Source organism: Hibiscus syriacus, unplaced genomic scaffold, assembly GCF_006381635.1.
Source record: "Hibiscus syriacus cultivar Baekdansim isolate YM2019G1 unplaced genomic scaffold, ASM638163v2 tig00003715_pilon, whole genome shotgun sequence".
NCBI classification, from domain to species: Eukaryota; Viridiplantae; Streptophyta; class Magnoliopsida; order Malvales; family Malvaceae; genus Hibiscus; species Hibiscus syriacus.
Window position 1 is genome coordinate 771,943 of NW_024061980.1, and position 144,179 is coordinate 916,121.

General features: G+C 34.6%; 5 protein-coding genes and 4 pseudogenes across 6 annotated transcripts; 2 read left to right on the plus strand and 7 right to left on the minus strand.

The window, feature by feature from the left end:
- Positions 1 to 3,850: 3,850 nt before the first annotated feature.
- Positions 3,851 to 12,659, minus strand: LOC120180069 (zinc finger protein ZAT5-like). Of its 2 annotated transcripts, XM_039185491.1 has the most exons (3): positions 12,654 to 12,659; positions 5,459 to 5,469; positions 3,851 to 4,779 (listed from the first exon to the last, which is right to left on the minus strand). In XM_039185491.1, the coding sequence occupies exon 3, from the start codon at positions 4,770 to 4,772 to the stop codon at positions 3,918 to 3,920; it is 855 nt and encodes a 284-aa protein (XP_039041422.1). In that variant the 5' UTR covers positions 4,773 to 4,779; positions 5,459 to 5,469; positions 12,654 to 12,659; the 3' UTR covers positions 3,851 to 3,917. The 2 variants fall into 2 exon arrangements, with proteins under 2 accessions (XP_039041422.1, XP_039041425.1); XM_039185494.1 differs by lacking the exons at positions 5,459 to 5,469; positions 12,654 to 12,659 and having other exon boundaries at positions 3,851 to 4,224; positions 4,258 to 4,853.
- Positions 12,660 to 29,518: 16,859 nt separating this feature from the next.
- LOC120179593 (transcription factor FER-LIKE IRON DEFICIENCY-INDUCED TRANSCRIPTION FACTOR-like) lies at positions 29,519 to 30,760 on the minus strand. The gene is made up of 4 exons (XM_039185162.1): positions 30,275 to 30,760; positions 30,004 to 30,204; positions 29,741 to 29,914; positions 29,519 to 29,663 (listed from the first exon to the last, which is right to left on the minus strand). Exons 1-4 carry the CDS (start codon positions 30,752 to 30,754, stop codon positions 29,559 to 29,561), a joined length of 960 nt encoding a protein of 319 aa, XP_039041093.1. The 5' UTR covers positions 30,755 to 30,760; the 3' UTR covers positions 29,519 to 29,558.
- A 10,635-nt stretch (positions 30,761 to 41,395) lies between these two features.
- On the plus strand, positions 41,396 to 42,894 carry LOC120179604. The gene is made up of 2 exons (XM_039185170.1): positions 41,396 to 42,330; positions 42,420 to 42,894. The coding sequence occupies exons 1-2, from the start codon at positions 41,454 to 41,456 to the stop codon at positions 42,788 to 42,790; spliced, it is 1,248 nt and encodes a 415-aa protein (XP_039041101.1). The 5' UTR covers positions 41,396 to 41,453; the 3' UTR covers positions 42,791 to 42,894.
- Positions 42,895 to 43,647: 753 nt separating this feature from the next.
- On the minus strand, positions 43,648 to 46,748 carry LOC120180094 (zinc finger CCCH domain-containing protein 66-like). The gene is made up of 2 exons (XM_039185505.1): positions 46,609 to 46,748; positions 43,648 to 46,195 (listed from the first exon to the last, which is right to left on the minus strand). Exon 2 carries the CDS (start codon positions 46,175 to 46,177, stop codon positions 44,075 to 44,077), a length of 2,103 nt encoding a protein of 700 aa, XP_039041436.1. The 5' UTR covers positions 46,178 to 46,195; positions 46,609 to 46,748; the 3' UTR covers positions 43,648 to 44,074.
- Positions 46,749 to 60,257: 13,509 nt separating this feature from the next.
- LOC120181027 (protein SMAX1-LIKE 6-like) lies at positions 60,258 to 67,595 on the minus strand. Its single transcript, XM_039186271.1, has 5 exons — positions 67,582 to 67,595; positions 62,214 to 62,460; positions 61,312 to 62,125; positions 60,792 to 61,142; positions 60,258 to 60,741 (listed from the first exon to the last, which is right to left on the minus strand). Exons 1-5 carry the CDS (start codon positions 67,593 to 67,595, stop codon positions 60,296 to 60,298), a joined length of 1,872 nt encoding a protein of 623 aa, XP_039042202.1. The 3' UTR covers positions 60,258 to 60,295.
- Positions 67,596 to 89,919: 22,324 nt separating this feature from the next.
- On the plus strand, positions 89,920 to 92,428 carry LOC120180103 (annotated as a pseudogene).
- Positions 92,429 to 92,628: 200 nt separating this feature from the next.
- LOC120181037 lies at positions 92,629 to 105,296 on the minus strand (annotated as a pseudogene).
- Positions 105,297 to 105,649: 353 nt separating this feature from the next.
- On the minus strand, positions 105,650 to 108,565 carry LOC120180124 (annotated as a pseudogene).
- A 410-nt stretch (positions 108,566 to 108,975) lies between these two features.
- LOC120180114 lies at positions 108,976 to 112,053 on the minus strand (annotated as a pseudogene).
- Positions 112,054 to 144,179: the final 32,126 nt, after the last annotated feature.

Sequence of the window (144,179 nt, forward strand, 5' to 3'; positions counted from 1 at the left end):
CAACCATATTGAAGGTTTAACAATGCAATATAACACAAAAATATTTGGTACTATAAGTGAATAATATAAAAAATTATAACACTTAACACATACTTACACCAACGTAAGTAAATAAAATAAGAAAATATAGCACTTAACACATACTTACATATTTGGTACTGTAAGTGAATAAAATAAAAATGTGTAGCACTTAACACATACTGACATCAATATAAATATGTATATCTCCCAAAATATGTAGCACTTAACACATACTTACACCAGTGTAAGTGAATAAAATAAAAAAATATAGCACTTAACACATACTTACACTGGTATGTGAATGTATATCTCTCAAAATATGTAGCACTTAACGCATGCTTACAATGATGTTAGTGAAATAAAATAAAAAAATGTATAACTTAATACACACTTACACCAGTGCAAGTATGTATATCTCCCAAAAAGTGTAGCAATTAACACATTGAGAGTGAGTTTATATGTAACACCCTACCCATATAGGGTCAACAGTGCTACTCATAAGGGATCAATGCATGCTTATATAAAAGAAATAGACACAATTAACATATTTGCATTCATGAAGAAAGACATTTGTGCCTTTCATACCATTAAATTCATGAAAATAAGAGTTCAATAACTCAAAGTTTACAAAAATAAATAAGATAGTCACCCTTCCATAACATCTCCCATGATTTAACACAGATTAACATTAACTACATACAAATATACATACATGGATACGACAGACCCAACAAAATCTGGAAGTATACTCTGAAATAGGTGTCAGGATTCCACATAGATGACGCTTCCAATTGAAATCTACTACTACTATTCTAAGGAGGGAAAACATTATAAGAGTGAGCTAATTTGCTCAGTAATGAACGAACGTTCTAAATAACTCATAGGCTAACAATTCAGTAGTTAACAACGATGATGTTTTGTAATTACTCTCCATAACTTCCCATAAATCGAAATAAAAACGATTAGGTGTTTCTGTATGAGTCACTCTAATCCTTCAGGACTCTTGTGTGAATCACTCGAAATAAGTATGATTATAACCCTTCTAGAAATCTACGGCATCTTAGCATATGTAGGAACCAATACCGTTGAGATCATCCATATGGGCCTCCTTAATATACTTTTGAAGGAATTCATTCGGAAACGTTCCCAAGTTGGTTGTTATGGCTGCAAGGTCATTTTAACAGTTTTCCACCAATTAATAGCATCCTTTTTAAGAAAGAGACTGCATACTCCAGGTTTCCCTCTGGAGTCAAATGTAATTGCCTTAGGGTTCTTTGAGTTTCATGCAACCATTGATCTGCTACAGTAGGGTCATCCTTGCTAAATTCTACAGTTTTTTATCGTCTGAGACTCTCCACGAGTGTCTAGGGTACTAGTACAGAAATAGGCACAGTCAGAGCCGACTAAATTCTAGGTGTAGCCCTTAAGATTCTTTGTAAAGTTGCATTGAGGTTTGGAAGTACACCGCTTTTGCTACCCCAATGTATCCCTCAAGATCCGCCTCCCCAGAATCTGGAACAAAATCATCTCCTGAGTCATTTGAGATGGATACTTGGCTCTCATTACGAGCCTCTTGGCTCCCAATAGGTTCATCTACCATTCTTTATCTAATTTTTCTATAATAAAAAAGATAAGGAGAACGCCGTCAAAATCCCATTTATAAGAGAGTACATCCGACTCTGGTGTTCGTATCCACGTATTCACGCATACAACATTAACACGGGTCCTAGCATCGTCTTAACACCTGACGCTTTGATACCAATAAATGTAACACCTACCCATATAAGGTCCACGATGCTACTCATAAGAGATCAGTATAGACTTATATAAAAGAAATCGACATAATTAACATAACTACGTTCATGAAGAAAGACATTTGTGACTTCCAAACCATTAAATTATAAGAGCTCCAAAACTCAAAGTTTACAAAAATAAATAAGGTAGTCACCCATTCCAAAACATGTCTCATGGTTTAACACAAATTAACATTAACTACATACAAATATACATACATGGATACGACAACTCCAACAAAATCTAGAAGTGTACTCTAAACAGGTGTCATGATTCAACAGAGATGACGCTCCCAACTAAAATCTACGACTAGTATTCCGATGAGGGAAAACTTTGGAAGAGTGAGTTGATTTGCCCAATAATGAAAAAATGTTCTAAATAACTCATAGACTAATAATTTAGTAGTTAACAAAGATGATGTTTTGCAATTTACTCTCTCTCTCTCTCTCTCTGTCTCTATTTCCCATTTCCCATGAGATGCATAACTTTCCATAAATCGAAATTAATACGATTAGGTGCTCCTATGTGATTCACTCTAATCCTTCGGGGCTCTCATGCGAGTCACCCAAAATAAGTATGATTAGGTTCTCCCGTGCAAGTCAATCTAATCCTTCGGGAATCCTATGCGAGTCACCCGTAATAAGTATGATTCAGTGCTCTCGTGCGAGTGACTCTAATCCTTAAACATTTGGGTATTTCTCCCTTTCCATTGTGATCTTGGATCTATATAACTCTTCAAAAATTTTCAAAAAATAGTATCGATATTCCAAAGAGAGTATCAATACTATGCTTGATGAGTATCGGTACTAAGGCGAGTACCAACACCAAAATAGTCTACTGAATTATGATTTTTTAAAATTTGACATTGAGAATTGATACTTACATCCAAGTATCGAGGGGAAAGCATTATTGATGTAATAATGACATTTTCTCTCCACAAAACAAAGCTAAATTAGGTAATAAGTTTGAACAGTTGAGTAAGAAAATGAAAATGGGAGAAGGCCTTTGTTTATTATGTAAAATAATTTGATGAGAATAAAATTGGGAGCTGGTTATATATACGACAAGGCAGCTACATGTGCAGATGTCAAAGATGATGATCTTTCTATCTGTTTCTCTTTATATTTGGACATGATCTCACGCAAAGTGTCCACATGATTTGCTTACCAACATTTACCTAGACGTGCACTTAACAAACTCCATTTATACACAACTAAGTGAGTAAATTCATTAAGGCCATGCTTTCATATTTATGAGAATTCATTAGATTAAATAATGATAAAATGGACTATGGGTGGTAATGTCAATTCAGTTAAGTGACTTGCAAACTAAGGGATATTGTAGGTAGTTGATTAGGTGTGTGGTACTTCATTTTCATTTTCTTTTTAATACTTTTTTCTTATTATTATTTTTACTGATAATCAATGAACCTTACATATTTTCAACAATAATGATAAATATATTAATAGAAAAAATATAAATGGGATCTAGCTTAACCTGCAGAAGCATTAAAGCAGGAAGAGGTCATTAAAAAAATAAAGAATAATAAATGTTGTGATCTAGAAGTTGGGCAGTTAACAACTCAGCTTTGCCATCCATTTATTCTCTGTCATTTAATGAAACAGACTGTGGCATGTAGTGAGAGAGAGTGACTGCGAGAGTGAAGGAAAGAATATATATTAAAGAGTACTTTTAGCTTTGTTAATGAAACTCACAAACGAAAGATAACCTAATCCACGACTTTAGGTTGTGGTGGTGGTGGGGTTGCCAAACCCTTGATACCCAATGCCATCCCCCCATATTTCTTCTGTCTTTTAATTTGTCTTCTTCTATTTTCAGATTTTGATTTTATTATAAAAAATGATAAAATTTTAATGGAAATAAAATATGCTTCAATCACCCACTTTTCGTGAATGGAAGGCAACCATGAACACTAACCACTTACTAGCTCAAAGTACTCAACTTCAACAAGTAGATCATCAAAAATAAGAACCCAAAAAAATTATTAAAAAAAGTCAAAGATTACAGTTGATAGTTGCAAATAGTATTGAATTGAAATAATACTAATTATATTGATTCAGGAGTTTTTTTTTTTTTTGGATTTAGTAATGGCAATCTACCAAAGCTGGTGTGGAGAAAACAATAGCTTGTTGGGGTGCTCCGAATTGGAACTTGGATTCTATTGGATCATCTTCTGGTGCAGGGAGATTAAGATCCAGTGATAGAATATTTCTAGGCTTGATTCCATCGCCACTGTTGGACTCAGTTGGACTGCTAGTAGTATCAACACTCACGGCAGCTTGATTGCTGGCAGCCGCCGCCCTGTGCCGTCTCATGTGGCCTCCAAGGGCTTGACCGGACGAGAATTCAGAGCCACAGATTGAACACTCGTGAATCTTATTACCCTTGTTCCCATAGTAGTTAGCCTTGTTGTTGTTGTAGCTTACCTGTAAAGCAACAATTGCAGGATTTTCTCTGTTGAATTGATCAGCGTCTTCAACAGCCTGATCTTTGACCGCAGAAACAAGTGGTTTATTCTCATCCGCCATGCCTGCCTTGGGCTTCTTGTGGCTTGCCCTATGCCCTCCTAGTGCTTGAAACGATGGGAACGATCGGTTACAAGTTTTACACTCGTAAGCATAAGCTCCACCCTTGTTTGTCATCGCAGTAACCATCTCGAATTTCTCATCAATATTCCTCCTTTTCGGACCATCACTTTGTGCTAACATGATCAAGCAATTAGCCATGTCTTCCTCCTCCTCGGTGCTCTCATAAATCTCATCGGAAGTCACCGGAGACGATATGGAGTTATATTCCTCCGCCACGCCGTCACCTCCGCAAGCACTGGACGAGCTAGAAGTCACAGTGAGGCCAAACAGGGACGACGACCTTTGACGCTTGGTACGCTTGCCTTTTATGACCAAGCCTTGATGATCAAATTCCTCTTGAGCTTGCATATCCACCCCTCCCTCAAAGATAAAGAAAAGAAAATCGAAATAAGCCAGGTAACCTAACAAAGTAACAGACTAGGAGCTACAGAAAACAGATAAACGAAGCAAAGATGGAGAGAGTAGTGGGAGTTTTATATATAGCGAACGGGTGATAAAGGGGTTGTTGGTATACATTCAAAAACTTTTCTAGTATTAAGAAAGCCGCCCCGTGAATAGTTACCACCACCATATGTTTTGGTTTCTAACTTTCAAAGGTTTTATTTCTAGTAGGATGAAAAGGCTTTATTTTCACCTTTTTTGTTTTTTTTAAAGCATAAATCATTAAATAAAAATATTAATCATTTCATTGATTTTATAATTACAAAAACAATTATATATCATTTTCAATAAACAAATAAATATTAAAATTGTCAAATCAACTAAATATTTGGTAGTATCTTAATTAAGGATGCGATGACAAATAGTGTAGGTAAAGATTATAGTTGAGAATTAGGTGGCGGCGACATATAGGGTGCTGAAAAAAGTGGCAAAAGCTCAATTCAGTTGGTGTTAACTTTATCGCACACAGTTTGGCAGCCGAGTAAGTTACAAAATATATATACGCCCAAAATAATTAAAATTAATTAAAAAACAAAGAGATGAACAGCACGTTAAGAGCAAACGAAGCTACCCTCATTTCTCATGAAAAGCTCGTGGGAAAAGGCTGCAATTAGGGTAACGGGGGGGGGGTGTTTACCCCATCCAACAATAAAAGAAAGGGACACAACTCATCAACTGTCAAACTGTAAAGGTTGCATATTTGGATATGGTGATGTCAAGTGGGCTTTTGTTCAACAGAGGATGTTATTGTTTACTTCATAAGCCTTAAAAGTATGTGTTAACACATGGCTTCTGTGACTATTTTTCGCTCTTTTTTCCCCTCCTCTTTATTTAACTCGTGATTAATATTGATATTTTTCGCCACCACATGTATAAGATAATTAAAACAATTTCCCCCCACCACATCCGTATGTCATACACAATTAAAAATACCAGCTTCTTTCCTTATAAATTTAATAGGGTTTGCTTAAATTTCAACTTATAAATTTAAGGCACCGCGATCTATTAATTAATTTGGGTTTAGTGTTTAATAAACACTCAAATAAGTTAGTGATATTTAATTAATATCCGAATTAAATGTTAAAAAATTCTAAAAAAACAATAAATTAATATCTTTTAATTTGATAAAAAAAATCTGATAAAATTTAAAGCCCCAAATGAACGTAAGTTGGGTGTAACACCAAATGAAAATCGTAAAGATTAATTAACGATGTTAGGGGGGGAAAAAGGTGTAAGTGCAAAATTAGTAATGTCACGTGTCTTTTGTTTGGGTCATGTTTGCTATTCTTAGACGAATGTCTAATCCTCATGCTTCTCGCCCAACAAAATTAATTTGCTTTAATTTGTGTTCATTATCATTTTTGTATCCCATCCCTAATTCTTCTGGTAGATTATTCAATGTACAGTATTTCACTTCTAGTATTGTACCCACAATTTTTATCTTTTTAGGGTAAATTACAGTTTAGTATCTAAACTATCAATTTTGATATATTTTAATAAATACTTTCAATTTTTTCCCAAACTATACTTAAAGTTTAGTTTATGTTTCATTATAGTACTCCCGTTCAAAATTTAACGTTAAGTTTTGGGGGGAAAAAGAAAGTTGAAGTACTAAAACGGATCAAAACTAATAGTTTAAGTACTAAACGCATTAAGATTTTAATGGTGAGATACTAAAATAAAATGAAAAACTAAACGTTAGGCATAGTTTTGAAAATTTTGAAAGTTTAAATACTAAAACGGATCAAAACTGATAGTGTAAATATTAAATGTGTGATTTCCCCTTTTTATAAAGAAATATGTGTTTTTATTAACTTTTTAAAATTTATAAAATTAAAGCAACGAAAGGAAAAGAATAATGTTCCAAAAAAAAATTATTTATAAAATAAAAACATAATTCAACAGATTCACTATCCTGATATACGATAAAAACAAAGTCATCGGCTGCACCTAATAATTTTTTAAAGTTTGTTAATTTATCCATTATCTCTAAAGTCTTATTTAATTAATTTACGTGAGAAAATATATTACACGTCTTAGTTATTATTAGGGGTGTTTATCGAACGAGTGAATAGTAAGTTGGACAGTATTCAGCTCGTGCTCATTAAAAATTTTTGTTATTCCACTTTACTCGACTTGTTGTTCATTAAGTTCATCAAAATTTTACTTGACTAGTGCTCGTTAAAAAAAACTTATTTTTCTACTAGTTGCTCGTTGCTCGGCTCGTTACTCATTAAGTTTACTAAAAATTTACCTTCTTTTCTTAACTATGGATAAAATCTACTAATATTATATATAACTTAATATAAACATAAATTTTAAATTTTTAAAAAATTAAAAAATATACAAAGTAATTTCGAAGTTTAAACTCTAAAATAACAATTTAAAAATACATTAAAATAATAAATAAACTTTAATTTTTAGGTGTAATAAATATTAATTAATAATTTAATATTTTTTGTTTATTAAAAAATAATAGATTAGTAATTAATTATTTTTTACTATCTATTAGTAAATTAGTAAATTTTTTTGAACGAAATAATTTGTTAAGACAATTAATAAAAAGTTATATTAAAAATATTTACGAGTTACTCACTAATTCATCGAGTCGAGCTAGATTTTTGCTCAACTCATTAAAGTCTCAAATTCGAGCTGAGTCACCCCAAATCTAAATTTTACCGAGTTTTGACAAAATCGAATTCAAATTGTACAAGAACTACTTAAGCATCCCTACTTACTATGTATTTATAGTTATATATATATAAACTCACACTTTCACAATTCCACATGAGAATGAAATTAAAAGTGGAAACAGAGGTTTCAGGCTCAGTTACTTTAAATAGTTAAATTGTGAGATTAGTTCTCTTAAGATTTTTAAATTTAAAATAATAAATTATATTTTTAACTCTTTTTACTTACAGTTGGGTTAAAAAGGAAAATCATATATTTTAGCATAAAAGCACTACTCTGGCTCATGCTAGTTTATAGGAAAAATAATATAGGATATAGGAATGACAAACGGGCGGGTCGGGTGAGCATATCCCCTCCCATATCTTTATACCCGCCTAATATTTTTAAATCTACCACCCGCCCACCACCCATTATGGGTAAAAAAATTTAAATCTACACCCACTCACGCGGGTACATTCCAAATCCATCCCCACACCCACTACCCAACTGGAGACGTACCCGGCTAGACTCGCCTGACAACAACCTTAAGTTATACATAAACAACAAACATAAAACAAACACGTCTATTAAGAAGCATAATAAAATAAATCAATGATTATAAGTTATATCTTATACAATATTAAGATTTATAAATTAGTCTCTAAAATTATATCTAAATTCATAATGATCCAAAATTTAATGAGTATTTAGTGGGCGGGCGGATGCGGGGCGGCTAAGGTCTCAAACCTATCACCCGTCCACTACCCGCGAAGGGTACCACTTTCTAAATCCACGCCCACCCACTACCCACTAAATTGCCATCCCTACTAGGATATAGTATCTAACTTGTGTTTGGATTCAAACTAATTTTGATGATTTTTATTTTATTTAAACAAATTAACTTGATTAATTTGTTTGCGTTGCTTTGATCTGTTTAAACTTGACTCTAAAGCATTCTCAAATTTATTTGTTGTCCGAGTTAGTGTACGTATTGTGCAAAGCAACTTGTTTTTTTATCATCATTTATTAGTTTTATTTTTATATATAGTGAAGTGATGAAGTCAGATCCAGTTAAGGCGTGGGATATAAGGATTTAGTTTGGCTGATTTAAACATAAAATATTATATTCATTTCTCAACTTGTCTTTTCATAATTTATCAGTGAGAAGCCACTGCAAGGTGCAAGTATAAGAAGGCCAATTAATAAGCATTAACGAACAGAGAAAAAATCCAAGGGTTTACAAGCAAAATAAAGCAAACGGTTAAAAGTAGAGGAGAGAAAAGAAAAGTTTAAATTACATGCGAAATAACTCACAAAGAATTGTGACAAAATCTTTATTTCTTTTACAGAGAATCCGGAACTTAGTTAAACAGTGTTTAATAAATCTAAAAGTTTAGTTCTTAATTTATATTAAAAATTAAGATTAAAAAAAAGAGAAAAATGAGCTTAGCGGTAGTTTGAGGGATGACTTGTAGCAGCAGATATGATGCTTTTGAGAAGTCATAACTGCTGGGTGAAGGACGAAGCGAAAGAAAAATAAGGGCAGCGGTAGCTATCAAAATCAAACTACTTTACACTAAAAACAATGACTTCATGCCAACCCCAACCCTACACTACTACTACTACTACTGTACACGAACTACGCAAGCATCCCTACTTACTATGTATTTATATATATATATATATATAAACTCACACTTTCACAATTCCACATAAGAATGAAATTAAAAGTGTAAACAGAGGTTTCAGGCTCAGCCACTTTAAATAGTTAAATTGTGAGTTTAGTTTTCTTATGATCTTTAAATTTAAAATAAAAATATATATTTTAACCTTTTTTGCTTAGTGTTGAGTTAAAGAGGAAAACCATATTTTTTCAGCATGAAAGCATTACTCTGACTCAAGCTAGTTTATAGGAAAGAAAATGATGCTGGGTCTAAACCGGTTGTCAAGGGATATTTTATTATTTATAATTTAAAAAACTCTTCAAATTGAGCTAGGCCTAGGATCTAGTATCTAACTTGTGCTTTAAGCCTTAAAACTCTCCTCATTCAAGTTAAATCAACCTAACCATCTTTTAACTCATTCCTATTAATTGCTGCAACCCCCCTTCACAAAAAAATCTCATTATTTAAGATAAATTACATAAATGATCATTTAACTATATTTTTTTCATTTTGATCCCTTAATTTCAAAAATTTATAAATTGACATCTCAAGTTATATTAACAACGTCAAAGTTGTGATTTAAACCCATGTTTTTGTGGCAAAAAATCTCATGCTTAAAACAATAATGGTAACATAGGTAAAGATATAGAGCATATGCATAGCATCCTATTTGTACATCTCACAATATAGAAAAAGAAAAAAATAATAAGCATATTTCATGATCATTTGGTGTAAAAAATGGTGCATTTTTTTGCGAATTTTCTGGTTATATATATATAATTACTGATTACATGACATTATAAAAGTTGTGTATCGTTATTCTATTAATTAATCTGGATAAGTAAAACATTAGTAAACAAATTAATACCACAGGCAGCACATTGTTTAAATTTTAAAATACAAGTGTATTATTAAATACTCATTTTCTTCAATATAAAGTCAAATGTAGCATTAACATCCCCACAAACCCATATTGGAAAAGTTTAAGTTGAGCAAAAAATATATTTAAAAAGTTCATACTGAGATGTGATCTGCCGAAGATAGCTGACATGTTCAGTTTAATTTGTTTTATTCAACAATATGATCTGGTGTATCATAAAAAAAAGTCCAAGACAATTATAAAATAAATCAATAATTTAGAATTAGATGGGTTAATCTATAATAAAATTCCAATCAACAACTAACTTAGATGTGACATTAAATTCAATGTTTTTATTTTTTATAATTAAATGAGCCTTGAAAAACTCAACATTATTAAGCCTGGGTCCATGCCATCTCCTCTGTTTTGTTTTGTTTTGTTTTGTTTTATAGGATAAAGTATATGATTAGTCTCCTAACTTTTAAAGTGTTTATATTTTGGTCACTCAATTTTTGAAACTTGTAATACATTCATCGAATATTTAGTTCATTTTCATTTTGGTCCATGTCATTACCTCCCGTTAATTTTTACTGATGTGACACTTAACTCCCGTTAACTTTTTCTCCTCCTCCTTGATTTAGGGTTCATATGAAAAATATTAGGGTCGACCCGATCCATGAAGTTGTTGTATGTACATATCTATATATTATTTTATCCTTTGAGCATCAAAGTTCAAACTGTATGCAAAAATTCGTGAAGAAAAGAGCAAGGAGTTGTGGTAATGCAACAACAAAACCCACTTGAACAGTTACAATCAAAGTTTAAGGAAGTGGAGACCAATTTCAGGGGATGGCTACCAGTGCAATCCTTACCTGTGGAGGCCGCCGTCGTAACCACCACCAACGTCGCTTAGGGCACTGCTATCGGTGCTTTCATGGGTACCCTTACCAACAATGTCTCCTCCTCTCTTCCAAATGAAAGAAAATCGAGGAAAAGAAAACAACAGACATTTAAAAATTACCTCGATCAATCATAGGATCTCTTGCATATCATACTAGTTCTTGTAAAATAAAGTCATGGGATTACCTTAATCTCTGGTTCGATGGGTACCCTTACCAACAATGTCTCCTCCTCTCTTCCAAATGAAAGAAAATCGAGGAAAAGAAAACAACAGACATTTAAAAATTACCTCGATCAATCATAGGATCTCTTGCATATCATACTAGTTCTTGTAAAATAAAGTCATGGGATTACCTTAATCTCTGGTTCGAATATCCTATTGTATTGCCTCTGATTCTCTTTAGATCTTTAAAGTGATGCCTTTCTGAAAGACAATCACCCTCTACAAGTATTTACACGCGAATAAAACAAAGAAAGGTGAAAGAATAATAGTTCTAATGCATTTTCTCAAAAAAATTGTTTTTGTGAGTTTTTGATTATTGTAACCCCCTAGACCGATGCGGGTAACCCGATACGATCCGGGAAGTCACATTAGGGCCACCGGAGCAACCCACTGTAAAAATAGCAGAAAATTTAAAACTTTTATTGAAACGTGTAACTTATAAAATTAGTTATCACTATTTAAAAATAAAACAGATTTCCAGACTCGTATATAAATCAAAATACAATTACATGCCCCCTAATCACATGTACCATACTCTGCAACAACGCCGGAAGAACTCCCTTACTGAAGTCGATAGATACACTGGTACAATTCTTTTAACCTGAAAAGGCGAGTAATAGAGTGAGCTTTGGAAAGCTCAGTAATACAGAACTACCAGATGATGCTGATGAACGTGCAGATACATATAAATATATATATTTCCTTATTGTTTCTGAACATTTACAGATTTTTATGCTGAGCAGAGATCCTACTAATATTTCAGGTGATAACGGACAATGAGCTTTCAGTTCAGAGAAATATTTCGGATGACTGAGTTCAGGAGATCAGAATAGGTTTTCTAGTGTGTTCCCAAAAATCATGTAACTTTTCAGATCTTTTTAAAACATATATTTATATATACCCCCATCCGTCAAGTCCAAAACGTGTAGGTTCCCCAGAACCATACACCCACCGTCAAGTTCAGTAGGCCCTGAGCACACAGCCAAAGAGCAGGTAAGTAAGGCCCTGACCACACAGCCGGTGAGCCTCCAGGTATATTTCCTCCAACATTACCCCCCAAGAAAAACATGTTTCATCTGTAAACGGATATATCAAAAATCATAACATAATCCAGGTCAAGTATCGGATCAAAATTCAGGTCAAGTATTCAATCAGAATCCAGGTCAAGTATCCGATCAGAATCCAGGTCAGGTATTATAATAGAAATCAAATCGAAAATCAGGTAAAATATCCAGGTGATTAGGGAACACACCAGAGTTTACAGAAATTATTCAGAGGTACTGGATAATCTTAGCAGGTAGAGGAACACAGATCTTGAGTATACCGATAGAATATCGAAATTCAAAATCACTATTGGAAGAGTTCAATAACTGACAAAATCATCAATTATTCAGAATATGACTTGAGCTGGTTAGGAAGAAATGAAGGTTCAGGACATTTACAATCTATGTTGATTAATCAATTTATCGAACAACTCCAAATGAATAGCTCCCAAAAACAATACTTATCAACTTGTCAATTCATTAACCTTCCATGGTATTTACTCTTTAATACCAAATATTATTATCCATAGATCATCTTCTGAGTCATCACTGAACAGATCTTAAAGAGACTAACAAATATTCCAATGCTCTTAATTTCATTTCCACGTTTCGATAATATCATGTAATGCTGACGTACTTTATTAATTTGATCATAACCCATTGTAATTATACACTATGTAAACTCATCAGAGTTTCCAGATTTATCCAAATCACTTACTAAATCCTCAATCATTGAGGTTACCTAGTTCATTTAGCAATCATGTCTATTTCAGTTACTTCGGGATTTTCTAGAGTAATTCAAACGTTCCTGAATTTCAGATACATGTTGTATTTCTGTTCCATTCAATTTGGTCTTCGTGGTTGCTTTGTCGAACAAATGTCCAATTTTTAGTACTGAATGCGATCTAGAGTTGAGCTGAGCAGAATACTTCCAAAATTTGTCATCGAGCCAAACTTGAGAGGACAAATACGTATTCCAGTAATATATATGCCATTTAGGTATTGATATAGCTTTAGGGTTGATCTATTCACTTAAATTATTCTCCATTACTTTTAAAGGTAGTCTAATACCTATGCTTATTTGGATTCCTTAATTAATCCAAAACATTTACTTAGTTTAGGCCATAAGGTTATTTTGGTAATTTTGGTATTCAGTTTTATTCCATTCACTTCAGAGCTCAAGGATATCCAATCATTCCTGAGCTTGGTGATATTCTTGGATCATTTCCATTACATGGGTATTTTGGTCATTTTACATATTCAACGTATTTAAATCATTTCCTTCTATCCGATCTTACTATTAAATTCAATCTTATCATTTATTTCAGTCCTTTCGAACAATTATGATAACAGAACACCCCGATAAATTATTCTTCAGGTATTTACTCATAACTCGGATATTTCTGGGTCAAGTGCCTTCTCAGATTTTACAAACGGAATATCATGAATTTTCCTGCACTAAGTCAGGATCTTAACAATTAAATCCGTACTTAATCGAGTTAAGTACGAATCCTCTAAGTATTTTCTCATGCAGAGTCAACTCAGACTATTTTACCTCTTAAGGGCATTTCTGTAATTTCTTAACCAAATAATTTCGATATTAGCTCTTAACGAAAAATAATATAATTTAGAGATCCTATGATTAATTGCTTTCTTGAACACTCTCTGATCTTGAAACGGTTCTCTTAACAGACTTCTAGTATCCTTCACAAACTCTCCTAGGATTAAAACCGGTTATCCATAATTTCCAAATAAAACTAACATTTCTTATGCACATCAATATTTTTATCAGATCAATATGTCTGTAAAATCCTCTTATCTAACTTCCGTATTCAAATCTTGTATTTTTATAACACAAGGATATTTTCGTAATTTTACCCTACCGAAGTATTCTCATAATTTCTCATCCAAGTACCTTTAACATTTAACCTTTGATGAAATAAATTATAAGTTGCAGATACAAGGCTGATTTCTTTATCACTAATCACAAACTTGTAATTTAATATAACAATTCCTCAATCTCTTATATTAGTCATTCGATCCGTAATTAGTTACAGAATTTCTACCACATCATATCGAGTGTATAAATTATTCAACTCCACCAAAGTGACCAACATTATCTTGTTCATGCATTTATCAATATAAACATGTTTCATAAAGCATAAAGAGGTAGTAAAGTATTACCTCAATTTCTGTGCAATACTGATCGACCATAAAAATTCCATTCGAACGCCTTTGATATTCAATTCAACTTCCAATAATTTCTCAGATGCATATCAACATAAATTATATAAAAAACAGAGCTTAATTACGATAAACAGATCGAATCGGTTGATAAATCAAATAAAAATAGCTTACCGGGTTCGAATTTGGTGAAACGGACTTCGGATTTTTTAAAATCAAAGTCAACAGGTTTGACCGGAAATTTCGAGGCCTTCGGGTTTGAATTTCGAAAAACGGACTATGGAATCGGATTTGGAACGTCGAAAAATGTCAGGATAGGTATATTCTGTCAAAGTCAAAGGTCGTTTAATGCCCGGTCAAAGCCCGTCAAAGTTTTGGTCAACAGCGGTCAACGCTGGTCAACGGTCAACGGGTCGGGTCGGGTTGTAACCGGTCAAAACAGTTCCAAAACCAGTCACTTTTCCCTTCCCCACGCGCAGTGGCGACGCGTGGGGCGCGTGAGCAGTGTCATGATATCGGAAAATTCACGAAAAAATTCCTAAAAATTATTTTAAGCGATTTTGAGATACTTACAAAGCTCGGTTCAAATTTTTGAATGGCAGAGAGCTCGATTTCAACGAATCGAAAACTTTGACAGCTTCACCTTCTCACGCGCCGCCGTCAACGGAGACCAAGGATGACACCAGCGGACTCGGAACGATGCAAGGAACACGATGGAGCGGGAGGTGTCGTAAACGGATCGTCGGATCGTCGTGAATCGACGAAAAACCAATTGAAATTGAGTTATTACCGATGATACTTCCGACTGAAATTAACGACGAACGGAGACGATTCGCGACGAAAGGTTTGAGGGGTTTTGTTCCTCGGTTGACAACGAACACGATGGTGGTTTCGGCTCGTCGATCGGAAGTCGGACGGCGAGTAGATCGGAGATCGAAGTAGGGTGAACGGGGGAGGGAAATGGGAGGAATCTGGAAAACTGAGCACGGGGAGTTATAATTCATCATATATAAAAAAATGGTTAAATCATGGGTTTAGTCACTGAACTTTCTATACTTTTTAAAATGGTCTGTCAACTTTAAAACTTTACAATTTAATCTAACGTTTCTTTCAAAATACCAATTAAATTCATCATTTTATAATTTCTTAAAATTTAGCCCCTAAATTGGGGTGTTACAATTATAGACGATTATAAAAGATTAACCTTTAACCATAATCATCTCTCTCTCTCTCGGACACACACACATATATGATTTCGTAATTTTACGCTTCTTAGCTATTAGTGAATTTTATGTTTTCTAGAAAACAAAAAAAATTGTGCTTTAGTTTAGTCCTCCCAGGCTTAGCGTGTTTTTGCAAAGAGGTCCTTTGATTCTTTTATTTTAAGATTAATTTGAATGTGTTATCCATTTGTGCTATTTACCATTTGTTTTGTTCCAGAATATATGTTCTGTTGAAAAAAGAAGAAGAAAATGTCACTTTTGGTCCATTAGGTTTAACTGTGTTTTGCATTTAGGTCATTTAATATTTTAATTATTTTGAAATTTGTATGTTAGTTTGATTTTAATTTGTGTAGGTTACAGGTTATAGTGTCCCTTCTTTTCATATTTAAGGTTCGACTTAGGACACATTCTTCTAATATAACTATGATAATTACATGGAGTATTATATTATAATATGTTTTTTGTGTGTTTAGTGTTTTCCAAATGTATGTATTTCTATTGATTGTAATTTATTATTTTTAGTCTTATTTTAGTATATACCCTTCGTAATTCGCTTCCTAAATTAATTTATAATTAATTGATTTTTCCTTCCTTATATTTTCATATTCCCCTTAATTTGGTCGTTTATCCATCCTAATTTGAATTCCTTTTCTTTGTTTAGTTTTCATTTAAGTTTCTTTTAAGATTTAATTGATTTATATTTGTATACACTCATTTTCGCCCGGAGTTATTTTTTTTTCTTTTTATTTTTTATTATATATAAATATATAGCAATATAGTTTTTTGTCAAAACATTTTTTGACAAAGTATAATATATAATTTTTAGAAAACGGTTTTCGAAAATATATATTGTATAGTTTTGAAAACATTTTAAAAATATATATAATATATAGCTTCGAAAACATTTTGAAACCATTTATATATTATATAGTTTTTAAAAGTCATTTTGAATATATATATATATATATATATATATAGTTTTTAAAACATTTTAAAAATTATATATAGTATATAGTTTTGAAAACATTTTGAAAATTATATAGTATATAGTTTTAAAAAACATTTTTGAAAACATTTATATTATATAGTTTTTTAAAAGATATTTTGAATATATAATATATAGCTTTTAAAAAACATTTTTGAAAATATACATTATATAGTTTTTTAAAACGTTTCTGAAAATACGTATAATATATAGTTTAAAAAAAACATTTTAAAAATTTATATATTATATGCTTTTGAAAACTTTTTTTATATATTATTATTATTTCCTATTTATTTATTTATTTATTTTTATTTTTGTTCAGGGTCTAAAAAAAATCAAGTCCAATGTATGGGTCCAACAGTTAGGCCTGAACTAGCCCAACTAGGGTTTTCACGCTTGGAACAACGTCGCTCAACAGATGACCGTTAGATCAAGAGAGATCAACGGCTAATATCGTAAGGGAGTTAGGGTTTCTTTAACCCTAAAAAATCATCAAGCCACGGCCAGATATGGATCGTTAGATCTGACCCAATCCAACGGTCAATGAGAGTTCCAAAAGGTTGAACGCCAACAACCATGCACCGGTCATCACCGGGATTTCCGGACGGGGAAATCAGGATTGACCCATCTCGAAATCCCCTGCCAACGGCGAGCACGTTACCATGATAATCGGAGATAGCGAACGTCGGTGGTGGGTATAAATACCCCACCACCCACAACACCGAGGAAGAGGAGAGAGCCAACAGAAACACGGAAGCCATCACAGTAAGCCAACAACACGGAACCCACGAGAACGACAAGATCCATAAACAATACACAGGCAATCACCAACAACAAACCAAACAACAATCGAAAACTAAAGAGAAAACACATCATACCAACAGAGAAAACATAGAACCAACAAAAAATCAAGAGGCACAACCAAACACAAATTAGCCCAATAAACCAATATTCAAGCCAAACACACAGCAAATATCGAAACCCATAACCAAATACCGAAGGAAAACACAAAAACGAAAGGCCGAAAAACCGAAAAGGCGTCACGAAGAAGGGTGAGAACCGAAGTTCTTTCTTCAGATCTACGACTATCGAGGCTCGTTTTGGTGATTTGGGGTTTAGTTTTAGGTTCAAGGGGTCACGAGGGTCACTTTGGTGAGTTTAGAATTTTTCAGCCGCCAGTGGCGGTAACCAGAGCGACGATTGGCGGTGGTCGACGGGGGCCGACCACCCCTCAGGCGAGAGAACTGTGGAGAGAGAAGAGATTTTTTTTTTCTCTCATATGAGGAAAGAGAGAGAGATTTGAATAAATGAGAGATGAAGATGGGTTTTGGGCCAGATTTCAGCCATTTATACCTCCCTCCATGCGATGTTGTTTTGGGGAGGGGGTTTCTGTAATTTTCATTTAGGGTAAATTGCATCCGCAACCCTTGTAAGTTTGCACCGTTTACTTTTTAGTCACCAAATCTCGTATCCTAATTTCGATTTGACCCATAAGTTTCAATCTGTTTTAATTTGGTCCCTCATCCTTATTATTTTATTTTTTATTAGTATTTCTTTATTTTGTATTATTTTAGTTTATTACTTTAAAATTCAACGTTTTTGTTTATTTAATATTGTATTTTTCTTTTATTTTTCCATGCTTCTTTTTCTTATTCATTTTTTTCTTTCTTATTTTTTCCTCTCTATTTTTAGGTTATTATTATTTTTATTTATTTAATATTTTTTCTTGGATCTATATTCATATATATATATATATATCATTTATTGTTTTAGTACTTTTTTATTTTTCTTTGATTTCTTTCTTTATATATATATATATATATTTATTTTTCTCATCTTATGTTTTTTTCTTCCTTTTATTCTTTTAATATTTATCTATTATTTATCGTCTAATATTTTTCGCCCTTTTTACAGAAAGTCCAACTAATCAAAGGTAAGCAATTCGAATCGTGTTTTTAAATTTCAATTTAATTTTTTTTTCAATTAAAGACAATCGAAAAATTAATTGGTACCGAAAGGGCGGTTCAAGGGTGCTAATCCTTCCTTGACAGTAACCGACTCCCAAACTCGACACGTTTTTAGTACAACGCAGATCATGTAAGATGGTGTTCGACCCACCTAAATTCGTTTTAAAATGGTCAGTGTCGACTCCAACCCAATAATTCACGTCGAAGCCCAATTCAGGGCCCAACCGAAAGACGACTGCGATAGCTTGGCGACTCCGCTGGGGCAGGTAAGTGAGTTAGGCTGAAATTAATTTTCGGTTATCTTTTTGGGCGAAAGTTATAAATTTTAATTTTAATTTATTGATTCGATTCAAATTATTTACCTTTGATTTTTTTTCAAGTAGATAGTTGTACAGATTTTTTCAATGATTTCATATTTTCAAAATTTTCATCTCATGCTTTATACCCGAGCTCCAAACCCTATTTAAGTAGGGGTAAAAACGACGCCTTCGTGTGAATTTATTCATCGTGCAGGCCTAGTAAGTAGCATTCGGGATTCATATACCTTATGTCTTCATGTGAATTTATTCACCGTGCGGGCATAGAGAATGTTTCCTCTCGAGTTTAACTTAGTCCACTTAAGCTTGTAATGGGCTTAGGATTAAGGGTCTGGCAAGCCCAAGGGGGCACCAGCAAGGAGAACTCGAGTACCTTTTTAGAACCTAAACCGGGAGAGTACAGGGAATTAGAGCCCACCCCAAAATCTCATTCCAAACCCTAAGTTGCTTTGTTTCCTGCTTTACTTTCTGTTCAAATCATCCGAACTAGACAAATATGCGGTTAATGATTTGTTTGAAATTAGCATGCGAGATAGAGATCATGTCCGGGTAGGAACAATAAGCATGTGGGGTAGATATCGTGTGGGATATGATTTTTCATTTTTATTATTGTTTTGATTTACCTCACTAACTATTTTTATTTTTCTTCTCTTTTATTTTGTTTTCATTGTTTGCATCATTTAAAACGAGGTGTTGATCCACCAAAAACGTGTTTGTTAAACATGAATAATCTGCATTAATGGACAAAGGGGTTATAATACAAAGAGATAAAAAGCTTAGAAGTCCAACCGTGGTCAAAGAATACTCAGAGACAAAGGTTGCAGAGGCCAGACGAGGAAAATGTTACTGACCCGGAGAGTCATTTCGAAAACTACGAGAACAAGATGACAAAACCCTAGCTAAGCTGGAGATCATTATTGACAAATTCCAGAAATAAGTCGATAAACTTCTGATGGAGGGCTCCGATGGCACTTTCGTTTGGAACAAGCTCGACATAGAATGAAAGCCAGAGATGCAGTCATTCGAGACCTTTTTTGGGCAAACAGCTCGTCACCTGCACAAGTTTAGCCAAAGGAACCAGAATGGTTTGACAGGATATTCAACCGGTGAAAAAGAAGCAGAAAACGAATCAACTTGTCAGAAGCTGAGCGGGATCTATTCCATCAAAAAGTTTTTTGTCTCTTCAGACGTAACACTTTTGTCCCCAATAAGGATTATTCAGAATAACAGACACATTTTTTGGATCAATGCCTCAAACATTTCATGCATCATGCATTCTTGCATATTTGACATAATTTTCTTTTTTCCATTGCATTCACATTAACTAACAAGATATTTTCATAACAGAAGGGTACAAACACTGGATATACCTCCACAAGCTTCGGAAACGTGTCATCCTCATTCAAACCGAAAAGAAGATGGAAGCCAGAATTACTCAAATCGAAGAGAACATGCTGAAGCTCCAAAGAGAGTTAGAAGAAAAGATAAATCAGAATAGCCAGAGTACCTTAGATGCAATCAAAAGGCCAAGAGTCATTGGTCGATCAGATCGTTACCAAGTTAGCTGGCCTACGTCAGACAAGTGCTCCTAGGGTAGGCTCATCGGAAGGGGTAACCATGCCACCTATCCCACAAGTGGTTGTCTCACCCAGAATCTTACCAGGACTTCAAGATAATTCGGATAGTTACCGCATTCCAAAATTTGATGAAGAGGTCAAAACAACGAGGGTAAAATTACCATTAAACCAGAAGGTAGTACGAGTAGAAAGTCTCCTCTGAAGAAGAATGAAAGAGAGATCATCAATATTTCAAAATCGTTTACAGTTGTACCCTCTTCTAGGAAAGAACCAATGAGAGAAAAAGAGCATTTCGATAACATTCCCATGACATACAAGGAGCTCTACCAATAACTGTTTGACGCACATGTGGTGTCACCCTATCCCGAGATACCTCTGAAGCCCACATACCCCAGGTGATATGACAAAAATGCGCACTGTGAATATCATGGCAGTGTTCTGGGGCATGCTATTGAAAATTGCCTCCATTTTAAGAGGGTTATCCAAAGGATGCGCAATAGGGGTTGAATTCATTTTAACAATTCAGAATCACCCCACGATGCATAGAACCCTCTACCTAATCATCAAGAGAATAAGGAAAGTGTAATCACCGAGGAAAAGGGTAAAAAGGCCAAAACCAGAGTTTCCGAAATAAAGATACCTCTTGCTTGGGTATGGAGGCAAATGATAAATGTGGGGTTTCTTGCACCACATCCTAGCACATCAGATTCCAAAGGTAGCAGTCATTGCTGTTATCACAATGAAGATGGACATGATGTACAAGAATGTACTAATTTAGAGCCTTGATCCATCTAATGATGGACATAAAAGAGCTGAAATTTTATGAAGAAAGCAATGACAGTCCAAAAGAAGAAAGAGTCATGGCAATTGGGGCATCCTGATGAGGCCTTATTCAATTTTGAGGCATTCTATTTGAGTTTGTTTTTTTCATATTTTCTCAAGTTTTTTGTAAGAATATTTGAATAAATTTATGTTACTTTAATGATGACGAGCAATGAATCACATTTGCAAACTTGCAATTCTTTGAATATCAACTGAATTAAGAAACTTTGTAAATGGTTCAAAGTTACAGATCTTTAACAAAGTAACATGATTTAAAACAAGGACCTTGACCTTACCTATAATATACCCTCAGACACTGTACTCTGCTCTTGCAATTAGCCAATATAACTTTTTCCTTTCATAAGGTGCGGACAACATGGGGCATCCTTTTGCATATGACATTACTATGTTTTTTATTTAAGACGTTCAGTGATGATCATGATCTTCAGAGATGGAATAATCACGTAGGTAAATCTAGTTTAGGTTAGTTACTTGGAAATTGAACTCTAAAGATGAGATTTCTTGACTTTCAAAAACACTTAGACTATATCAGGTTCTTCTTGAAAAACTTAAAAAATTAGATCCGTATACCCATATTATAATATTATATATATCCAATAAAGCTTGAGTTGTCCCTTTAGAGCAATTGGTTAAAATTCGTGGCTTTATGAATAATATTCAGCTAGCCTGATAAAGGTAATTATACTATAGAATAAAGCTTGAGTTGTCCCTCTAAGGCAATTAGTTAAACGACCCGGATTTGTGGATAATATTCAACTAACCTGATAAAGGTGTTTATATATTAAGTTGTCCCTCTAGAGCAATTGGTTAAACGCCCCGGCTTTATAGATCTAGCTAGCCATTTAATGGCAAATTTAAATAAGGAGTTTCGGTAAAATAGACTAAGGGAGTTAAGGAACATCTGTTATAGTCAAATAGACACGAGCACTCAAGAATTTCATTTTTAACCGATATTTCTGCACTACCTTTGTTAGAAGAGCTTACAAAACTTGAACAAATAGAAGATTTCAGAGGACCGAAATAGAAAGTCTAGTAATTGATCAGGTTATTTGCGACATTTTGTCCGCATCCCATAAAATTCCAAGCCAAAGAAAAGCCTGTTGCAATAACCGAAAAAATGACCTTTTTATGGCTGAAACCTTAGGTCAACCTAAAGATAACTCATCCATTCGAACATTTGACAAGGAACTATAACTCTGAAAGCATTAAAAGAGCTATTGATTCATTTGATATACTTTGAACTCATGTTTTTAATTTGATTCAATTGCAACCCTGAATTAAGGAGCAATATTTTACAACATTATCATTTTCCCTCTTAAACAAGAAAAAGGAGAAAAACATTTTCAAACAGAACAATCTCAGATTTGAAAGGTCTGTAAAGCCAAAGCTCGAAATGAGAATGAGGCACGATCAATTTCAAGGACCAGATTGACAGACAAAACACGAGACTCCATCCAAGAAATAACACATAATTCATTCATGTTGCATGATTCTTAGACATACTTAGGTGCACCACATTCATCATTTTAGCATACATGATTTTTTAAAGCTTTTAGAGTCAACTTCAAGACGAAGGATACTCGATTCAAAAGCACCTTTAAAGAACGATGGTGGTCGCTTAACTTAGCAGCGATAAGCTACACCTCAACCAACTTGACAGATTGTAGGATTGACAATCAGCTTCAGATGAGTTCGAGAACTTATTTAGAACGAAATCATTTCGGATAAACTCAATAACGAGTAGCAGGTTTCCAGTTAACACTTTCAATCCAGATTTCAATTCCACAATGGAAGATATCCGGCTGACAGAATTTATCAGTGGACTTTCTCGTGAAAATAAGTCATCCAAAAATCATATTACTTGGTTCAGACCCGCTCAGAGGAACCACCTGAAAAACTATGACCGTCTTATGTAAAGGAAAGCCATTTTTCAAAACGACAATATTTGCAGCATAACTTAAGTCGAAAAGGGTTATCTGCCAACCAAAGACCTTCGATTTTGACTACGCTTAGCTCCAAGGCACATTATTTGCAGCATAGCTTAAGTCAAGAAAGGTTATCTACCAAGACCCTCGAGTTCGATTACACTCAGCTTCGAGGCCACATCATTTACAACATAACTCAAGGCTAGAAGGGTTATCTGTCACAAAAAGACCTTCGAGTTCGACTACGCTCAGCTCCAAGGCATATCATTTGCAGCATAGCTTAAGTCGAGAAGGGCTATCTGCCAAAGACCCTCGAGTTCGATTACACTCAGCTTTGTGGGCACATCATTTACAACATAACTCAAGGCTAGAAGGGTTATCTGTCACAAAAAGACCTTCGAATTCGACTACGCTCAGCTCCAAGGCATATCATTTGTAGCATAACTTAAGTTGATAAGGGTTATCTGCCAAAGACCCTCGAGTTCGATTACACTCAGCTTTGAGGGCACATCATTTACAGTATAACTCAAGGCTAAAAGGGTTATCTGTGACCAAAAGACCTTCGAGTTCGACTACACTAAGCTCCAAGGCACATCATTTGCAACATAGCTTAAGTCGAGAAGGGCTATCAGCCAAATACCCTCGAGTTCGATTACTCTCAGCTTCGAGGGTACATCATTTACAATATAACTCAAGTCTAGAAAGGTTATCTGTCACCCAAAAGACCTTCAAGTTTGACTACGCTCAGATCCAAGACATATTATTTGCAGCATAGCTTAAGTCGAGAAGTGTTACCTGCCAAAGACCCTCGAGTTTGATTACACTCAACTTCGAGGGTACATCATTTACAACATAACTCAAGGCTATAAGGGTTATCTATCACCAAAGACCTTCGAGTTCAACTACACTCAGCTCTAAGGCACATTATTTACAGCATAGCTTAAGTCGAGAAGAGCTATCTTCCAACCAAAGACCTTTCGAGTTCGATTTCATTCAGCTCAAAGGTCTGTCAACCACATGGTGGAATCAAAGAACTACTTTCCAGTCAAATTTTTAACCAAGATCTTTGAGCCGAGAAGAAGATCGAAGTTGACTACAATCTGGCAACGAGAAGCCACGTTCTAATTCCGAACTATAGCCTCAGTTTCATTTCAAGATAGACTTGACTTCACGACGAAGGAGTCATCTACAATACAATTCCGCAACCCTTGTAAGTTTGCACCGTTTACTTTTTAGTCATCAAATATCGTATCCTAATTTCGATTTGATCCATAAGTTTCAATCCGTTTTAATTTGGACCCTCATCCTTATTTTTTTATTTTTTTTTATTTTTTTATTTTGTATTGTTTTAGTTTATTACTTTTAAAATTCGACGTTTTTGTTTATTTAATATTGTATTTTTCTTTTATTTTTTACGCTTTTTTTCTCATTTATTTTTTTCTTTCTTATTTTTTCCTCTCTATTTTTAGGTTATTTTTATTTTTATTTATTTAATATTTTTTCTTGGATCTATATTCATATATATATATATATATTTTTCATTTATTGTTTTAGTACTTTTTTTATTTTTCTTTGATTTCTTTATATATATATTTTTTATTTTTCTCGTCGTATATTTTTTTCTTCCTTTTATTCATTTAACATTTATCTATTATTTATCATCTAATATTTTTCGACCTTTTTACAGAAAGTCCAACTAATCAAAGGTAAGCAATTCGAATCGGGTTTTTAAATTTTAATTTAATTTAATTTTTTACAATTAAATACAATCGAAAAATTAATTGGTACCGAAAGGGCGGTTCAAGGGTGCTAATCCTTTCTTGACCGTAACCGACTCTCGAACTCAACACGTTTCTAGTACAACGTAGATCAGGTAAGATGGTGTCTGACCCACCTAAATTCGTTTTAAAATGGTCGGTGGCGACTCCAACCCAATAATTTATGTCGAAGCCTAATTTGGGGCCCAACCGAAAGACGGTCGCAATAATATTTACTCCATTTCTTTCCCATTTAGTGTTTCTTATAGTTTTGTTAACTTTAATTTAATTTAATTTAATTTAATTTCCACCTCACGTTAGTTAACCCTTTTTTTTGCATTTATGTTTTGTTTATGTATCTTGAGGTTTTTTATCATTTATTTGTTTCATAAATTTAGTATTTTTCTTATTTTAGATTATGATTTCAAGTTTGCTTAATTTAGTACTATGTTACTTGACTTTAGATCTAGTCCTTTATTTTAAAGTTCTTTAAGATTTAGTCCTTAAACTTTAGGAATAGGGGAATTTTCAATTTGGTCCTCGCATTAATGCCCGTGGATTCAAATTGATTTTCCAATTGACTTTAATTAGGTATTCATTTTACATAATTAAATATGTTATTAATTAGAGCCTTCATTTTATATTTTTTACACTTTAGTCCTCCAATTTAGGGAATAATTCGATTTAGTTTTCCATTAACATGCCCGAATGTCCAAGTTGGCTGTTCGATTTAATAATTGGTTAAAATAAATTAGGGTTAATATTATAGCCTCAATTTTTAGGTTTAGTCCCCTAGGTTCTTTAAATTTTATAATTTGACACTTTAAGTTAGGAAAGTCTTAATTAATTCACCTAGATAAATTAGGTTCATAAAATAATTGTGTGATTGCATTATGATTTTCAAAATTATAAGGCAATGTTCATTTATCAAGGAATTAATAGTGTATCCTCCACGTTATGCTCAAGGAGTGACCACTGGTAATTCCCGAAGTAAATCGACATCCTTTTCAATACCCCATATCATGATATTTTAAACTTTAAGGCAATGTTCGTTTACGTAGATTAATAATGAGTCTTCCGCATTACATGCTCGAGGGTGGTCGTTATTGGTCTTAGTAAGCTGACATCCTATTCCAAACTTTACATCCATGATGGTTTTTTAATTAAATAAAATCTCAAACTCAAAATTTACAAATTTTAAATTTAGGGTAGTTGACTAGGTACCAATTTCTGGGCGTTGTTGGGGAGCTAACCCTTCCCCCATGTGTAACCGACTCCCAAACCTGTTTTCTAGTTATTGCAGAAACAAAATTTGGTTTTTTATAAAATAAAATGTTTTATTAAAATTACCTGATTTTTTAGTGTTCAAATCGCACTTAAAAAATAGTTGGTGGCAACTCCCAACATTTCATTTAAAAATCATTTAAAAAACACATCGTTACAACTAGTTGGTTTTCCCCCAAAGGGTCGGTTGCGACAGCTAAAGCAACAACTCTTACTCCATTACCTACTCATAGGTTGACCTCACCCTTTTTTCAGTTGTCTACTCCTTTTGAGCCCCTGCACATTTGTACAAATGTGAGATCCACATCTTGTATCTAATACCTATGAACTTGTAGGAGAAACATTAACATGTATAACATAAATACATGAAGAGTTGGTCTCAGCAGCTTTCTTTTTCTCTAGATCTTCCAAATATTTCTTGTAATTTATCTTTCAATGATCAGGTTCTTTGCAAAAGTAACATTCACCCTCCTTAAAAGGTTTAGTCTTGGGAGCAACTTTGGGCTTTGGTTTGTCATTGGACTTTCCAACCTTTCCATTTCTATTTCCCTTTTTCTTAAATTCTTTCCCTTTTAAACCATCAAAACATGACTATGCTTGGATTTAATATTTTGTTCAGTAGTTTTAAGCATCGTATGTAGCTCAGAAATTGATTTGTCCATCTCATTCATGTTATAGTTCATGACAAATTGACTATAACTATCAAGCAATGAATTTACGATCAAATAAGTAGTCAACTCTTGGCTTAAAGGAAATCCAAGTCTTTCAAGATGCTCACTATGATCCTTTATTTTTAGCATATGGGCGCTACTAAAGCACCCTCAGACATTTTACAATAATTCAATGCCTTGGTAGTCTCATACCTTTCTTGCCTTGTTTGTTGTTGGAACATTTCCTTAAGCTCATTGATCATATCATAAGCTTCCATGTTTTCAAGATCTTTGTAAAGTTCAGAACTCATGGTAGCCAGCATCAAACATGTAACATCAAGAGAATCATCTTTATGTTTCTTATGAGCTTTTGTTTCATCTTTAGATGCATCTTTATCTAGTTCTTCAAGATAGGGTTCATCCGGGACGTAAAACTTCCTTTCTTGTTTGAGAACAATTCTCAAATTTCGATCCCAATCAAGGAAGTTGGTCCAAGTAAGTTTTTCCTTCTCAATGACCGATCGTAGTGATAAAGTTAAATTGTTATTATTGTTAATCATCTACAAAAACAAAGTTTAATTTTGATTAATAATAACCCCACTAAATTAACAATCTTCAAATATAAAACTATTAATATAGTGGGTTAAGATCCATATTTCACTCAATATTTAAGTCAGCTTTAGCATGAAACTTAAAATAAGTTATTTAGGTAAGTGAATCTTACTAATTGAATCTTATGAAACTCTTAGAAATTTATGAGAATTTTGACATCATATGTCTCGACATGCATAAATCTTATATAATGCCATTAGGCCCAAAACCGTTTTGATAACCTAATTAAGTTAAACCATTTCAGACGTATGAGTAGTACTATTACCCATCTTGTCTCACTAATGTAACCTAATGTACTTCTACTTTAGTAGAACCTATATTAAGGTGAAAAAAGCCTTGACTTCTCTTAAGCAATCCCATGTCTTTCTCCCCTCCCCCTTCTCTTAGTTACAATTTAGAATAATTGAAGGGTTTTTCTTAAACAGGGTCAAATTATTGACCCGTGAATGGATTTTATTGATATATGGTATATGTTTACTTGATTACAGGCTCTATCAGGAGGTCCTTTGGTATAGGCTCAAAATTTTGCTGAGATGATCGACGTTAACGCGATATATCTTGTGTTATGAAAAGATTGAAAGGGAAGGAGGATGTCCAATCTAGGTTAACCTTTTTCATCACATTTTTCTTTATCTCTATTGATTTCTTTCTGTTGTTTTGTAGCTAGAGGATGTTGCAACTAGTCATTGGTTCATAGTTCCATATAAACACCCATAAAAGATACCAATTGTTGACTGCTATAAATGACTTGTTTTAACTGGTAAAGTTGAGAGGGAGATTAGTTGATTATGTATTGTTTTGTGTTGTTAAAGAGAGAATAATTATTGAAACTTGTGTCATGTTGAACTTGCTTATCTCCCTATCAATTTTGATAAAGAAGAATGGGGAGTTAACGAGGTTAAATATCATATCAGTAAAAACTAACGGGAGATAACAACAGGGATCAAAATAAAAGCGAACTAAAAGTTTGATGCCTGTATTATAAGTTTCAAAAGTTGGGTGGCCAAATTGCGATTAACCTAAAAGTTTGGAGACTATTTATACACTTTACCCCATTTTATAATAAGAGAGTTTTGAAATACTGGGCGATCATCCAAAATTATTAAGCCCAAATGAGTAGGCTTACGATAGTCGAACCATCTGATTAGAGACAGTGGCCCAAATATGTAAACGTCTTGTCCAAAGCTCGATCCGGATGTTAAAATATCAAACTTTCCCAAAATGTGTCATGCTTTAGTTTACTGTTATTTAATCTCCATTTCATATAACCATATGCTATGAAAGAATGGGATTCAAATGCAACAAGCTCTACCCTTAGACATGCATCCATTTGTTATGTCATCAAACTCATACTACAGAAAAGAAAAATAAATATGATTGAAAGATTTAAAATACAGATATAAAAGAAATTTTATGCGTTAAAATCCACTTCGAAAGAGCAACTAAACCTAAAAATACTTATAAGATGGAATCATGAAGTCTTGGAATAAGACCAGTAACACGAAGGTTCACAATTATAAGACCAATTTATAGTAAAAATAAATATTCGTTGCTATCAGAAACACTTGATTGAATATAATATAAGACAAATATAAATATTTTAATCTGTTCAACACTACAGTTGACTTTCCATATTCAATAGCAAAATTAGAACCTATGACATTCTATAATGTTAAAGGGATGAATCTTATTTCTAGAGCTTAGAGGTCCTAGATTCAAAAACATCATATATCAGTGGTGTTTGAGTGTTCATTGTCAAGTGAGTTGAGGTTTTTTGAATGAATATTAGTATGATTTTGTCTTTGAGGCAGGATCTCAATGTCAAAGATCATTAAAACTCGTAAAAAAAAAACAGAAAATTGTCGTTACAATCTGTGTAATCCAAGTGTTAAGCTCTTAATTTTGGTGATCATGTTGGATGAACCTCAAGTGTTACATAGCATGCTAACAGTTATGGAACATCCTTGTTGATGATGAACAAGCATCATTAACAGTTACAGGCGATACAGATTAGGACAATAAAGGTGTTACGAACTCAAATCCGTGGTTCAGAAGAGCCCCACTGACCCACAACTTGAGGTTTGGCAAGTTCACAGACTGCTCACAATCTCTGACCTGCAGTTTTACATAGCAAGAACAGCTGAGTTTGTAAATTTTGCAAAGGAAAATGTCAAATTGTACGAATAGCTTACATTTAGAGTAAATGTTAGCACAAAACATTCGGAAACAGTGGCCAAATTGGAGTTCTGAACCTTGCAGTTAGTGAGGGATTCTAGGGTCTTGTAAAGTGATATTGCAACACCTTCACCTCTGTTGCATATCAATCTAAAGTAAAACCCTCTTTCTTCCACTTGAAACATATTCAACTGCATTGAAGTTCGAGTTAAAACCGTCATCTTATTACAAGAAAATGAGCCTGTAAAAAACAAAGGGATTGTTCTTGTTTATCTTTTACCTGCATTATCTTCTTGCAAATTGGATGGCTGTTGGTTCTTGCAACTTGAACCTTAACAGGGTTATTAACCGATTCTTGGTACCTTTCGGATCCTGCCAATGTTGCTTCAAGTCCAGCAATCTCGGCTTTTAGCTTCTTAGCCTGCGTTTGCAGGTCTTGCGCATACAGTACAGCATCTCCAATAATGGAAGCCTTATCCATCTGCACTAACCAAATGAAAATTAAAGCCTTATCCATCGGCATATCCAATAATGGAAGCATTGACACGTACCTTTGTTATGTTAGGAACCAGGGAACGCAATGCATAGAGCTTCTCCTTCATCCGACCCCTCCTCCGCCGCTCCGATATCAAAGTTCTCGATCGATCAACCTTTCCTTTCTTTGTCGTCGTACTCATAGTGTTACTGGTTGCGGTCCCTGTGGTTGTCCCGGAAGAGTGTTCCTCATCGTTATCTTCCTCACCATCTTTCATCATTTCTCCATAAAAACTTTGCAGTGGATCGAAAACAGAGTTAGGATAAGGGACAATGGTGATTGAAGCATCAAGGCCAAAAGGATCCCCAGGTGTCGAACTAATCTGCTTATCATCAACAAAAACACCTTCGATAAGATCATAATCATATCCGCAGATGGCATCTTCAGTTTCTCCACGTATTAGATCGATGAACTGATCGAAATTCGGATCATCAACGAAATCATACAGTTCAAATTGGTTTGAGAACTGCCGAGGGTAATTTCTTGATGCATCCATTGGTTCCTTTTGCACCGCCTGATCGTGAGAGGTGCAGGACTAAATATTTATAAAGTTTTAAATTCATTTCATGGTGTGAAAAGAATCGAGTGAAGAATCCGAAGCCACCAGCCATTGTTTTCCTTTTAATTCATTATTTCATATACTACTAGTAACATTAACATAGAGACATCAACCATGTAATATAATATTCAACCCCATTAAACAAAAACTATATTCAATTTGAGTTGAGTTGAGCTGATATGATCGATGTTGACTTGGCTAGAATGACTTTATACTTGGAGGAAGATGGATCTGAAATCAGGTTTATCCAGTTTCTGGAAAACTTTAAGGATGAATTTATCAGTTCGGTGAATCAGTTAACAAAAAGTTTCTGCTTTTCAAACTGCTATTAAATGACCAAATTCTCCGAACTTTACCCCTTTCAAATGATCAGACACTTTGAAGCTTCCATACTCCATAGATTTTACCTTTTTTCTTCCAACTTGCAGGGTGCAGTATTCACATTTTGACGTGGCATTTAGGTTTGTTTAATAAAAACTCCTTGGCATGCAAAATTTCGTGAATCAATGCAAACATTTACTGGATATATGGAGAAACAACAAAATCATCTGTCATGTTAACTAATCCCGAGCTTGCTATTAAGAAAATAAAGATGGAACTCATCGCAGAAGCACGAATTTTGCAACTATTATTTCATTCATATGTCAATGGAACCGCAAATATTCTTTGACTTTGTCCGCAAACAGTTATCATCTCATGGATTGGCAGTTTGGCACATATAAATATATGTATAATTGTTTGTCTGAAAACGACTGCAAAATATAGTTAAATAAACGGTAGCCTCTTGCACCTTTTGGTTGAATAACCTATACCACATAGCTATTATTATTTTTTTGGGTGGGGTCTTTGCTTGCATCTCATATGACAACATAATGTTTAATCTTTCGCTCAAAGAAAGCTTCATCCATTTGATAATGTTATTTATACTATTTGAGTAATACCATCGTAATCTATACCTAATATAAATTAAAGATAAAATAATTAGAGGTAATAAAACATATCATTATCATCAATTTATTGTTTCCCTCTATTTTTTATTATTCAACAAATTCTTTTTAACAAAAACATCACTAACAGTGTTTTCTTTAACTAAATAAAATTTAAGGGGATGTTTGTTTACTCCAGAATGATTAAGCGTTGAATGATTCAAATGCTGGATGATTCAGAGGCTCTGTATGAATTAGCTCTGGATGTGACATATTGTTTGATAATGACTCTGAATTAGGGATGGCAAACGGGCGGGTCGGGTGCGGATACTCCATCCCCCATACCCACCTACTATTTTTCAATCCACCACCCGCCCACCACCCATGATGGGTACAAATTTTCAAATCCACACCGCCCACGCGGGTACATTTTCAAATCCATCCCCACACCCACTACCCACTAGCGACATACCCATCTAGACCCGCCTGACAACAAACTAATGAGATGTTGGAGTTGGTTCCCAGACAATTCGTGATGGGGTAGCAGCGCATGCTTCAATTTGTCAGAGGAGTGGCTCTACGAATGTTATGGAGACAGATTATAGGGAGCATGTAGTCGCAGAGCTGGATTGTTGTGTTGCTTTCGATGTTAATGCTCATAGTGCGCCTAATATGGGTTTTGAGGGGCTAAAGAACATGGAAACTGCTGCTTTTGATGTTAATGCTTATAGTACGGCTAATTTGTGTTTGGATAGGCAGCATGGGCTAAAGAACATGGAAAGTGACGTGGTTAGTGGGATTATGGGTTTAATCAAAGAGCTGAATATTTACCTTATTAAATACCAGATTAAAGACTAAATATCCTTAATATTTAGTTAAATTATATGTTATATATTATATAATATTAAAATTTATAAATTAGTCTCTAAAATTACACCTAAATTCATAATGGTCCAAAATTTAATAGATATTTAGCTGGGCGGGCGGATGTGGGGCGGGCGGATGCGGGGCGGGTAATGTCTCAAACCCATTACCCGCCCACCACCCACGATGGGTACCACTTTATAAATCCACACCCGCCCACTACCCGCTAAAATTATACCCATCTCTGCTCCAATTGGAGCAGATGCGATGCGGAATCCACGAAACCATACCCGTTTGCCATCCCTACTCTAAATCATTCAGAATGTACTTCTGCGCTGAATCATTCAGCATTATTTTGTTGAATCAGTCAGCATTAAATCATTCAGAGGTGCGAAACAAACGCACTGAATGCTGAACGATTCAACATTCAACGCCGAATGATTCGATTAAGAAATAAACAAACAGCACCTAAGTTGCATAAATAGTTGGATAGGGATCGAGGTCTATTGTCTAAACGAATAAGTACACATATTCCCGATTTAATATAAATAGTTGGATAGTGTTTTTTTTAACACTATCCCGATTTAATCTAAACGAATTTATTTTCAAAATAAATAAGTACACATATTCACATAAAATATTATATTTATGTCATTAATTTAATTCTTCATAGTAAAAGAATTTTTGTAAGGATTAAATATAAAATAAGTGTTCAAACTATAGTGCATTTTACGAATAAGTGTCTAAAGTATTTTTTGACTCATCTCGATGCTTAAAGTTATAAACGTTATTACTTTAGGTGTCCGAGCCGTTAATGGAATTAAGGCAGCATATGACTAGGAGAATGGCATGGACTACATCGACGACGGTGGTCGTGGATAGAAAGAGTGATGGCGACAGGTTAAGGTTAGGATTCAGGAGTTCGAATCTTGGCGTTTGTGAATGGAACAAACTTAATTGGGAGGGTTACCCTCTCCTCTGTAATACCCGATTTGAATTAGTCGATCAATAGATCAGATACCAGTGATTAATTAAAAAAATGACATTTAAAACGTTATCATTTAAACTTAATCTTTTTTACTAATTACTCAAAAAATAATCTTTTTACTAATTAATTAAGTAAATTAAAAAAAAAAACTCTAAGTGAGGAATTGGGTGGTGCTACACGTGGAGAAACGTGCCCCGATATGACCTTGAGGTGCCCCGATATGAAACAACATTGGTTCTCCACGGCCTCACCTATTATAATTAATTTTTCTTTTCCTGCCATACACAAAATTAGGCAAAATGATACTTAAAGTCCTTATACTTTATCGTATTAGCGTGACAGCCCACGATGACTAGTAATGTGATTGATAACATGGTAGATGAGTTAAATTGGGTTTTATTCAAATTTGAGGGATAAATTGATTTTTAAAAACAATTAAAGGGCTTATTTGATATAAAAATATAAATACTTTAAATTTAAAATATAAATACTTTAAATTTAAAATATAAAATATTAAAAAGTTAAATATAAAATACCATTAATTGTTAATATTATTTATTAAATAAAAATATTAAAATTAAAAATATTTACTATACAATTAAAAAAAATAAACATAAGTAAAAAGTTAAAAAATAAAATATCAAATATCAAATATATGAGAATAAAAAATACATCATTGAAAAATAAGAGTAAATCTTCATACAAATCTTTTTTAATATCATAATAGACTAATACCAAAATTTTCTCTAGCAAAATTTGCAACTAACTCTAAAACTTCTACACTGTGTCATACTTGCCAGACCTTCCATTTTTAAAATCTGGTGTTTATTTTAAAAAATCGAGATTTTGTATAAAAAAAAACGTTCGCCTCGAATAATTTGGGACTCGAATTTAAAAACAATAAAATCGGTTCATGGAGTCGCAATCAATATTTGATTAGAGTGTGATTGAGCGCTCAAAATACATTTTTTATTTTAATAAAATTAAATTTTAATTCCATTAAAACAACATTTTAGTCTATGTTACTAAAAATTGAGTTCGAGAGACGATTACACATGGAAAAATATTTAGATCCCCACAAACGTCTTAAATCAGTACCTAATTAACTAATAAGTTGTCTTATCAATAAAATTTATATATTCGAATATAACATAATTTCAGGACCCTTTTAAACACATACAAATTAAGGCGAGTCTTAAAAACATACGAAGAAATAATACAATTAATTAATTATTTTACTAACCTTTAATGAGAATAAGAATATTCAATTATTTAGAGACATCGAGACCATACCATAGATCCAATCTAACAGATTTTTCTTGATGAATTTAATTAAAAGAACATAATCTTTTTCTCATTCACAAGTTTCAAGTGAAATAAATTTTAAAGTTTCGCTTAATAGGATACCTTTATTTTTAAAGTCATTGAAGTGATGTTCTTATTTCTAAAGACAATCACTTATAAAAAAACCCAAAATAAAAAAACATTACCTTTAATACAATTATTTGATTCAAGTCAAGAAATATTTATGTAAGGTATCATACATGTTGATTCAAATTAACTCCTATACTTATATGTACCAAATTACAGATTCACATGATGCAAAATAACCCATTTTACGGACGTTTTGACTAAAAAATTGCCCTAAAAATAAAATATCCTCGATCAATCATCATTTTTCAAATATTTCTCGATATAACACCTTTTTGGAAGAGAGAGATTATTTCCCCTTGAAGGCGTATCACCTCGTTAGAGCTTTACTCAGGTTTTGGATTCCCTAGAAGGTGCATCCCCTGTGGCACCTTTCCCATTTTTTATTATTTTATTAATTAATTTTTTATTTAATTTTTTTTATTTTTTTTGTTTAATTAATTTTTGTATTCAATAAATTTTTATTATTTTATTATTTAATTGTAAATTTATTTAGTTTATATTTATTATTTGCAATTAAAAAATAGCATGTGGGATGTTGTGATAGGATGTTGGTCATATTTTGAGTCATTTTGTCGATACGGTAAAAATATAAAACTATATTATTTTTAAAATTTTAAATATTAAGAAATTGATCATATATTATTTAAATTGTTAGAATTTATTTATTAGAATTACAAGATATTTGATTACTCATTTATCAGAAAGTTAATGTAGAAGTACATATTTTTTAATTTTAATTTTTTATTTAATTATCTTTATATAATGAAAAATAATAATTTATTGAATAAAAATAATTAATAAAAAATAAAAATAAAAAATGAGAGAATCCAAAACGGGTAAAACTCTCCCAAGTGGATGCACCTTCAAGGGGAAATCTGACAATTATATTATTTCTCCTCCTAAGGTACTTTTCACCAAATCCGCCTCTTACTCTCTCCTCAAAAGGTGTTAGATCATAAAATATTTTGGAAAAGATAAATGATCGAAAAAAATTTATTTTTAAGGTGATTTTTAGGTCAAACGCCCATTTTACGAGCAAACAAAAGTATAATTAAAATCAATAATTAATAACCTACACATGCTGACATACTATATATATATATGTTTTCATTATTATGAAGAACAATAAACAAATATATATATTATAAAGTTACCATGTAGGATACACAATGGATTTAACATATATATAAATGTAAACACGCTACTACCTATCATAATATAATTATATTTATTATGAATCTTTATCCCTATAGGATCAGTGAGCATATATACATGCGTAAATAAATATAAAGGAATAGTAGTGAGATTTATGGTGCTATATCGATTAACCGAAAAAATACTAAGGAGTGAATTGGTTAAATAAAAATTTTGGGAGTATAGAGAGAAAATATAAAAAATTTGCACAAGTATTTAGAGTAGTTCAGTTTCCTCAATAAAGTTTACATCTACTACCTTAGCTCCACACTAAAAATTTCTAACAAATTCATTGATTTGTTTCTTCTTTTCCTAGGCTCAAGAGTAACCTTTTACAACTCTTCAGTTTTCAATGACTAAACTAGAAACCAACCCCTTTTTCAAAAAATATAAAAATAATGTAAACAATAAACTTTTCAAAGGAAGGTGTTTACAAATTAAGCTCACTAAAAACACACTATTTACAAGAGAAAATGAAGAATAAAGAATGTAAGTTTTTCTCTTGATGATCAATGTTTGGATAGGTGTGTGTAACATTCTTCAAGTGTCATTAACTTGTTTTTATATGTTGGAATGTGTTTGTAGTCGTTTCTAGTTGTTGGAGATGTTTTATAGTCGTTGGGGACTTAATTACTACAAAATAAAACTGCCCAGACCAGGTAATATTGATACTCTGGCTTGGAGTATCGATATTGCACTAATAAAAACTAGTTGTTTTTTTATCGTTGGGCTGAGAGTATCGTTACTGATATCATAGTATAGTTACTACTATACAAAGTAGTATTGATACTCCTTTGAGTATTGGTACCAAAAATGCATATTGGAATCTGAACACATTTAAAACAAATAAGTAGTATTGATAATGTCATGTGGGTATCGATACTTTTCTTACATTAGATATCGATACTAAAAGAACAATATCGATATTGTTCATGTGGTATTGATATTGTAAAAACAATGTCGGTACTTCTTTCAAGAAAATCATTTTTGTGTTCAAATTCAAGTTTTATGGACTATGAATTATTTTTTGAAAACTTTAAATAAATTCAAACTTTTTTTTTTAAATTTTGCATAATTGGTTGACGATTTTGTTTTATGCATGCATGAGTTTTTGAGCAAAATGATTATATGTTGTTTTTCATCTCATGTATGCTAAAATGTGTCATGGTGAACATTTTAAAGTTCCAATGATTTTTTTTGGTTCGTCATAATTATTTTTGGTCAAATTTATTTTAATGCTTTGTTTTCTTTTACAAAATTTTACTTTTGACCTTAAATTTAATTGTCTATGCATGTATGCTTATTGAAAATGTTATTTCCCTAACAATTGATATCAAAATTTTCAAATGCATGACATTTTTAATAGCTTTATGCATATGAACTTTAATATTTCATGTTAATATTGCATAAAGTAATACAGACTTGTATTTATTGAATTTCATGTGTTACCAACATATTTGTTCATCTTTATTAAAATTCAATTTTTTTAAGTGTCAAGCCTTTAAAGTCAATTATTTTAATGCATTTGTTAAGGGGGAGCTTTTGATTTTCAAATCATTCTATGTTAAAATTTCTACTTACTCTCCATTGTTATTTTTTAACCTAAATGTTTGAATTATTTTTTATATAACAAAATGGGGAAGTATAGGTTTGAAAAAATCAATTTCAAGAATGAAAAAAATAGAGAGCTTTAATATATTTCCAACATATTACTTTTTTTCATTAAATGTTTTATTAAGGGGAGTTTTGCCAATGTAATTTTTCAAATGTTTTGTTATAAGGATTTCTTCGTTTAACTTATTTTTCCTCCTCACTCTCATCATTGTCATCATCATCATCATCATCAGAAGCAGATACATTTTGTTGATGAGGGACGAATGACGATGTAACACCTCTATAGAATAAGGACCTTGGAGGTGTATGACTGACTATTCCACTACTCATAGAAAATTGTGAAAACTGCAAAAACTGTGTCTGAGGTGTATGTGTATATTGTCCACCTTCACCCGCCAAATAAGTAGCATATGAACCCCACGCTGGATCTACAAGCATGGGAGTATAATATCCGCCAAGAGGGGGTCATAAAACCCTGCGGTGGTGGCATCTGACCCAACTGCGGTGACATATGATATGGATGTGGTGTTATCTGATATGGAAGCGGCGACGTCTGACTTGGTTGCAGTGGCATCTAAAATGGTTGTGGTACCATCTGATACGACTATGGTTCCATCTGAAACGACTTTGAAATGTACACCGGTGTAGTCGGTGGCTGTTGTGATGGTTCCATTGCTGCAACTGAGGACGAGCCATAATCGCCTACTCTCCGTCCACGAGTCGGGGGACGATAATGCTGTGACAGTGGATGTCTTTGTCGGCGTCGATTAATGCTCATACCTCGTGCTTCCTTGAAAAGTAGGAATAGTTTCTTATTCGTGTTAAACCACCCATGATAATCATCTGCAACCGAATAATGATCCACATAAATGGGTTCCGTACGGGGATTGCATCCACGTCGATCCTTCCATATCATTACTCACTCGATGTGCTTCAGCAACCAGTCGACTTTTTTTGTCCCTTCTATCGATGATATGCGTATCGTCAAGATTCTTAGGTGCTTTCGGAATAGATTGTACGAAACCAATTTGGCGGAGCACACGATCAGTAAGATGTCACTCAATAATAGCATAACATATCAGAGGGACCACCTCCATCTAAACATCTAATGGGCATCTCAAATGATGTGGGATGTAAATCCTCATTTCTTTAGTAGAATAACGAGTCCATTGAAACTAAAAATATATATATAATTCTTATCAAAATAATAATTTAATTATATAACGATAATTAAAAGTAAATAATAAAATTTAAATATATACCTCTATACCAGTCTTCTGATCAATGAGTAATCGAATTTCTTCCAATTCATCCAGTAAATCCCGATGATATTTTCTTGCACTTGACCACATATTCAATGAAAAAGTTTCATTATATACTCAACAAAATTATTTATATACAAATTTAGTATTGAAATTACCTCAATAATAGCGGGAAGACTAATGAGTTTTTCATAACCGGACATAAAAAGGGTATGCGATACCACGCCCAAGACTGGAGAACAAGGAGACATATGCCGATAGTATTTTTTCGATAATTAGTTGCTCGACACATTTACCTATACAGAAATACCAAAATCGCAGAGCCCCAACTGAGTGTACTGACAATGTGAAAATCTTCGAGGTGACACAACCATATACAATGAACTTTCTTGCGTAATTTGTCAGGCATCAGGATCCCTCATATGAGTTGTAATATGCAAGCTCATGCATACATTTTAACATGTTCCTCGGAGGCGTCGCAACTCAAATGTATAAAAGTCCCAACCAATTTAACTTATTCGATCATCATTGAAATTAGGCGGGACACCTCCAAGGTACTCCTCACACAAGGAATGCAGTCACCATCTGCCACCTCATAAATCACATCCCCATTTACCGGAAGCCCCAAATGTATGAAAACATCCTCCGACATAATCGTGCACTCTCCACACGGAAGATGGAATGTGTGTGTCTCTGGTCTCCACCTCTCAACCAGTGCAAAAATAAGGTTGGATTCAAGGTTACATTGCCTTTCATATTTCGCTACATAATTGAATCCAGCCTCGCTAAATACGACCAGACATTATTAGGTATCTCTAACTTAACGTTACGAATGATTGGATCTAATATAAGTCTCTCTCCTAACTAAAAAATAGTTTACAAATTAAAATATAAACTAATACTAAAAAATTAAATAAGTAAAACATTCACTAAAATAACAACACAGTTTAAAATTATTACCGTATCAATAAAATGACTCGATATATAATTCTCATCTAAACATAACAACCCGATTTTCATTTTATAACTGTAAAAAGTAATAAAAAAAATTAGTACAATAAAATTTAATAAAATAATAAGTTATTAAATAATTTATTATAATATAATATATTTTACCTTAATATAAAAAGTTATGATAAGAAGAATAAGAGAATTTGATATATGAGTGTAGTTTGAAGGTTGTGTTGAGTGTGATATTTATTGTAAGAGTGGAGGGGGAGACAAGTGGTAATTAATGTGGGAGATAGACGATTTGGGAAATAAAGGAAAGGCGTGAATCATGATCAACACCTTTCGTACTTGTCAGAACCCCGTTAAGGCGCAAAACTCTTATGTAACGCCAGCTCGGACAAAATCCTGCAAAGGTACAGATAACGATCTACACTTTATTGTCATCGTGTCACAAAGTATGCTATATTTATAATATTTGAAAAATAGTCTAATAGATAATTATTGCGTGTAAGGGTGATATTTCGATAAAATTGCCTAGAAATTCTCAACAGAGAAAATGTAGATAAATAGAAACATCGAACACGGCAACAGATTTCGGTCGGGGAATGGCAGTGTATTACCCTCTGGTTCGAAACCAATGTTGGGCAGTTCTTAGCTAATGTCCAAAGGTGAAGTTTTGAAAAGGCCACTTCATAGAGGAGCAATGTCAGCATCTTCGGCTCCAAACCCCAAAGAATTTCTACAGTGTCTCATTCTGCAACTGTGGATGACTTGTCCTTCCCTCTGATTCATTGTCTCACAGTTTCACCTACCCAATTCTCTCCTTCCTAGGCATCCCTTCTAACTCGGTAACCATTTATTAATGTCTCTAAATAACATGTTTAGCTTTGCTATTTTTATGTTTTTTGCAAGCTGGCTGCCGATGAAGTCATCTTATCACTTCGTGTTTAATCCCATTGATGCAAAACGCAAAATTGCTGGAACAATAATAGACTTTTGTCATTTGGGCATGCAAGCACGGATGTATAGATGGTTGCTCTTGAAATTTTCTATCGATAAATCGTTTTTGCACTAAAATTTTTATAAATTCATCTATTTTAAAATTTTATAAATTTAAGTATCTAACATAAAAATCTTTTTAAGTCCATCCCTACGCAGAAGCAAGGTATAGTCTTGCTAATACTCAGTTTCAAATGCCAAATCCCGCCTTCCAACTTTCCTTTTGCCCCACCTACACTCACCTCACATTCAAATTTTGCTCCTTTTTGGCTTTTGAGGGCCCTTTTGCTTTTATTTCCTTTTTGTGGAGTTGCGAAAAGCTAAAGTTACTCATTCTCTGCGTTGTTTTCTCTTTTCCTTTCAATATTCTCTTTCCCAAGTCGTTCACTTTACTTTTATACAACATGAAGCTGTTATCTTCTTCCCCTTCCATTTCTTCTTCTTCAACTGCTTCTTTTGATCCAAAACTGTGCACTCCAAAAAGTGCAACCACTGGTTGCCTTTCAGGGATCTTACGTAGGATTCTTTGCTCCAGGACTCTCCCCACGCAACCTTCTGATCACACTACTGAGGAGGCTAATTCAGTAGCTACTTTCAACAAACAACAACAGTTGGATGATGCCTCTTCCAAGGTCACTCCAGGGATTGTTGCGAGGCTAATGGGGTTGGATTGCTTGCCTGAAACAACCTTGCTTAAGTCACAATTACATCCGAATTCGATTACGAGAAGCAGGTCGATGAATTCTGCCGATTATAAGCAAGATAGTGGTTCAATCCATGGGAAACATAGACGACTGAACTCCACATTGTCTTTCAGAGACATGCCTACTTACATTGAGCTGGAAAATGAAAAGTTTTTTGTTCTCAGCTTTGAGAAGAGAAGTGAGAGGAAAGAGCAGAGATCAAAGCAAGGCAGTGGAGAATTGAAGCAAAGGAAAGTAGACAAGGAAAACCGAGGCGAGAAAGTTCCTGATAAAAAGATAAAAGAAGACGATGAACAAGCTAACCAAAGGGTTTTGAATGTGATGGATGAGGAAAAGACGAACAGAAGAATCGTTGAGAAGGCTAATAAGGAAATGGCCATATGCAGGGAAGCCAACGATTTGTGCTTGGAGAAGAAAGCAGCAATGTCTGATGGAATGAAACTGAAGAAGAAAAAGAAGAAAATAAACCATCCCGGGACTCCAAATGTAGAGCCTGAATGCAGCTCAGAAGATTCAAGCCCGGTTTCTGTTCTTGTTTTTGATCAATTCATCAATGATCACGATGTTTCTACATCAGGTTGGTCCTTCTCAATTCTGTATATGTGTACACGTATTTGATTCTATTTATGTCCCTTTGTTAAACTGATTTTGGATTACTCATAACAGAGGAATATTCAAAAGCAGCACAAGGATTAAACCCAAGAAGGAAATTATCACCAGACCTGGAAAATTATGAATGCAAGCCTCCTTGTAATGATGGTAATTTGATGGAAGATGGTGGAAGGGCAGACAACATTGAAGTGGGGTCAATCTCAAAAGATGGCCACTGTGAGAGAAACTTGGAAGGTTGGGATGCAATTTGCAGGGTGATTGAAGCAGAGGTAGCAGCTAAATCAAGTTGGTTATGCTCCAAGTCCAACAATGAAGAACTAGAAGATATTACTGCAGATTTTGGATCAAATATTTTAGACCAATTGTTAGATGAGATTGTTATTCAATTTTCCCTTGTGGAATCTGAACCTGTAAAAGTACAGTAGTGATGATATCAGCCCTTGTAAGTAAAGTTCTACATCTGCAAAATTCTATGGTCAAAGATATACAGCATGCTTAGTATCTATTTTCAAACCTTTCTGTCTAAGTCTTGCTTCAGTTTCTCAACTAAATATAGTTCGAATTTAAATTCCTTGACATGAAATACGTGGCTGACAGCAAAATAAAACCCATTTCAGGAAATTATGCATGACAATTAATACTAGTACTATTTAAGAATCGAATAAGATTAAGAAATGCACACCAAGATTAAAATAATCCCATTGCAGGCTGCAGGAGTCAAGTCCTGTACTGGAATCTAATATATAATATTAACAATATATCTTTCTATTACGCGGCTTCAGCATCTGAAAAAACCTCTTTGAACTAAGAATCGAATTATAGCTTAATCGATTTATATAGAGAGTCTAAATTTCAAATCCTAATATCTACAACTCATTTGTTCACTCTCCTAGACTCATAGTGCCCGTTCCACTACCAAGATTACCCAATACCCAAGTAGGAGTTCCTTCTTTTTGTTAATGCTCAAACAATTACACCCACTTTGGATCATGTATTGAAAGAACCTCACTTTTTGAAATGCCAAAAAGTAGAATTTTACATTTCAAAAAGTTTGATAGCTAAATGACATTGTAAAGATACAATTATTACAGTGGAGGAAACAGAATAAAATATCCACTAATTATGTGCTTTGAGTGAAGAACTGGAACTCTTCAAGTTAATGGTATTTTAATAACGCAGAAGCTGGATTACACCAGTTTCCATTTTTTTTTTACAGAGAAAGGTAGAAAGCAATCTACATTATGATTCAACACAATCAAAACATGGAACAGGACAAGCAAGCTTTAACAGAAAAATAGATATAGCTGTAGTTTTTTGGTACAAAAAATGTGAACAAGAACAATCCCCCCGACCATCTTAGAATATACTAAATAAAGAATCAGTGCAGTTGCAGATTGAAATGAATGTAGCCCTGCCTGCAACTTGACTAGTTCAGGAGTTGAACACTGGCCTAACTCTACCCTCTTCGGCTTTGGGGATGAAATACGGACCCATACCAAGAAGCGAACCAAATTCTGTGAATAAAAAGAATAACAGATAAATTATTCTTGAGAACGTACGAGCAATTACCTTTTGTTCTCTGCTCACCTTGTATTCTCTCCTGGTCCATTTCATTCCAATTATAAACTTGACAAAAATTCAAAAATATGGGCAAAGATAAAACTAGTTAAAGGTTAACTTGGGAGATAATGGTGGGGCTAGCTTTGCTTTTAGGCCACCATCTGTTTCTGCTCCATGTACAACTGCTCCACCCAGGCAGGAAGCATTTCAGTGCCTCCGTTGTTAAAATGACACTGCTCCTCGTCGCCAAAACTTAACTGCCCGGCAGCAGGAGGGTCCACCACAAGAGACTGCACCCAAGACACATCAGGTTCATCAGGAGTTGATGATATAGGGCGCGCTGCGTTTCCCAATTTGCTGCCACTGCTTCGGAACCCGAAGGAAGCAGATTTCCTTAGTTTATTTAGCTCTTCTCCTTGTATGCCCCAGTCTAGTTTGCCGTCGGGGGAACCCCAGTCTGATAGGTTAGAGGGCATTGCACTTGCTGAAGAAGCCGGTGAAGAAAACCCTGAATGACGATTTACAGCAGTGCACTCGACAAAGCTCTGGCTCCGCTTTGCAAAGGCAGCTGACCTTGAACTTAAAACTGCAGCAGCAGATGGATCAATCCCAAATGAGGGAGATGCCCTAACGGGAGAGGATGGTAGATTTGTTGGGTAGCTTGCGCGGAGCTTCTGGTTAATATTCTGGCGTGAATGAGCTCCAGTGGGAGATTGCAGCTGAGATGCTGCAGCATCAAGTGAGAGCCCTTGTATTTGTGGCATAATAGTCGGATCAAGATATCCAAAAATATCTTCAAGATTAGTCGGCTTCACCCCTCCAAACCTGTTTAGTTCACCATTTCTATCACCAGAGGCAGAAAATGCTGTAGAATTGTTCCAGCTTGTTGGAGAGGAAAGGCCGGACATCTCATCAATTAGCTGCCGCTGGTGGCGACGGCGATGACTTTCCAGCCCCAACAGTTCCATATCTAAATCCATATCCCGAGCACTGATAGCAGTTTTCAGTCTACTACCAGGAAGCTGCAAAGTAGGAGGTATGATGTTGGACTGATTTGGCCACATCGACGCCCCCATAGGAGAAGAGGAACCAGTAGGGGTCAAGGGTGGAGTTGATGATGGAGGTATCATAACAGATGGGGAGCCGAGTGCAAGTGGGCTAATGGAACCCATCTCTAAGGACGAACCATTCGCCGAGTATGATCTAGGGGAAGGCACTCCTGAACCTGTTGAAGCATACAAGGGACGAAGCTCCTCAGGCTTGTGAGCAAAGAAACAGACCCTCCTGGTACAGTTAGTCTCATCCTTGCATAAACGAGTTCGGTACTGAGCAGGATGAAGCCAGCACTCGAAAATACCATGAGCATACTCGCAGTTATCACCTTGCCTGCAGGATCCCTTACGAAATTCAAGGCAAGGGACACAGCTATAATGATATTTCCTAGGATCACGCCTCCTTGCGTTCTCCCCGGGATGAACAAAAGGGCACTCGGTCCAATCATGAGAGTACGCCCTTGAACAAGGCTTGACCTTGAAGGTATACATCCTAAACTCATCTGTGCCGTATATCCTGTTCTTAATGTCAAGAAGAGTAAGGTCAACAGGATACTCTTTCTTCTCGGTCCCATCTTTCGAAGCCCGGGTCATTGTATTCTCCTGCTCCTCTATCCCTCCCATTTCATTTCCTAACTGAGCAGGCAAGCTGTCCATCTCACCAACACTACCACTTCCTTTAAACAAAGACTCCAACATCTTCTTCCTCAAGCCGAAAGCCGAGTTACAAAACGAAGCAATCAAATCACGAGGCCTGTTCCCGTTAGCATCGAGGGAATCAGTGTCAGCAGAAGCATCAAGCAAAGTCTTGACAACCTCAGTGGAATCGAAGGAGCCACCAGCAGCAGCACAGTGCAGAGCCGTGGCCCCATCCGAACCACAAGCCCTGTTAATATCAACACGTCCACTTTCAATGATATAGTTCACCACATCCTTGCTCCCAAACAAGGAAGCAATCAAAAGAGGTGTCCTTTCTTCAAACCCCATCTTCTTCGAACCCAACCGCCTTCCGTACCACAAGCTTGGCACATCAATATCATGACCCTCTTCTTCAACAGCAGCTTTAAAGGCAATCAAATCATTTGAAGCCGACAACTCCAGCAAAACCGATAACTTTTGAGGAACCCCATCTTCTTTACGAGATTCGCTCTCCATGATTAAACCACTTTGAGTTGGCTTCCTCTTTGGACCACTGCACATGGAAATTCCTCCTCTTCTCTGCAAAACCGGAAATTGACTCAAAAACAAGAGAAAGGAGGCCGAAATCTCCCAGTTACAGACTTACAGTTTATGAAATCAACCAAAGGCATCATAATTTTTTCCTAATAGCATTCAATTTTTATAGATAAGGATCTGATCATTAAACACCAAAACCATTTACTACATAACAAATAAAGTTATCCGAGATTTAAAAAGAAACCAAGACAAAGCTAAAACCAAAAAAAAGAAACAGAGAGCCGGTTACAAAAACTTGATCAAAAATTAACTGCGCAAACAAAAACACTCCAGTCTAATCTCCAAACATGGTGTACTAACACACGAAAAAAACAATAAAAACACTTGAGAGTTTCATTCTTTTTCGCCTGTTTTAGAACATAAAAGCAAAAAAAGAGAGACGGGAAAAAACATACCTTTGAAACACAATTTTGAGACCAAGAAAAGAAACCCAGAATATCTCTTCAAGGAACAAGAAGGAAACAAAACAACCTTTGTGTGTTTTTAACTTGAAAGTTCAAAGCCGGGCTTAAAAGAGAGAGAGAGAAAGCAAGAAATGAAATGAAAAAAGACAATTATTTTTTCATCTCAACCTTAAACTAATACATAAATTCAAAAAATTAATTAAAAATGAGATATAATAATCTTCAACAACCTTATTGAATTAAATAATTTATTCTTATAATAATAATAGTAAAGAAGAATGAACCTCGTTTTCCCCTCTAAATTCAAATGCATATGCAAATTAAACTCAAATTTCCTTTCTTCTTTGGGGGTAATGTTTAAGTGGGGAGGGGTCCACGGAGGGAGCGCTTAATATCTACCTGCATTCAAATGAAAAACTGACACTTGTTCGCATTTTTTATTTTTTGTGTAGAAACGACCACCAAATTTTAAAGAATCCGGATTCGTCAGATTTCCTCATTCTTTTGGCTTAAAGTAGATGACGTGGACGTACCTCCATCGTCAGCAAAGTTATTTTAAAGTCGACTCGTAAGTGGTTTCTGATAAAATTCACGGACTGTGATTTTCTTAATTAACTGGCGATATGAGTCCAAGGACGGAAGGCATATGGCGTGGATCTTACTTGTCTGTCAACTTGTGGGCTGTGAGAATAAACATTGGATCCAGTTTTAAGGTGGAAATTAAGAAAATTTAGTTGAAAGAAAACAAGAGTGATTTACCTTAAATAAAAAATATTTAAGAAATGATATCAATTTTGTAGGTTAAATGAGATTAATATTGTAGTTGAAAAAAATGGAGTAAATTAGGATTGATTAGAGTTTATATATACGATATATTCCACAGTGAATCCAAAGTATTCGTCCTTTTTGAAGGATTCTAGTGATATTTGGGCCAAAATGAAATAATTGAAAACTTTGCATCCATAATGAGAAAATTGAAAAAATACTATTGCATTTTTTTCAATAAAGAAAAATATGTATTATGCATATAAAAAATATATATCTATAACAACAACAACGCACGTATATAAATTATGTCTTCAATCACTTAATAGATATATATTTATACATTTAAGAAAATTAATATCTAAAAAATGATGCATTCATTGAATTTCAATATCAGAGTTATTAATTTTAAGTTGTTAAAGACAAATCCTACACTTAAATAAAACTCGTGTCAACACAATAATTAAAAGAAATTTAGATATTATGAATCTAGCTAGAGAAATTCAAGTATACACAACTTCTTTATTTGTGTATTGACATGGGTCAAATTGAAGTTCAAAATTTATCTTTCATAGTTTTTTTGACAACGCACACCTACAAATATAACTTTTTGAATTCAGAACCTCTAGAAAGAATATTATTCTATTTAATCACTAAGGTTGCCTGATGAGTTCATCAAAGTCGTATTTAAACACATTTAACTTTAGTATTCACATAAATTTTATCATAATTCTCTAAATATATTTTTTTAACTAAAACTGTATTTTATTTTATTTTTGATAATATTCATCTAAATAAATGGTTTTAAGGAGATATATTTCGTTGAAGCTATGTACGAATCACAGCATTTCGAGCATTCACTTGCATTGTAACATCCTCAATACCAGGTTAGTGACCAAATTGTAAAATTTCAGATTTTTGGTGATTAAAGCAGAATAGTTGAATAGTTCAATGATTTATTTGGGAATATTTCCGGAAAGTTATTAGTAATTATCAAATGAATTAAAGGGCAAAATGGTCAATTGACAATAAAATATATTTTTATTCCCTATAATAGGAGATAAAACGTGGGGAGATAAGATGAAAACATTTCTTCTTCTTCTTCCTTCTGCTCTCAAACGTAAGAGTTCAAAGGCAAAGGTAAGCTTCTTCATTAGTTGATTATTTGTTCAATTAAAGGTTAGGTTTTGATCATTAGATGATAATTAAGTTTAAGGAAAGCTTAATTTGTTCTAAAACAACAAGATGAAAGGTATAGGAGAGGTTAAAGATTTTGAGTTCTTGAATGAAATCTTGAAATAGAGTTGATAAGTTGAATTTGAGATTGAATTTGACTTGTCATCTATGAGAATAAGAAGTTAGAAGTGTAAGAATTAAGTTTGGATAACATGGAAAATTTGGTATGATTATTGATTTCTATATGGAGAATAGAATTTTGAGGTTTAAGATGAAATAAATGGATATAAATTAGTTTAAGTATGTATATTTGAGTTAAGAATAGAAAAGTGAATGAAACATGAAGAATTTAAGTTGTTATAGTGAATTTTTGGGCATGAACAGTGATTTTCTAGGCTTAAACGAAAATTCCAGATTGTGCAGGGGGTATAGATATCCCCTAAATAAAAAATGGAATTTTGGTTCATTAAACCGGCTTAAGTTATTAATATCAAGTTTAAGGTTTAGGCTTCTGATAATTGTTTTGAAATGTTATATTTATGTAGATATTGAGCCTAAACAAGTTCCAGAATAATCAAAGGATTAAGATTGAATCAAAGCAAGGCTAAGGTGAGTGCAATTTAATTTGTGCTTATAGAACGAACATTGGCTTGCGATGAGCTAGTGACGGAGTTACTATGGTAAGAAGTAACTCTTAAAATGTTATTGTATGTGACATAATTTACATAATTACATGTATACTTGATATGTTTGACATGTTGTTCTATGTGTTGTATGATAGATATATGAATATAAGTAAACAAGACATGACATATGTGCTTACATAAAAACATGAGAAATAAAATAAGCTATGTGATAATGATATAGAGAAGGAAATGAATGACATGAAAATGTATGGATGCTTGATTATATGATTGGATATGTTCTTGTAAATGTTATGTGGCTTATGTAAATAAATGGAAAGGTGAATGATATAATAAGAAGATGTGTGATAAAAGATATGGGTTTATATGATATAAAGATGTATATGTGAAATAATATGAGAAGTGAAAAAACCGTGAGCCCATATGAATATGTGATATATGTGATGTATGTGAATCATATGTGAACAAGATATGGCATACGTACATGGACAAATGAGAAATGATATATGTTATATGATATATGATATGGACCTATGTGACTACGTGAGAAAGAATATATGTCTATGAGAAGGCATAAGAACAAAGTATAAGCTATGTGACATATGAATATGAATCATATGAAAATGTTCTACGTGTAAGTGAACTATGTGATGATATGATATGTGATAAATATGAAAAATAATGCCCATGTTATGTGACATGAGATCTAGAGGTATAGTTTGTATGCCAAGAGTAGAGGGTATACGCGGTCATTCGGGACAAATTCTACGTGGTTCTTCGGGACGTATATGTATTCTTTGGAGCATGTATGAGGTCTTTTGAGACACTTACTTGATCCTTGGTATATGTATATGATTCTTAAGGAATTTATATGTGGTCCTTATGGACAATCTTATATGGCACTACGGTGCATTTCTACGCGGTCCTTCGGGACAAATTCTACGTGGCACTTCGGTGCAAATTTATACGAGCTGTGGTGACAGCATAGTGCACAACCTCACAGTACTTACATACCTTCAGTTCTCACCAGTGTACCATGGGCTAATAAAGAGACAATAACAAATACAATATATAAGATGCATATGCTTGTGGTGATATGAAAGGTATTGCATGAATTATAGGATGCTATGTGTGTTTCTTTGTGAAATATATGTGTTCTATGATATGTATAGAAATGTTCAACATATGCTTTAATCACAAGGAATTAGTAACAATAATATGAGTATTGAAAAACATGTTAATGATTTATGTTTTTATATGATATGATAGTATTTGCATATGTATATCTTTTGTTTATATGAAATGATATATGGTTATAGTTTATGTTTTATATGCCCCACTAAGTCATCGACTTAGTGTGTGATTGTTTCACGCGTAGGTTCCGAGAAGAGGAAGATTGATAAAAGTTATGCAATGCAGGTCAATTCATCCTTTCCAAAGGTCAGATCAGAAAAGAAATGTATAGTATGTATTTTGTAATGAGGATAGTGGTTGGCATGTAAATAAAGGATTAAATTCGATATGTTCTAATTGATTTTGTAAAATCATATGATTAAATTTTGGTAATGTTTTAAACGTATATTTGTAAACGATAAATGAAAGATGATGAACGTTTTCAATTTTATGAATTTATACATATTTTACGGAAGTACCGTAGTAGTACTGTAACAGTACTAGAGCAAGGTATCGGTACCCTGTAGCAGGGTATCGATACCCTATTTGTAATCTGGAAAATTTTAACATTCGGGTACTGTAGCAGGTATTGTTCATGGTACTGTTCATCACTATTCATATGGTACTGTTCATACCATATTTTACTGTTTATAAATACATTTTTGACTAAAAAAAATTATAACAAACACAATTCAACAATATATGATCGTATTTTCTTAAAATGAGTTCAAATGTTTTGATATTTGATAAAAATATCATTTTTAAAAGTCAATGTGACATCTCAGACTCGTATTCGGATCGAGTACGGGTTGGGGTGTTACATTTAATGGTATCAGAGCTACGGTTTAGCCGATTCTAGGCTAAAAACGAAGTCAAAAGTGTTTTAAAAAGTATACTTACCAACATAAAGTGAAAAATTTTATGATCTGATAGTGTAAGGAGTGTACTGTCTTGCTAATAGAATTAAAATGTTATGTTATATTATATGTATGATCATAAGAGTTTCCAAAGTGAAGCATAAGGCAATAGACTGAAGGTAATAGCATTCACCTGCCCTGGCCATGCAAGGTGAAGAGCGAAAAACCTCAGGGCGTGCCTGTACAAGATTAGAGAATATTTCATGATGTTAAATGATATTATGATGTGTTTTTAATTTTATACCTCTATAATTCATTGAATGAATGTATCGAAAAGAGTTGAGAACACCCGAGTTCAAGGGTGTATTTGAGAAATATTCCATTGTTATGGAAATTTGATTAAATGATAGAAAGATAATGTTAGAAAGTTTTCATTTCTCCAAATTGGAGAAGTTAAATTGAGTAGTTTCGTTACTACGTGGGCAAGCTAGAAATATGGTGGACAAATGTCACCATGAGAATATTAAAAGACTCAGTGATGTGGGTATTATTTGTAGAAGAATTCAAGAATAAGTACATGGATGACCAGTGTATAAGACAAATAAAGCTCGAATATATGAGCTTGAAGTAAAGGAATTACACATGCATGTGTATGAGTATAAGTTTAATAAGTTAAACAGATTTATTGTTGAGTTGATTTTGATTAAGAAAGATAAGAAAGAATATGTGATTGGTTGTTTAGGGCTTGTACCTTAAATTAAAAGAGTGTTACTGGTTTTGAAATTGTTCTCATTTTAAGAAATGGTTAATCGCGTTAAAGCTCTAGAGAGAGCTAAGAATAAAAGGATTGGAGAACAAAAATCTCAGATGATTAAGAAAATTAGTGCTTTATAAAGTTAAGCACCATCAAAGAAATGTAGAGATTCCGATTTTCAACTTTAAACCAGATATGAATTAGTTGCATTCTCTGCCAGAGAATCAAATCAGATGAGAGTCCGACAGACTCAAGCAGTAGGGTTTGATCTTGAAAAATTAAACAAGGATTTAATTGATAATAAATCAAGGTTTAAGACAACCTTTGTGAATTGGGTTAAAAGCTCTATTAGAAGTTATGTAAATCGAAGCAGAAAAAATATTTTAAATGGATTAGATGAGTATTAAAATTCGGTGATTGTTGAAATAAGTGGAAAAAACATAAGTATAAGAATGATAAAAAATAAGGTTTTGTACAAGTAAAGTTGACTATCAAAGTCTTGAAAATGTGATAAGGAGTGATAGTTAAGGATAAATATATGTGATATAAAATAATATGGGAGTATGAAGGACATGATATGGTTTAGTTATGTATAAGACAAAGGTAAATGGAATAGTTGAATTCGAACCAAAGGAATTGTATTATGGATGAGTGGGAATGAATGTTTGATAAGTGAAGGAAATATATGGTGAATTGTTTTGACTGGAAAGAATAAGTATATGGATAATTTGATGAAAGTTTATGTTTTGATTGAAAGAAATAAGTTGAATAATAAAGTAGTGTAATAGTGAATATATTAAGTTAAAGGATTTGTATATTTGACGGAAACAAAGGATTGATAGAAAAGTTAAAAGAATAAATAGGGATAAGTGTAAATGATATGAAAAGAATGTAAAATCATAAAGGAAAAAGGTAATGAAAAAATTAAAGTAATGAAGTGAAGATTATGATAGCATGAAAGATTTATTGAAGAGGTGATATGTGAAAAGGAATATTAGAATTGTAAATAGTATTGTGTATAAGCAAGAGTGTGAATATGATAAGAGATTTGCATTATAGATAGAAATAATTAGTAATGGCTAACAAAATTATGTGATAGAAATGTATTGGAATTATAAGATATTATCAGGTTGATAACCAAATATGAAGTGGATTTAAATACAATGTATATGTTAATTATATAATGTGATGTAGTGAAGGAGATAAGGATTTGAATGTTCAAGAGAATATAAAGAGTAATAGAAAAGTTTGAAAATGAGTATGTCGGTGAAAAATTTATAAGATGAAGGAAGTTGTAACGTTTGATTTTGAAACAGAGAAAAATTTCGATGGAAAAGAATGTATATGATCAAGTTGATAAGGGTTGTACCCTAGATTAAAAAGTTAAGGATTGTGTTCAGAAAATTAAAGGTGCAACTCGATAATGTTAGAGGATCTTAGCTATTTTAAAGTGGAAAAGTTAGATGAAGTAATTTAGTTGCTATGCAGTTGAGCTAAAATATGGTAAACAAATGTTATAATGGGAATAATAGAAGATGCATTGAGGTGAATATTGTTCGGAAGAGCTTAAAGAAATAGTACATCAAGTGATTATTTTATAAGATAGAAGACGTTGAAATGTTTAGTGTGAACAAAGAAATTTCATGGTGCACGTGAATGAATATGGATTTGAAAAGTTAAATATACTACTGTTGAGATAATTCTGGTTGAAAAAAAAGTATACAATTAATTGATTAGGGCATGTGCCCTAGATTGAACAGTTGTTATTGACTAGCTGTAAGAGTAAAGGTGATAGAGTAATAAGATTGGAAGAAAAGATAAAGTGAGTTGATTAAGTATAATAAGATTGACTAGAATGAATATGTATTTTAATCATATAGATATGATGAAGGCAAAGAGAAGAGTATTTACATGTTTAAAAGGGAGTTTTGAGAGAGAGAAAAAATACCAAGTACGAGAGATGGTAAAAAATTATGTTCTGTATAAGTACGACTGCTTATCAAAGTTATAAAGATGTGATAAAGATCAATAATTAGAGTTGAATAGAGTATGAAAATACTAGTGAAAGATATGATTTAGTTATGGATAAAGGGATCTTGATTATAGAAAGATGGGGTGTAAATGATCATATATGATAAAGGTTATATGGAATTTTAGATGATAAGTTCGATATAGAAACACGAAAAGTGTGCAAGGTAATGTGAAAGTTTGTTTGATTTCGTAAAGTATATGTTTAATCACAATTGAAGAAAATGAAAAGTTATGTTCTTGGTCAAACGATGATGGAATAAAAGTTTGGTTATTGCTGTAAAGTAATTAAAAATTTATACGGAATTTGATTGATTTATGATGTTAAGTGATGAAAATGAATGTTACTGTATACGTGATGAGTGGCATTAAATGAAGTTTAGAAAGATCAAAGGAAAATGCATAATCGAAAGAGAGAAAAGACATAAATAAATTGAGATTATTTGTTATTGTTTATATGATAAGTGACAGTAGATGAATGTATAAAGGGAAAAGGAAGTTGAAAAGCTAAAAGATTGAAAAGTAAGTTTTTAATAATGACAAGAAGGATTAAGTAAGGGAAGAAACATGAGAACATTAGAAGATATGTTATTATCAAGAGGTGCAGTGAAAATTCGAGGACGAATTTTCTTAAAAGGAGGGTAGATTTGTAACATCCTCAATACCGGGTTAGTGACCAAATTGTAAAATTTTAGATTTTTGGTGATTAAAGTTGAATAGTTGAATAGTTCAATGATTTATTTAGGAATATTTCCGGAAAGTTATTAGTAATTATCAAAGGAATTAAAGGGCAAAATGGTCAATTGACAATAAAAGATATTTTTATTCCCTATAATAGGAGATAAAACATGGGGAGATAAGATGAAAACATTTCATCTTCTTCTTCCTTCTGCTCTCAAACGTAAGAGTTCAAAGGCAAAGGTAAGTTTCTTCATTAGTTGATTATTTGTTCAATTAAAGGTTGGGTTTTGATCACTAGATGATAATTAAGCTTAAGGAAAGCTTAATTTGTTCTAAAACAACAAGATGAACGGTATAGGAGAGATTAAAGATTTTGATTTCTTGAATGAAATCTTGAAATAGAGTTGATAAGTTGAATTTGAGGTTGAATTTGACTTGTCATCTATGAGAATAAGAAGTTAGAATTATGTTTGGATAACATGGAAAATTTGGTATGATTATTGATTTCTATATGGAGAATAGAACTGTGAGGTTTAAGATGAAATAAATGGATATAAATTAGTTTAAGTATGTATATTTGAGTTAAGAATAGAAAAGTGAATGAAACATGAAGAATTTAAGTTGTTATAGTGATTTTTTGGGCATGAACAGTGATTTTCTAGGCTTAAACGAAAATTTCAGATTGTGCAGGGGGTACAGATACCCCCTAAATGAAAAATGGAATTTTGGTTCATTAAACCGGCTTAAGTTATTAACATCAACTTTAAGGTTTAGGCTTCTGATAGCTGTTTTGAAATGTTATATTATGTAGATATTGAGCCTAAACAAGTTCTAGAATAATCAAAGGATTAAGATTGAATCAAAGCAAGGCTAAGGTGAGTGCAATTTAATTTGTGCTTATAGAACGAACATTGACTTGCGATGAGCTAGTGACGGAGTTACTATAGTAAGAAGTAACTCTTAAAATGTTATTGTATGCGACATAATTTACATGATTACATGTATACTTGATATGTTTGACATGTTGTTCTATGTGTTGTATGATAGATATATGTACATAAGTAAACAAGACATGACATATGTGCTTACATAAAAACATGAGAAATAAAATAAGCTATGTGATAAGGATATAGAGAAAGAAATGAATGACATGAAAATGTATGGATGCTTGATTATATGATTGGATATGTTCTTGTAAATGCTATGTGGCTTATATAAATAGAAAGGTGAATGATATAATAAGAAGCTGTGTGATAAAAGATATGGGTTTATGATAAAGGTGTATATGTGAAATAATATGAGAAGTGATAAAACCGTGAGCCCATATGAATATGTGATAAGAATGTGATGTATGTGATGTATGTGAATCATATGTGAACAAGATATGAAATACGTACATGGACAAATGAGAAATGATATATGTTATATGATATGAACCTATGTGACTACGTGAGAAAGAATATATGTCTCTGAGAAGGCATAAGAACAAAGTATAAGCTATGTGACATATGAATATGAATCATATGAAAATGTTCTATGTGTAAGTGAACTATGTGATGATATGATATGTGATAAATATGAAAAGTAATGCTCATGTTATGTGTCATGAGATCTAGAGGTATAGTTGGCATGCCAAGAGTAGAGGGTCTACGCGGTCCTTCGGGACAAATTCTACGTGGTCCTTCGGGACGTATATGTATTCTTTGGACCATGTATGAGGTCTTTTGAGACACTTACTTGATCCTTGGTATGTATATGATTCTTAAGGAATTTATATGTGGTCCTTATGGGCAATCTTATATGGCACTACGGTGCATTTCTACGAGGTCCTTCGGGACAAATTCTACGTGGCACTTCGGTGCAAATTTATACGAGCTGTGGTGACAGCATAGTGCACAACCTCACAGTACTCACATACCTTCAGTTCTCACCAGTATACCATGGGCTAATAAAGAGACAATAACAAATACAACATATAAGATGCATATGCTTGTGGTGATATGAAATGTATTGCATGAATTATATGATGCTATGTGTGTTTCTTTGTGAAATATATGTGTTCTATGATATGTATAGAAATGTTCAACATATGATTATATGATCACAAGGAATTAGTAACAATAATATGAGTATTGAGAAGCATGTTAATGATTTATGTTTTATATGATATGATAGTATTTGCATATGTATACCTTTTGTTTATATAAATGATATATGGTTATAGTTTATATTTTATATGCCTTACTAAGTCATCGATTTAGCGTGTGATTGTTTCACGCGTAGGTTCCGAGAAGAGGAAGATTGATAAAAGTTATGCAAGACATGTCAGTTCCTCCTTTCCAAATGTCAGATCAGAAAAGAAATGTATAGTATGTATTTTGTAATGAGGATAGTGGTTGGCATGTAAATAAAGGATTAAATCCGATATGTTCTAATTGGTTTTGTAAAATCATATGATTGAATTTTGGTAATGTTTTAAACGTATATTTGTAAACGATAATTGAAAGATGATGAACGTTTTCAATTTTATGAATTTATACATATTTTACGAAGTACTGTAGCAGTATTGTAGCAGGGTATCGGTACCCTATTTGTAATCTGGAAAATTTTAACATTCGAGTATTGTAGCAGATATTGTTCATGGTACTGTTTATCACTGTTCATACGGTACTGTTCATACCGTATTTTACTGTTCATAAATACATTTTTGACTAAAAAATTTTATAACAAACACAATTCAACATATATGATCGATTTTCTTAAAATGAGTTCAAATGTTTTGATATTTGGTAAAAATATCGTTTTTAAAAGTCAATGTGACATATCGGACTCGTATTCGGGTCGGGTACGGGTTGGGGTGTACAATTGCTTAATAATTGAATAAAAAACTTCAAACATTTTTACCACTGCTGGTAGACATTTTTAATTAAAATTTAGATTTATATCGTATTTGATCTCTAGAATCGAATGAAAGTTCAAAAGAACATGTGAAATTGGCGTCTTATGTAGACTTTTACCACTGCCGGTATGACATTTACTAAAAGTAATTTAATTAATTAAATTTTAATTATCTAAAAAGAATATAAAAATTTTAAATAGAAATTAAATTTTAAAAAGTTTTGATTAGTTGTCTTCAAATTATGCAGTCAGATACCGCCTAAGAATTCTTTATTGGCGACGGAGACATCCTTGAGAGGTGGATGATGATTCGGAGTGGGAATTTGTTTGGTTTTCTTTAAATTATTTAAGTTTCTTCAATGATTTTGTTACAAAAAGAAGCTAACAATGAAAATTTATTATAAATTTGCTATGGAAAGACGTAGCAATTTCCAGTTTCTAAGCCAAAACGGGAAGTTCTACAGTGCGGCACCCTTACTTGGCGTTTGGTTCGTTGAAATGTTTCTGAGGAAATTGAAATCTGTGAAGGAATTAGAATCTAAATCTGAAACATGTTTGGTTGGCAGAAAATTGAATTAAAATCTAATTCCATATTATGTTTGGTTCACAGATATGTCAGATGAATTTGATTTCAGTATTATAAAATGACAGAATTACCTTTTTTTTGCTTAATTTTAGTTTGTTTTATAACTTACATGTAACAATATATTATAAAAATATTAAAATTTCATTTTATTAATTGATTATTCATTTCAATAAATTATAAAAATCATATTAATAAACATCATAAGTTAAAATCATCCCAATTAGGGATAGTCATGGGTCAGGTTAGGGCGGGTTTTTGGTCCACCTGACCCGACCCGAGAACAAGGGAACATCCACCCGAAACCCGACTCGACCCGATCAAAATATAGTTTCACCCGACCCGACCGAATATATGAATTAGAAACAGGATCCGACCCGAAATAATAAAAAAATATTTTTATTCAATAAAAACAGTGACTTAATTGGAAAAAATTTATATATAGAGAGATATTATTATAATTATTCCTAAATATATAAGGTAAAATTATATATTTTTTTCGGGTTGAGTATTTTCACCCTAAACCCGACCCCCCGAATATCACAATTAAAAAACCCGACCCGACCCGAATATCACACTTAAAAAAACCTGACCTGAATATCACACTTAAAAAAACCCGACCCGACCCGAATATCAAACTTAAAAAACCCGACCTGACCTAAACTCGATTTTTTAAAAAAAAATCCGAACCCGACCTGAATATCACACTTTAAAAAACCTGACCCGAATGTCAAACTTAAAAAAACCCGACCCGAACCCGGAATTTTTTTAAAAAAATCCGACTCGATCCCGAATTTTTTTAAAAAAATTCGACCCGAATACCAAAAGATTGATGAGGGTAGTATGGTCAAATTTCACATTCCCTCCTCCAAAGGATTTCAATTCCTTCATGTTATTGATGAAATTTACTTTCCCTCCCTCGATAGAATTGGATTCCAATTACCCCTTTGAAAACTTGAACCAAACATGGGAAAGTGGTGGAATTGGATTCCAATTCTCTTAATTCCAAGGGATTCCAGCGAACCAAACGCAACCTTAATATATAACAAAAAAGATGTTATCGGTTTTGTTATTTAAATAATAAAATCGATAACACTTTTTTTAGTTATATATTAAGATAGTTGCAGTGATCATTAGGGCTGAGCAACGAAACCAAGAAAACCTAAAAACCGACACGATTCGAGTAAAATGGTTTGGTTCGGGTTTACCTTTAAACGGTTCGGTTTCGGGTTGATTTAAAGAATCAATTCTATTGATTCAGTTCGGTTCGGTTTGGGTTTTACATATGGAACCCATTTGTTCCATATTGAACCAAATATACATTTTTTTTTGAATTTATAGTTTCAATTGAATTTTTCATTGAAAAACCGACGAACCGAACAGAAAAAATCACATTATCGAATCGAATTAAAAAAATTGATTTCACAAAATTTGGTTTCAGTTTAAATTTTAAAAAATCGTTTATTTCGATTCGATTCAATTTTTAGTAAAAAACCGAACCTAACGAAATACATCACTAGTGATCATTTCCCAGCCAAAGCAGTCCAAGTAAAAGGTAAAGTCATAATTGGCCTACAAAAAGAAAACTGGCCAAGCGTTATAGAGGGAGGAGTGGACCACGCCCATCCCCAGACATATTTTATTTATTTCCTTAGAATAGATTATTCATTGTGGAAAAAGATGGAAGCTGTAATTTTAAATTATTAGATTAACCGGCTAATTGAGCGACTTTGTTGCTTCCCGTCATCCAAAATTAGGCATTTTCTTTATTCATGTGTATTTTATAAACACAATTTATGAATATGACACATGTACTTAAAGGTAATCAAACTTATTGGTTTCAATAACAGAAAAATAACATATTCCGCAACTGTATCTATAAGCTATATGTGCATTATCAATAAATTAAAAAATTTAAATCTTATAATTATCTCATATCTCAATTATTGAAAGAAAAAAATTTAAGCCTGACTTAATTCAAGCCCATAATAACAAGCAAGCATGGTAAAAGATGCATTGGGCTGGAAAATAATTCGAGCTTTAAGTTAAGGCAGCCAGCATTTGGACAATGTGAACTTCATCCATTTAACTACATGGTGAAAAAGAGAAGAATAGAAGATCAGTTGAGATTAACTTTTGCAGGCAAACGTATTCCAGGAGCTTCTTCCTTCACAACACCACCTTCACATGCAACCAGTTTCACAACAGATTGAGGAGTGAGATTGTACTTTTGCCCAGCCTCAGCCAAGCTTCCTCCAACCACTTTTGAAATCCAATCTTCTAAAGCTTCCTTCTTGCCTGAAAACCAGGCAGCAGCAAGTATTTGTACCATTGCTTCTTCGTCAATCTCCATCACAAACTCCGTTCCAATCGTTCTTTGACATTTTGAGCTTATTTCCTTCACAATTTTATTGGCAAGTCCATCGAAATCAAATGGCTTGAAATGTATCTTTTTATACACTTGGCTAAAGAATTCTTCCAACCAACATTCTGAGCTTTCAGACTGACTCACTCTTCGACTGCCCCAAACCGGGGTCATCGTCATCTCCCACATCCACGGGGAAATTTAAGTCCAGACAAGATCTAGGCACTTTATGTTCCTGTTCTTCTGCAACCTCGGATGACTCGGCAGTGTTGATCAGCTTTTTTTATTGTAGTAACCCTGACGCCTGTATCGTTGCTTTTGTTTGCATCATCAGAAACAGAGCCAACTAGGATTTGCATTTGCCAGTTTTTGGCTCCAAGTATTCTTTCCTCCGGGAATTTCATGTCTTTATTCTCACAGATAACGTTTGTATTACCTTTTGTGATGGCTGACGTTGTTATAAGAACCATATTGTTGATGCTTATTTCTCTCCCACAAGAATCCAGAATTACCCGTTCTAATAGCCACGTCCAAACTATGCTGGACCCCATAATCAGCCTTGTCAACGTTTTCAAGGAAAACAATGGAATGGGGTTTCTTTCTTAGCTCCTCGGCAATCAAGTCCGACATAATTTTCCCTCTAGACATCACATCATAACCATTCAACCCTTGCATTCAAAGATCGAGTTTGAGTGGCCTACTTCGTCTCGCGAGATCAAATCCACAGAAACTAAGCATTCCTGGCTGCCAAATAGTGCCTCACCAAGCGCTGAAGCAATTCTTATTTTTCCAATTCTGTCCGGCCCAGGAAAGTAAGCCAATTATCCCTTTACAATTTATGGCACGAGAGCTTCGATTCCTGTGTCTTAATTGGGATGCAGCTTGGCTGACAGAATTGATAGCTTCATCTTGCCAGCCAACTTTTTCGGCAAGAGCTTTCCTAATGGACTTGTAATCTCCCAGATCAAACTGCTCTCCTGGTGTAGGACCGGAGCATGACAAAGATTGGGCAAACTGATATGAAGTAGTCTCGCTATTTGAATCAAATTTAGCAGACACAGAACCTGAGAAGTGATGAAGATGTTCTTCGTGATTTAGCAATTTTGTGGTGTTCGATTCCTGTCTGGTTGATTCATATATTGTTCCCAACTCTATATCCGTGGTTACCGGAGGATCATATGAAGATGGTGTGCGTCCAGAACAAGAGCTCAGACTTTGCTGAGGGTGATGGAACCAGAGCACACCTTTATCAGTTTGCTGAGCTAAGCTTGGGACATCCACATGCAACTCGGAGTGAAAATTTATATTCATACCTTCCAAAGTACATGATATCGATGCAGCAGTTTTTGGTAGAAAAGTTTTTTGCGTGTGAACTTGTCTGCTGGGACTTTGATTGGGAAATAGACTTTCATTGATAGACAGGTCATCCCTACTTCTTTGCTTCGTGTCTGGAACACGAGACATGTAGGGGTTAATACCAAACTTGGGGAATGTTGGAGTGTGGTGGAGACGTCGGCAAATATCATTCCATTTTTCCTGCAACCCCAAAACTTTAGCAGTCAACATGGATTCACCACCATTAGTCTGCACTGAACGATTACAGAAGTCCTTAAAATACAATATGATTTTTCAATGAAATACAGCATATGACCAGTGCTAACTGCAAACTCACCTTTGCCGCATCCTCTCCTTCGCTTGTGTCAACAGCTGCCATCGATAACCAAGAAGGCAAGTTCTCTGAATACTGATTAGCATCTGAAAGAGTCGACCCTGCCTTCATAACGGCATCAACTTCTTGTTCATACTTGTCATTGCAAAGCTTACATCGAGGAATAGATTGATTTCTGCCACTTAAAGGACTCTTAAAATCTGATGGTGTAGGAAATAAGCCACCAAATGGAACAACTGACCTCATCAAGCTGTAAGAATACCATGAGCAAGCAGGGCGGTCCTGAGTACTTTTAGGCTCGGGAGAGAAAATTAAAAAAATAGGCTCCTAATATAAAAAATTAAAAAAATATAATATAAATATTTTATTAGATTTTTTTTAAATTAAAAAATAGTAATTCATTACAATATAAAAGATGTCAAAAAATATTTAAGATTCAAATACTTATAAAAAATATTACATTCGAATATTTTAATGTAAAACCATTGATGATAGTGTCAACATCAATTCTTTCAACATATTTTTCTCGATATATAACATAGCATTTGAAAATGAAAGAACGATCTTTTATAGAATTGGAAAATATATAAAATTAAAAGAAATTTTTTGAAAACATGATATGAAAAATTGGGTAAGAGATTGGTGAATTGATAGTGGGAATTTGGAAAGACCAAATTAAAGAGTCGATTGATTTTTTTTTGAATTTTGAGAAAGAAATATTAAAGAATTTTATGGAAGAATAATTTATTAATGTTAATATAAAATTCAATAAAGATAATTGATACCTTAATAATTCATGGGCCCTATTATTATTGAGTAAATTATCAATTTTGATTTGTTTTAATATCTAAACTTTTAATTTTTTCAAAATATATGTAAAATTTAGTTTTTGTTTCATTTTAGTACCCACCTTTAAAAACTTTAGTTTTTTTTTTTTTATTTTAGTATCCATTCAAAATTTAACATTAAGTTTTAATTTTTTTTTTGAAATTTTAGGTATGTAAACAAACCAAAACTGATAGTTATGTACTAAATGCGTTAAGTTTTTAACGATGAGTACTAAAATGAAATGAAAACTAAAGGTTAGATATGATTTTGAAAAAAAATTAAAAATTTAAGTACTAAAATGGATCAAAACTGATAATATAGATACTAAATACATAGATTACTCTATTTTATTTTACAATCTTTTAATTTATTATCAGAAAAAAAAATTATATTAAAAAAAATTATTTTGGTGGCCCTCGGCGGGTGCCCTCCTGCCCTGACCCAGGGCCGGCCCTGTGAGCAAGGAACTGTGAGATCCAATAAGTGGAAAACTGTTGGGAAGCTCAAATGCACAGGCAATAATATATCGACAACTATGTTTCTCCCTTGGGATAAATGAGAAATTCATTCATCCAATACGATGCAGGCATAAATACAGTTTCTCCATATCTTCAACTGACACCTGCAACTCCAAATTAAAAGGCTACAAGACATCCCATCCCCCCTGATACCCTGAATCTGATATGGCTCAAATATTTATTTTTGATATTAAACAAACCTCTTATTCTGATGAAATGGGAGCCGAATCTTCATAAACATAGTTTTGATCTTTCTAGTATTCCTATTTGGGTCCATCTTTATAACATTCCTCTAGAGTTTTATTCTCGAATTGGTCTCAGCTTCGTGCCATTGAACCCATCTCTCTATGGACATTGTTACTGCATGACAACTGTCGTTTTGGATGTCAAATAAATTCCTTTTCTCAATTAAATAAGTAAGAAAATACGTAGTAAAGAGAAGTAAGGGTCGAATCCACAGGGACTTAGAAAATCACAAATTAATGTTTGAATGGTTTTAACCAAGCGAAAAATAGTAAAATGGGGGTTTGGTAAAATGAAAATAAAATGGTAAAAATAAATAAAAACAATTTAAATAAAAAAATAAGAGAATAAAGTTTGTGAATAAATACGGTGAAAATAGCCTCGAGCTTCGCTTTGACTCAATTTCTTTTAGATCATCGAATAAGATTTTCTCTTCGGGATTCACGTCGGTTACTTTATCTACAAGGGCTATCCCCATGACTATATCTTGTATACCGAATACCCAAGGCAATCTTTGATTCCGGCTTCGGTAATTGATTCTAACAACATCAATTGTCGTAGATCAATTATCGTTTAAGTTTGTGGCGTCCGACTCGGATTGTTGCTTCAATAACCGTTAATTCTGATCTCAATTCCCTCTTGGCGAAGCTATCTCGCCAAGTGTGTTCCCAGGAAGTCAAATTGCTTTCTATAAGCCGAATCTTCCTCCCACACATTTAATCGTAACAACCTCTTGACCAAAGTCGATCTTTGATTTTGAAAACTGTTTTGATTTTGAAAAATAAGCGCAGAGATTGAGAGAGATATTCCGAAGATATTAAGGGCCTGTTTCAATTCTCTCGATGGATTGAGTCATCGCGATACTCTCGGCTTATGAAAAATTTAGCTAAGCATGACAAAAGTCATACTTAGCATTTGAAAACAAAACTTGGAAAATAATAGAAAAATGAAAAGAACTTGAAAAATAAAAAGAGAAAACTTTTATAAAAACTAGAGAGAAAAGAAGATTGTAATTTGAGTGATGAGTTTAGACTTACCCCAAGTGGGTATTTATAGCCTCTCAAAGCCTAAAGGATAAATAAAGAAAATAATCCTAAAGATAATTTTTTTTAATTTAAATTTAAACTTAAATTAGTCTTCTAATACAACTCTGCTCGTCCATCTTCCAGAAGGCGTGCGGAGAAAGTCTTCTAGAAATCGTCACTGACTAGACCTTCTAGAAACCTCCACGTCAGACCGCGTCGTGCCCAGAGTCGTGCCCATGTCTCCAGCCATGACCAATATAAAAAAAATACAAAATGCGCCCGTTTTGTCACTAATTCTGGAAAGTAAGGACCTGCACGAAACAAACATAACATGGCCAATTTAGTAGTAATAATTCCTCAAAACCGAAGAAATAACGAGAAAAGATTAACGATTCTGAACACTCATCTATGTAGCTAAATCGCAGACTATGCTAAACTTTGTATTGAAATATGGATTAACGACAAAATTCCTAAAACTGTTGAAATGGTACTAACTGAGGGAAAACAATATCGATTGTTGTAGAGGTGCCTTAGATGCCAACAAGGTACACAACTGTAAATCCTTTGGTCACAATGAGAAGGTATGTTCCTCTAAGGCCCCAATTCCTGTTAATACTCAAGTCTGGAGGAAAAATGATCTAATTTCAATGTTGTAGAAGGTGAGTCCTCTGTATGAGGAATTTAGCGTCTTCAAGATAATACAGCTTCCCCTCTATATCAGTTAATGAAAATAGTAAGAACGAAGTTGACTGTGGTAATTCTTCTATTGACAAAGTAGGGGAACAACATATTAATTCAATAACTGTTGTGATCGACTTTGGAGCGTGAGGAAAATCAGGAACGCTCTACTAAAGATCCTTCTAACCCTGATTCTAATAAAACTTCCTTAAAAGCAAAGATGAATCTTCTTCTTTTATCCCTAAAAGAGGAAGAGAAGACCAGCTAAATTCAAATCATTTTCGGATTCCCCAGGCTATCTAATACATTTCAGGCTCTTCAAGATGTTGAGGAAATCCTTACTGCTCCTGTTGACATTAAAAGGAAACCTCGTCAATCTTCATTAGGTGTGGTTGTCCTAGTCAAAGACCTTAAATAAAAAAAAGAAAAAATTGATAAGGCAAAGTCAAATGTAGTTGAGGGTAGAGGGGGAACTTCTGACTTCCTTTCTCAATGATCTTAGCATTTTGGAATGTTAGAGGACTTAATTTTCCTCTCAAACAAGATAGGGTTTTAAGAAGAGCTTATCAATTAAAAGTGGATATTTTTTGCTTACTTGAGACTAGAGTGAAAGCTGATAAGTCTGCTGCCTTTTTTGGCACTAAGTTCGCTGACTAGTCCATTCGAATTATAATTTTGCTCTAATGGAAGGATATGGATCATTTGGAAAAAATCTTATCTTCTCTATTCATACCTCTGACCAGTGTATTTCTATTCAAGGGCTTTACCAAAGTATCCCTTTTGTTATCTCAGTAGTCTATGGGAGTAACAATGACACTACTAGAAGACTCATATGGTAGCACCTTCATGATCTTGAAGCTAACATAGGTCACCTCCCATGGATTCTTGGAGGTGACTTTAACATCATTCTCCATTCTAACGAAATTTCTGACAATGACCTCCTAGGCCCTTTGACTACCTCAAATGAGAGATTTCCAGAATGTCCTCCAAGACCTTGAACTATTTAACCATCCTTTCTTTGGTCCATCTTTTACCTGGAGCAACAAGCAGCAGAGTTCTTTCTTGCTAGGAAACTTGATAGAGTTCTAATCAACTATACTTGGGTGAGCTCTTTCAAAGATTCTCATGTTGAGTTCCTTGTACCTGGGATTTTTTACCACTGTTGCTCAAGTTTGGCTCAAAAATGAACTGCAAGTTAATAAGCAAAGCCTTTTAAGTTTTTTAACTACTGAACCCAACACCCTAATTTTTATGATGTGGTTAAACAATGGTCAAAACATGCCCCTGGAATCCTATGCAGATTCTTTTACCAAGCTAAAGGTTTGAAAATCAGATTGAAGGCTTTTAATCATCTTGTTATAGTGACCTCTCTGCTAGGGTGAACAAATTGAAAGCCGATCTGAATTGCAACAACTTAAAACCCTTACAGTAGAGGATTCTTTTGACAAGGAGTTGCTTATTCAAACGAATTGAAAATATTTGAAGAAGCTGAAGCTTTATTTTTCAGACAAAAGCTAAATTCCAATGGTTAAAAGAGGGAGATAAATGTACTAGATTCTTTCACTCAGCTGTAGCCCTCAAAAACAAAAGGACACAATTAGAATTCTCATTGATGAGAAGGTAATCGGCTGGAAACTTATGATCTTATGTCTGCTGAGGTTATTAATTTTTATTCAATCTGCTAGGCTCGGTTGATTCTGCTGTTAAGGTTATTGACCCTAATCTCTGAATAACTTAATCAATTACTCTTTGCCTACTGATAAATCTGCTGCTTTGGAAGGATGTCTCAAAGGAAGAAATCAAAGAGGCTTTTTTCTGTCAAGGGAACGAAAAATCTCCAAGACCTGGATTTATCCCTTTTTCTTAAAATCTTCCCAGGCCTATCATTGAAAGTGTGTTATAGCTGCCATTTCTCAATTTTTTACTGATTCTTTTTTTCTTCATTCTTTCAATGCCACAGTTATTGCCTTGGTCCCAAAGGTCCATAATCCTAGTAAGGTTAAGGATTTCATACCGATTTCATGTTGTTTAGTGGTCTATAAAGCTATATCTAATATTCTTGTAAGAAGATTGACTTACCTTCTGCCTGACATGGTTACTCTAAATCAAACAGATTTGTTAAAGGTAGAAACATCATCGATAATACCCTTCTTGCTCAGGAGCTGGTTAGAGGTTACAGTAGGAAAAACTTATCTCCAAGATGCTCTTTAAAGATTGATCTTCACAAGGCATTTGATTCCCTCAATTGGAATTTTATTTTAGCCATCTTGAAAGCTATTGGTCTTCCTTTATCTTTTGTTTCTTGGCTTGAAACTTGTTTCACCACTGCTAGCTATCTATTTCCTTTAATGAGAGTTTGTCTGGCTACTTTAGGGTGTTAAAGGACTAAGACAAAGAGACCCTCTCTCCTTTACTCTTTATCATTTCCATGAACGTTCTTTCTAAACTTCTCAACTTAGCAGCAACCAAAGGAATTTTTGGCTTCCATCCCAAGTGTAAAAGAATTGGTTTGACTCACTTGTCCTTTGCTGACGATCTCCTTATTTTTGCAAAGGAATTGTGGAATTTGTAATTGGTGTCTCTAGTGTGCTTGACTATTCTATGAGATGACTGGTCTCAAACTCAACGCTTCTAAAAGTGAAGTATTACTGCTGTGATGTCCACTGTTACAAAAGATAACATTACACAGATTTCTGGCTTTAATTGGCTCCCTTCTTGTAAGATATCTATGCATCCCACTGTCCACTAGAAAAATTACTGATAAGGACTGTGACCCTTATTGACAATATCAAATCTAGATTGCATCACTGGTCTACAAAACTCCTGAGCTACGCTGGCAGACTGGAACTAATTAGAACTGTGCTCATATCTATTTCAAATTTCTGGTGCAGGCAGCTCTTCATGCCTAATTCGGTTCTGGCTAAGATCGAGCAGTTTTTCTCTCGTTTTTTTTGGAAAGGGTCAGACAAAGCAGCCATAGGTGTGCTAGAGTAAGCTGGACCAAACATGTTTGCTTGAAATATGAAGGCAGGCTGGAATTAAAAAAATGAAGACTTGGAATAAATCTTGCATGATGTTTATCAAGAAAATCCTTGCAGGACAATGATCTCTTGGGTTGCTTGGCTCAACTCTTATGTATTTAAGGATAAGGACTTCTGGTCTGGAGATGTTAATACCAGCTGGTGCTTGAAGAGGCTTCTAAAATTGCGACCAGAGGTGCACCATTTGCTGACTTCAGGAGTTGCTACTGCCAGTACCATCTGTGACTCAATCCGAGAAAAGAGACCTATGGTCCCTTGGCAGAAATTGTTATGGTTTCTATTGGATATCCCAAAATTTAGTCTTATTACATGGATGGCTTTTCTGGACAAACTTCCTACCAAGGTTAGATTACAACGTATGGGAGTGATTAAGATTCTCATGTGTTTTATGTACTGTTGAACCGGAATCCAGAGACTATCTTCCTTCATTGTCCTACTGTCGCTTCCCTTTGGGAGTTATTTCTCTTTATTTGGTCTGAATTTAATGTCTGCTCTTGGATTTTTCTTAACACGAGCTAGCTACATCTGGAAAGGCAAATCCTTGCTATCTTTGGTTATGAAGCTGGCCATGAACGCCTAGTGTATTTGCTTTGGGAGGAAGGAACAAACGATTATTCCAAGGTCGATCTAGGTCTGTTGAAGACTTACTTAAGGCTATTAAAGATATTGTTAGTCTTCACTTAAGGGGTAAGATTTACCTTTTTCTTTAGCACTCCATAAATGCCCTCAATGCTTCCACAGCACAAAACCCAAAAAGCAATGGACTTTTCCCGCTCTTTTTAGCCATGACTTCACTGATTCTCTTACAATTCTCATCACCCCATCATCTTGCCCCGGTAACATTATGTTAGACGATCCGACCAGATACTGAATATGCTAAATTACAGAGAATATAGGGGGCAATAGGCACACGTGAAAACCGAGAAGAAAACTTGAGTTACCGTCGGGCGAACTGTTGCTAACTTTATGTCACAGCTCCGAAACCCAGCTTCCCCAAAAATTTGACTAACAATCGGATCATCGAGAATTGATAAAATGAAGTATTTAAGCTCAACCTTCAAAATTGACTGCGTTGGGAACAACCGGTGGCGTTGGCGTTATTGTTATTGTTACTGTGTAACTGTTGTAAATGATAACTTTCTGGATTACGCCGTTGACTGGCTTGCGACATTTTGATTGCCGCCATCAGTGAGTTTGAGATCGGAGGATCCTCCGCGGACTTGGATTGCGCCGTTTGACGCTCTGCTACGTGCTCGTGTACATGCATTTCGGAGAGTGGATGAAGGTAAGGAAAGCAGCGCCGACACCCTCGTGGAGTGATGGTCGTTTGTGTATGGCTCCTTCGACGTGCTACGTGTTGGGGAAAATGGGTTATTTCCCACACAAACGTAGTTTTAAAATTGACCTAAAATGTCAAGATTAAAACCACCAAAGATTGCACAGCGGATAAACCTGTCAAACTTGAATATTGAAACACAATAGAAAGACCGAATAAAAAACAATAAAGGAGAGAACACACCAAATTTACGAGGTTCGACGAGAATATCGTCTACTCCTCGGGCACCACACCGGATGATAACTTCACTATATCGCCAATATTACAACAAATGGAATTCTTTGGAATTCCCAAAGTGGGAGAATGGAGAATATAAGGAAGAGAGAACTTGTTTTTGGGATGATTTATAATGGAAATACTTAGGCCTATTTATAGTTGAGTTTCAAGAACAATATGTTCAAAGTTTGGCCACCTACCAAAGAATTTTCCAATGTGTACAAGTTAGCCACTAAATATGAAATTCGCATGTTCAAAGTTTGGCCACCAACCAGATGAAATTTCCAAAGTGGCCACCAACCAAGATGAAATTTCCAACTTGTCAACTTAATTTCTAGACAATCTCCACCTTGGCTTGAATTACCAAGCCTACTCAACTTCTTCACTCCCCAAATTTGTAGTGCCTCTAATTGCGCTCACAGCGCCACACACCCGAAGATGTTCATACTTTCAGGATGTTAATTAAGTTCAAACAATGATTGAACTTGATTACTGTTACCACCTTGGTCATCAATCTGCAGGATTTTCTGATGTCGCAATTTTCTGAAGTATAATCTTTCCTTCTTCAAAGATCTCCCGCACAAAGTGATACCTCACGTCGATAGCTTAGTCTTGAATGGTAGACTTATTTCGCTAAGTGAATAGCGCTCTTACTGTCACAATAGGACTAATGTGATTTGAACAACTCCCAAGTCTTCCATCAACCCGTTAAGCCATATTGCTTCCTTTAGCTCTAAAACTGCCATGTATTCTGCCTCTGTAGTAGACAAGGCCATCGTAGATTGCAATGTAGACTTCCAACTTACTGGGGCTTTAGCAAGAGTAAACAAATACCCAGTAGTTGATCGACGCTTATCCAAATCACCACATAATCAGAATCAATATTCCAACCATACACTGACCAGTGTTTCATCTGTTCAAAAACTAAACCAACATCCACGGTTTATTGGAGACACCGTAGAATCCATTCACAGCTTGCCAATGTCCTTTCCAGGATCATGCATGTACCTGCTCACAACTCCAACTGCTTGTGAAATGTCAGGACGCGTACACACCATTGCATACATCAAGCTCCCACTGCATTAGCATATGGAACTTTTCCATATACACTCGTTCTTCGTTAGTTTTAGGAGATAATTGAGAACTAAGTTTCAAATGAGAAGCCAATGGGATACTTACATGTTTGGTATTTCATTCATGCCAAACATTGTAATACCTTTCTCAGATACTGCTTCTGTGTTAAACAAAGCTTCCCTCTCTGTCTATCTCTGCTTATCTCCATACCAAGAATCTTCTTGGCCTCACCTAGATCTTTCATCTCAAACTCTTGATTCAACTGAGCCTTTAATTTATCTATCTCCTTTGACTCTTCGAAACGATCAACATATCGTCAACGTACAAGAGAAGATAAATGAAAGATCCATCTTTGAGCTTTTTCAAATATACACAATGATCATATTTGCTTCTAGTATACTTTTGCCTCCTCATAAAGCTATCAAATCGTGTACCACTGCCTCAGAGATTACTTCAATCCATATAGCGATTTGTTCAGCTTACAAACCCATTTCTCACAACCACCATCTTTGTATCCTTCTGCTGTGTCATATAGATCTCCTTTTCTAAATCACCGTGCAAGAAAGCCGTCTTTACATCAAGTTGAGCTAGCTCCAAATTCAACTGTGCTACCAAGGCCAACAATATCTAATGGAGGAATGCTTCAACAACAGGGGAAAACACTTCATTGTAGTCGATTCCCTCCTTTTGAGCGTAGCCTTTAGCTACAACCGTGCCTTGTAGCGAACATCTTTCTTGTTATGAGATCCATCTTTCTTTACAATACCCACTTGCATCCAATGGCTCTTTTCCTTTCGGTAATTGTGCCAGTTTCCAAGTGTCGTTCTTTTGGAGAGATTGCATTTCTTCATCCATGTCACTTTTCACTTTCACTTCCAAGCTTTGTATTGCTTCTTTGGTAAGTGATAGGGATATCATCATCACTGGAAGAGCATAGGCCACCATATCAACAAATCGAGCAGGTCTACGAATTTCTCTCCTTGGCCTTATAACTGCAAGTGTTTCTGGTGTCCAATGGTTCTGGGTTTGAACCTCTCATCTTCTGATTCTTTTATTGGAGTGAAGATCAGCTGCATCAACTTCTAGGATCATTCGCTGAACTCCACCTGTTTTGGAGTATGCTCCACCTGTGCGGATAAGACACTTGTTACCTTCTTTACTAGGGCGCAATCTGCAAATATCTTCTTGGTGTCTAAACACCAAAGGTGAAATCCCTTCACTCCATGGTGATTCCCATAAAGAGAGCCTTCTTTGCTCTCAGATCAAGTTGGATTCACACATGATAATAAGCAGCGGATCAAATACATGTAAGGAATCATAATCGTAGCAGGTTTCCAGACCATACCTCCAATGGTGTGTTTTCTTAATATCGCTGATGACGGCAGACGATTAATGAGATGGCCGCATATGTCACAGCCTCAGCCCAAATGCCTTGCCTAACCCGCATTAGCAACATACATCGAACTTTCTCCATAGTGTTCGATTCATACGCTCTGCCACCCCCATTCTGTTGTGGTGTATATCTAACAGTGAAGTGTCGAACAATACCATATGGCAAACATCAAAGAATGGGTCACTTTATATTCCCCTCCATTGTCCGTCCTAGACGTTTTGATCTTTCTACCAGTCTGGTTCTCGATCATATTTTCCATTTCAGGCATGTCCCAACCGCATATGCCACAACTGGGTTGCATCCAAATCATCACCTCTGAAAGCTGCTGCAACTGCTCCAATAATTGTACTACCTTGGTAGTAATACAAATTATTTTTCCTGATGCCCTTCATCATCACAAGTACGCCATATGTGACTTTTAAAACTCCTTTTCTCATAGTGACTACTGAGCCTTTGGATTCTAAGGCTCCCAACGAGATGAGATTTTTCTTCAAACTGGGCACGTATCGGCCATCCATCAGCACTCTGGTTGATCCGTCTTGATTCTTCAATCGAATTGAACATATCCCAACAGTTTTACAGGCATTGTCATTGCCCATATAAACAACTCCTGCATTTAGTTCCACTAAATCGGAGAACCACTCCCGATTAGGGACATATATAGGTGCAGCCGAATCTAATATTCACTCATCGAAATGGAATGTTGTTGATGAAGCAACCAATGATATGTCAGAGTCATTGTGCATCATGCTCTGCAACACATGCATCTGGAGCACTTTTCCTTTCTTCTTCAGCTTCGGACAATCTTTCTTCCAATGGCCTTTCTCATGACAAAAGGCACATTCATCTTTTCCTAGTCTGGACTTCGACTTTGATCTCCCTCTCCACTTTGGCTTTTGACTTTTCGAGCGACCTCTTACCACCATGGCCTCTGCTGCTTCGTACTTGCTCTCCTTCTTGGTTTTCTTCCCGAGTTCATAACTATACAAAGCAACAGTTACATCTTTAAGGGTAACATTATCCTTACCATGAAGTACGTTGTCTCAAAGTGCTCAAATTCATCTGGAAGAGATGACAACAACATCAAAACAAATCTTCATCTTTGAAGGTTTCATCCATGCCCAATAAGTATTCCACTAGCTCATTGAACGCAGTGATGTATTCATTCATACTGGTGTCTGGTTGATAATCAAATCTGAACAATCTTTTCTTCATGTAAAGACGATTCTGAGAGCTTTTCTTCAGGAATTTTTCCTCCAAGCTTTCCACATCTTACTTGCAAAAGTCCGTTCTTGTGCATACTTCTGCTCCCTGGAAAGACAGATCGAATCGTGTTGCACGCCAAACGATTGATTATTCCCCATTCTTTCTCCTCCATATATTCGGGCTTTTCTTCCTCAATGGCGATGTCTAGACCTTGTTGGAATAAAGCTACACCTCGCCTTGCCACATGCCAAATGACCGGATCCTCGACAACTCCACCGAGAAATTTGCATTTGACATCACCCTCCTCACCGGTCCAGATGAAGAGCTTGATGTCTCAACTGATCCGTATTTTGGCATTTTAATTCTAACGACAATATTCAATACAGGAACTGTATCTTTTCAGCAACGGAACCACCAGGATAACCTCAACCGAAGCTCTGATGCTAATTGTTGGGAAAACGGTTTTTCCCACACGAACGTAGTTTTAAAATTGACCTAAAATGTCAAGATTAAAACCACCAAAGGTTGCACAACGGATAACCTGTCAAACTATTGAATATTGAAACACAATGGAAAAGAACGAATAAAAACAATAAAGAGAGAACACACCAAATTACGAGGTTCGACAGAATATCGTCTACTCCTCGGGCACCACACCTGATAACTTCACTATATCGCCAATATTACAACAAATGGAATTCTTTGGAATTCCCAAATGGGGAATGAAGAACACAAGAGGAAGAGAGAACTTGTTTTTGGGATGATTTAATGGAAATACTTAGGCCTATTTATAGTTGAGTTTCAAGAACAATGTTCAAAGTTGGCCACCTACCAAAGAATTTTTCAATGTGTACAAGTTAGCCACCAATATGAATTCACATGTTCAAAGTTTGACCACCACCAAGATGAAATTTCCAATAAGTTGGCCACAACCAAGATGAAATTTCCAACTTGTCAACTTAATTTCTAGACAAATCTAACACTACGGCCACAGCCTCGTCCAAAACACGTGCCGATTATTGCGTTTAAGAAATGCCGTGTTGTTGTTACCCGACGTCGGCATCACCGGCGATCACCAAAAACTACACAAAGAAAGAAACAAATAATTATTCTAAACACACATAAACCAGGCCTCATATTGAGTGCAAGACTAAAAACCCCTGAAATTTACACGTGAAAAATACTAGGCAATAAACTACAAATCACTGCTTTGCTAGTATCAAAATTAATGAAACCAACTAATATAAAGATAAACCCAGATGTTAATTCCTACATAATAAGAAATTCAAGAGCTTTAAAAAAATGATACCTTTATTGATAGGTTCAAAGGGTCCTCACATACCCAGCTAAAAATCTATAAAAGAAACAATAAATGGGTAAGTGATAGTAACACAAACAAAAATATCTTTGACAATAACAGAAACGGAGTCCTTTTCCAAAAACACAATAAAGTGGTGTTGGTCTCGAGGTTGATTAGGATTTTGAAAAATTTAAAGATATTTGAGCTTTAAAAATATTTAAAATTTGAACAAAATTTAAAAATATCTGACATTTTTTTTAAATTAATTTGCACTTTAAAATATTTTTAATCATTTGAGTAGATTTAATTTAGTCTAAAAATATTTTGTCATTATTTGTTATATTAAAATATAGGTTAACATGCTTTTACGATTGTAAACGAGTCGAGTCGAACTCGAGTATTGTTGAGCTCGACTCGACTCGAAAACTAACGAGCTTAAATTTTCAAGCTCAACTTAAACTCTAAACTATGTACTGAAGCTTGTAAAATCTCAAATGAAAAAAAAAACCTTAAACTCAACTCGATTGAATCCTCAAACCTGAACCTTAAGTACTTGAAATCTTGTATTGTATTTTCTTTAAAAATATATAAATGTTAACATTATTAATAAATCATTTTTAAAATAAATCTATATATATTATATTTCGAGTTACTCACGAACTTTCGAATTGAATATTTATCGAGCTTTGACCGAGTGATCTCGAGTAACTCACGATATGTCTTGTCTCATTTATAGTCATAGACTGCTTCTTATCCCAAATATTTTTGTTTGGTAACATCTTTGAACATATATATACGAACATGTTCGCAAACGTTAAATGAACACTGAATTAACATGTTCACGAATGCCGAACGACGTATGTTCGCGAACATTAAATGAACATGTTCGTGAACATTTAAACAAACATGTTCACGATCGTTAAATGCGCACGTTCTCGAATGTTAAATTAACGAACACAAGCACCTTTAAAAATAAATAAACAAACACGAACATAGTATTAAAAATTAAACGAACACAAACCAAACATGAACACCTTTAAAATAAACAAATGAACAGGAACATAATGTTGTTTATTCAAGCTCGATTAATATACACCCGTACCAACAACAATGATAGTGGCAACCGATTGTTGGACTTTGAACAACTAAACCTTTTACTTATATATCATGTTATTAATAATTCAGTGATGAAAATATAATGAATTGATAATATAAGTGACAAAAACGTTATTTTCTAAAATTAATAATCAATAAGACAAATCTAATAGAAGGAATCATAAATGTAGTTTACTTGCATTATATTTAGTAAAGAAGGAGAAATCGAAGATGACATCTTCACTTTCTACATAAAGTAGCTTTTTGCTTGAATTGGGATTCATTGGGGGGACGCGGGTGTAAATGAGCCGAGTAGACTTGAAAATTCTGAAATAGAATTCGATTTGAAACTCGTGAGTTTAAAATTTTAAGCTTGATTTAAATTCGAAATTTTGAACTGAAGCTCGTGAGCAGCTCGAAATGAAAAAAAAAATCTTAAACTTAACTCGATTGAAACTTCAAACTCGAACTCAACATAACCTTACTGTTTTTTTAATAATACATAAATATTATATTATTAATAATTTATTTTTTAAAAATAATCTTAATATATTATTTCGAGCTACTCACGAGCTTTTCGAGTCGAATATCGAGTAGCTCGTTTCGGCTCGTTAAAAACTCGAGTCGAGTGTATTCGATCCGAGTATTTATCTAGTATTGATCGAGTCGATCCGAGTAGCTCGCGATCTGTTTCGTCTCATTTACAACCCTAAGACACCATTGAAAAACTAACGACATTACCATTGTAATCAGACCAACAACACAACCCCGGATCCTGTTTCCCCCCCCCCCCCCTTTCTATCCACCATATATGTTAGTTTCTTTCTTTCCGAACCTTTTAGTCATAAAAAAACCAATTCCAAATTTCGCCGTTAACAGGTTAATGACAGGGTAAATCATCAACAAATTAGATTTGGATTAAGGAAATTTTTACAAACACAACCTTTTTCTTTCATTTTTTTATCCTGTTGTGTCTACACATGTTTTTTTACCGATACCAATTATCTATCATAGGTTATGAGTTTAGTACCTATTAAACAAAATTATTCTTTTTGCTCTCTAAATAAAAATTGTTTAGAATATCTATATTTAAATTTATCGTATCTTGTTTAGTATTTAATATTAAAAATATAATTAAAATACTTTTCAAGACAACCTCCAATAATATAACCAAATAGATAAATCTAAGATACAAGCAATGGCTAAACAATTAAAAAGCCTTATTTTGATACAAATTAAAGATATTAGATTAAAGATAATTTTATTCCAAATTCTGAAGTTGAGTGTAAAAAATCGGAAGGGATATGATGAAGTGATTTGACTTGAGCAAAGATTCAAGTAAAACATCATCAATTAGTAAGCAAAGCAATGGGGATTTCATTCCCCCTCCCCCTTGTTTTTGGGGTAGTTTTACGGTGCGGTCCCTAAAAAACGACTAATATATGATGTGACCGGTTAAATAAGTGATCGGTTAAAATTTAGATCGGTTATGTTATATTATTTAATCGAAAATATTATAAGGTACAATAACATACTAGGTAGCGCTTATATAATGTAATAGGTAGCGCTTATATTTACCTATTTTATAAGTAAACCGGTATATTTATACCGATAGCATTGCAAATTTACCTATTACATTATAATATGTTGAAAGTGTCCATACTTTTTATAAAAAGGATCGATACTTTTTTTTAAAGTTATGTAATTTATGTTTCAATTTTTTTAATAGTGTTTCATGTTTTTCACCTACAATATTAATTTAATAATTTCATTTGCACAAAAAATTATTTGATTGTTTTGATATTTTATAAAATATTATTTAGAATTTAAATTTAACAATATTAACCAAGATAATAATAATATGTAATATATGTTATTGTTTTTAATTTAATAATAATATATCGTAACGTAAAAAATAAATCATTAGACGCCTATAATTACTAAATTAATATCTTAAAACTCACTCAAAAGATAACCTTAAATTAATGTTTTTCACAGTGAAAAAAGTATAGACACTTTTATAAAAAGGATAGATACTTTACAATATAACCACTACCTATTACATTATATAAACGATACCTATTACATTATATAAGCGCTACCTATTACATCATATTTTTACCTATTATATTGAAAGTGTCCATACTTTTTATAAAAAAGATCGATACTTCTTTTAAAGTTATGTAATTTATGTTTCAATTTTTTTTAATAGTGTTTCATGTTTTCCACCTACAATATTAATTTAATAATTTCATTTGCACAAAAAATTATTTGATTGTTTTGATATGTTATAAAATAATATTTAGAATTTTTAATTTAATAATAATATATATCGTAACGTAAAAAATAAATCATTAGACGCCTATAATTACTAAATTAATATCTTAAAACTCACTCAAAAGATAACCTTAATTAATGTTTTTCACAGTGAAAAGTATAGACACTTTTATAAAAAGGATAGATACTTTACAATATAACCACTACCTATTACATTATATAAACGATACCTATTACATTATATAAGCGCTACCTATTACATCATATTTTTACCTATTATATTGAAAGTGTCCATACTTTTTATAAAAAAGATCGATACTTCTTTTAAAGTTATGTAATTTATGTTTCAATTTTTTTTAATAGTGTTTCATGTTTTCCACCTACAATATTAATTTAATAATTTCATTTGCACAAAAATTTTTGATTGTTTTGATATGTTATAAAATAATATTTAGAATTTTTAATTTAATAATAATATATATCGTAACGTAAAAAATAAATCATTAGACGCCTATAATTACTAAATTAATATCTTAAAACTCACTCAAAAGATAACCTTAAATTAATGTTTTTCACAGTGAAAAAAGTATAGACACTTTTATAAAAAGGATAGATACTTTACAATATAACCACTACCTATTACATTATATAAACGATACCTATTACATTATATAAGCGCTACCTATTACATCATATTTTTACCTATTATATTGAAAGTGTCCATACTTTTTATAAAAAGGATCGATACTTTGTTTAAAGTTATGTAATTTATGTTTCAATTTTTTTAATAGTGTTTCATGTTTTCCACTTACAATATTAATTTAATAATTTCATTTACACAAAAAATTATTTGATTGTTTTGATATTTTATAAAATAATTTTTAGAATTTTTAATTTAATAAATATATTTGTAACGTAAAAAAGAAATCATTAGACGCCTATAATTACTAATTAATATCTTAAAACTCACTCAAAAGATACCTTAAATTAATGTTTTCCACAGTGAAAAAAGTATAGACACTTTTATAAAAAGGATAGATACTTTACAATATAACCACTACCTATTAATTATATAAACGATACCTATTACATTATATAAGCGCTACCTATTATCATATTTTACCTATTATATTGAAAGTGTCCATACTTTTTATAAAAAGGATCGATACTTCTTTTAAAGTTATGTAATTTATGTTTCAATTTTTTTTAATAGTGTTTCATGTTTTCCACCTACAATATTAATTTAATAATTTCATTTGCACAAAAAATTATTTGATTGTTTTGATATTTTATAAAATAATATTTAGAATTTTTAATTTAATAATAATATATATCGTAACGTAAAAAAGAAATCATTAGACGCCTATAATTACTAAATTAATATCTTAAAACTCACTCAAAAGATGTATATACCTAAATATGTAGTTATTGTACATACCTAAATATGTAGTTATTGTACATACCTAAATTTAATGATAATATATACTTGTAGTTATTGTATATACCTAAATATGTACTACGAATTTAATGTTGTGCCCACCCTTTAACTACCACTACCAATGCCACATCCTATTGAAAGCAGCACGACTGAAACATGTTGAAAATGAACCTTTGCTTACATCTCCATCAACTCCTGGAGCACTGAACTTGCACAACAAAATTTTTGCCATGGATAATACTGATGTAGACAATGTTAAGCCAACCGAGGAATGCCATGAAGTACATAATGTTGAAGAATCTGACAGATTGGTTGGTCAGCTCTTCTGTTCACGTGATCAAGCTTGGTACTTTTACAAGGGATTCGCACGGGAACATGGGTTTAGTGCACGTAAGGGAACAACACGGCTTGACGTGGAAGAGAATGTGAAGACACAAGAATTTTGTTGTTCCAAAGAAGGGTTTTGAGTATCAAAAGTCAATATTGTTGATCGTCAACGTGCTCATACGCCAGTCACAAGAACAAGATGTAAGGCTAGAGTCGTAGTTACAGCAACAAATACAAACAATCAGTGGGTTATAAGTAAGTCTGATCAGAAACATAATCATGCATTGTGCACACCTGCTATGACACCATTTATGCGTTCTAATAGAGCTGTAAGTAAGGCTGATATCGACGAGGCAACAACATTGAAAGAGGTCGGTGTTAGCACGTCACAAGTAATGAACTATTTAACGCAGCAGGCAGGGGGCTATCATAATGTTGGATTTACACATAAAGACCTTTACAATGCACTTCAAAGAGGTAAAGCAAAGGAAATCGTCGATGGGGATGTGAATGCGCTTATTGCCTACTTTGATTATAAGAAACATGATGATCCCGGGTTTTTTATGACATACTCGGTAGAAGAATCGGGGGCATTGTAAATCTTATTTGGTCGGATTCTACATTATTGGTGTCAATCATCACCATAACACAATTGTGTTTTCCACTGCCATAATCTGACGAGACGTCTCAATCTTTCGAGTGGGTGCTACAGAATTTTTTAGAAGCCATGATGAATAAATCACCTATTTCCGTTGTAACCGATGGGGATAGGGCAATGCAGAGGGCTATCAAATCTGTTATCCCTTTTGCTAAGCACAGATTATGTTCTTGGCATCTTTCTCTCAATGCACAAGCTAACATTGGTGACCCAAAGTTTACAGCAGCATTCTCAAAATGCATGGCTTCCTGGTGGACAACCAAGGAATTTGATATTCAATGGCGTTCCGTTCGGTTGTTTCAGAATTCAACGTCCAAAAGCATCCATGGGTGATTGAGAAGAGAAATACCGACACTTATGGGCAAGCATATCTAACCGGTCATTCTTTTGCCAATATTCGCTCAACACAAAGGTGCGAGTCTATGAATGCTTCACTAGCTATTGCACTGAAACACAAGAAGACATATTTAGATGTTGTTCGTGCAATGAAGATGGAATTAGTAGAATGCGTATGAACGAGTTGAAAGCGGATTACTTAAGTTCCCATACGAAGCCCTTCCAGATCACAAAAACTGGTCGACCTTGAAAGCCATGCCGCTGCGATTTTTCCCCGAATCTTTTCGTGTTTCCAAGATAAACTTATACAGGAGACATTGTATCGGATTGAGGCAGAGATTAAGTCCTTATCAGATGAATGTCAACATTATATTTTGTCAAAGTACGCAGAAAAAAATATGAAATTTGAAATTAGTTTTGATTCTCGTACGAAAACTCTAATTTGCTCCTGCAAAAAATTCGAGACCGTTGGACTTCCGTGTCGCCATCAACTTCACATTTTGAAGCAATGGACTACAATATTTGCCCGAGACTTTGATTCAAAGTAGGTGGACTAATGATGCGAAGGCTTCTGCACCCAGCTATGTTGATTTGAATGTGTCTCCAGAAGTGATGCAAATGACAAGGTTCGCTGCTCTACGTTCAACGTCAAGTAGGTTATGCTACATTGCATCAAAGACAGACGAATCTTTCAAAACCGCAAGAGATGAGATGAAAAAACTAATAGAAGAATTAGAAAAATCGTTTGGTTTGAATCATTCAGTCAACCAGAGCATTGTAGTAAACAATATTCGTGACCCTCAACGAAAACAACGCAAGCGAAAAGAAGTGCCGAAGAACAAGGTCGAGAAGAAAATTAGGCAATGTGGGTACTGCAACGGTGAGGGACATAACAAACTAACATGTCCTCAAGCTCAGTTTGAGTACAAGCACACAGCCTACATCAACTGATTTTTTCGAAGACGGAATGGAATGACAACGATCTCCATATATCGTAAGTATCAACATGACTCCTATTGTATGTACATATAAATATTTTGAATGAAGGAAGAAAAACCGCGTTACTTAAAATTACTGACACTTTTTTAAATGGTATCGACACATTTTTCTTCCAATCTGGACATAAAGTACCGACACAATATTAGAAAGTGTCGATATAGGTTGTAGACCTATTCGCTCATAAAACTGGTATATTTATACCGGTTATATTACAAAATTATCTATTACATTATAATATGTTGAAAGTGTCCATACTTTTTATAAAAAGGATCGATACTTCTTTAAAAGTTATGTAATTTATGTTTCAATTTTTTTTAAGTATGTTTCATGTTTTCCACCTACAATATTAATTTAATAATTTCATTTGTACAAAAAATTATTTTATTGTTTTGATATTTTATAAAATAATATTTAGAATTTTTAATTTAATAATAATATATATCGTAACGTAAAAAATAAATCATTAGACGCCTATAATTACTAAATTAATATCTTAAAACTCACTCAAAAGATAACCTTAAATTAATGTTTTTCACAGTGAAAAAAGTATAAACACTTTTATAAAAAGGATAGATACTTTACAATATAACCACTACCTATTACATTATATAAACGATAGCTATTACATTATATAAGCGCTACCTATTACATCATATTTTTACCTATTTAATTGAAAGTGTCCATACTTTTTATAAAAAGGATCGATACTTCTTTTAAAGTTATGTAATTTATGTTTCAATTTTTTTAATAGTGTTTCATGTTTTCCACCTACAATATTAATTTAATAATTTCATTTGCACAAAAAATTATTTGATTGTTTTGATATTTTATAAAATAATATTTAGAATTTTTAATTTAATAATAATATATATCGTAACGTAAAAAAGAAATCATTAGACGCCTATAATTACTAAATTAATATCTTAAAACTCACTCAAAAGATAACCTTAAATTAATGTTTTCCACAGTGAAAAAATATAGACACTTTTTAAAAAGGATAGATACTACTATTACATTACATCATATTTTTACCTATTATATTGAAAGTGTCCATACTTTTTATAAAAAGGATCGATACTTCTTTTAAAGTTATGTAATTTATGTTTCAATTTTTTTTAAGTATGTTTCATGTTTTCCACCTACAATATTAATTTAATAATTTCATTTGCACAAAAAATTATTTGATTGTTTTGATATTTAATAAAATAATTTTTATAATTTTTATTTAACAATATTAACCAAAGATAATAATAAATATGTAATATATATGTTTATTGTTTTTAATTTAATAATATGTAAGTTATGTAATAGGTATCGCTTATATTTACCTATTTTATAAGTAAACCGGTATATTTATACCGGTTATATTACAAAATTATCTATTACATTTTTCAATCGACACTTTTTTAAATCGACACTTTGCTGTGGATATCATCGAAAACAATGCTATAGTCATGTGTTTCGATACATTTGCAAGCAGATGTAATATACATTAGTATTGATATTTCAAAAATCCTCAAATGTATATGTACACATAGAAACAAATATGGAATATAATGAAAATATACACACAATATAATCACACCAAAATATAAATACACAAGAATGTTCAAATAATGTACCGACAAATAAAATTAATCCGATGAAAAGGGTTATTTCTAACGAAGTCCGGAACATTAGAGGCCTTCAACAAATTTTCCAAATACTCTCGTATGTTTCCGCCTTTTTCTGAGGACATACATAAATAAATTTCAATTAGCAAACTAATAAGGTGCAATTTTACTAACAATAAACTAAATTCGCATAAGCATGAATAAATTTGTGTCATACCTAGAGCATTGTCGTTCGAATGGGAAGCAACGTCAAAGGTATGTGGACATATGTAATTGTATTTCTATATAAACACATAAGTTGTTAAAATAATCAATGTCTGAACACCTGTTCAACTGGAAAAACATATTGCATAAATGCAACTTACCGGATTATAAATCATTTTTTCCGCTGAATCATCGACCAAAAGTGTATTTAGCTCGTTAAAATCTGGACACGCGTTCCAAACATCATTGAGATCTTTACAGTAGGTAACAGAATCGTATGTTTTGCATTTTTTTTGATCCTGTTCACAAACAGTCGAACATAAATATGTAGGAATCATAGACAACGAAAAGTCAGCAAACTGTAATGACATTCATCTTACCCACACAAATAGAAAATGCTCGGAAAATACAGGTAGTTTCTCAAGTACACGGTCGACGTTATTCCTGAGATTGTAATCAATAACCTAACAAAATCAATTACACAATCAGAACATATTCAATAAGTTTTAACGTTTTCTACTTTCTACTTACCGCACCGCCAACCCATTCCGTAGGCTTCAACGTTGCAACGTCGTATACACTAGCGAATTGATTTCCCATTGATATTACAGAATATCTGTATGAATCATTAGGATTAATATGTTGTCATGAAATATTTAAATATAACTCACAAAGCAATATATTTCACTTACTCCGATTCTAACTCGCTATTCCATAATAATCACAAATTGCAGCTTCGATGTCATCAATTCCGCTTGGAATATCCGCTTTTTTAACCTACAATTTTGCATACAAATTTTTGTCACAACAACATAATAAAAATCAAATTAAGTTTTCTTTTATTCAACTTACCTTCTGCTTCTTCTTCTGGGGTGCAGGACATTCCGAATCCAAATCTGCTGCTATAACACTCTCCGGTGTATAAATGATATCGACTTCCTTCCTCCTCATTTCTTCCATCTCTTCTTCTTCCTCCTCCCTCTTTTCTTCTTCATATTTTTTCAGTTCATCGTATTTTTTTTCTACATAGCTCTTCATCTCTTTTATTTCACCCTTCAATTGATCTCCTTCATCCAAGTATTTATCAATCACCCCCTTCACCCCCGTAAGTTCACTCCTCAATTCCACAACCTCCTTCACCACTCCCTCAAATTTTTCACCCGTCACCATCTTAATATCACCCTTAACACCCCAACTTCTTTCACCACTTCACCCCTCAACACCTCTACTTCTTTCACCACTCCATCTATTTTTCCTTCCACTACCCCCTTATGCCTCTCAAGTGTATCTTCGACTCTTGATTGTCTTTGCATGATTTCAAATTGGATTTTTTTGATATCAGCCAATTCAGACATCAAAATGTCGAAGCTACTCTGTTTTCCCTCACCGTCGTCCCACTCACTGTCATCCTCCAATACAACCATCCCTCATTTCTTCTCCTCTGCCTCCTCTACATCCTTGCCAATAACCTTCAAAATTAAATTACAATATTAAGACATTGATTATATTCTTAATATTATTTAATTACATTTATTACCCTTTCTTGCTTCTTCGCTCTATCCAACTTCAACTTCACCATCACTCTAACCACCTCTTCCTTCCCCCATGCACGGATGTGTGCCACTCCGGTTCTTTCATAAGCCGGCACTGCCTCACAGTCCGACCAAAAATCGAACAGTGCAACCTGCATTTATAATAAAATTTATATTTTTATATAAAAACACAAAAAAGTTCTTCAACTCATTTACCTCTAAGATTTCTATGCACCCTTTGAGGTATCTCTGGCTGCCCTTTTTAAAGGTGATTATTGATTCAATCAATCTCGAATGGATATATTCAGCCCAATTGAATTCACCCTTCAAGCCTTCATCACAAATGAGCTTCATATGTTCTTTGTTCGTTGACGTATTACCCGTTGGACCAAGAAAGATACCGACGAGGTATAATAGAACTCTGGCCTTCAGCTCATCCCCAACGTAAGATCCACTTTTTATTTCCTCTTCAATTTCAGCATATGTCACCTTATGCTTCAAACCATATTTGGAGGCAAGTGCTTTCCAGTCCTTACTCTTACAGACTTCTACAACACTTTTGCCTTCATTTTCTACCCCCAATACGGCTGCAGCACATGAGATCCCGAGAGGAAATGAAAAATCACCATATTTAGCAATACATTGTCTGACATCAAATTGCGCCATCAAGGATCGACATAATTCCCTCCGAATAGGTCGATCCCTTACTCCTACCAACGATCCAAAACCTATTTCTCCCAGCACATTCAACTGACCCTTCTCCTTAAAGTGTTTAATTAATAAATTCACCCTTTAATGCTGCATCTTGTCGACACTTCCTACATTTTTTTAACAATATATAATGTTATAGTTCTTATATATTTTGTATCAACGTATTTACAAGTTAATGAATACCTTATTTTCATGTGCTTCCTCGTTCTTTGTATTCTTTACTATCATTCATTGACTGTGTGATGTAAGGTTCCTTTTCAGCATCACTCATTGAATTCCATTTGGACCTCACATCTTTTGTCACATAATATAAAACATAAACGTTTCTTAATCAATACATTAACACTAAATACTACTCAATGTCAATTTCATTTTACATACCGAACCGCTCTGTGTGTCTCTTCCTTCATCCTTTTGCATTCGGCCATACTGTCAACATTTAAAATTTGTAATCAATTTAAAGTTTATCGATACTTTAATCCAATTACCATTTCAACAATAATAACAAAAGACATTGATACTTACTAGAAGTACATATATCCACCCTTTGGTTGCTTTCGAGTCTCGGCCTCAATTTCAAAGTCATCTGCTCCACCATCAATTTTCCAACCCATTGACTCCATTTTTCCTTCATATATCAGTTTACGCAAATCAAATTATTTTGTTACATACACTTTATTCAATATACAAATATAGATACCTACTCTTTTGGTAAAACGGTTTTCTTCAAAAGAATTTGAATGGCCACACCAAAATGTGTCGGCACATTTATACAACATATAATATCATTTTCTACCTATAATATTTAATAAAAGTATCGACATTTATATTTTTCCTTGAATATCACTTTCTACCTGCAATCGGTCCCAAATGCTTCTTTACTCCAAAACCCCAAACAACATATAAAAATACTATCGCGATTACTGTAATAATAAAAAAATTAGGGTTTCGACAACATACTTTTCGATTCGACTGCAGCAACAAACAAACAAACTTCGCTTTAGAAACGCCTTCTGAAATGCAGCAACAATTACGCTTCGATTTCAAAAACTCGTCCGTTCTATCTATTTTCAGAGGATATTTAGCTTATATTTTCATCGGATATGTTATTTATATTTAATCGATACAAATACAAAAGTGTCGATACTTTTATGTCAGGTGTCGATACTTTCGAAAGGATAATTACCTATTTCTTTGAAAGTGTCGATAATTTATTATGTACTTACGAAAGTATCGACACTTTCAATATATCCGGTATCATTTTACCGGTTTTATCATTTTGATACCGGTTTTATCATATTTTTACCTGTTATATCGTTGTGGATCGATATATTTTTTTAAAGTATCGATACATTATAGGCGCTAAAACTGTTTCTCTTTTAAATTCACAAAGTGTCGATCCTTATATAAAATATCGACACTGTTAATATATTCGGTAACCTTTTACCGGTTTTATCGTTTTGATACCGATTTTATCATATTTTTACCTGGTATATCGTTTTGGATCGATACATTTTTTAAAAGTATCGACACTTTATAGGATTTAAAACTGCTTCTCTTTTAAATTCACGAAGTGTCGATCCTTATATTAAAGTACCGACACTTTAAATGTATCCGGTAGCGCTTTACCGGTTTTATCATTTCTATTCCGGTTTTGTCATAGTTTTACCTGTTATATCGTTTTGGATCGACACATTTTTAATTTGGATCGACACGAACCGGTAGCACAATTTTTTAATATTTCTTCATGACTTAGACCTACTTTTATAAGTATGGACACTTTTATAAAAATGATATATATATTTTTTAAAGTTATGTAATTTATGTTTCAATTTTTTTAATAGTGTTTCATGTTTTCCACCTACAATATTAATTTAATAATTTCATTTACACAAAAAATTATTTGATTGTTTTGATATTTTATAAAATATTATTTAGAATTTAAATTTAACAATATTAACCAAAGATAATAATAAATATATTTTAACAGTGAAATAAGTATGGACACTTTTATAAAAAGGATAGATACTTTACAATATAACAGGTAAAAATATGAAAAAACCAGATTCATTATGACAAAACCGGTAAAATTTATTTGATATGTTAAAAGTATGGACACTTTTATAAAAAGGATAGATACTTACCGATAACCAAAGTTTACCGGTTACCAAATTTTTTAATAGTTTTTCATATTTTCTACCTAAAACATTATTAGTTGTCAACATAATAAGTACCGCTAAACCGAATTTATTAAATACATTTTAATGTATCCGATACTGCCGTATATTAACCGTATATTAACTCGCCTTTCCTAATACAATCCCTTGTTTTTGGTCCCAACTTTAACGATAAGATAGGCACTTTGATCAATGACGTGACACCATTTGTTCCCAAATCGAAGAGAAAAGATTGGGAAAGATTTAATGGGTCGGTTTGTGTGTTTGTGGGCCTAAGACATCGTCATCATGAATCCGGTTGAATTTAAATTCAATTCATCTAATAATGTAAACAATAAAATTGAATTAATCGGTTGTCTAAAGCGGAGCGGCAGCTTCTTGGTTGATGGATTCGACTGCCCAACATATTCGATGTTCCACTAAAATATGAAGCTTACAGGTAAAAATCAAGCACTACACTTTCCTACTAGGCTTTGATCAAGCTTGCCCAAGGTGGGTTTATTTTCTAGCCTGGAAGCTTTGGGCTTGAGAGCGATCCATGCCCCATGGAAAAATGGGTCCTAAAATTGTTGAGAACAGGATGAATCATGAAAGACGGAGAAAATCATAGATGTTTTACGTGTTTTCTTTATTCCGAGCATGCCCCATGTGATCTTGGGAATTCTAGACAGCACGTCATGTCCAGAACTCTCCTCTCTCTTTGCTCGTCTCCTATTTTATAAACTACTCCATTCAACACCTTATGAGTCACTCCGAAATCATCTTACAAGTTACCACATTACATACCAAAGCGTTTCCTACATCCCCTCTTCGTTTAATTATTTCTTTTCCCTTTACTACATATTTAGAGCTTGAATCATTGTTTCGATTCTCCAATCTTGACAGTTCTGGAAGAAATGCTGGACATTCCCGAGGAGCAAGAGAAGACCCGAAACACCCCGTCTCGAGCCTATGCCCGTGGCAGCCACTCCAGCCGACGTGATAGAGTACCCGACATCTTACGTGTTCATGGTGGACATGCCGGGCATAAATCACAACGAGATCAAGGTCCAGGTCGAGAACGAATACGTTCTGGGGTGGGAAGGCATGAGAAACAAGGGGTGAAGTATGTGAGCATGGAAAGGAGGATTGGCAAGTTCATTAGGAAGTTCCAATTGCCTGATAAGATATCTGCAGTTGTTCAGGATGAGGTCTTGAAAGTCACCGTGGACAAAATACTTCCACCTCAACCTAAGACCATTGAGGTCAAAGTTACATGAGAATTTTGATTTCACTCTTGTTTAATCTGCGTTAAATATTCTCAAAGGAACGTGTCCATTTTGAAGTTTATGAACATATAAAATAATAAAATTTGTTCCTTTGATTCCGTTCTTCTTTTTTTGTTACTATGAGTGAATGGTTGAATTCATTAAATACAGATGGTATGTAATAAGTCCTATGTTTGATTAAATAAACCTTTCTTCAATGGATACAGCTAGCTAGATACTAAACTACCGTCTCTCAAATGACCCTGACACCCTTCTCCTTCACCATTTCCTTCCTCCTAATTACCGGTACTATCATCATTTCATTGTCATCAGAATGTGTAGTTGTTTCCGCCCTCGGCTCAGCCTCCATGGTGGCTATCACCTTCGGCACGGACACTGTTTGTGGCATCATTGCTGGTGAACCAATACAGAGAGTCCAATGCTACCGAAATGGATTCAACATTTCAGTTTTGCCTAGTGTATCTTTTGAAGCAATCTCTGGTGGCAGAAACTTTTTTTGTGGACTAAGAAGAGGTGGATCCAGCATCCATTGTTGGGACACTCAAACTACAATCAATTCAAGTTTCGACACAAAGCGAATATATTTCAATTACGATATCTCGTTGACTGACTTAGCGGTCGGTGATGATCAATTTGTGCTAGAGAGGTGGATTCTGGTACAGCTAGATGCTGGAGAGGAAGCGGTGGTTTGCCATTTCCCTCACCTGGAATTGGTTTAGGGTTTCGTGCAATCACGTCAGGCAGTGGCTTCACTTGTGGAATTCTCAAGAATGACAGCGAAGTGTTGTGTTGGGGTGGTAATAAGATGGGGCTTGAAATCCAAAGCCAATTTAGTAATTTGTCCATGTCAATTTTGGTTGCTGGAGATTCGCATGCTTGTGGATTGACTAGACAAGGGTTCTTGGTTTGTAAAGGGAAGAAGGAGTCAAGGAAACTGGATGTTCCTTCTAGCTCAGCTTTCGAGTTCTCAGGTGTTTCAGTTGGAGGGAACTTTGGTTGCGGTATTAGGCGAAGAAACGGATTGGTTCAGTGCTGGGTAGCGGGAGTAAACAGATCTGAATTTGTTTATGATATTGTTAAAGATGTTTCGTTTGAGTCATTGGTTGCTGGTTTGAATTTCATTTGCGGCTTGACAACCAGGAACTTAACGGTGATTTGTTGGGGTCCTGGATGGTCTAATGGAGTTAATTCCAGGGTTGATCTTCCTTTGGGAATGGTAATTCCAGGTCCATGCGTTCAGGTTTCTTGTAATTGTGGTACGTATCTGAATTCTGAGGTCCTGTGCTACGGTTCAGGGAACATTTGTAAACAATGTGAGGCTGAACTCCCACTTGCACTGCCATTGACCCCATTGCTAGCACCATTTCCGTCACAAAATCGAAGCCATTTCACCACCAAGGAAGGGCATTAGCAAGCTTTCCTTGGCTTCTTTTATCGTTGGATCAATCGGAGCTTTTGCAGGGGTTTGTACTGTTTTTTACTGCTTATGGACCGGAATGTGTGGGTTCTTGCTTCGCAAGACACATAACTCCGTGCAACCCACGGTTATAGATGCCAATATAATTACGACCGTTGTGGACAATAATGATACCATTGCCCCACCTGTAAGATCATTTTCCATCAGACGCACCAGCTCACGGAGATTAGGACGTGAAAGAAGTGGGTCATCATCATCAAAACGTGCAGACAAAACCCAACATTTTTTACTATCAGAGCTTGCTGATGCCACCAACACTTCTCAATGGAAAACAAGATTGGTGCTGGGAGCTTCGGGGTTGTTTACAAAGGCAAACTTCCCGATGGCCGTGAAGTCGCCATTAAAAGAGGGGAGACTTCGGCAAAGGTAAAGAAATTCCAAGAGAAGGAAATCGCTTTTGAATCAGAATTAGCATTGTTATCACGGCTTCACCACAAGCACTTGGTGGAGTTGGTTGGATTCTGCCAAGAAAACGATGAGAGGCTCTTGGTTTACGACTACATGAGCAATGGATCACTTTATGATCATCTGCATAACAAAGAGAACATTGAGAAGAGTGACAGCGTTTAAATTCATGGAAAACGAGGATCAAAATTTTATTAGATGCAGCAAGAGGGATTGAATACCTCCATAACTATGCAGTGCACCTATAATTCATCGAGATATTAAGTCATCGAACATACTATTGGATGCGGTTTGGACAGCCAGGGTGTCGGATTTTGGCCTGTCGCTAATGGGACCCGAATATGATCAAAAATTTATGTCAACCAGGGCAGTTGGAACAGTTGGATACATTGATCCTGAATATTGTGTATTGAATGTATTGACAGCAAAGAGTGACGTGTATGGTTTTGGGGTGGTATTGTTAGAGCTTTTGACAGGAAGAAAGCTGTTTTTAGAAATGACGAAGATGGGACTGGGCCAATGGGAGTGGTTGAATATGCAATCCCGAGGCTATCGGCAGGGGATCTCCGGACAGTGGTAGATCGAAGGGTCGGGGTTCCAGAGATTCACGAGGCTGAGGCAGTGGAGCTGATGGCTTATACAGCTATGCAATGTGTGAATCTGGAAGGAAAAGAGAGGCCTAATATGATTGACATTGTTGCAAATTTGGAGAAATCATTATCACTTTGCCAGGACAGCCCTGCTAGTCTCTCTTCTAGAACAATTTCCATTCCTTCAGAATGAGCATCTAGAAGAGTTCATGCAATTCTTTTCATTACTGAATTTTTCGATGTTAAGATCAAATTTATTAAATAATATTTTTACATGAAATAGTTGGATTAAATGCTGAGTTCACTCTTTTTATTGATTTTTTAAATGTAAATAAAAGATTGGAAGTGGAAAAATGTGTTGTTCTATGTCGAAGCTAAAGGTTATTGAGATCAGTGGTCACATGTTAATGAACACTTTAATTACAACATGAACGAAATAGGAGATGTGAGATATCATAAAGGAACCTCAAATTTGATGCTCAATAGAAGCCTTACATGGTTGTATTTATTCCCTTTTTGTCATGTAATGGAACTGCCCTAATCCCGGTTCTCAACTCCGATACAGGCAAACATGCTTGTCCTCCGAAATCAGAACTCCCTGGATCAGACTCGAGAATTTTAATCCAAAGCACAACTAATTCTGGAACTCTTAATTGGAATTTGAACTCCTCATTCCATACAGGTAACCAATCATCGTCTATTGTTGCTGTGTCCTTTACAACCTTATCAGCAGGAACACCAGCAATTCCGATCTGCAGATGGATAAATGAGGAAGCAAAAACAGCATATGCACTTCATTATCAGTATATTTCATACCAAATTTTAATCGTCTCACTCTTATCTTGAAGTCTGGTGGCGAAAAGAAATCGAATGCAGTGTGGTGGAAATCCCGATGCCAACCTTCCCCAAGGATAACTTTTACCTGTATAGAAAAACGTCAAGGCAACTATGGAGGGCTAATAAAGTGAAGGAACTGGATAATGCAGTTATTATTGGGGATATATTCATCCACCTTCAAAATTGTCTACACTAGGATCAAAAACTTCATCATTTGGAACATTTGGACCCCTCTGCTGTTGAAAGTATTGTTAAAAGTTAAGTTCAAAGTTTGGCAACCAACTTTGAAAAAATGATTTTCAAAGTTTGGTAAATATTTTTTTTAAAATGGTTTTCAAAGTTTGGTAAATGTTTCTTTGAAAAATAATTTTTCAACGTTTTGTAGATGTTTGTTGAAAAATGATAATGGGATAATCACAATTAATCCCTAGACTTTAGAGTATTTACAAGATTAAGTCCTTAAGCTTCAACTATAAATACCCTAATTCATTTAGCTTCAAAAGCATCCCAATATCCCAAATCATTTCTTTCTCCTAATACTAGAGAGTTTTCTTGTGAGTAGTGAGTGTTTTGTAAACACCTGTAAGTTTTCTCTCTTAGTAACAGATCTGCAGCAGTCCGAAGACGTAAGCAAATTGGCTGAACTCCGTTATCAATTTCGGGTATTATTTTTCCGCTTTTATTTCACATTCTCACTAATCTGGTTATAGGGAAATTACTCGTTATTCGGTTTATTTCCCAACAACTGGTAATCATAGCTTTTGGTTGTGAATTTTGTCAATTTTTTGCGAGGTTACTATTTATTACTATTCACATGAATAGTAAATTTCGTGAATAGTAAAAATAAATGTCGGTGATACGAATTTGTCGACGGATTCGAGTGGAAGCAATGACTGCAGACGAAGAGAAGGTGAAAATTGAAAAGTTTGATGGTGCGGACTTTAGCTTTTAGAAGATGCAGATTGAATATTTTTTGTACCAGAAATATCTATATCAATATCTCTCAGGAAAGCAACTAGAGGGCATGAATAATGAAAAATGGGCTCTTCTCGACAGACAAGCCCTCGGAGTTATCCGACTGACGTTGTCTCGAAATGTTGCTTTCAACATAGCAAAGGAAAATACTACGGAGGGTCTAATGGCGGCTCTTTTCAGTATGTATGAGAAGCCATCAACCTCAAACAAAGTTCATTTGATGAGGCGATTATTTAATTTGCGGATGGCGGAAGGGGCATCGGTGACTCAACACCTAAATGAACTCAACACAATCATAACCCAGTTGAGTTCCGTGGAAATTGAATTTGATGATGAAGTTCGAGCTTTAATTCTCTTATCATCTCTACCAGACAATTGGAATGCTACTGTTACAAAAGTTAGTAGCTCGTCGAGAAACAGTAAATTAAAATTCGACGATGTTCGGGATCTGGTATTGAGTGAAGAAATTCGACGAAGAGAATCGGGTGAAGCATCAACCTCCTCAGCCTTGCACACAGAGTCCAGAGGGAAAACTTCAGAAAGAAATTCAAATTGTGGCTGATCCAAATCCAGAACGGGAAAGAAAGATTTTACCTGTTATAACTGCAACAAGAATGGTCACTTTAAAAGAGATTGTCGAGCACCGAAGAAAAATACTGGTGCACAGGAATCGACCAATGTGACAGAGGAGATAGGTGATGCCATGATTCTAAGCGTAAACAGTCCGATTGAATCATGGATCTTGGATTCAGGGGGATCTTTCCATTCCACCCCATGCCGAGAAATCATGAAGAACTATGTCAGTGGTGATTTTGGGAAGGTTCATCTAGCTGATGATGAAACCTTAAAGATTGTCGGAAAAAGAGACATCCGATTAAAATTGCCAAACCAGACCACCTAGACGCTGAAAGGTGTGAGACATATTCCTGATCTAAAAAGAAATTTGATTTCTTTAGGACAGCTTGATGGATAAGGATATAATACAACCTTTTCAGGCTGTGAATGGAAGATTACCAAATGAGCACTTGTTATTGCTCGTGGTAAGAAGACTGGTACTCTCTATGTAACCTCAAATTTAGAGAATATCATTACAGTAGCATATGCTGATGGAAAATCAAACCTATGGCACCAAAGGCTTGACCATATGAGCGAGAAAGGGATGAAGACATTTTTGTCAAAAGGGAAGCTGTCGGATCTAAAGAGTGTAGATGTCGGACTATGCGAGGATTGCATCTTTGGCAAACAAAAGAAAGTCAGCTTTGCAAAGATTGGCAAGACACCCAAGACAGAAAAGTTATAGTTGGTTCATACTGACGTATGGGGACCATCTCCAGTTCCATCTCTTGCAGGCTCATTATATTATGTCACTTTCATCGATGATTCTACAAGGAAGGTGTGGGTTTATTTTCTGAAGAAGAAATCAGAAGTCTTTGATACCTTCAGAAAATGGAAGGCCATGGTGGAAAATGAGACTGGTCTGAAAGTCAAGCAGTTGATGTCTGACAATGGAAGAGATTATAGAAATAGAAGATTCAGAGATTTCTGCGCAAACAATGGGATCAAGATGGAGACAATAATTCCCATGACACCGCAGTAGAATGGCGTAGCAGAGCGCATGAACAGAACTCTGAATGAACGTGCCAGAAGCATGAGGATACATGCCGGATTGCCCAAATTTGTATGGGCTGAAGCTATCAACACTGCAGCTTACTTGATCAATCGTGGGCCCTCAGTTCCCTTGGATGGTGGAATACCAGAGGAAGCTTGGAGAAAGAAAGAAATAAACCTTTCACAGTTAAGAGTGTTTGGTTATATTTCTTATGTACACATAAATTCTGCTGAAAGATGTAAACTTGACGCCAAGTCCAACAAATGTGTCTTTGTTGGTTATGGTGGTGATGAGTTTGGTTACTGGTTTTGGGACTACAACAATCGGAAGATCTTCAGAAGCAGAGATGTCATTTTCAATGAGAATATGATGTACAAAGACAGGTCAACTGTAGAATCAAGCAGCTCCAATACCAAAGCTGAAACAAAGGAATTTGCTGAGTTCAAGGAGACATCTGGAAATGATGTTCAAATCAGTCCTGAAGCAGTTCAAGAAGAACTAGGCACATCGGAACTAAGACGCTCCTCCAGAATTCCTAAACCAACCTAGCTTTATTCGCCTTCTTTGCACTACTTGTTGCTGGCTGACAATGGTGAACCAGAGTGCTATGATGAAGCAATGCAGGTGGAGGATTCAGTCAAGTGGGAGTTTTCCATGAAAGATGAGATGGACTCGCTTATGTCTAATCAGACGTGGGAATTTGCTGAATTACCACCAGACAAGAAAGCGCTCCATAACAAGTGGATTTACAGGATCAAAGAAGAGCACGATTGGAGCAAACGCTACAAAGTAAGATTGGTTGTCAAAGGTTTTCAGCAAAAAGAAGGTATTGACTATAATGAAATTTTCTCTCCAGTCGTGAAACTGTCTACAATCAGACTGGTGTTGAAAATTATAGATGCAGAGAATTTACATCTTGAGCAGTTAGATGTAAAGACAGCTTTCCTTCATGGTGATTTGGAGGAAGAAATCTATATGAGACAGCCAGAAGGCTTCATAAAGGCAGGCAAGAAAAACCTGGTATGCAGGTTGAAGAAGAGCTTGTATGGTTTAAAACAAGCTCCTAGACAGTGGTACAAGAAGTTTGATAACTTCATTAGAAGGAGTGGTTTTACCAAATGCCAAGCAGATCATTGTTACCACATCAAGAGGTTCGACAACAGCTTCATTATTTTATTATTGTACGTTGATGACATGCTCGTTGCAAGCTCAGACATGCAAGAGATTATACACTTGAAGCAAGAATTGTCGAAGCAGTTTGCTATGAAGGATCTGGGCACTGCAAAACAGATTCTTGGGATGAGGATCAAGAGAGACACAAAGTCGGGGACTTTGATGTTATCACAGGCTGAGTACATCAACAAAGTACTCTCCAGGTTCAACATGCAAGATGCTAAACCAGTAAGTACACCTTTAGGTGTTCATTTCAGACTCTCCAAAGAACAATCACCAAAGATAGAGGAAGAACGTGCACACATGGTGAAGGTGTCGTATGCCTCAACAATTGGAAGTCTGATGTATGCCATGGTTTGTACTAGACCAGATATTGCTCATGCAGTGGGAGCTGTTAGAAGGTACATGAATAATCCGGGCAAGGTACACTGGGAAGCAGTCAAATGGATCCTCAGATATCTGCGGGGTACCACAAACAAAGCACTTTGTTTCAAATGTGGAGATGTGATACTGACAGGCTATGTAGATGCTGACTTAGCCGAAAATGTTGACATCAGAAGAAACACTACAGGGTATGTCTATACTCTAGGAGAAACTGCAGTGAGTTGGGTTTCTCAACTACAAAAGATAGTTGCTCTCTCCACAACTGAAGCATAATATGTCGCTGTTACGGAAGCTAGCAAGGAGATGGTGTGGCTCCAAAATTTCTTGGAAGAGTTAGGCAAGAAACAAGAAAACAATGTCTTGTACTACGACAGTCAAAGTGCTATCCATCTAGCAAAGAATTCGTCTTTTCATTCCAGGACGAAGCACATACAATTGCGATATCATTTTGTTCGGTCTCTTCTGGAAGATGGGATTTTGAAACTTGAAAAGATTAGCGGAGCTCAAAATCCGGCAGACATGTTGACAAAGACGGTGACTACGGAAAAATTGAAGTTGTGTTCAACTTCAGTTGGCATACTAGAATAACAGGACCAGAAATGTTGTTGCATTGATCGAGGTGTGAAGACAAATTAAAATCAGTCTTCAAGTGGGAGATTGTTGAAAGTATTGTTAAAAGTTAAGTTCAAAGTTTGGCAACCAACTTTGAAAAAATGATTTTCAAAGTTTGGTAAATGTTTTTTTTAAATGGTTTTCAAAGTTTGGTAAATGTTTATTTGAAAAATAGTTTTTCAACGTTTGGTAGATGTTTGTTGAAAAATGATAATGGGATAATCACAATTAATCCCTAGACTTTAGGGTATTTACAAGATTAAGTCCTTAAGCTTCAACTATAAATACCCTAGTTCATTTAGCTTCAAAAGCATCCCAATATCCCAAATCATTTCTTTCTCCCAATACTAGAGAGTTTTCTTGTGAGTAGTGAGTGTTTTGTAAACACCTGTAAGTTTTCTCTCTTAGTAACAGATCTGCATCAGTCCAGAGACGTAAGCAAATTGGCTGAACTCCGTTATCAATTTCGGGTATTATTTTTCCGCTTTTATTTCACATTCTCACTAATCTGGTTATAGGGAAATTACACATTACTCGGTTTATTTCCCAACATCTGCAGCAAAAAATCGGGCTTTTTCATATAGCCGCATCCGCCATTGGCTTTAAACATTCCTTGCATCATCTATAGGTGCTTCCCATTTCCCTGTAAGAAGAGAAACCAGGGTAAGAACAGTTCAAACATTAAACATTGCTTGAGTAGAGAATGACAGTTATTCCTGCAAGCATTTACAGAAAAAGTTCTTGTGTTGAGAAGAATTCCTTAGAAGAGTCTCAGTTGGCCCTGGAATTGTCTTACTTGCATATTAAATGCAACCATTTGAGCTCCGTGCATCCATCCGTCAATGGTATTATAATTAGAAGAGTCCACGTGTGCGCCTTTGGGATACACTCTTAGCAAATTCCTTTGAGTAAACCTTTAGAAAGAATGCCATGAATTTGATAACTAAAATCTCATTGTTTATCATTAGTACTTAAACAACGGCTGCTATACATACTAGAAAATTTTGGTTCCATGTGTTTTTACAGCATTTTCAAGCTCTTGCTCACTCAAGCTGAGTCGCCTAACTTTGTTAGGATCATCACTTAGCCAATTCTCTAATCCACCTTTCAGCTTCCCTGTATGTATGGCAATTATGTATCTGTATTCAAGCACAACTTTCTCCTTATCTTCATCCGAAATATGTTCTCCATCTTTCGGTAGATTCCACTAACAGATCATAAATGACAATTAAGTAAGAGGTTAGTCTCAATGTCACATTAATGAAGTTTAATATATACAAGGAACTCTAAGGCACCTGGCTATTACTTTGACGTTCATTTGTATGTGTTACACTTCCATTTTCTGAAACTTCTTCCCCTTCGGTGTTTTGGAACACCTTTGGGGGTTTGGTTGAAATCAAAACCCTTTTCTTCAATAATTCTGGGGAAAGAAATTGCTCTAAGTTTTCCTTTTCGTTAGTGTAAAGCATTTCTCCGAAAGTTTCCGTGACCATCTAAAGAAAATCACGTTTTAAGATAAAAAGAACATTTCAAGGTTGCCATTAGTAAAAATTTCCATACCGAAACTACCATTATAAGCTCACCTTAGCCACTTTTTTTTGGAGATTTGGATTCAAGTGGTTTTCAAAAGTGATTACTACTGGATACTCTGAAGCTTTAAATGCATTCTCCTTAATTGCTTGTGTTGGAGAAAAGTCAAAGAAAGGGGCTGCATTTTTCAGCAAAATAAGGCCACCGAAATTCTAGAAATTTGGTGAAATAAATGGGCAGCTATTGTTGAAATGGAAATGGGAATATTATAATTTTAGTCATTCCATTTTTAGGGTATTTACAAGATTAATCCCTAAGGCTCAACTATAAATACCCTAGCCCATTTAGCTTCAAAATCATCCCAAAATCTCAAATCATTTCTTTCTCCCATTACTAGAGAGCTTTCTTGTGAGTAGTAAGTGTTTTGTAAACACCTATAAATTTTCTTTCTTAGTAAAAGATTTGCAGTAGTCCGGAGACGTAAGCAAAATTGGTTGAACTCCGTTATCAATTTCGGGTATTATTTTTCCCATTTTATTTCGTATTCTCACTAATCTGGTTATAAGGAAATTACCCGTACTCTGTTTATTTCCCAATAACTGGTAATTAGAGCTTTTGGTTGTGAATTTTGTTAATTTTTTTGTGAGGTTACTATTCATTACTATTCACATAAATAGTGAATTTTGTGAATAGTGAATTTTGTGAATAGTAAAAATTTTGTCGGCGATACGAATTTATCGACGGAGGTGTTCTAATACACGGCGGTTCGCGGAAATTGTCAGAAACGATCCAAAGAAGCCAGATTCGAGTGGGAGCGATGGCTACAGACGAAGGGAATGTGAAAATTGAGAAGTTCGATGGTGCGGACTTTGGATTTTGGAAGATACATATTGAGGATTTTCTGTATCAGAAAAATCTATATTAACCTCTCTCAGGAAAGCAACCAGAGGGCATGAAAAATGAAGACTGGACTCTTCTCGTCAGACAAGCCATCGGAGTTATTCGACTGACGTTGTCCCGCAATGTTGCTTTCAACATAGCAAAGGAAAAGACCACGGCAGGTCTTATGGCGGATCTCTCTAGTATGTATAAGAAGCCATCGGCCTCAAACAAAGTACACTTGATGAGATGATTATTCAATTTGCTGATGGCGGAATGGGCATCAGTGGCTCAACACCTAAATGAGCTCAACACAATCACAACCCAGTTGAGTTCCGTCGAAATTGAATTTGATGATGAAGTTCGAGCTTTAATTCTCTTATCATCTCTACTAGACAGTTGGAATGCTACTGTTACAGCAGTTAGCAGCTCGTCAGGAAATAGTAAATTGAAATTCGACGATGTTCGGGATCTGGTACTGAGCGAAAAAATTTGACAGAGAGAATCGGATGAAGCATCAACCTCCTCATCCTTACACACGGAGTCCAGAGGGAGAACTTCAAAGAGAAATTCAAATCGTGGCAGATCCAAATCCAGAAGAGGAAAATCAAGAACGGGAAAGAAATATTTTACCTATTATAATTGTGGCAAGAATGGTCACTTTAAAAGAGATTGCAGAGCACTGAAGAAAGATACCAGCGCACAGGAAGCCAACATGATAGAGGAGACATGTGATGCCATGATTTTAAGCGTCAACAGTCCGATTGAATCATGGATCTTGGATTCAGGGGCATCTTTTCACTCCACCCCATGCCGAGAAATCATGAAGAACTATGTTAGTGGTGATTTTGGAAAGGTTCATCTAGCTGATGATGAAACCTTAAAAATCGTCGAAAAAGGAGATATTCGATTAAAGCTGCCAAACCAAACCACCTGGACGCTGAAAGGAGTGAGACATATTCCTGGCCTCAAAAGAATTTTGATTTCTGTGGGACAACTTGATGGAGAAGGATATAGCACAACCTTTTCAGGCTGTGAATGGAAGATTACCAAAGGAGTACTCGTCATTGCTCGTGGTAAGAAGACTGGTACTCTCTATGTAAACTTAAACTTAGAGAATATCATTACTGCATCAGATGCTGATGAAAAATCAAACCTATGGCACCAAAGGCTTGGTCATATGAGCGAGAAAGGGATGAAGACACTTTTGTCAAAAGGGAAGCTGTCGGATCTAAAGAATATAGATGTCGGACTATGCGAGGATTGCATCTTTGGCAAACAAAAGAAAGTCAGCTTTGCAAAGATTGGTAAGACACCCAAGGCTGAAAAGTTAGAGTTGGTTCATACTGATGTGTGGGGACCATCTCCAGTTCTATCTCTTGCAGGCTCATTATATTATGTCACCTTCATCGATGATTCTACAAGGAAAGTGTGGGTTTATTTTCTGAAGAAGAAATCAGAAGTCTTTGATACCTTCAGAAAATGGAAGGCCATGGTGGAAAATGAGACTGGTCTGAAAGTCAAGCGGTTGAGATCTGACAATGGAGGAGAGTACAGAAATAGGAGATTCAAAGATTTTTGCGCAAACAATGGGATCAAGATGGAGACAACAGTTCACATGACAACCGTGGGCCCTCAGTTCCTTTGGATGGCAGATTACCCAAATTTCTATGGGCTGAAGCTATCAACACTGCAGCTTACCTGATCAACTGTGAGCCCTCATTTCCTTTGGATGGCAGAATACCAGAGGAAATTTGGAGAAAGAAAGAAATAAACCTTTCACACTTAAGAGTGTTTGGTTGTATTTCTTATGTACACATAGACTCTTCTGAAAGAAGTAAACTTGATGCTAAGTCCAACAAATGTGCCTTTGTTGGTTATGGCGGTGATGAGTTCGGCTACCGGGTTTGGGACTACGAAAATCGGAAGATCATCATAAGAAAAGATGTCATTTTCAATGAGAATGTGATGTACAAAGACATGTCAACTGTAGAATCAAGCAGCTCCAATACCAAAGCTGAAACAAAGGAATTTGCTGAGTTCAAGGAGATTTCTAGAAATGATGTTCAGATCAGTCCTGAAGCAATTCAAGAAGAACCAGGCACATCGGAACTAAGACGCTCCTCCAGAATTCCTAAACCAACCCAGCTTTATTCGCCTTCTTTGCACTACTTGTTGCTGACTGACAATGGTGAACCAGAGTGCTATGATGAAGCAATGCAGGTGGAGGATTCAGTTAAGTGGGAGTCTTCCATGAAAGATGAAATGGACTCGCTTATGTCAAATCAGACGTGGTAATTAGTTGATTACCACCAGGCAAGAAAGCGCTCCATAACAAGTGGATCTACAGGATCAAAGAAGAGCACGATGGGAGCAAACGCTACAAAGCAAGATTGGTTGTCAAAGGTTTTCAGTAAAAGAAAGGTATTGACTATAATGAAATTTTCTCTCAAGTTATAAAATTGTCTACAATCAGACTAGTGTTGAAAATTGTAGCTGCAAAAAATTTATATCTTGAGCAGATAGATGTAAAGACAACTTTCCTTCATGGTGATTTGGAGGAAGAAATCTATATGAGGCAGTCAGAAGGCTTCATAAAGGCAAGCAAGAAAAACCTAGTATGCAGGTTGAAGAAGAGCTTGTATAGTTTAAAACAAGCTCCTAGACAGTGGTACAAGAAGTTCGATAGTTTCATGAGTAGCAGTGGTTTTACCAGATGTCAAGCAGATCATTGTTGCTACATCAAGAGGTTCGACAACATCTTCATTATTTTATTGTTGTAAGTTGATGACATGCTCGTTGCAGGCTCAGACATGCAAGAGATTATAAACTTGAAGCAAAAATTGTCGAAGCAGTTTGCTATGAAAGATCTGGGCGCTGCAAAGCAGATTCTTGGGATGAGGATCAAGAGAGACACAAATTCGAGGACTTTAATGTTATCACAGGCTGACTACATCAACAAAGTACTCTCCAGGTTCAACATGCAAGATGCTAAACCAGTAAGTACACCTTTAGGTGTTCATTTTAAACTCTCCAAAGAATAGTCACCAAAGAAGGAGGAAGAACGTGGTGAAGGTGCCATATGCCTCAACAATTGGAAGTCTGATGTATGTCATGGTTTGTACCAGACCAGATATTGCTCATACAGTGGGAGCTGCTAGTAGGTACATGAATAATCCAGGCAAGGTACACTGGGAAGCTGTCAAATGGATCCTCAAATATCTGCGAGGTACTACAAACAAAGCACTTTGTTTTAAAGGTGGAGATACGATACTGACAGGCTATGTAGATGCTGACTTAGCCAGAAATGTTAACATCAGAAGGAGCACTACAGGGTATGTCTATACTCTGGGAGGTACTGCAGTGAGTTGGGTTTCTCAACTACAGAAGATAGTTCCTCTCTCCACAACTGAAGCAGAATATGTCGTTGTTACGGAAGTCAGCAAGAAGATGGTTTAGCTTCAAAGTTTCTTGGAAGAGTTAGGCAAGAAACAAGAAAACAATGTCTTGTATTGCGACAGTCAAAGTGTTATCCATCTAGCAAAAAATCTGTCTTTTCATTCCAGAACGAAGCACATACAATTGCGATATCATTTTATCAAGTCTCTTCTGGAAGATGGGATTTTGAAACTTGAAAAGATTAGTAGAGCTCAAAATCCGGCAAACATGTTAACAAAGACGGTGACTACGGACAAACTGAAGTTGTGTTCAGCTTCAGTTGGCATGCTAGAGTAACAAGACCAGAAATGCTGCTGCATTGATCGAGGTGTGAAGACAGATTAAAATCAGTCTTCAAGTGGGAGATTGTTGGAGAAAAGTCAAAGAAAGGGGCTTCATTTTTCAGCAAAATAAGGCCACCGAAATTCTAGAAATTCAAATGCAATAAATGGGCAACTATTGTTGAAATGGAAATGGGAATATTACAATTTTAGTCATTGCATTTTTTAGGATATTTATAAGATTAGTCCCTAAAGCTCAACTATAAATACTCTAGCCCATTTAACTTCAAAATCATCCCAAAATTTCAAATCATTTCTTTCTTCCATTACTAGAGAGCTTTCTTGTGAGTAGTGTGTGTTTTGTAAACACCTGTAAATGTTATCTTTTAGTAAATGATCTACAGCAGTCCGGAGACGTAAGTAAAATTGGCAGAACTTCGTTATCAATTTCGGGTATTATTTTTCCGCTTTTATTTCGTATTCTCACTAATCTGATTATAAGATAATTACTCGTACTCTGTTTATTTCCCAACATCTTGCAAACATTTTTTGGAGCCACACAGAAGAAGTCAGGGTCCTGCAAGTTTCAATCAATCCATCAACTTCACATGGTTTTAATCAGTTTTATATATATAAAAACTGATCAATTCATGAAAGGAAAAAAGGGTTTGTTTTACCTTCCATGACAAACTTTCACATCGTTTCCCTTGTAACTTGGCCACAAATCCAATTCAATTACTCTTTCACCTCTGAGGAGAGCATCTTTTATCGGTTCCACTGCTCTTACTGCTGAACTGATTTCCGGTCAAGTATGAGTTATGGCCAGTGAATAAGAAATAATGCGACAGGGGAGCATTCATATCATGGTGCGCCTAAATAACAGAGGCAGAACCAAGCTTTCCATAATATTGGACTCTAAATTCATTAAAACAATCAGACTACAACCCAGAAAAAAAGAAGCCAGAATTAGTTTACCTTTGAAGGTGGAGGGTGAGCAAGGTTAAGATCACCGAGGAGATACCTAAAGAAGGCATCTAAATGGAGCTCCCTCCTCTGGAAGATACTAAGGTGCTTGAGAGTATCGTAAATGGCTTGAGCATCCCTCATGGTAGCCTTCTTTTGACCTTGATGTTGGATCAGGAACCTCAGCAGGTCATCAACGGTCATCATTCCACTTGGTGAGAAACTGTAAAACACATCCTTCACATCAACGGGTGGCTCAACGACCCTAGTCTTGAATATTCTCCTCCAACACAGGCATCTCGGTTTTCACTGATGAAAATGATGGGGAAAATCTCAACTTTCTGTTGATTTTACTGTCGTCTTCTCCCAGTAAATAAAAAGGCAAGTCATAAGCTGATATTTATATACCACTGTTTCTGTAACAGCAAAAATCCAGGCATTGCCACTGTGGATGGTGAAGTTTTTATCAGTCTGTTGCTTCCTCATTTCTTGGTCAACTTTGCGAGTCTTTCAATATTGTTTGGTACAAAACATGGTGTTAGTTAGATGCTGTGATAGTTTTCTGTCCTAACAATATAACATTAGTTTTCTAAACACACCCATATGCGTATGAACCATGTAGTTGCACAATAAAGGGCAGGTAAGGTCAATCTCAGATTATGTACTACGTTGCGTAAAGATTAATATATTACATGCAATGTGTCTTGCAGTTCACACGACGTATGATTTGAATGAGAAACACATATAGCTCGTAAGATTTTCGACTTGGATTTATAAATAAAACACTGACCATTATTTAAGTATGATAATCCGTTACAAACATCAAGCAAATCATTAGAGATCATAAGGACGTTCAAATTTAATGCTCAGTAGAAGCCTTACATGCTTGTATTTATTCCCCTTCTTGTCGAATAATGGAACATTCCTAATCCCAGTTCTCAACTCTGGTACAGGGAAACATGCTTGGCCTCCGAAATCAGGTCTCCCTGTGGTGTCATATTCCAGGACTTGAATCCTAAGTACAGCTAATTCCGGAACTCTAATTAGAAATTCGAACTCTTCCTCCCACACAGGTAACCATTCATCTTCTATTGTTGATGTTTGCTTCACATCCTTATCGGCCGGAACACCGGCAATTCCAATCTGCAAATACATAAATTAGTCACCAAAAACGGCAATGTACTTCATTATCCGTGCTTCGTATGGAATTTTAATTGTCCTACTCTTGTATAGAAGTCTGGCGGGGAATAGCGATCGAATGCGGTGTGGTGGAAATCCTGATGCCAGCCTTCCCCAAGATTACTTTCACCTGTATTGGAAAACGTCAAGATTTCAACTATGGAAGATTAACAAAAGGAAGATTCACATGGTGCAGTGATAAGTAGGGCAATATTGATCCACCCTCATAACAGTCTTGACGTCCAGCGGCGCGCTAGGATCGAAAACCTCATCATTTGGACCCCTCTGCAACAAAAAGTCAGGCTTTTTCACATAGCCGCATCCACCATTGGCTTTAAACATTCCTTGCATTATCCACAGGTGCTTCCCGTGCCCCTGTAAGAAGAGAAACCAGGGTAAGAACAATACCAATGCAAAAGATCGCTCGAGTAGAGAATGACAGTTATTCCAAGCTCCTATATGTAAGAGGCTGACGAAAGAATCAAAATTAATAGATATGAAGTAATTCAAATGAAGCCAATATATTGGACATGAAAAGGACTTTACCTGCATGTTAAATGCAACCATTTGTGCTCCATGCATCCATCCTACAAACGGATTGTAATTCGAAGAGTCGACCCGTGTGCCTTTGGGAAACACCCTCAGCAAATTTCGTTGAGTAAACCTAGAGGAACATTGCAATAAATTTGATAACTAAAACGTTAATGGTTATCATCAGTGTTTAAGTGCACTCTACCGGTTAACTAAATACTGTTTATTTATGAACTATAGAGTAACTGCTATACCGGACAATCTTAGTTCCATGAGTTTTAGTGGCATTTTCGAGCTCTTGTTCACTCAAGCTAAGCCGTCGTACTTTCTTAGGATCATCACTCAGCCAGTTATCTAAACCACCTTTGAGCTTCCCTGCATGAATGGCAATTAGTTGTCTGTATTGAGGCACAGCCTTCTCCTCATCTTCATCCGGAACATGCTCTAAATCTGATGGACGCTTCCGAATCATAAATAAAAAATAGGCAAAGCAATTATTCTCAGAATTCGGTCATTGAAACATAATGTATAGCTACTAGTTTGGCATTGATTTCTTACTCTTCCCATCTCACTTTCTGAAACTTCTCCTGTATTTCCTTGGTACTCTTTAGGGGGTTTGGTGGAAATCAGAATCCTTTTCTTCAATGATTCCGGTGAAGGAAATTTCTCAATATTTTCTGTTTCGGTCCTGTAGAGCGTTTCTCCGAAAGTGTCTATGACCATCTAAAGAATATCAAAATTATTATTAAAAAAAACAAAAAAGAAGCAAGTTTCAAGCTTAGTATAGTTAAAGCATCAGTCTAAGCTCACCTTAGCCACCATTTTCTGAAGTTTTTCATTCAAGTGGTCTTCAAAAGTGATCACAACAGGATATTCTGAAGCATGAAATGCATTCTCCTTGATTGCTTGCAAACATTTTTGGAGGTCCACAGGAGACGTGAGAGTTCTGCAAGTTTTTGTGAAATAAAAAATCTAAAGTTTGGACAGTCCGATTTTACTGGGAAAAAAGAAAGACGGCATAGTAAATTCATACCCGCCATGACAAACTTCGACATCGGTTCCCTTGGAATTTGGCCATAGGTCCAATTCAATCACTCTTACTCCTCTAAGCAGAGCATCTTTAATAGGTTCTACGCTGCTGGAACTGCTTAGTTGGTTCCCAGTCAAGTATGAGTTATGGCCAGTGAATAAGAAATAATGAGACAATGGCGCATTCATGTCGTGGTGCACCTATATCAAAACCATGTTGAAATACTTCAATTGAGGCATTACATGGAAACTGGTTATATTATGAACTAAGGCAAGGATGTCAATTCAATTATGGGTTCTAAGTATGGATGTCATCTCATATTAGAAAAGAAAAGAAACCCAGAATTACCTGTGAAGATGGAGGATGAACAAGGTTATTGTCACCAAGGAGATATCTAAAGAAGGCTTCTAAATGGAGGCCCCCCTATGGAAGATATTGAGATGCTTGAGACTATTCAAAATGGCCTGAGCGTCCTCTTTGGTAGCGTCCTTTTCACCTTGATGTTGGATCAGAAATATGAGAAGATCATCCACCGTCATTGTTCCGCTCGGTGCGAACAGATGGAACACACTCGCCACATCTCGAGGTGGCTCGACTACCCTTGTCTTGAATATTCTCCTCCAACACCAACACACCTTGAAATTCTGCTTCTGCATCTCCCTTCTCAGACGGATCAAATTCTCAGCTTTGATGATGAATTTCTTGTTTCTTCCTCTTTCACACTAGACTAGTTTTCTGCGTTTATATATATTATATGTATGAAGATGGAAAGACAGGAATGGCGTTTTAATAAAGTGAGAATATGTTCTGAAGCAATCACTGTAAGGAAGCTGAAACAGTTCATATCCCATTATGCATCAGCTCATTCATTAGGAATTAATGGCTTATTAGTCACGTTGCAGTTTTTTTACTTTATGCCAAGGGAAGAGATTGCTTGCCCTTGGATTCAAGACTGTAAAATTTATAGGGTCAAAGAAAGAGCAAAGAATGAAGTGGGGGACCAGCTTATCTTACTCATAGCTAAAGCAAAAAGTTGCTTGAAACCCAGATTTTTATATTCTCTAACAAAGCACGGTAAAGAATTTCTCATGCCTTCTTTAATTGGAGAATCCATTATTTTTGGATTATTGAGCTGGAAAACTTTGATCAACCATCTACATCTCAAAGATTAATTAAAAGAAAAAAAAAGTGTAATACAATATAGTACTACTACTTTAGTTTTGACAGATTTGGTCGACTGTATCAATCTTTAGTCTGATACATTCAATTATTTCGGTTTCGAATTCTGACTCAAATTATTTTAACAGTCATATGTTTGTATAATATTTCATAGTTTAGATGAAATTTTGATGGGTTTTTGCTTGAGAAGATTAGTATATGTGTTATGACTGTATATTGCATTTGCATGAACATATATGATAAATTTTAGGGAGGTATTGCATTATGTAAAGGCTAAATATCTACGTCGACAAACTCAAAGCGTAGTAGAAGCCTGAGTGAAGTGTACTGCTCTCCTTGGCGGCTAAACAGAGGCACAGTTCTGAATCCCGTTCTTAATTCGGACACCTGCAAACATGATTGGCCAGCGAAATAATCTTTGTCGGACATGTTATATTCATGAACTTCGACTCGAAGTAAAGCTATTTCCGGTACTGTCAGTTGGAATGTGAACTCTTCATCCCACACCGGGGTCCAATTGCCCTTTCTTTTCTTTGTTTTCTTCATTATCTTATCTGCCGGAACTCCTGCTATACCAATCTGTTTCAAGACCGAAATTAGTCGGAAAATTCTTGTTATCGGATTATTGATTGTAATAAAAGTAATGCTTACCCTAGTATAGAATTCTGGTGGAGACCAGAGATTGAGGTGCCTTTTTTTGAAATCTAAATGCCATCCATCTCCCATGTACATTTTTACCTGATGAGTAACATGGTAAGGCATTTTAGAGAAATAAAGACGACATCAATAATGGTGGTGAGGATTCATCATTTAGTTCTTATAAAACTCCACTGGTTCTCACTTTTAAGATTTTCTTCACTGGCAGCTTTGCTTTAGCATCAAAAACCTGATCATTTGGACCCACATTCATCAAAAGTCTGGCTTTTTCACGTACCCACACCCTCCGTTGGATCTAAACATCCCATGCATCAACCATAGAGGCTTTCCGTATCCCTTCAATCAATTCATGGAAACATGCTTAAGAAACGTTGCTAATAATACCAGATTATTTCGAAAAAACGGGAACACGATATCGGACCTGCATGTTTAATGCAACCATTTGAGCTCCATGCATCCAACCAATTAAGGGATTATAATTCGATGAGTTAACTCGAGTACCCTTGGGATATACCCTCAAAATGTTCTTTTGAGTGAACCTAAAAACACCATTGATTTCCAGGATTAGATTAGAAACATACCACTTAACAATATAGCATTGAAGTTGTCACAATTGCTGTTTACCTTACAACTTCTGTTCCATGGTAGGCTATAGCCTTTTTGAACTTCAGTTCACCCAAACTTAGGCGTATAACTTTATCATTCTCAACTTTTAGTTTCTCCTCAGCTTTCCCTTGGGCTTTCCAGCTGGAATGGAGATTAGACTCTTGTAAGCCGGTGCTTCCGACGGCCGCAATAGCCGATCACAGGCTTCGTTGTCGCCGTCACATTGACTTTGTTCACTTGTATCACAGTCACTCTGCAAATAGATAAGGGCACAAAGGATTTAAAATGAGAAATCTATGCAGAAATATGAGGAAAAAAAATCTTTGTCTCTGCCCTTTTCTGGGCTGACCTTATCATCATCATATGTGAGGTCTGGTGACATTCTCCCCCATGTATCTTCATCGGAATCTTTGTCTTTCTGAGAGTTACTTCTTCTGTTTGATAAGCTCTTATCTTCAAGGTATTCTTTCGGAGGTTTAGTCGATATGACAATTCGATGTTTCAGTTCTTCTGGGGAAGGGAATTCTTTCACACAATCAGACTCCGGATAAAACAACATGTCCCCAAATGTCTGCATCACCATCTACAGATATATAAGTAGCATTCATTAGAAAAATGTATAGTTTTCCTGGAAACATTTATGGATTCTAAAGAGAAAACGATGATAGACCTGAGCAACTTTAGCCTGAAGATCTGGGGTAAGGTGATCTTCAAAAGTAATGATCACTGGGTATGGAGATGCAGAAAAAGCATGCTCTTTAATGGATCTCAAACATTTAATCAGCTCAACTGGAGTAGTCAGAGTCCTACATTTCGCAAATACACATTTCAAAAAACAAAACAACTGAAATTAATTGACAAAGTTCTGTTTTTGAACTGTAAAATGCTTACCATCCATGAAGAACAAGAACATCATCCTTTGTAGAATTTGGCCATAAATCAAGTTCCACTACTCTTAAACCTCTCTTTAGAGCCTTTATGATTGGAACATCGCTGCAGTCACTGCTGATTTGATTTCCAGTCAAATATGAATTGTGACCCGTGTATATGAAGTAGTGGGAGAGTGGAGCTGTCATGTCTTGATGAACCTGAATGGAATTTGTTCTCTGTCAAAACATTATATTTTCTTTCCAAACAAACACCTGATGTTTAACTTTTTCCAGGCAAGGCAACCAAACAAAACACCAGGAAAATAAGCAGCAAAAGGGTTTATACCTGATTGAGGAGAGGAGGGTTGAGATCCACTGAGTATAAGAAAAAGTGAAAATCTTCAAGACTTAAACCCAGCTTTGTAAACTCTTCACTGTTACGCCTCCTTCTAAGCACTTCCTCCACAACCCTCTCACCATCTTCCATTGAAGCTTTGACATCACCTTGAACCTCCACTAAGAACCGCCTCAGCTGCTCCACCGTCATGCAGGAACCCCCTCCTCCAGCGGCGTACGCCGTGAAAACATCCTTCACATCAGCCGGTGGTCCTGCCTGAGTGACCCCGAATTTTTTGGGGAAACAAATACACATACTATAGTCTCCCATGTAGCCCATTCAAAAACTAGCCTTGAGAAACCCTCCTTTTACTGAATCAGTTCAAAATAACAAAAACTTCAAGCGCTGATGATGACAATCTTTTTTCTTTTTTTTTACTTTGGAGTTGTTTCCACTGGTTTCCACTTTGTTGGAAAGTTATGGATGTTTTGACAGGTGATACTCCTTATATATCATATCCGTTCAACGAATTCCCCCCTTCTTTGTTTGAGATTCCGGGAAGCTTGATTTTATTCTCTCACATGCAGATTTCAAAGGAGCAAAACATGGAAGCAGATAGATATGTTTTGACAAAGATTATTGCACTTGTTTAGAAACTAGAATAAACTGTGATAGTCGTGGATGAATTGAATGAAACTGAAATTTTAATTTAAGATTCTTTCGTTGTCAAGTTTTCAACTTTCGATCGTCAAAATTTGCTTTTGATTTGTTTAATATTGTTTGAGGTAAAGCCTTGGGGTGTTGGCCGGGAAGAAATGCCATTGGATTTCACACTGTAAGAAATTAACATGGAAAAAAGAGAGAACCCCTCTCCCTTTTGAATTAATTTTAATTGACAAAAGGAATCGATTCCAATTAGTTGCATTGCATTACTCGTCGGTCATCGAATCTAACCTTTTTTCTTTTCTTTTTTGAAATAGAAAGAATATAACCCTTTCGATAAAATCAAATGGACAATGTTTTAAGTTTAATGAATCGCGGCTTACATTACTTATATCAAAATTACAATGCCACAGCCACATACTAAGACTTCTCTAATAACCACACAAACAAAGCAAAAGGATGCATGGGAGGAGTGGACCTCCTTCATCCAACTTAAATTACATTATGGGAACATATGATATATACTGTCGTAACCGGTTTTCGTCCGGGCACGAAATATTATAATTTGGCAGGGAAATTGATGTTAATAAATAATTTTGAGAATAATTTTGTGAGTCGCCATCGACCTTTTGGATTAGGTAGGTCGAATACCTAAAAATTTTCTTTTAAAATAGTTTTTAAGAAAACCATATTTAAAAGATGAACTGATCTGCGTTTTATAACCAAAAATTCGTTCTTTTTAATAATAAAAAGGGATTCGTGGTCGGTTACGTTTAGGGAAGGATTAGCACCCCTACAACACCCAAAATTGGTACTTTTTAATTATAAATTGTCTCTATTAAAATGCAAAAATATATTTAATTTATAATTCTATTAAAAAATATTTATTTATTAAAAATATCCGAAAAGAACTTCTAGGTGCCTTAAGACAGCTCTTTTCTTTGATATTGATAAATATTAATTTAAATAATATTGTTTACTTTTTAATTTTAAAATATCAGAATAGGACATCCAGTTGTATTAAGACTGTCCTTTTCTTCGATATTAAAAAAAAACAAATATTAAAAAAATATTTATATGTATATTTATGAATATATATAAAAATATTTAACAGTATAATAAAATAAAAATATCACTAAAACAATATATTTTAAGCAATAAAATGAAAACATATAAAATAAATAACTAAATTATGAATAAAATAAAACTAAATCTAATTCCTAATTAATTGAAATTATAGGGATTAAATATTTTTTTTCTAATTTAATAATTTAATGACCAAAATAAAATTATCTAAAATTCAAATTTTAAATAATAAATTAAAGTATGAACTAGGGACTAAAAAATTATTTATTAAAATTAAGGGATTAAATCTGTCATTTATCCTAAATATATTATTTTAATTAAAAAGACTAAAATGAATAAAATTAAAATTCAAAGACCGAATTAAAATTCTTATAAATTCAGTTTAGTGAACAAAATGTAAAGTTTACAAATATGAAGGACTGCAGAAGGGATTTAACTATTTTGTAATTACGCGCATAGTCCTTCCCGAAACGACGTCGTTCGGGAAGGACTATATAAGTCCAAATCGGCTGGCCCGAAGGGCCAGCCATTTCATTTCTTCTTTCCTTTTTTTTTTCTTTTCTTTCTCTCAAACAGAGAGAAGAATTCTCTGTCTTCTCTCTAAACTGAGAGAAGTTCGGTCGTCCGGCAGCCGTTAGCCGGCGTTCATCCGCCGTCAACCACCGCCGCCGGCCACCGTCTTCGGTGGCCGGAAAATTTTTTTTTTACATCTAAATGTAGATCGGACCGTCCTAATGACGGTCCCGATACTTTTTTCCGTTAAATGACTCCCAATCGGAGCAGATCTACAAATATACCTTCGGTTTTTTCGGTTCTCCGGCGATGTTCAGTGTTTCCGGCGACGGTCAAGGTTTCCTTGGTAAGCTTCTCCCCTCTCTTCTTCTTTTTGTTTTTGCTCTGTTGGGATCGTTGGTAGTTTTATATCTCTCTATTTTCCTTTTTTTTTCTTTTTGGTTCAGTCTCTGTCTCTTCTTGCTGTCTCTCTCTCTTTTTTTTTTTCAGGTGGGTGGTGGCTTTTATAGCCACCACCGGTGTTCGTCTCGGACCGGTCCGAAGAGGGGGCTTCGGTGAGTCACCGGACTACCAGTGGTGACTCACCCCGTAGCCTTGGCGTGGCCGGCTGGTGTTCTAGCTTCTGGAGTCTTCGGCTGGGACGTGGCAGCGGCGGAGCGGCGAGAAGACTGTCGGCAGCCGCATGGAAGCTGGGGCGGCGCCGCGTGGCCCTAGGGTATCAAACCCTAGGGTTTCTCTCTGGAACCATGTGGACCGTTGGATCGTGCCAGATCCAACGGTTGTGATGAGGCGGCTGAGGATGATTAGGGTTAGGAAACCCTAACTGGAAACCCAAATATTTAGGGTTTCTGGTTGGATTTGGACCGGTTTCAGTTGGTTTGTAACTGGGCCGGTTTAATTGTAATTGGTTTGTAATTTATATGTATTTAATATATTTAATAATAAAAATAATAATAATAAAATAATAATAATAATAATATTAACAATGATAATAATAATATTAATAATAATAATAATAATAATATTAATAATGATAATAATAATATTAATAATAATAATAATAATATGGATAAAAAAATAGTATCTTCAGCTGCCCCTCTTTGCTCATTCTTGTGTTAACAAGAATAGGGCAAAGATGAAAAGATAATAAATTTTTTTATCCATTTGACTTTACTTTGATCATTATGGAGATATTGAATAAATTCTTCTTTTTCTCCAAATAAGTTCTTCTTATTATGAACTTTCTGCTGGGGATGATGATGACCTCCTTTTTGTGATAGAGTCATTCAAAAGGTTGAATAGGCTCTTGATGAGTTCTTCTCATTATGAACTTTTTCTTCCTTCTTCAGATGAGTTCTTCTCATTATGAACTTTACCTGGTAATGTTGATCCATCAAATGATGAATTCAAGCAAAAGGTTGAACAAGTTCTTCTCATTATGAACTTCTTCTTCCTTCTTCAGATGAGTTCTTCTCATTATGAACCTTCTCTGGAAAAGAATGATCCATCAAGTGATGAATTTAAACAAAAGGTTGAACAAGTTCTTCTCATTATGAACTTCTTCTTTCTTCTTCAGATGAGTTCTTCTCATTATGAACCTTCTCTGGAAAAGAATGATCCATCAAGTGATGAATTTAAACAAAAGGTTGAACAAGTTCTTCTCATTATGAACTTTTTCTTCCTTCTTCAGATGAGTTCTTCTCATTATGAACCTTCTCTGGAAAAGAATGATCCATCAAGTGATGAATTTAAACAAAAGGTTGAACAAGTTCTTCTCATTATGAACTTTTTCTTCCTTCTTCAGATGAGTTCTTCTCATTATGAACCTTCTCTGGAAAAGAATGATCCATCAAGTGATGAATTTAAACAAAAGGTTGAACAAGTTCTTCTCATTATGAACTTTTTCTTCCTTCTTCAGATGAGTTCTTCTCATTATGAACCTTCTCTGGAAACAATGATCCATCAATTTGATGAATTCAAGCAAAAGGTTGAACAAGTTCTTCTCATTATGAACTTCTTCTTCCTTCTTCAGATGAGTTCTTCTCATTATGAACCTTCTCTGGAAAAGAATGATCCATCAAGTGATGAATTAAACAAAAGGTTGAACAAGTTCTTCTCATTATGAACTTTTTCTTCCTTCTTCAGATGACGAGTTCTTCTCATTATGAACTCTTCCTCTGGAAACAATGATCCATCAATTTGATGAATTCAAGCAAAAGGTTGAACAAGTTCTTCTCATTATGAACTTCTTCTTCCTTCTTCAGATGAGTTCTTCTCATTATGAACCTTCTCTGGAAAAGAATGATCCATCAATCTGATGAATTCAAATCTTTGCTAAAATCTTTGAAATTCCTGTTAAAAATTCAACATAGATGAAAATGAATGAAAATGCACCTATTTTTGTAAATACCTAAAATGTGATGCATGAATGTTAAGTTATTTGATTTCAGATGAGTGAATTGAATATTTCTTCAATTATAGAAACCCAATATCTGTCTTCTTCAAATCAAAGAATCTATCATCTTTGATAAATGTAGATGTAGATATAATGTCATAAAACCTCTTGAGAATAAAACTCAATAGTATAAACTCTTGAAAAGCTTGCATTCTGGCAATATGTTGATTCTGATAACAACTCATCTGATTATGAAATGACCTTTCAAGATGATTTCACAGATATCGATAGTTCTTTTAATACCAAGAAATCTTGAATTCTGATTCTGATGAGGAGAATAAACTGTTATACTTGACAAAAATGGGATTCTCAGATGCTGAAGCTTCAATATCCATGTAGAAATGTGGTCCAGATTCATCAATTGATAAATTTTATATGTGCTGCTCAAATGACTAAGGCTGCTGATGCACTTCTTCGGATCAAATAACTCAAAGAACACTTCCAGAAGATGCTATTGGCAAATTCATCTTCTAAACTCAATGCTTGATTCTGTCTAATCAGATCAGATATCTCAAAGAACACTTCCAGAAAATGCTATGTTCTGTCCAACCAGATCAGATAACTCAAAGAACACTTCCAGAAGATGCTATGTTATGATCAACCAGATCAGATAACTCAAAGAACACTTCTAGAAGATGCTATGTTCTGTCCAACCAGATCAGATAACTCAAAGAACACTTCCAGAAGATGCTATGTTATGATCAACCAGATCAGATAACTCAAAGAACACTTCTAGAAGATGCTATGTTCTGTCCAACCAGATCAGATAACTCAAAGAACACTTCCAGAAGATGCTATGTTATGATCAACCAGATCAGATAACTCAAAGAACACTTCCAGAAGATGCTATGTTCTGTCCAACCAGATCAGATAACTCAAAGAACACTTCCAGAAGATGCTATGTTCTGTCCAACCAGATCAGATAACTCAAAGAACACTTCCAGAAGATGCTATGTTATGATCAACCAGATCAGATAACTCAAAGAACACTTCCAGAAAATGCTATGTTCTGTCCAACCAGATCAGATAACTCAAAGAACACTTCCAGAAGATGCTATGTTATGATCAACCAGATCAGATAACTCAAAGAACACTTCCAGAAGATGCTATGTTCTGATGCTTTTCCATTGACAAAGAAGTGATGGCCTTCATGGGATCCAAGAACAAAGTTGAACTTGTTTATAACTATGTACCAAAAAGTGCCAAATTGATAGAAAGATTTGTAATGTTCTTGAAGCTTATGACAAAGAGCCACTTTCGAGTGTCCAGAAGTATGTTCTTGATGAGTGCTGAAAATGGAATCTAGTATGGGTTGGAAGGAATAAAGTTACTCCACTTGAACCTGATGAGGTGGAAATGCTTATAGGTTTCCTTAAAAACCATATACAAGGATTTGTATAGAAACATGTTTCCTAGTGATATCAATGTCTTGTTTCTTTTTGCTGGAATCAGTACTACAAAGATCATCTTCTACTGTTTTAGTATATCTTTGAAAACAGATGTGCAAGAACTGAATGGTGATCGGTTGGAGCAATTGATGAGTAGAATTAGCGGATTCGACCTCGTTGTCGGTAGCACCACTTGTAACAATCTTGATGTTCATGGCTTTAAGCTAGTGATGAGTGCTTACTTTGTATTCCATGTATTCAAAAATATTAACATAAAGTGATATTCAGAAATCTTTAAATTATTTCAAAATTATGTTAATTCAATAGAAAAGAATAAATTGAATTTCCAAAAATAAATTGAATCTCAAATAAATTGAACTTGAAATAGATAGAATTGTATTCAAAGTTCTGGCAATCATAAGAATAATAAAAATTCAAATGTCTCAACAAATTATAAGCATAAGTATTTCTAAATTAATCAAGTTGACACAACTTAGAGTAATGATGTAAGCCTTTGTCTGGAAGATCTCAATCGTTGTCAAAATGCTTGTAGATGTGAAGCTTCTTCCAAACCATCAAAATCTTAAGAGAGTTCAATTGCCAGATGCCTAATATCAACCTGCATTTGAGCCGCCTTTTCAGGTTTTCAACTCAAATCCTTCCTTTGGTTACAAGATGCCCTTTGCGGGTTTTCACCTTGACCCCTTTTTTTTTTCTTTTTCTTTTTCTTCTTTTCCTTTTTTTTTTCTTTTCTTTCTCTTCTTTTTCTTTTCTTTTTTCTTTTTTTTCTTTCTTCAAGCATAATATTTCTTGACAGAATCTGAGTTTATTGGATTTTTCAGAATTTTTCCATCCATTTCTGCCAAGATCATGCTCCTCCGGAAAAGGCCTTTTTCACAACGTATGGCCCTTCCCAATTAGGCATCCATTTCCCACGGAAATCTTTATGTATAGGCAAGATCTTTTTAGTACTAGATCACCCTCTTGGAATTCTCTTGGATGTACTTTCTTGTCATGAGACTTCATCATCCGTTTTTGATACATCTGTCCATGGCAAATAGCTTTCAATCTTTTCTCCTCAATAAGGTTCAATTGATCAACTCTAGCTTGGATCCATTCAGATTCATCCAGTTTTATTCTCTCAATATTCGGAGCGATGGAATCTCAACTTCAATTGGTAAGACTGCTTCCATCCCGTAGACTAAAGAAAACGGTGTTGCCCAGTAGATGTTCGAACAGTAGTTCGGTATGCATATAGAGCAAAAGGTAACTTCTCGTGCCAATCTTTGTAGGTTTCAGTAGTCTTTGTAATGATTTTCTTGATATTCTTATTTGCTGCTTCAACTGCCCCATTCATCTTTGGACGATATGCCACTGAGTTTGCATGTTTGATCTTGAACTGTGTACAAAGTTCGGTCATCATTTTGTTGTTCAGGTTCAGAGCATTATCTGTAATGATCCTCTCTGGTAGGCTATATCGGCAAACTATCTCTTTCTTTATGAATTTGCAGACTGTGGACCTCTTAATATTGGTATATGAAGCAGCTTCAACCCATTTGGTAAAATAATCAATTGCCACAAGAATGAAGCAATGTCCATTCGATGCTTTTGGTGTGATTGCTCCAATGACATCTATTCCCCACATAGAAAATGGCTAGGGTGCTGTCATTACATGTAGAGGAGATGGGGGTACATGAATCTTGTCTGCATATATTTGGCATTTATGACATTTCCTAGCATAATCAATGCAATCAATGTACATAGTAGCCCAATAGTATCCATATCTCATTATTTTTCTGGCCATAGAAAGACCATTTGCATGTGTTCCACATATTCCACTATGTACTTCTTCAATGACATTTCGAGCTTCGCTGGTATTTAAACATCTCAATAACATTTGATCATTGCTTCTTCTATACATAATCTCTCCATCAAGAAAATATCCAGCAGCCATTCTTCTCAAAGTTCTTTTATCAATTTCTGATGCATTTGGTGGATAACTTTGATTTTTGATGTATTGCAGAATATCATGATACCATGGTTTACTATCTACCTCTTCTTCCACACTATAACAATGTGCAGGAATTTCATACACTTGCATTTTGATTGGCATCATATCAACCTTCTTAGTTGCTTGAAACATAGCAGCTAATGTAGCCAAAGCATCTGCCATTTGATTTTCTTCTCGAGGGAGATAATTGAAGGTAACTTTCTCAAATTCTTTCACTAATTCAAGTGTAAAATTTCGGTATTCCAATAATTTGGGATCTTTCGTTTCCCATTCTCCTCGTAATTGATACACCACTAACGATGAATCTCCATATATCTTGAGAGATTTGATTTTTCTTTCGATAGCTGCTTTCAATCCCATGACACAAGCTTCATATTCCGCCATGTTATTGGTGCAAAAGAACTCCAGTCTACTTGTAAATGGATAATAAACATTTTCTGGAGAAATTAACACTGCCCCGATTCCTCGTCCCAAAGCATTAGATGCTCCGTCAAAATAAAGTTTCCAAGTTGCAAATTCATCATTTGTTCTGACTTCTTCATTCATGGATATGCATAACAAATCTTCATCAGGAAAATTGAAGTTCAAAGGCTGATAATCATTTGATGCACGACTGGCCAGGAAATCAGCTATGACACTTCCTTTTATCGCTTTTTGGTTGACATATACAATATCAAACTCAGATAATAACATCTGCCATCTAGCCATTCTGCCTGTCAAAGCTGGTGATTCCATTAAGAACTTTAAAGGATCAAGTTTTGATATCAACCAAGTAGTATGGTATAACATATATTGTCTGAGTCTTCGAGTAGTCCACACCAAAGCACAACATAATTTTTGTATTGGTGGATATCGAACTTCACAATCAGTAAATTTCTTGCTCAGATAATAAATAGCTTTTTCTTTCCTTCCTGATTCATCATGCTGTCCTAGTACACATCCCATCGAATTTTCGAAGACCGTAAAATAGAGAATTAATGGTCTATCAGGCATCGGTGATACTAAAATGGGGGCATTGGATAAATATTTCTTAATAATATCCAAAGTTTCCTGACATTCTTCATTCCAGACTTCAGGATTATTCTTTCGAAGTAATTTGAACACTGGATCACATTTGTCAGTCAATTGAGAAATGAACCGAGATATATAATTTAATCTCCCCAAAAAGCCTCTAACTTCTTTTTTTGTATTGGGTGGTGGAAGATCTTGAATTGCTTTTACTTTATCTGGATCAATCTCGATTCCTTTTTTGCTGACCACAAATCCCAAAAGTTTCCCAGAAGTTACCCCAAAAGTGCATTTAGCAGGGTTAAGCTTTAATTGATACTTCCTCAATCTCTGGAAAAGCTTCCTCAGATTTTGAATATGTTCTTCTTCCGTTCTGGATTTGGCAATCATGTCATCTACATATACTTCAATCTCTTTGTGCATCATGTCATGAAACAAAGTTACCATGGCTCTTTGATATGTTGCCCCTGCATTCTTCAATCCAAATGGCATCACTTTATAACAGAATGTGCCCCACATGGTTATAAATGTTGTTTTTTCCATATCTTCAGGATTCATTTTTATCTGATTATATCCTGAAAAACCATCCATAAATGAAAACCATGCGTGTCCTGCAGTATTGTCCACCAATGTGTCTATGTGGGGTAAGGGAAAACTGTCTTTCGGACTAGCTTTGTTGAGATCTCTGTAATCCACACACATTCGAACTTTCCCATTTTTCTTTGGTACGGGAACAAGTTGGCTACCCATTCTGGGTATTTAGATGCCTGTAGGAAACCTGCATTGATCTGTTTCATTACTTCTTCTTTGATTTGTAACAACATTTCTGGCCTCATTCTTCTAAGCTTTTGTTGAATCGGTTTATATTCTGGATTGATTGGAAGTTTGTGTATCACTATATCTGTGCTCAAACCAGGCATATCTTGATAAGACCATGCAAAGATATCTTTGAACTCTTGAAGGAGATTTATCAATTCTTGTTTTATCTGGACTGTCAGAGTAGTACCAATTTTCACCTCTTTTCTTTCTTCATCTGTTCCCAAATTCACAGTCTTAACCTCTTCTTTGTGGGGAATTTGTTTGTCTTCTTTTTCTACCAATCTTAATAGTTCAGTAGGAACATCACATTCTAGTTCATCTTCACAACCATTGATTTCTTCCAGACATATAGGCTGCTCTAAATTTATCACTGGATTAAATCTAGGAATAAACATGCTATTAACACGGTGACACCTGCAAATTTAAGTCGGAACATTTCCGAAAGAATATAGTAAATTTATGAAATGTAAAAATGTAATAAAATGTAAAGAATGATTGCCATCTGAAAATTTTAAAGAAAGTTCCTTATATTTAACATAATTTCTTTACAAGATAATAAAAAGTTTTCATATTTTGAGCTAAACATAAAGATTAGTTCTGAATATTACTCTGCATTAATATTAAAAACTATAGGAAGATCTTCAGTGGTCCAATTGGTGAGTGTTTCTCCAGGAAGACATGGTCGAATCATATCCAAGTACTTGCCAGTCTTGTTGTTATTCGTGATCATGTTGATAAATAATCCATTCATAGTTTCTTCAACTATGTCTTGATCTTTCGTCAATTTTTCTTCTTTAAAGGCTTCAACAAGCTGCTGTTCCACATTAATTGTTCCCCCTGATCTGAATGTTGTCCTCAACTGTGGGAAAGACATGTGTTTCCAAAGGATTCTCCTCCTTTCAATTTTGCCTTTCTGTCTTCACATCTTCTTTTCATCTCTTTGTTCTTTTGCTGAAGATTGGGCTTAAACCCCAGCCCAAAACGGTCTTTTTTCATCTTTATACTGATGGGAACTGAAATCCCTTGAAGATTCTTTCCTATACCTCTCCCAGTTTTAGCTCCGATGCCTAAAGTTTGTTGTACCGTCATCTTGGTGCAATCAGACAATCTGGGATATGGAATTTTTCCTTCCTGCAACAAAGGTTGTATTTACAAATTCAAGAGCTCGAAAAGAGCATTCAAGAGCTTCATCATTGGTGTCGATATATGGAACATTGCTTGTTATAGACGCAATGATTTCTTCTTCAGCACTGACACATATTAGTTGTCCATCAACAACAATTTCAATTTCTGATGTAATGAAGAAGGAACGGCTCCTGCTGAATGAATCCATGGCCTCCCTAATAGACAATTATATGTGGGGTGGATGTCCATCACCACAAAGTCAATATTGTACACGACTGGGCCAATTAACAAAGGTATTTCCATTTTCCCAAGCACTTCTTTTTGGGTACCATCAAAGGCTCGTACCACATTCTGATAACTCTTCATGTGTGATTGATCCAGAGGCATTCTTTGAAGTGTAACTAGAGGCATCAAATTGAGGGCAGACCCATTGTCAATCAATACTCCTGGCAACACATGACCATGACAATGTGTCGTGATGTTTAAAGCTTTTACTGACCCCATTCCGCCTTCTGGTATTTCATCATCTGTGAAGGTTATGTAATTGTCGGCGGCTATATGTCCCACAATTCTGTCAAGTTTATTGAGGGATATATCTTCGGGGATAAATGTCTGATTGAGGATTTTCATCAAAGCATTCCTATGCGCTTCTGAATTCATCAAAAGATCAAGAATAGAAATTCTCGCCTGTTGTTTGTGTAGTTGTTCAACCACACTATACTCACTATGTTTCAAGAATTTCAAAAATTCTTGAGCTTGCTTTTCTGTCACAGGTTCATTGAATGCTGGAAGGGATTCATCCTCAAATACCTTCTGAGGTATTGCCACAGCTTTTCCTTTTGCTTTCACTTGTTATGCAGTATTAGATGTTTCGGGAGAGTAACATCTCCCACTTCTCGTAAAGAAACCGACTTCGCTCACTGCTTCAGATGTCGATGTTGTACTCAAACTCTGTTTTTTCTCTTCTGTTTTTTCTAGAGAAACAGATCCTCTTACCATTGAAACATTGGTAGTATAATTCCAAGGTACCCTGCGGGTATCTTTGTATGGAAATGGTAGAGGAGTGGTGATAACTACTTTTGGCCTTATTGGTGCAGGAATCGCCGTAGATGATTTCACATTAATGATCACAGGATCATTTATTCTTTGACTCGGCTTAGAATCCTCTGATGAGCAAACATCATCTTCTTTTTTCCCCGGTTCTTCTTCAAAGAATTCTATTTCTCTGTTGTTCATCAATTTTTGCACCAAGTTTCTAAACTCAGGACATAGTTGAATTTTATGCCCTTTCTCCTGATGATATTCACAATAATTCTTGCTTTCATTCTGCTTTGGCATGAATTGTTGTGGAATTATACCGGCTAAAGAAAGTTGTTGGAATATCCAAACGAACGGAGATTTAATTTCAGAAATGTCAGTCTTTGCTTTCTTTCTGTTCTCTTCCTGAATTGCATTCACGTTTTTATCTCCATGATTTGGCAATGGATGACTTGATGCGGATGGTGTATTGAATTCCAACTTCCCAGTGTTGATCAAATTTTGAACCACCCTTTTGAAAGCTAGACAGTTTTCAATAGAATGTCCTGTAATTCCTTCATGGTAAATACAGTGTGCCTTTGTATCATACCAAGGAGGGAATGGTGGTTGCATGGGAACCAAAGGGTAGGGCCGTATAACATCTGCTTTTAACAGCGAATCATAGATCTCTGCATATGATACTGGTAAAGGTGTAAAAGACAACCTTTCGTTTTCTTTTCGAGATCCTCTGGATTCTGCTCGATTCGTGTTTGTTTCCTCTTTCTTAACCCTTGGCTGGGTTATTGTAACACTTTTCGATGAATCTTTGATGTAAGAATTGGCATTGTTGACCTCATTCTCCTTTTTCCGGTATGTAGGTCTTTTGGAACTAGACCCATCATTCGATTCAATCTTGCCACTTTTCAAACATTTTCAATTAATTCTCCAGAAATGACCAAATCTGCAAAATTTCTGGTTGCATTCCCCATTAGATGATTTAAATAAGGGGCCTTCAATGTATGGACAAACATTACTGTGGCCTCTTTTTCTGACAAAGGTGGTTGAACTTGGGCTGCAATGTCACGCCATCTCTGGGCATACTGTCTGAATGTTTCATTATTCTTTTTCTCCAAATTCTGGAGAGTCCATCTATCAGGGACCATGTCTGTCACATGGCGGTACTGCTCTAAAAATGCTTTAGCCAAATCTTTCCAGGATCTAATGTTGGCTTTGGTCAATTGAGTATACCATTTTAAAGCCGGTCCTGTCAAACTATCCTGGAAGCAATGAATTAACAATTTTTCATCCTTCACATATCCTGCCATTCTTCGACAAAACATAGTGATGTGGGATGAAGGGCATGTAGTACCATTATATTTATCAAATTCGGGAGCTTTGAACTTGATAGGGAGGATTAGGTCTGGAACCAAACTTAACTCACTAGCATCAAACCCATAGAATGACTCAGTTATTTCCACGGATTTCATTCGTTCTTCTAAGCTCTTGATCTGTCTGGTCAGCTCTTCATTTACTTTTTGTTTCTCATTCAGCTCATTTAAATCTGGGATCAACTGATCAGTATTAAGATCCCCTATTTTCACATCTGATATAAGTGGATTTTTGCCTGAAGATGCAGGATCCACTTGTTGATCTTCATGTGGTTTGACTTCTTGTAATGCAGATGTACGAGCATTGATTTGTATAGGGGTAGTACCAGAATGATAAATTGGTTCTGATGGAAAACCTAAAGGATACATAGGATCTTGATCAAAAGATACAGGATTTTCATGCATTTTTCCACTGATAGCCTGCCTTTTAAACATGTCCTCTATCTTCTTCATCATACTGTCTTGTGAATTTGCAATACTGGCTTCAATTTTTTCCAACTTCATTCTCATTTCTTCTTGTTCTTTATGATGTTGTTCCTCAATACGCTGTATTTTATCATCCATAATTCTCCTAGTAGCTTGTCTAGTACCGTAGTGATGTAGTATTTCTCTTTTGGCCAGAGTAACTGCGATTGAAAAATCTTTTAATATTATTTTTTCAAATTTTAGTTAATGAATTTTAACTTAATAAATAAAATAATAATTCATAGCGAAAATTATGAAATGAATGATGAATGTATGCAAAATGCATGTATGAAAAAACATTGATCCCAAAAAGTTAACTGTCATAGAACAACTTCCATCGGCATACAAAAGTTTCTTTATAATATTTCATAACTACAGATAAGGCATAGCTTTCCTATTAAGCTCTATAATTTCTTTCATTAACCATGACACCTTCTTTCCACATCTAGAAACTGGATCAACTTGATGCTCAATTATTTTGGCTTCAACAGCTAGTTCCCCAACATATCTAGCAACTTCACTCATCTGTACCATGGCCTCGAACACCATATTGCTTCTTTCTTCACTTCTTTCCACATAAAACTCAGTTGACTTTTGTCATTGTTCATTCGTTCCTTCAAGAGTTTGCTCTAACTCAGTGATTCTGATTTGGCAATTGTGCAGAATTTTTTCAAGATCTCTAATGCGTCTTCGCAGTGAAGCATTTTCCTCATTACTTTCCTTGAGATCATTAGGTCCTAGACGAACCTTTTCTTGAAACAATGATTCCTCAAGTTGTAAAATGTAAGTATTAAACTCTGAGTTTTTGTTTCTAGACTGATCCAGATCCTCTTCCAGTTTTGTTCGTGCTTCTTGCGTTCTTTGATCAAGCTTCTGGATTTGAACATCTTTATTTCTGCATCTATGCATCCAATTGCTAGCCACCTCCTGCTCTACCTCAAGTCTGGTGTTGAAATTTTTCCTTTCCAGCTCCCATTTTCTTTTTCAACATTGGATTCTTCCATCTTTTGGCCTCTGACTTCAAGTTCAGCAATCAACTGGTTCATCTCAGATTCAAATCCCTTGAACATGCTATTTTTCTCGCCTTCAAATTTAACAAAGATGTCATTCTTCATCTCTTCTAAATCTTTGGCTCGATCTCTTTCTCTTTGCATTTCATTCATGATCTCACGGTGTTCAGCCTTGTGTTTTATAATTCGCTCTCTTCTGTCGACCTCGAAATCTTCCATTTTTTGCTTTCCTTTTCCAGGCTTTTGAGTAGACGGCTATTCTTTCCTTTCAGATCTTCAACTCGTCTTTTCTCAATGTTCAATTCTCTGGTCATCTGTACCGTCGATTGGCTGGGTCCTGATGCTTTTCGGGATTTATATAACTCCTGTAATCTTTCTGTAAGGCTCTGTACTCATCCTCACCTTTTCTTTATCTTTTCTCAACATTGCACATTGTGATGAATGAAAGTCAATGTCAACCCCCAACGTAGCTTTATCTTGTCTCATTTGATCTAACTCTTTCGACCAACCTTCTCTTTCTGCTTCAAACTCAGCTCTCAGGATTTCAATCTCTGATGGAACCACCTTAATGTGATCTTCCATAGGAATATCCTCATTTTGATCTGGTAGAGGAATATTTTCGTTTTTTCTGACAGATCTCCATTCTTCATAATCAGGAGTTAGCATTTCCTTTGCTGCTTTAGCTCGAATACAAAAAGTTGTTTTCCAAGCTGTAACGACTTTCATGATGTTTCTTTTATAATTTTTGCTGTGGAATGCGAACTCAGATGACTGTAATCCAACAGTGACAGGTACAAATTGACGACCTTCATACTGTCTTATAACCAGCAGTGGTGCATATCCAATTCCTCCCCATAATCCGAGCAGCATTACCCAGTTGTAATCACCACCTGTAAAAGAATTCCCTTTGTATTTGCCACGGGGCTCGCCAAACAATGTCATTGCTTTGCAGATTTCTAAAGGCATTAATCCACATATCCTTCTTAATTTCTTTCGGCCATTCCTGCTCCAGAAATTCCTTTAATGGTGAATAACCCGTATTGAAGCGTCGGTATGAAACCTTTTCTGTTCTCCAGAAATGACTACGGATCCAAACATATAATAACTGAGTACACCCTGAGAATCGTCCACCTCCTAACCTTCTGCAAGCATTTAATGATCTGAAGGTCTCTGCTAGGATGGCAGAAACAGGATTAATCTTCTTTGGTAGTTGTTCAAACAAGTCTACTACTGCAGCTTCAATATATCCCAATACTTTTGGGAAGATGACCATACCATATATACCCAGAGCAAATAGATCGAATCGTACTTTAGCGTCTGGATGACTCTGAATAAGCTCTGATGTTGGTCCAAGCAATGCTTCGCTTTCGCCTTTTGTTTTGTACGGGATGCTACCCATTCTTCTCGTACCCCAGCAATCTTTGCTAATTTAACTCGAAAGGGCTGAGTTTTAATTGACTTTGAATATTCGACTCTCCAAAGCACCTTCAAGATGTAACAAAGTTGTATATTCTTCAATAGTAGGGACCAAGTCCTCCTTATTGAAAGTGAAGCAATTGTACCCTGGATTCCAGAATTGAACTAGGGCTCTGAGTAATTCATCATCAACTTCAACATAGAGCAAATATGGGATGTCTCCGTAAGTCTGATAAAACTGCAATTTTTTGTTTGAATCCCAACTTTCCCAATACCTCGCAAATCTTGCAGATCATTTCTTTTAGTGAAACTGAAGCATAACTGGCCAAGTCAGATACATAATCATCCTGCAGACTGTCTCCTTCTTGTCTTTGTAAATCTTCAGCCCACTGTCTTACTTCTGAGTTTAGAATTACTTGACTTGAACCCTTTTTATCCATGGATGAAGGTTTTCCAATGAGACTATTAACACAAGGATCAATGTCTTTTATCCTGTATGATGCTATGCAAACAGACAAATAAAGAATACAAAAAAGAAAATAAATTAGTTTACATAAAAAATTCAATAATAACATTTATTTAATTTAAACATGCTTTTTCTAAATTTAAATAATTTAAATAACATGTAATTTAAACAATAAATAGATTAACAGGAAAGACAGAATTCATTTCTCCTGTGTACACCTATTTTGGACAAAATTCGGCATGACTTCGGATTGGAAGAGTTTCTAAGGTTTTTTTTATATGCAGGGTTTCAGATCTAGGAGTAAAGGTACCCGAATTGTCCTTGTTAGTGCCCCCTTGGGTTGCTAACCCTCAATCCTAGTCCATTACAGACTAAAGTGGATTGAGTTCAATTCGAGGGGATACATTTCTCTATGCCTGACACGGAGAATAAATTCTCACGAAGACATAGAGCATATGAACCCCGAAAGTTACTTGCTAGGTCTGACACGGAGAATAAATTCTCACGAAGACGTCGCTTTCACTCCACTTAAAAGGGACAACTCAATTATAGAGCTTTATGTTATGCAATGCAAGTGTTGTGTGTGAGGAGAAATGTTAAACTTTGACATAAAAAAAATACTGAAATAAAATACTTGCAAATAAAACATATAATATTATAAAAATAATAAATAAATAAAAAAATTTGAAAAGAAAGAATTAAAAATTAAATATATAAATTTTTAATTTTTAACTAATAGAGACAATTTATAATTAATTTTTAAAAGTTTGACAGTCCCCAGCGGAGTCGCCAAGCTGTCGTAACGGTTTTCGTCCGGGCACGAAATATTATTTGGCAGGGAAATTGATGTTAATAAATAATTTTGAGAATAATTTGTGAGTCGCCATCGACCTTTTGGATTAGGTAGGTCGAATACCTAAAAATTTTCTTTTAAAATAGTTTTTAAGAAAACCATATTTAAAAGATGAACTGATCTGCGTTTTATAACCAAAAATTCGTTCTTTTTAATAATAAAAAGGGATTCGTGGTCGGTTACGTTTAGGGAAGGATTAGCCCCTACAACGCCCAAAATTGGTACTTTTTAATTATAAATTGTCTCTATTAAAATGCAAAAATATATTTAATTTATAATTCTATTAAAAAATATTTATTTATTAAAAATATCCGAAAAGAACTTCTAGGTGCCTTAAGACAGCTCTTTTCTTTGATATTGATAAATATTAATTTAAATAATATTGTTACTTTTTAATTTTAAATATCAGAATAGGTCATCCAGTTGTATTAAGACTGTCATTTTCTTCGATATTAAAAAAAACAAATATTAAAAAATATTTATATGTATATTTATGAATATATAAAAAATATTTAACAGTATAAAATAAAAATATCACTAAAACAATATATTTTAAGCAATAAAATGAAAACATATAAAATAAAATAACTAAATTATGAATAAATAAAACTAAATCTAATTCCTAATTAATTGAAATTATAGGGATTAAATATTTTTTTTCTAATTTAATAATTTAATGACCAAAATAAAATTATCTAAAATTCAAATTTTATAATAAATAAATTAAAAGTATGAACTAGGGACTAAAAAATTATTTATAAAATTAAGGGATTAAATCTGTCATTATCCTAAATATATTATTTTAATTAAAAGACTAAAATGAATAAAATTAAAATTCAAAGACCGAATTAAAATTCTTATAAATTCAGTTTAGTGAAAAAATGTAAAGTTTACAAATAGAAGGACTGCGGAAGGGATTTAACTATTTTGTAATTACGCATAGTACTTCCCGAACGACGTCGTTCGGGAAGGACTATAAGTCCAAATCGGCTGGCCCGAAGGGCCAGCCATTTCATTTCTTCCTTTTTTTTTTCTTTTCTTTCTCTCAAACAGAGAGAAGATTCTCTGTCTTCTCTTAAACTGAGAGAAGTTCGGTCGTCCGGCAGCCGTTTAGCCGGCGTTCATCCGCCGTCAACCACCGCCGCCGGCCACGTCTTCGGTGGCCGGAAAATTTTTTTTTACATCTAAATGTAGATCGGACCGTCCTAATGACGGTCCCGATACTTTTTTCCGTTAAATGACTCCAATCGGAGCAGATCTACAAATATACCTTCGGTTTTTTCGGTTCTCCGGCGATGTTCAGTGTTTCCGGCGACGGTCAAGGTTTCCTTGGTAAGCTTCTCCCCTCTCTTCTTCTTTTTGTTTTGCTCTGTTGGGATCGTTGGTAGTTTTATATCTCTATTTTCCTTTTTTTTTTTTTGGTTCTTCTCTCTCTCTTTTTTTTTTTCAGGTGGTGGCTTTTATAGCCACCACCGGTTTCGTCTCGGACCGGTCCGAAGAGGGGCTTCGGTGAGTCACCGGACTACCAGTGGTGACTCACCCCGTAGCCTTGGCGTGGCCGGCTGGTGTTCTAGCTTCTGGAGTCTTCGGCTGGGACGTGGCAGCGCGGAGCGGCGAGAAGACTGTCGGCAGCCGCATGGAAGCTGGGGCGGCGCCGCGTGGCCCTAGGGTATCAAACCTAGGGTTTTCTCTCTGGAACCATGTGGACCGTTGGATCGTGCCAGATCCAACGGTTGTGATGAGGCGGCTGAGGATGATTAGGGTTAGGAAACCCTAACTGGAAACCCAAATTTTAGGGTTTCTGGTGGATTTGGACCGGTTTCAGTTGGTTTGTAACTGGGCCGGTTTAATTGTAATTGGTTTGTAATTATATGTATTTAATATATTTAATAATAAAAATAATAATAATAATAATAAAAATAATAATAATAATAATATTAACAATGATAATAATAATATTAATAATAATAATAATAATAATATTAATAATGATAATAATAATATTAATAATAATAATAATAATATGGATAAAAAAATAGTATCTTCATATACCATGGACCTCAACGACTTATGTATGCAAGGAATAATTACTTTGTACAGTAAAGTAACTCTATTTTAGAATATTTTCAATTTTTTAAATATATCATAAGAATTTATCCTCAGTTTATTTAACCTATGGTTTATGTATAATATGATTTGTATTTGGTACACTGATAATAAATAGTTGGGTAAATTATGAGTTTAGTACTTAAACTATCATTTTTAGTTCGTTTTAGTCTCTAAACTTTCAAAAAAAATTAAAATCATACCCAGTATTTAGTTTTTGTTTTACTTTAGTACATCAGTTAAAAACTTAAAGTTAAAATTTGAAATTTCTTTTGAAAGTTTAGGTACTAAAACGGATTAAAATTGACAATTTAGATACTAAACATTAATTTTAATGGTGAGGTGCTAAAATAAAATAAAACTAAATGTTATGTATAATTTTGAAAAAATTAAAAGTTTAGATACTAAAACGGATCAATATTAATAGTTTAGGTGCTAAACGTATAGTTTACCATAAATAGTTTCATACATTGTTAATGTAACACTCTTAATCCACATATGTATCCATATACGAGTTAAAGATATCACATCAGTTGTATAAAATATTTACTATTTGAAAACCGGTAAAATTTTGTTTCTTTCAAAATTTCTGAATTTAAAATATATCACAAAACTATTTAATCGCATAAAATCATAATGCAATACTTTGACGTTCAAATTTAAACCAGTTTTAGGCAGCAACTAAGCAGTTCAATATTGTTTCATACCATAACTAAAACTACCTAATTTAAATCAAAATATATTTTATTAAAATACTATTCATTTATACTACTTATTATATTTTAAATTTCTATATTTAACATATTTGCAACCTAAATAAATTCCATATCAGAGCAATTAAAAATTCCTTAATATACATGCCACTATATAATTAAAAAGTAACATTGTATTATGTCTGGTGTCCTTACCAATTTTAAAGGTAAATTTGATTCCTTAGAAATGATATTGACACACTTTCTACTTTCTCGTAACTACTTGTGAAACAATCACACTTTAAGTTTTCACTTAGTGAGGTATTCAGAATAACTAATAAAACATTTTTATGATAATATATATTAAACATGTATTTTAGTATAAAAACACCATATAAAACACTGTATAAAATCATTACTAAATAAATGAGATTTATCTAAATCATTTTAATATACAAGTAACTTATAATTTAACTTTTCATATATAAAATCATTTAGTATTAAATTAAGTTTTGCAAATAAAGATTTACTGTAAAATATAAAAAAAAAATTTGTATTGTTCCTTATTATTGTATTGTTTCTTTTCCTGTACTATTTCTTTTTCAGTTTATTTTATAGCCCAATGTATAATCATGAGAAGATATGATACGTTAATCGGTAAACGAGTGTATGCGCTATATGCAATTTTATTGTCAATAGCATATTGCACTTTTAGTGTTAGTATCAGTAAATGTATAGGTACTGTAGAACACAATATCACTGTACTAGTAACCATATATGATATCTCACAATGTCAAAAATTGAGAAACACATTATGTATATGTAGTGTTTGTACAATGTACATGAATGTACCAAATCAGTAATAAGTAATCACTCCACCTCATGGCATTCCAATTATACCATTAACTTTCAATCTCATACAATGAGCTTTTATAACACTCACAGACCGATGTGGGTGATCTGATCTGATCCGAGGTGTCATGTTGAAAACATTTTGATGTTTTGATATAACAAACTAAGTATAAATGAATTTTAAGATTTTACAAATGATTTTCTAAGAATATTCGATACAATTATTCGAATATCAAATTATTACTCCAAGTCTTTCAAAGATCAATTTCAATCCTTACTAATGTGTAAAATTGTGTTTTATACTTAAAATATTTTTGAAACAATTTTCACAAAGTATTTCGAACCAAAACCGAGCCAAAAATTCAATTTTCAAGGAGATGTACTGATGCACTAGTCCATGCATCTATGCATTCTCAATTAAATTGAATTTCGAATACATTTAGTGTACCGATGCACTCTCTATGCATCGATGCACTCTTAAACAAATAGAAACATTGAATGCATTTAATGCACCGATGCACAGCCATGCATCGATGCACCCCATCTATTTTGAAACATCGAAGCAAATTTATGTATCGATGCACCCATATGTACCGATGCATTAAGTCTTCCAACAGTCGATATATTGAATTTTACATAGTGTATCGATGCACTAGCCCTATGCATCGATGCATCATACGCTTCTACCTGTTTTATTGTTTTCACACTATAACGGCTCTAATGACTCCATTAATGATCCCCAACATTCAGAAGTGATTTAAGGAGTATTTAAACAAGCTTAGGAGCCATTAATCAATAATAAGAAACAAGAATCAAGAGAGAATCAAAGAGAAAGCATCAAACCTCAAGTTTGAGTAATTTCAAGCCAAATTTCATTCAATATTCATCTTTGCTTTCAAGAACACTTATTGTTCTCAATTGTATTATTCTTAAGTGTTCTTTCTTTGTTTTAGAATTGTGCAAACATTTTTCATTGTGAGGATTTTCTTGTAAGTTTGCAAAATTTGTATTGTTCTCTTTGGGAGAAAGTATTCTCAAGAATTTGGGGTATAATTCTTGAGGGATTTGTAAGGTTACTCTTTGTCCTCAAAAGAAAGACAAATTAGTGAATTTGTGGAAAATCCTTAGTGTGGATAGCAAAGGTAGTGGATATAGACTTTGGTTGAGAAAGTCGAACCACTCTAAATCGTTGTGCAAATATTTTTAATTTTTTGTAAAAGCTTCCATCGAAATTTTTAATTACCAATTCACCCCCCTCTTGGCCGATTCCGTCGATCGATTAACTCAACATGTCACATTAGGTCCACCAAAGTGACCCACAATAAAAATCCTGGAAAATTTTAATTTTTTTTATTAAAACATGTAAAATCATAAAACAAATTATATTTAAAATACAAGTTCAGAAAACCATTCATATATTACAAACAGAATTAAAATCTTACTCGTTTCAGACTCGGATATAAAAAAAACATAATACCAGCTACATACCCTTAAACATATGCACTGTATTCCGCAAGAACGTTGGTAAAGCTCTAACTGGTGTCGATAGTTGCAATGGATCAATTCTTTTAACCTGAAATAGTGAGTAAAAGAGTGAGATTTGGGAAGCTCAGTAATACAAAACTACAAAGTGACACTAAAGGACGTGCAGATAAAAGGAACATCATAAATTTTCCTTATTAACTCAGTCGTCTACAGGTTTTCGTAATGAGCTGAGATTGCACTGATATTTCATCGAGTAAAATCCATAAAGATTTCAGTTCATTTAAAACATTCAAAGTACCAAATTTTTAGGAGATCGGAATATGATGTCTAGTGTGTTTCAACCAAAACTAGTGAAAAGATATTGATCTTTTAAAAGTAACAATTTAAAACATATTTTTAAAACCATAGTAGAACCCTCCAATCGAACACCTTCATGCAGTTTCCCTAGAATTGCATCCATAAGAACTTACCCTAAGCACACAACAAATGAGCCACCCTAAGGGAATGCCTTGAGGCCTATGGGCCTACCCAAGGGTCACCTTAGGACCGTAAGGATTTACTAGCTTGATCAGAGCTGAACCTTCATACTTAAGAATCCTACCTATACAATATCCAATAGAAATCAGATTTAACAGTAAATCGTAATATCTGGATCGTGATCTAGTAAAATCTCGTAAGCGTGACAATGAAATAAACCATATAATTACCCTCCACCCGTACACCATATGTAGTCCCATTATTAACGAAAGGGGAATGACTTGGGGCCTGAGAGCCTACCCAAGAAAGTTTTTCGGGGCCTTAGAGCCTACCCAAGGGTCACCTTAGGTTTGTAAGGATTTACCAGCTTGATCAGAGTTGAACCTCCATACTCCAGCCTACCCAGATAATATCTCAATAAAACAGTTCAAGTAGTAACCAGTAGATTTCACGATCCATAAATCAGAAACGATCATATTTTTTAGTGAAAACAGGAAACCATATAACACATTTCAGGTAACCATAGTTCATAATCCAGTAGATTCCATGATCCATAAATCAGGAATGATCATATTTTACAATTAAAACAGATAACCATAGAATATATTTCAAGTAACCATAGTCCATAAACCAATAAATCAGTGATTTCGGAAAATCACGTTTAAAATAGGTAAAACATTTATATGTCACATAAGGAACACACTAGAGAATCCAGATTTTATTCGGAGATACTTGGTATTTATCAGGTAAGGAACCATGAAACTTTTATAATTTAATAGAATTTCAAAATCGATATCTGTTGAACTATGTTTTGATATAACAATTTAAGGCAAAATGTTTTTGGATTTGAATTGAATTTATTCAAAGTTTTCAAAAGGTTTCAAAAATAATTCAAAGTCCATTAAATTCGGATTTGAGCAAAAATGCTAAAGGGTGTCAAAGTGCATCCATGCATCCTTGCAGTGCATCCATGCATCCATGTAGTGCATCCATGCATCCCTGCAGTGCATCCATGCATCTGCACTAATGCATCGATGCATCAGGCAATGCATCCATGCATCCAAACATCGAATGCAATTAGTGCATCGATGCATCATTGCCATGCATCGATGCATCCTTGCCATGCATCGTTGCATCCTTGCCATGCATCGATGCATCCTGCCATGCATCCATGCATCAAGGCTGCAACAGCTAGTAACAGCTAGTTTATTTGAATTTAATGAAGGGGTATCGATGCACCTTGATCATGCATCGATGCATTATGTTATGGGCAGCCTTTTTGAGTAGAAAAATCATCCCCAAACAACTCCAAAACATCCCCAACGGCTATATACAACATCAAACACATTCCAAGCTATAAATACAAGCTGAGGACACTTGAAGAAGTAAGAGAACAACTATCCAAGCAATCAAACACAAGAGAAGAGTTTTTCATTCTTATTTCATCTTTCTCTTGTAAATATTTTGTTCTTGTGAGCTCAATCTTGTAAACACCTACCTTAGAGAGGTTTTCTTGTTTATATCTTTTATACTTTTGTAAAGGGGAAAGTTTCTAGTTTATCCAGTGTAAAAGCTAGGGAAAGGTTCTAGTTTAGCCCGGAAAAACTAGGAAGTTGTAAGGTTATCTCTTTGTCCTCAAAGGAAAGAACAAATTAGTGAATTTGTTGGAAAATCCTTGGTGAGGAGCTAAGGTAGTGGATGTAGACTTTGGTTTAGAAAGTCAAACCACTCTAAATCGTTGTGCAATTTTCTATCTTTCAATCTCCTTACTTCCTAAACACAAAATCGTTCCGACCCCTCTTTGCAAACCGTTTCGGTTGTCGAATCGAGCTTCCGAAAATCCTAACAATTGGTATTAGAGCCTAACTCATTAAAAAGGTTTAACCACCTTGAGACGATCCTAGAAGAAGCTCTACCAATTCCCGACGCAACCGACAAAGAAATGACTTTTTCCTCCTGTGCTTATTATCTTGAAGAATATCCTATTATGGATTCACAACCGGTCAACAAGCCACCCTTCTTCAATGGAGCAAATTATACACATTGGAAGAATAAGATGATGTACTTCATTCAATCATACAATCTAGGAGCTTGGTACTCAATCATGGACGGTTACTCCTTTCTACCTGGCAAGTACAACGATTGGAGTAGAGAAGAGCAGAAAAATTTTCAGCTTAATTCTAAGGCTACACATATTCTATTTTGTGCTTTAGGCCCAAATGAATATGGAAGAGTCTCATCTTGTTCCAGTGCCAAAGAGATTTGGGATAAGCTCCAAGTCACTCATGAAGGAACCGATGAAGTGAGGGAATCAAAGAAAAGTCTTCTCAACCAAGCTACGAGAACTTCAAGATGAAACCCGATGAACATCAAAGCTATGACGGATAGATTCTCTATGATTTTCAACGGTCTCAATGGATATGGAGAAGTAATCCCAAATGAGAAGCTTGTGAGGAAGATGATTTACTATCTTCCAAAGGAGTGGCAATCAAAGAAGACGGTCATTATCGAAGCAAGAAACCTAAAGTCTCTCACTCTCGACGAGCTAATTGGTTCCCTTCTCACTCATGAGATGATGGTGAAGGAAGATGAAGAAAGGAAAGAGAAGAAAAACAAGAATAATAAGAAGAAGAATGAGGACGTAGGCATCAATGAAAGCTATCAAGATTCAAGTGATGAGGTGGGTGAAGACGATGATAAACAAAAAGAAGAGATGGTCAAGCTCTTGAACGAACTCAAGAGATTCATGATTTCCAAGGAAGTGAAACATGAATCAACCAAGAAGAAGAGTCCCCCGGTATGTTTTCGATTGTCAAAGAAAGGGGCATGTCATGTATGAATCCTCTTCTAAAGAAAAGGGGAAGAAGGCATTTGTTGCATCTTGGAGTGATGAAGATGATTCCAATGATGAAGATGAAGTAGTCAACCTATGCCTCATGACCACTCAAGAAGAATTCGAGGTATCTTCTAACTCAAATGAATTTAATTCATTTACTTTTGATGAGTTACAAGATGCTTATAATAGGTTATATTTGGGATTTAAGACCATGAATTCCAAATATAAGAAATTAATTTCAAAACTCAAAATTGAAAATAAATCGATTTTGAAAGCTAGAGTTGATTTTGAAAATCAAAATGAAATTTTGAAAAATGATTTAGAACTTTCAAAAATCAAAATAAATGATTTAGAAAAGAAAAATTTTGAGTTAGAAGTTAAGCTTGAAAGCTTAACAAAAGAAAAAGGAATTAATTTCTAAAACAATCTATGTTTAAAAATGGCAAAATGCTCACATTGACATTATCATGGTCATATGGAACATACTTGTCCTTTGAAGAAAGGAAAACATTTTAAAATTAGGCAAGTATGGGTTCCAAAAGGAACAAGGGGCATTGTAACTAACGTTCAAGGATCCAAAGCAATTTGGATACCAAAATCTACTTAAATGTCTCTTGTAGTTGTGTGGAAGCAATTGTGATGAAAATGATGATATTCAAGATGCTTTAGCCACACATGAAAAAGGAATGGGTAACCTCTAAGCTTAATACTTTTAATTTTGGTTATTTGGTTGATCATTTGATTTTAAGCATGCATGAGTTTTGGTTTTAAATGATTATGCATTATTGTTTTAATCTCATGTATGTTGAAAAGATGATTATGATGAACATTTTAAAGTTATATTAATTTTTGAGAATTTTTAGTTCATCATAATGAATTTTGGTCAAAATTGGTTTTAAATGCAAATGGTATCTCTCTAACAATTGATATCAAATTTCAAAATACTTTGATTTTATAAATTTTAAATTTTTGGCCTAAATTTGAATGTTTATGCATGTGGTATAAATGAAAATGATATCTCTCTAGCAATTGATATCAAAATTTTCAAAATGCATAACATTTTTTGGAAAACTTTATGCAAATGCACTTAATTTTAACAATTGGTATTAATATCAAATTTCAAAAATTGGTATTGCATAAAGTATTTTAGATTTGGATATATTGAATTTCATGTGCCTCTAACATGTTTGTTATTCTTTGTAGAAATTCAATATTTTGTTTAAGTGTCATGAACTAAAAGCTACATTTTGTTTGGAATGCATTTATTGAGGGGGAGCTTTGATTTTTCAAATGATTTTTAAATGTCAAATTTACTACTTACTCTCCAAAGTTATTTTGAACTTCAAAGATTGAATTATTTTTTATATAACAAAAAGGGGGAGAAGTTTGGTTTGAAAAATTCAATTTCTTAATGAAAAAGGGGGAGCATAACATTTTCATATATTTTCCAACAATTGGTAACAATTGATATCTTTTTCATTAAACAATTTATTAAGGGGGAGTTTTACCAAAAACAATTTTTCAAATGTTTTGTTATATCAAAAAGGGGGAGATTGTTGAACTATGTTTTGATATAACAATTTAAGGCAAAATGATTTTGGATTTGAATTGAATTTATTCAAAGTTTTCAAAAGGTTTCAAAAATAATTCAAAGTCCATTAAATTCGGATTTGAGCAAAAATGCTAAAGGGTGTCAAAGTGCATCCATGCATCCCTGCAGTGCATCCATGCATCCCTGCAGTGCATCCATGCATCTGCACTAATGCATCGATGCATCAGGCCATGCATCTAAACATCGAATGCAATTAGTGCATCGATGCATCCTTGCCATGCATCGATGCATCCTTGTCATGCATCGATGCATCCTGCCATGCATCCATGCATCAAGGCTGCAACGGCTAGTAACGGCTAGTTTTATTTGAATTTAATGAAGGGGTATCGATGCACCTTGATCATGCATCGATGCATCATGTTATGGGCAGCCTTTTTGAGTAGAAAAATCATCCCCAAACAACTCCAAAACATCCCCAACGGCTATATACAACATCAAACACATTCCAAGCTATAAATACAAGCTGAGGACACTTGAAGAAGTAAGAGAACATCTATCCAAGCAATCAAACACAAGAGAAGAGTTTTTCATTCTTATTTCATCTTTCTCTTGTAAATATTTTGTTCTTGTGAGCTCAATCTTGTAAACACCTACCTTAGAGAGGTTTTCTTGTTTACATCTTTTATCCTTTTGTAAAGGGGAAAGGTTCTAGCTTATCCCGTGTAAAAGCTAGGGAAAAGTTCTAGTTTAGCCCAGAAAAACTAGGGAGTTGTAAGGTTATCTCTTTGTCCTCAAAAGAAAGAACAAATTAGTGAATTTGTTGGAAAATCCTTGGTGAGGAGCTAAGGTAGTGGATGTAGACTTTGGTTTAGAAAGTCGAACCACTCTAAATCGTTGTGCAATTTTCTATCTTTCAATCTCCTTACTCCCTAAACACAAAACCATTCCGACCCCTCTTTGCAAACCATTTCGGTTGTCGAATCGAGCTTCCGAAAATCCTAACAATATCTCTATAAAAAGGGTTTGATAGCTAATTGATTCATCATTCATTCAAAAAATGATTTATCAAGATCATATAGTATTCAAATATTTGCGGAGGCAATTAAGTAATCAGGAAGGCATTCAGAATCTTTTACATTAGAATTATTGAAGATTTAGACATAACATGAGTGTTTCCATTATTCAGGTAAATCAGGGCATTTTAGACATTTGATTCTTGGAGAATTCTTAGTAATTTAATCTAATAAAAGTATAGCGATGATTTTTGGTATTTAAAAATATATATTGAATTATCAGGATTTCGAGTCCAATTGAACCAATGATCCCAACACTGCAATACTTGTCAATCTTTCGGACCGTGATACTTCACTATTATTCACTTCTTATTATTGACTGCTCCAGCTAATCTGATTAATATCAAAATCATCCTTGATCAGTTCTTGAGGAGACGAATAGGCATTTCATTGGTATTTATTTCATTTTCACGTGTAATAGTATCCCAAAATATCCGACGACTTGGGTCATGTTCCATAAACTTTAGAGGCAGTACATCATGTAGGTCATCGATGTTCCCAGTCTATCCAACGACATTCACTTAATCCCAGTCTTAAAGGTAATTAGGTCATCTCGGAATTTGGGGTTATTTTAGTTATTTTGGTTCAAGACACATTAGTTATTTCAAAACTTGAGAATAATCCATCATTTCAATACTTCAGTGACGTTCGCACTTCTAGTAATCTAATCTTCAAATGATTATTCAAAAACAAAGGGATCATCGTATTAAGAATTTCTAATTGTAGAAGTTTATTTTTAAGGTTTTTCTAGTAGATCAGGAATTGAATCGGTGATTCCAATGTTCAAGCTAATCAGAATTTGAGTTCTCAGGTCATCTATATTATCATAGCCATCTATAGTATTTTTTACATTTTAAGTGTATTATCGTCACTCCAATCAATTATGTTAGTGGCATTACTTTCGATAAATTAGGCTTCAATGTATTTTAGTTTCTTTAGAGTTCAGGGTATTTCGTTCATTTGATCATTGTATGTTATTTTAGTTATTTCGTAGCTCGATGATATTTTGGTAATTCCTTTCAATCCAAACATGTGTATTTTTTCTGATTATTGGCCAAGTATGTCATTTTTGGGTTATTTTTAACCATAAGAGGAAGTCTTGGTCTTTTACAAAATAAGGGCATTTTCGTAATTTTACCCCAAATGTCTATTTTTGGTAATTTCTTATCCAAATATTTCGGTATTTAACCTTTAAAGAAATTAATCAAAATTTATGGGTCTTGAAGTAAATTCACTTATTAATGAAACACTAAACTTATAATTATTTCCGTTCGATCTTTTAATTTCTTATGCGAGCCAACTGAGTCTTATACAACTTACTACCTTTTTATCAAAATTCTGTTCGAGTCCAATAATAATTAATTTTACCCAAAGGACCAATCATTTCATCGATGCAGTTATCAATATCAACAAGTTCCAGAAAACATACAAAAGGTTATAAAGTACTACCTCGGTTTTCGTGCTCCAACGATCGAACATTTAAACTCCATTCGATCACTCTCAAACTTTAATTCAACGTCTAATAATTCCTCGGATACATAGCAATCGAATTTACATCAGAAACTGAACTTAATTGAGAAATCAAATTGAATCCAAAGATAAAACACTGAAAAACAACTTACCGAGTGCGAATTTGGCAAAATGGACTTCAGAATCAGATTATAACTTTTTGAAACATTTGACTTTTTTTGTCAAAGTCAAATTCAACGGTCAAAGTGAATTGGTCAAAGTCAATAGGTTGACTCATAAGAGTTGACTCGATCGGGTTAAATAGACTCAGTTCAGACTGGTTTGACTGGACCAGTTTGGTATGGTTAGACCGGTTCTAGAAGCTTCCTGGACAATTAGAGAGCCCCACGCGCACTGTCGGCGCGTGCGATGGCAATAGATAACGTTTCAGACGGTCGATCTTCCCTTATTCATCTATACGCGTAAATTAACCAATATCAACCCCAATTTTTCAGAAAAACTACACCTAAGTTACCGAAAAAATTAATCTGAAGTATACCTACACCGACGATGAAGGGAATGGTGACCAACCAACGATTCACGGGTTGGGTTACGAGCGTCCGTGGATGGAAATGACGAACGACTTGCCGGAATCGAAGAAAAATTAATTCGATGGGGAGTTTATTTCGTCGCACGTTTGAGCTCCAAATTACGACGAACGACTACGTTTTACGACGGGGTAAGCGTCGGGTTTTGGTCGTCTGGAAATGACGAGTCCGATGTTGGTAATGGTGCGCTCCAATGGTGGCCGATCGGTGAGGATTTTGGGGGTAGAAATGGCGACGACTAAGGATTGGGGGAAATTGGGAAATTTTTGGGGTATATCACTTAGGGGTTTATTTTTCATTAACCAACAAAAATGGGATGATTCAGGGTTGAGTCCCTAAAATTTCCAGAGTTTTGAAACCGAGTCTTAAGTTTATAGAACTTGCACTTTAGTCCTTTAAATCTACTTAAATTAATAAAATCTAGCCCCCAAATTGGGATATGATAGATTTGTTCAAAATCATATACTAATTTGCATATAAAAACATCCACATAATCTATTATAAAGTAAATCTCATAAAATCGGTATTAAGCAGTTCATACCAAAAACCATTCACATAACATAAAATAAAATACTTATCAAAATGTATTGGGTATTCATACCCAAAATCCTTTAAAATTCATTTAGTAATTCAGTATAAAAATATATCATAAAATAATTCAAATTGTTTTCATTTGAAAACATTCGAGGTTGGCTCATCGTAAGTCGTCATCATATCATATATAAAATAAGTAAAATACACTCACCTATTGCCTTACTACTGTGTTTTACTCATACTATCGCTTTCATTATCGAACTTTGTAATTTCCTTTTTACTCGCTTCAGTCTCGATTTCGATCATAATCTATCAGAAAGTCATTTACCCGACATATATAATTTCAAACTTATGTTAGTACTTTAACTAACATAATAAACTCGTATTGGAATAAAAATTTTAAAAATACAATTATTACACATAATTGATACTAATTTCTCTCACTTAATCAATTCTCACTTATATTCCTCAAAATAACCTTTCAAGTCCTTGAAATAAAATTCTTAACCATAAATCACTTAACATTTTCACAATTTTACAATTAGCCACAAATAAACATTTCTTTAAAATAAATCCAAATATTTTGAAACTTTCAAATTGGTCCTTTTCTATTCACTTTGTTTACATATCAATCACCATATTCAACCTTTCAAGCAAGGAAACAACGAAATTCTTATATCAAATGAAAGAGAATTTAATGTAAAATATATTTCTATTTCACAAGTTAGTCCAAAATCCTATTAAAATGATTTTAAAAAATGAAAAAAGAATTTTTTTTACTCACCTCGGAAACCAACGGCAGTAGTTTGAAGAAAAGAAAAAGTTGCTTGAAAATTCTCCACAAAAATCTACGTACACGTGGTTTATAATTTAATTTAAATTGAATTTAAAATTTATTTTAATCCAAAAGTATTTCCTACCCTTAATAAATCAAGATATTTACTCCTTTGCCATGCTTTCATCACTATGCTTGCATCATCATATTAATATAAAAATTATATTTGTTAATTTTCATCTTTTCCTTTACACTTTTCAAGAATTTTAATTTAGTCACTTTGATTCAACTATTCAACTTTAACATGAAAAATCCACTTAATTCCACTTTCCATGTTAAATTCTACTGATTGAAAAATATAAATATAATATTACTAACCTCATATTATCATCCTTCTCATCTTTATAAACTTTCGATTCGATCTGATTATCTGAAAACTTTATCGAACTTTATCATAACTTTTTACTCAAACTTCGGATCAAAATCTGAATTTCATATAAATTCATCTTCAAGGATGAACTATTCACGTATGGAATTTTAATTTTTTTGAAAAAAATTAGTATTTTGGTCTTTGAACTTTTTTAAAAATTTTTATTTGGACCATCAAATTTTTAAAATTTATATTTTGATCACTTGTCAAAATTTTGGGCATTAAAGTTAATGTTCATTATGATGAAAAATTGTTAATATGGATTAGTCAGCGGATGGAGTTTTGGCTGATGAGATACGGTCGTTGGCGGGAACCTTCCCGTTTGCTATTTTGCCCATGTCCGACGTGATGGTAATGGCCTAATGGGTCAACTCACAGCCTTA

Excerpts from the sequence above, each read along its gene's own strand:
- LOC120180069 (XM_039185491.1), bottom strand. The coding sequence starts at position 4,772 with ATGCAAGCTCAAGAGGAATTTGATCATCAAGGCTTGGTCATAAAAGGC.
- LOC120179593 (XM_039185162.1), bottom strand. The coding sequence starts at position 30,754 with ATGGATGCATCAAGAAATTACCCTCGGCAGTTCTCAAACCAATTTGAA. Across the intron at positions 30,205-30,274 it reads TGGTTCCTAACATAACAAAG|ATGGATAAGGCTTCCATTAT; the intron begins GTACGTGTCAAT and ends TGGTTAGTGCAG. Across the intron at positions 29,664-29,740 it reads TGCTAACATTTACTCTAAAT|GTCAGAGATTGTGAGCAGTC; the intron begins GTAAGCTATTCG and ends GTAAAACTGCAG.
- LOC120179604 (XM_039185170.1), top strand. The coding sequence starts at position 41,454 with ATGAAGCTGTTATCTTCTTCCCCTTCCATTTCTTCTTCTTCAACTGCT. Across the intron at positions 42,331-42,419 it reads TCACGATGTTTCTACATCAG|AGGAATATTCAAAAGCAGCA; the intron begins GTTGGTCCTTCT and ends TACTCATAACAG.
- LOC120180094 (XM_039185505.1), bottom strand. The coding sequence starts at position 46,177 with ATGTGCAGTGGTCCAAAGAGGAAGCCAACTCAAAGTGGTTTAATCATG.
- LOC120181027 (XM_039186271.1), bottom strand. Across the intron at positions 62,126-62,213 it reads AAGGAGAGGATGCGGCAAAG|ACTAATGGTGGTGAATCCAT; the intron begins GTGAGTTTGCAG and ends CGTTCAGTGCAG. Across the intron at positions 60,742-60,791 it reads ACACTGCCGAGTCATCCGAG|TTTCCCCGTGGATGTGGGAG; the intron begins GTTGCAGAAGAA and ends TCTGGACTTAAA.